The sequence below is a fragment of the Anopheles cruzii genome, chromosome 3 (assembly GCF_943734635.1).
Source record: "Anopheles cruzii chromosome 3, idAnoCruzAS_RS32_06, whole genome shotgun sequence".
NCBI classification, from domain to species: domain Eukaryota; kingdom Metazoa; phylum Arthropoda; class Insecta; order Diptera; family Culicidae; genus Anopheles; species Anopheles cruzii.
The window spans coordinates 26,852,236-26,996,414 of record NC_069145.1 but is presented as its reverse complement, the minus strand read 5'-3'; the positions used below and the strand labels follow the sequence as shown (position 1 = coordinate 26,996,414).

Below are 144,179 nucleotides of genomic sequence, written 5' to 3'. Positions count from 1 at the left end.
AAAACTTATATCGACTCTCTCGGTGAAGTAAATGTCACACACGCCAGGGAACGTTTCCGGCAGCTTTGTGTTGCAACAACCTGCCAAAGGTCACGGTAAATATTAAATTTTTGCATAGCATTGCAGCATTGCTTTTCTTCGGCCCATTGGTAGCTCTTAAATTTTGTTTGACTTTGGGACTGTAGTGTCGAATAATAAATATTGTGCTGATGAACGTTGAGGTTCCTTAAGGAAAGTGACACTACACGTCAGTGCACTTCCTACTAATTCCAATACCAGCGACCTCCAACGGTATTATTCAAAGAATTTTCTAAATAGGTGACTTAATCAGCATTAATAAATTAATCAATACTGTTCGAAAAGCCCATCAGAGACCAACCCCAGAAAGCGAACAAAGAGACTCCGAATTATAAAGAAGACTGATCGACCGAATGAAGCAACTCATCGGAGTCCCCGAAGCCCGATTGATTTACTGTACGGCTGATCCTTCTTTTCTCATTCATTTTCCGAAATGAAAGGTGCCATCAATATTCATCAGTCGCCCAAAAGCAGGAAACCATTTCGGCACCTTTCGGCACAGTTAATGCAACGTGATGGCCTTTCCGCCGTACACCAAGCTACTTCGGGCGTAAGATTCGGCTTTCGGGGCGTTATAATTGAGAGAGCAACCGGAACCGTAAAACGCTTTGATTTTCGTGTAGCTTTCCACAGGCTTTGTTCTGTGTGCTTCCTGTTTTTTTGAATGTTATTAACTTTGAACGCTCGTTCGCCCACCGGTTCGATGATTAAACGCTTCCGTTCGAATCGAAATTACGCACCGCACACCGTGTGTGTTTTCGTACGTAAGAGCGGGAATCGGGAATCATGCGATGCCCTTCGAGCTGTTTTACATAATTTCGCCTAGAGCCCCGTACCCCGCACCACTATGCTGTGCCCGCTGATGGAAAATTAAATTTCCTCAAATTATTCCATCCATGTACCGGTGGCTCGGAGCATAGGTGAACGATTTCCAATTTCGCTTTCACAAACACGGAGAAAAGGTTTCCGTACGTGATCGTTCGTACGCCGCTCGGTCGCCCGGAATAGCTTCCGGTGCGGGCTCGCTGGGGAACTTCCGGGAGCTCGATCGAGGTTCGATAAGATTTTATTGAATCCCCTCTGCCCAGCTGGGGTTCGGTCGTGAACCCGAACCACGTGATCGGACCCTTGAATAAAACTCTGGATTTACATTTCTACTGTCACTCGCTGTCGTCTCTCGCGGGACCCATATAATAATGTGTTGGAATTTTAATATTCGATACGCCCGGGTTGAACCCGTCCCGTCCCTGTGTCGTGCTCGTTTTTTATTCTTTGAAGCAAAGTGTCACAAAGTATTGTCTGTCGCCCGAGTATTGTTCCGCATCACTTCTCGCTCGATCCGGGGTCCGAATGATCCGCCCCGAAGCCCACCGGGTCCGAGTGAAGAAAATTACCAACGAAACGATACGGGGTGCAAAAAGGACCAATTGCGGACTGTTGTTGTTGAGGTGGATGATTCTAAAGGTTCCAAAAACAGCAAGTCTCCCGAGTAATCAGAAACCGGCACCGAAAAAGCCCCACAAAAACACACACCGCGTGAAAGAGAGAGCGAGGTTTTTCGCGTTGCATAAATCATACACACTCCTGATTAATTCAAAGAGAAAATGGATTTTCATTTTTTGCTCGCTGCCCGGACACGGGCGCCTATCCGTTCACTTCTCTTTGGTGCGGGTTTCTGTTTCTGATGGGCTCAGTGAGCCCCAGCGTGGTCCGGAACGGGGCCACGCTGCACGTGGGAAACACCTTACGCATCGCAGCATAGAGCATCCAGCTGTGGGTGGCGGCTGGCCACACGGCCCAACCCGGCCCGCCTGCTCGAAGCCCGGATATCCCGGAATCCCGGTGGTGAAAAGTGAACCACTGGCTCCGGGGGAGACTCCAGCAGAGGTCATGCTTTTGTCAGGTCGGAGATGAGTTTTCTTTCTTTCGTCCTTTTTCCCGTGCGCTCCCCCTCTGTGTGTGTGTGTGTGAGGCCTCGCTCTATATTCGAACCTGACGAAAGGACCCGAACATATTCAATCACACATATAATGCGCGGCCCGGGTCTGCCGTGCGAGAACGGAGGCAACGCAAAACCTTACGCACGTCGACTTAACGTCAACGTCAGCCTGACTTCTGCCTGCTGCCTCTACCTGCTTCCCGGGGACATGGGTCAGGGACCTGATCGGATCTTGAAAGGTGTGCGCGTTATCAAAATGCAAATTCTGCGTCGAGTGTGACGAAAACTTCCTGCGAGCCGTTCAGATGCAGGCGTGCCCGCATACCCGAGGCATCCTTTTCCGGGACCGGAAGCGGTTCCAGGCGGTTGATGAAGCCTTCATTTCGTGTCGAGTTAACCTGCGAGAGGCTGTCAGCAACTATTTTGGCACCTGGCTGGGTGATGGGACAACTTCGCCCGGGACCGAGGATGGAATGGCACTATCTTCGAATCGAACGAACATTGACGGGGTGACACTTACGGTGCAGATGTGGACTGGAGACAGTGTTCCCTCCGACGGTGGTATCTTATGGTCGTGAAATCCGGCCCACCGCGGACGCGTTACCGTTCGGCGGTGGCAAAACTTTCACTCGGCACACTCGAAAGGAAACTTACAAATGAAGTATTTGCAATCCGACAGCACGGAAAATGGAACCGGAAATGAGATGCGTACTGAGATGGCTTGCAAGACAGCGGCAAGACTTTTGCCACCCGCTTTGGCCCAAATCGAACGTCACGGGTGTGTGTGTGTGCGGAGACAGACGAACATCGGAACTCACATCAGAAGTAATTTAACTGATGTTGGGTCGTTCGTGCAAGTAGTCCTGAACCGATTTTTTTTTCATTCGGAAATACCGGCAACCGATAACGAGGCCCATCAATCGTCGGTTTCGTCATCGCTCACAGCAGCGACTCTGGCGTTCTCTCGCGCCCGGGAAGCAATCATCGTCCCCGGGGACTGTGGGCAGACGCTACCACCTCAAGAACGCCTCTATCTGACATCGCCATCTCCCGGCGGTCGTAACGATCGCAACTTGACGTGAGTTTGGGGCTCCCGCGTGGTTCTGGCCGCGAATACACATAAATCAGCATTACTAAAATGAAAAATTAAACTAGGCCTCCGCGCCGAATTCACACAGGCACGAAAACGGCCATCAGAATGAAGCCGAAAAAAAACTCCTACGACTGACACTATCAAGTCGCGAGGCATTGACGAAAAACGCGCGTCCAGCGGTGCACTGCGTTTGACATTTGGCAGTTGTGTAGCGTGCGTTCATCAATCATTGGAACACACAGATAGAGCGAGAGGGAGAGAGCAACATAGAAAAATAGCGGACAAGTGTCCGAAAAAAGCTCAGAATAAAAGGGAACGAGAAAAAAAAGATGAACCTCCCCGAGAAGGAATTGGCAATGGGCGAGCAACATGACTAATAATGGAAGCAAACAGAACGAGAACTTGAAGGGACACTACAGTTGCCCGAAAAGGCAGCAAAAAGGCAGCAGCACAGCTGATTGGATATAAATTGGGTTCAAAATCCAAGTCGTGACCAAGAGTTATGAAAACCGCCACTGACCAACCGGACCACCCGGAGGTGGACAATGGTTCACAAACAAACGAATCATCGAATTATCGGAGTGGACTGCGCGGACGAACTCTGAAAGTGAACGGAGAGAGAACGCATAAAAGGCATCCGGGGTCGGTAACGGAGCCGCAACCCACCTTCACCACTGGAGAACCGGATCCCACGAGGAACCGGACCGATGTACAGGATGGAATACGATGGACGTCAATAAAACCGTTTTGCGATCGGAACCACTTCTCGTGGGACTTGCCGATAGTTCATCTTAGACATCGTGGACCATGCCAAACCCTGTCTAGCACGCAAGATAGAGAAAAGAGAGAGAGAGAGAGAGAGAGAGGGAGAGCAGGACACCGGACCGCAGTTACTAGCCCCGTGGGAAGCGAAGATCTGTGATCCCCAAGCACCGACCGGCGTCGCAGCGTCGCCTCGTGTCGACCAAGGAAAAGTTCCTCCCAAGGGCGGCGTGGGCATGGACTTTGGTAACTTCGTCGGGAAGCGGTTCGCTGCAATGATTCCATTTTCAATCAGCCGCTCGGCGAGGCACTGGTCCGTGGTGGATGATTTGATTTGCAACGACCTGCGCAACGTTTCCAAGAAAAAGGATGTGCGCCAACGGCGTCCGATATTCGCAACGAAGAATCCGTACAATGTTGCCACTACCGGTGGTGTAACGACGGGCGCCATCAACGGGATGTGCATACTGTTGTGCGGGTAAACGGGGATGTGTCTACATGAGGCCAAACGTCATGCTGCGGAGTACTCGAGCAGCGGCAGTTTCTAGCAACACCGTGAATAAGTAATAACTAATTGCATCATGCCGCAATTTGCGTTTCGGATCGACTGGCTCGGCGATCTGAATCGGACCTTGGCCACCGTTCCGCCGGGATCAGCCGGCGCTCTAATCCCGGGACACCACTTCAAGGGCAACAGTTTACCGGCAGGGATCAGAGTCACCGGGATCCGGGAGTAAGAATCAATTTCTCGGAATTTGCTTTTTGTCTGTAGCTTCACACAAATTACTCAGCTACATGCTGGGGGCTTTCAGGCAAACACACACACAAACACAACTGCTGACCCGCAGTGAGTCGCAGTGTTTGTTGGTGGGCAGGAGTTCAGGGCATCGGAGGGCGAGGTGGCGATAAATATTCGATACAGCAGGTCGATAAATCTTGTGGGGATTTATTTCATCCTTTTACTCACCGTGAAAGGATTCTTTCAACTTCGCCCCAGTGCCGCTCCACAAGCGATCGGCCCACAGCCATCCATCCCGGCGGACCATCTTCCGAACCGGGTCCATCCTCGTATAAAATATTCAGCGTCTCCGCGCAACGCACACGTCCGGGGCACCTCCTGGAGCGCCAGGCGACCCTCTCGGCAGTAAGGCAGGAAAGCTTGCGCCTTCGAGAGTTCCGTCCATATTTCATTGCCACTCCTCACAGGGCGGCCCGGTCGGAAGTACTCGGCTCGGGGGTAGGTAGGAAAAAAAGGGAATCGAAATCGAATGCGAACACGATCTCTGCCCGCCACCAGAGTTCCGGCCATTTCCGCCCCAGCCACCGCAAAAGGCGAGTGGACCAAAGCCGGCCCGGACCGGGCTTTCGCTGCGCTATGTTAAATTGAACTTTATGCTCGCCCCGAATGCTCTTCCGGGATCGGATTTTGGTTCGCAATCAGATTTGGCTTCGTGCCGTTCGTCGGTGCACTTAGCACAGTCCTGCCGCCGTGTTGCTGTTGTTGTTGCGTTACTCCCCCGTTGTTGCCTTCCGTTTGTTGCCTCGCTGCCCGGCGGCTCGCTGGCAGACTAATTATTTTCGTTTTAAATTAAATTCGAAACGGCCCTTCGTTCGGTATCGAATTGTTTTTAACGATCCACGTTCGGCCGTTACATCGAACACGAGGCTTTTAGTGCACTCAATCGGTGGAATTAATCACCCTTCTCTTCACGGGCAGATCGGGTGCGTTGAAGTAATGAACTTTCTACGTTGTGTTCCACTTCGCAAAACTCGTTAGCGTGGCTTTCGAGAATAAGCATACTTCAAAAGCAATAGGGGAGCATACAAGAGGAACAAGAGTGCACCTTTACATACATTCCGGGGTATTTGGTTGATGAAAGTCCAAAACGTTTTTCTACGAAGACTTTCTCGGTTTCTGCATCAATTGACATCGGAAAGGTAAAGGATGAAGGTCAATTTAAATTGAGTATTGACTATTAATATTTAGTTTGAAACTCAAATAATACGTGAACTAATGTTTCAGAATTGAAACAATAGTTTTGTATTCGGAATAGAACAAATAACGGTTGAAAGGAACGGAGCCGAAACATTTCAATTTCTCAGTAACCGATAGCTGCCAGAATTGATCCGTACATCTGTTCCGGACATCTTGCCTCAACACACGCTGTGGCGGAGCAATATGAACCATGTGAAACCAATCTTCGATAATAAATATTTGAAAACTCCATGTTTTCCAACTCTGAACCCGGTTCGTTCGGCGGAGCCGGATTGACTGCGACAGTGCAGTGAGTGAAAGCGGAACAGCGAGCATGAATATTTCACAGTTTTCCACCATTGCTGTAGCTACATAGAAAAGGGCATAATCCGGGAAGTAATGCTTCCATAACCATTGAAGCGTGGCCTCGCTAATGATGTTTAACAATCTTGTTACGTTAGCATAACATGGCGCTCGGCCCCAGGAAAAGTAATCGCTCGTTGAATATTCCGCTTTTCTGTGTGACCAAACAGAAAAGGTCACGATACTTGGAATGAGTTTGAATATTTTCGATAGTTTTGTTCAATTTGAAGCTACCTCAATCATAAGCTTTAGCGTAAACGATTGGCCCATTGTGCTTCCCATTTTCCTTCACACACTTCTTCTAAGCACCATTGTGCAGAGTAAATTATCGAAAAGTACACCTCGGCAAACACAGACAAGAGTCAGCAAATTCCTCCAAGGCGGTGTTTATGGTTCACAACTTTTGTTTTGTTTTCCGGTCACTTTGTACGACCCGACAAAAACTCTGTGACGTTCGCTTTTCGCCGAAAAGTGGGAACATAATTATCATTGGGTGGTGCTTTTTCGGAGTTTGTTTTTTCCTCTCGCTGTCCTTGCCGTCTCTGTCACTGAGCTGGAACATGAACATCGGGCAGCGGGCGACCCCCGAGGCCACTTCTACAAACACATACACACACTCGTGACTGAAGCACACTCACGCTCGTCAAACCGGTCGGAAACGGTCCGCGCGCGCAGGACGGCCAACCGGGTGGGCGTGGGACGTTCGTTTTCGTGCAAATAATTATGGGCAACTAAATTAAAGTGCCGAAAGTGGGCTGGAGCGAGAAAGTAACGCGATCGGGAACCGTTGGCGTGTGTGCCGTGACAGTAGCAAACCGAAGGTTAGAAGATTCTTGTCCCAAACGAAACCATCCCAGAAAAAAAAAACGCAAGACACGCAAGAAAATAAATAGTTAAAAAAAGATAGGGAAACCACCGAACAAAATGCCGGATCGGACGGTCGGAGAGCGGCCCAGATCGGGCTCTACCTTGATGTCCCGGCCGCTCCCCCGGGGGCGGGCAATGGGCGGTCTCGGAGCATTCCACATCCGGTGACCGTTGAGAGAAGCGATGTCAGTTATGCGGTGACATTTTTATGTGGGCTGGCCTCGACGGGGCCCGGTGCTCGAGAGCCGCTTCGCAGGGCAAAAGTGGTTTGGTGTGGCTGAAAATTATGAAACCTCCGAGCCCTTGACAAGCTGATGCTATCGTCGTTGTCGTCGGCGTCGTCGACATCCATGTCGTTGTGGCTGGCCCAGGATGAACTGGATCTGGCTGGGTGTGGACCCGCCATGAGTTGTTGCTCTTTCGAGGAAAATTCATTCCGATCTCACTGTAAACAAGCCTGACTTATCCCAGAACAGAATCTCTAGCCACGCCACCCGATCATGGGTGTGCTTCTGAACTTATCATAATATAAGCGTTTTCGTGGATGCTTCTAATAATTACGAATTCTTGTGCGCAGTCTTGGATGGATAATTAGCGAAGAAGAAACTTTTCGCATCGCAAAATTAGTCGAAACTCACCATCCATATTAAATTTCAGACCATCAGCTGTCGTATAAAGTTTCGCTCCGATGGGCCTTGAAAAATGATTTTTGATGTGAGCCCCCACGTGCTATTGAAATTGAAAGAATTAAACGAATTATTTGGTCGGCACGGCTTCGGGGGCCTGCGGGCAAAAGGCGAAGAAAAAGATGTTACCTGTGCTGACGTGTTTCGACCGAGCCGCCCCACTTCCAAGAAACCCAGCCCGAGGCCTCGGGTGTGTTCCTCTGGTTTTGGCCTCACCCCCCGTTGTAAGCCGCTGAAGGTCCTTTGCATCGAACGAGAGATGTGGCGCAGAAGAAAAAAAAACAACGAAACGAAAACCCAACGACGGCGACCGAAATCATGTGGAACGCCGTCAACAAGCAAAGAAAAATCCCACCGCCAGCCTCAGCCTCGTGCCCTGCGGCGGTCCTGGCTACGGTAACATTGATCGGGAAAATTCGCCGAAGGCACGCAAAAAAAAACAGGAAAATACGAAGAACCAGCCACTTACACAAAGGGAGGATAATTTCTCTGACAACACCAGTGACAAGCACGGGCACAAAAAAATATAACGAATGGTGGCGAATGTCCTCGCCACCGCCGCCGCCGCCATCGTTTGAAGTTGCCTCGTCGTTCGCCTATGTAAATGTGCGTCATCGTATGTGGCCGCCTTGGCCGAGGTGCGTGCAAAATGTCACCGAACAGCGACCGGGGCGTTGGGTGGGAAATTAAGAAGGCAATGGGGCAAGCGTGTCCTTTCGGGGTCGTTCGTGGAAGCCCGGAGTTGTTTTCGTCGATTCGTCGCCCCACCCGCGTAGGTCCGAATGCCATCGTCCTGGTAGGCCGAACGGCCTCCGGAGCCGGGAGCCCGTGCCGGAGTATGACGATTGTCCTTGCACTGTCGGAACCGCCGGGCAGCATTCGCTGCTATTTTGCTTTGTTTGCTCTCTGCAGCCGCAGTGTGTTTATGCTGTTTATGCTGCTAACTGAGCCGATGCTGAACCGACGATTTGAAACGGTTTGCACCCACGCCCCGCGGGCCATCGATTCTTCGAGTGGGTGGAAAATCCATTTCGCTTTCGCTGCGCGCGACGCACATTATCACGGGAAAGTGCCCGCCGGCGGTGGTGGTGGTGTTAATGCCAAAGCTGTTGCTGCTACTGCTACTGGTGGTGGTGGTGGTGGTGTGTGTTTAATTACTGCCAAACAATAGGCACTTTGCTCGTGCGTGGGCAGACCAAACTCCGCCATGCCGTGCGTTGCTTTCGGTTCCGATCCATTTTACGTAAACGCGGGTGCGGGTGTGGGTTTTCCGAGGACTACTGCCTTGACAGCTACAATTCGTCTTCGGGCATTTTTTGACAGCCTCTGGACAGTATTCTATCAACTTGACTCATTATTATACTTTTATACGTTCATTATACACTTATTTGTATATAGATTTTATAAATTGGCTGCATACAAAGTAATTTATCAACAAATGCAACGAATATTTTGAAATGAGGAGCCAAAGACAGTAACAGATTGACCAATTAATTAAAGGTATGCATACAAACCTTTGATATTCTTCAAAGTATGCCCCTTAAGCAGCAACAACCTTTTTGGAGCGCCAAATCCCTCCTGGGAGCCATCAAGCGCAACAACCCATTCTGACAGCCTCGTGTGTTCTCCGTTAAATGTTGGCACAACTCAGTGAATACGTTACCGCTAATTTACTTTTATTCGTGGTAAAATATGTATAGTCAAATTCAACAAGCCTCATGCTTATTTGTCGCTGCTCAGACCTGTCATGCCGTACACAGTCTCCGTTGGTTTCAATTGCACTCGCCGTCAAAAGAGTAAAGCAAGTTTCTGTAGACTCTTCTAAACCTTCTCTACCGCTTGATACCGGATTGTTGATGTAGACAACACCACCTTTTTGTCTCTTTTTCTGACCACACCTAAAACTTCACGGCGATCGTTAAGTATTAATGATCCGAAATAGACCAATGAAACATTCAATTTAGTAAATAAAATACTGCGAAGCAGCTTAAAGCCAAAATGCATAATGTAAATTGTGCAGCCACACTAAAGTGCTCTAAAGTGTCTCGATGTTTTTATTTTCACACAAAGTTTGGCCCGAAATGGATCCGTATAGTTTCGGTTAACGGGTCGTAAACGGTAAACCGTACTTGCAAGACACTCGGCCAAGTGACGAAAGCACCCAGAAAGGGGCCATCAAACATCCCGCTTCTTTCCACCCGGGGCATGCCTTCAATCGGAAAAGAAATTGCACGTGCTGTTATGGCACTGATCACGGAGAAGTGTTCCGATAATTCGGGTGTCATGTTTTTCTTCCGATGCATCTGACGCCCGGGGTGCGCCGGTCGTAATTCTCGCAGTAACTTGTTACGGGCGGCACGATACACGATACGGCTGTCAGTCGCCGTTTCTTGCACGCGACACGGAAAAGGCCCAGCATGGGACGCCGATGGGACGTGCTGCGCGCCCACTTTATGTACCGACCGTGGCCGGCTTATGGTGTCAAATTAAATTCCAACCATTGTAGACGTTTGCAGAGGCCATATGCGGCAGGAGCATGGGAGCAGCACCATTCGAATGTAAATGTTTTGCATCGTAATTTACCCATCCCGGCCGCCACTGTCCGCTGGCCGCTGTCATGCAAAATGCAATCGAATGCCACGATATGCACACTGCACTGCAGCGGCTTCCAGTGGAGCTGGGACGAATCAAAAGAGCAACGACGAGCGCGCATTGCTCGGTCTGCGAATTTTACGCCGCTCGTCGGCGTCGTCGTTGGCGCCATCCTCCGCCACCTTCTACGGGGAACGGAATTGAACAAAAAGTGGTGATAAATTTTCCATCCATTAGAGCCAGTTTCTTGGCTCCACGGGATCTTCTGCAGTAAGCCGTCGTGGCGTCGGGCGCAACACTTGCTGTCGTCAGCAGTAGGGCTTCGCCCCCTCAGTGGTGGTGGCGCATTCGATCGAGATCCTTGAGACGGTGGCAGCAGATGCGGCTCGTAGCGATTGAATAGCATTGCCCGGAGAGTCACGCGCCGGGCGGATGATTCCTTAAATGAGATGCTCCTCGAAGTGGAAAGCGAGAAAAAGGACATCTCGCCCGGATCCGTTGCGCCGTGCTCCGAGTGCTTCCAAGTGAGCTTCCCTCCGATAGCCCATCGCCAGCGATTGTCCCGACGATAGGTGCCGATGATTGGTGGTTGCTGGCTGGCGGTGAAACAATGATGCCCCGCACACCGGGGTGTTTTAATTATGAAACGTTCACTCCGTGTTCTCCTGGGCAGTTTAGAATTCGTGAATGACGCGCATACAAACGCCCAAAACACACACACGCACACCGCGAATCTCACTCATCGGCTTCGGGGCACTCCACGCCCGGAGTGGGGAGAATCGTGAGATTGGACGAAAATCACCGCTCCTCACGTCGGTTTACGGCACGGTTCAAGCACTTTAATGCATTTCGGGTTTCTCGACCATCCCGACCACGCCTTCACGCCTTCAGTGAAAGGCCAGGCGCCTCCATTACAGGCGTTGAACTGAAGAAGAACTGGAACATAAAGCTCGGTTTTGAGGCAGAAAAGCAGGCACGCCGAGTGCACATAAACTCCGCAGCCGAAACGCATTGGTTACGGCGCCTCAACAGGGCGCCCGTGTGTAGGTGGAGCACCGTGAAATAAATGTTTGCCCAAAAGGACGATGCCATCTTTGGGGTCGACCCAGTGAAAAGGTACATTCCACCAAACGGTTTGCTTAGTACACACTTCAAGAGCGAGAACGAAAAGGATTGACTTACTTAATTTGAAGCGGTTTACTTAGTTCGTTTTTATGTTTCAACGTAAAAAAGAAGAAATTTAAAGCAACAAACCTTTTCTGGTTAAATAATGAAACCATATCGGCGTCAATGACACCTTTCCCTGATAAAGGGTATAATTTTAATAATGTTAAATAACACACAAAGGCATTTACTGGAACGTGACGCAATTCCATTCAATGAGTGGAACCTAAAAGGGCGGAATGGTGTGAAAATGTTTCATATGTTGACCACTGTTTGGTTGGTGAAATGAATGATTCGATAAAACAAAAAACTTGCAAAGGATACCCTTTGCTTCCATTGTTCGTGGGGGCTTTCACTGCCGTTGCAAGCACATCGCACTCGACAGCCAAGCCGTTGTTGTAGGCTAACAATTATCGGGAACTCATTTCGCTTCCATGTGGCTGGTCCGTCGTTGAGCACAAACAGAACGGTGCCGATGCTGCCTTAGTTCGAGAGGTGGTGTCAAAAAAAAAAATAGCACCGGGGATGTGAAAACTATAATCGAATGTCACGTGTCAGTGAAATGGATTATCCGTCGACAGGGCGGGTGCCAGAGAACATGACCGATCGGCAGGGCCTGGGTAAAGACCACTCACCGCTCGCCAGCCAGCCAGCCACACCCCGGTGGAAGATAAAGCCGAAAACAAATGACAACACACCAGCAGCAGCAGCTGCAGCATCAGCCCAGCATCAGTCGAACAATGGCGTAATGCTCGGTGGCAGTCGGCATAAGTAAGGCATCGCTCGGCGCAAGATAAATAGAACGGTGCGAGCATTGTTTGGATTTCATTTTGTGTGCATTTTTTCTGCTCCCGTTTAGAAATCTTTGTTTGTCGGTGATGGAGGCACCGCCCGTTAAGTGTTTGTAACCTTCCTTTGCGCAGATGATGATGTGGGCAAACGGCGATGTTCTGAAGTGTTGTTTTCTAGTTTTCTTCGTAGCCCCCGCGAAGAGCATCGTAAAACCAATTATTCTTTGCTAACCGTTTTTAGTCAATAGGTTTTAGTTTCATTTCAATTTTCAATCTTGCCGTGTTCTGCCGGATTTTAGTTCGATGAAATGGAACCACAATGAAAAACACCGAAAAAATGTAACAAACCGTAAACAATCGTTCACCGGAGGTTTCGAAAGTCACCGTGTTCTGTTGAGGCACGGGAAAAAAGTTATCCCCGATCGAACAAACAGAAGCAGAACGGCGGAAACGGTTTCCCAACTGCTTCGCTGTAAGTGGATAAACACACTTCCAAGACGCAGGCAGCAGCCTGCAACCCGTCTCGCTGCGTTCGGGCCGCTGCCATTTGCGACTCATCAAACCATTCAAAACCCGCCCGGAACTGCGAAAGAAAAGCGCGTTTGTTTATGCATACGTACGTGTGTGTTGGGCGCATTGTGCAAGGTCCCTCAGCTGAGCCGAGGCGAACCGAAATGGATTTGCTGCCTGGCGATTCGTAGGTAAGTTGCCGCTGCCGTTAATGCACTGTGCAGCAAATTGAAATAAAGCGCCCTCTGGAGGCCGCTCCCGCCGCCTGCAGTGCGGTCGCCTCCCGGTGGTCCTATCATCGGCCCTTCTTCAAAACCGACTAAAAGCTTCTTCGCTGGCTGGCGGCTGGCTTCGTGCCGCTGGGGTATTGAGACGATGACTGGCAGCTAACGGTGGCTGGCAAGGCGCAAGGCTTCTCGTCCGATTCCGCGCCACCATCGTCGGTTCACACCACGCCGGAAAATGACGCCTTCAGTAGTGCAGGGTATTGTTTCATTCGGTGGAGAGGTTTCCCGACCCGACTTCTGCGTTCGTGATGTGGGCCTTCGACCTGGGAACTGCCACGAGTTTAGTTTCTGTTCCGTGGCACGTGGAATCGATTCGTGTTTGTTCGCCATAACTGGTGCGTGGTTCGATTCATTTTCCACCGGTGAGACCGGTCGATCGTGGCGAGTTTCCATTACTGGCATTTTTGTGTGTGTTCTCACCATTAAATTACACTTCAACTGCCGGAGGTGAAAGTTTCAGCGCGCGAAGAAGAAAAGCCCCTTCCGCACGGCCGGTGGCCCCAACCTGCATATCTAGAGACTAGAGTTCGAATCTACACACTTTGCCCGTAAGCTTCCCCTGGGGAAAGCGGCACTCAATTTTGGCACGGGAAATTACACTCACCGTTGGCTGGCGACGTTTGCAAGGACGGTCGGTAGCCAGCCACTAAGACAAAGCTAAAAACGCGCTCGAAACGCTAACGGCAAAGGGTGTCGATCTAAGGCCCGGTTTGTGATGTGGTTGCTAAAACCGTCTATTTTCGCATTTTCCACGCAAGCGGCATTTTCCTGCGCTTGGGATCGAGGTCGAATACTATGCCGGGCAGCGCCAAAAGGAGATGCCAGTGAATGCCTTCATTAGCTTTCCATGCAGCCTGTGCCTCCCAGTCGCTGGGTGATTTGTGGCAGCAGTTCTGCCGCAGTACGGGAAATGGAAATGTCTCAGAATCTACAGTAAATAAGATTTATGGAGATATCGTGCGATAATCACGAGAAACAACCTTTAGCAATTACATCTCGAGAGTGTTTAATTTACACCAACCCTCGATTTGCCACCTGCGTATGGTCGGCTAATCGGCTCCCTGAAACATAGAGCTAATAGAATATCCAGAACCATCGAACAAATTCATTTCCTAACTCAGCATATTCTAAAAGGTATTAAACTAAGGAAACAAATTGACATTTGGTTTGTTGCAACACTTAAAAGAAGAACTGCGATTAATGTTAAATGAGAACACTGCTCGCTGGTTTACGTAAAGTTCCTACAGAACGTGTCAATACCCGTGGCCATCTTTTCTGAAGAAAGGACACAAAGAAGCGGGATGTTCTTTGGCGTCCTCTTCCAATGCCAGCGCAGTCCCCTAAGCCCCTCCCTTAACCACAATCAACAATCTGGCAAAAACCTTTTACACTACGTTGACAATTTACAAAGCACCATGGGGTATATAATAAAATAGATAGAACTTTAAGAACGAAGTCAAACATAAATTACGAAGACCGAACCGAGGGCGGGCCGCTCCCATGCCAGGCGGAAGCTACCCCAACCCCGGTCCGGCCTTTCGGTCGCTTTTCCAACCCAAACCCGAACCCAACCGGCAATCTTCATCATCTCAATGTCATTCTTGCGATGGGCAGCCCATTTCTCTTTCGTCTGCTCGCAACGTCTCATTTGCCGGCCGACGGCGAAAGAAAAAACCTTTTTCCGAATCCTTTTCAGTTTTGTAAATTCTTCAACCCCGACGGCCGAACGGGTTGAGCTGTCCGGGCGCGCCGGCTGATCCGTCGGCTTCCCGGGGTAATCGGGCCCGCCGCGCCGAGTTGACTGATAACAATTTGGCTTCGGCGAAATCGGTTACGCACGATGTAATTTTATCAGGGATCTGATTTCGCTTCCATCAACGCGCCCACTTTCGTTCCGTTCGGAGGCACAAAGCATCCGAAAAACAAACGAACGAGCTCTGAAGGATAATCTGGCAGGCCACCGCCATCGCCGTGCACGGGGCAGTAATGGGCTGCTCCTATTCGGCTGCCACGGGAGATTGAGATTTTGTGTTTCAACGGACTTCTCAGCGGACGCATTTCTCGATGGCTGCGATGCGAAGCGGATAAGATGATAGTTCTCTCCCTGAGTGCTCCGAGTTGTTTGTCGATTGAAACGCCCGATGGGAAGAATCCGGATCCGGGCATCCTGTATGTGAATTTGGGCGCCACTTTTTCGCTGTTGGCAGGCAGCAGCTAGTTTGGCTGGCTATCTTCAAATTGTATCCGCAGCCCTTATCGTGATCGCGCGAGACTCGCCGGGACGCCGGGGACCACTTTCTATAACTTCATTAGCTCCCGCTGGACGAACTTGCTTTTTGTGTCCCACGGAGGGGGTGGGTGTTCAATTTGGTGATTTGCCACCGACTGCCAATATCTGGGAGAAAGTTGGAAAACTTTTCCGAAACTCCACCACCATCGGACCACCATCTGTCGCGCTCTTCGCGGGTCCGCGTGCCTTCGAGCCACCGGGTTCGGCCAAATTGTTTTCTAATTCCGCGCTCAAGATTATTTCCCAATCGCACTTGATTGTGTTTAAATTTGGCCACTCTCGGGCCGAGCTGGGCTGCCCCTCCCGTGGGGGTTCCGTTCCGTTTTGCTCGATCCGTGTTCGTTTGCCGGTCGGGCGCCATCTTGCTTTTTATTCCTGTTGCCGCCGTACACTCGGGCACCGATTTGCTTTTGCCCAACTATTCCCCAAACACTCATTTCCAAGCTGCTTGGCGGGGACCAAAGGCTGCCCGTGAGCCGGTGGTCGTTTTTCCAGGGCACGTTTGGGTCGGAAAATCTGGGGACGCGGTCGGCTACGGTAGCCCCGGCCTAAATCCGGCTAAGCTCGAAATAACAGCTGGCCCTGCAAATTTTCGTCACGCTCTCTCCGTGCTCTGCTTTCTTTGCAACATAACACCTATGGAGCGTGGAGCAGCATCGGTGGCGGGTATCGTTCCGTTATGCAATCACTCTTCCAGTGCCTAGGGTTCCGCCTCTACAAGCGTATCCGGCGAAGACAACATCAAGCCCAGCCTGATTGGTGACTACTTTCGACAATGATCGGTTGGCCGTTGCGATTCAGGGGGCAGTGAGCATATTTATGCTGTTACAGTGCTGGGTGGACTGGGTACGCTGTCCCACCCGCCAGCATTGAGCACCAGCATCATCATCATTACGGTCAACATCGTCCTCGTTTCGAGGCCGAACCCAATGCTGGTCGACGGTGTCGGCGAAGAAAATGCGACGAAGAAATTAATCAAAAATCGATCAACATCATGTTCGACCGGGCGGATCCGGGCGGTCCCGGTTCACGGAGGCACGCACGAAACGGGGCACGTTGACATGCAGTCGTCGTGGGGTCGTTGCTGCCAACGAAACAGGGACCAACGGCAAACTTGCATCTACGACATGCTCGCAGCATGTTTATGGTTTATGTTTTCTGTTGTCGCTAATCAGATTGAAATGATTCGAATACAATTGCGGCCAGCGAGCGATGTTATGTTGGTGCATAAACTGCACAAACATAGCACCGCTTGTGCCTGTGTTATTGTTAGCTTGTTGTTGAGTTTTTTTTTCGAATGGTTTTGAAATTAAAACTCCCGACGGCCTATAGCGACGCCAGTTCCACTTCGTAAAACCGTTCCATCATCCAACGCCCTGTTTGAGTTTTTAGAGTTCATTTAAAGCCCGCTCTTTTCCCTTGCCCTCCCTTAACTCGATTAGAGTTGCACGCCCGAAAGTGCTGATGCTATAAATTTTAAAGCTCTCGATCATTTCTGGCGATTATCGGCGCGCTTAAGCGAAGTTCCGGGAAACTGGGTCCGGGTGAAGCTAGAAAATGGAAAACGAATTTTCCGCTTTCCACAGCTGCATGGACCCAAAAGACCACCCATTAGCAAAAAAGGCGTCGTAATTATGCCGCCCCAACCTGACCGGGGACCGGTGTGAAAATGGCCCGGCCGACACTTTGATGTTCCCTTTTTCCGATACGAATCGATTGGCGCCTTTTTCTTCGCTACCTTCGCTTTCCGTGTCGCTTTTCTTTTAATTTGCTCCGAAAGACATTTTCCCGTCCCATTGGTTTTCGTTTCGTTCCGTTGCTCATTCTTTCCCGTTTTCGCTTTTGAACCTTCCGCGTCCGAGTCCGAGGCAGTGCAACGCAACCAGGCGATACCGGAGTCTCCGGTTCGGGCATGCCGTCGATCTCGCCCGGCCCGCCTTTCCTTGCCGGTTCTTGGCCGCTGTTTTATGGCCCGCTTCGTTCTGGTCCGGTTAGATGGATGCCGAGAGTCCGGAGACTTCCGGAGTCCTCGTCCCGAAGACACCGATTCCGATCGGCTCGCCGTTCTCGAGGTCCCACTTTGGTTGGTAATTTTCAATCTGTTTTTGCTGTCGAACCCTGACTCACCGAACCCCTTCTGGGCAGGACAGAAAAGGACACTCACCAACATAAAGGTGTCGAACGCAAGCGTCCCGAAAACCGGAACACAAACAAAGAGATAACAAAACAACGGCACAAAAAACGGCCGACCGGTCGAAAAGAGTATGCCGCTGGGACGCCATCTTATCGGGCTCCGATTAGGGACCGGGGAAAATCCGTTCCCGGTTGACCCCTCGGGGCGGAAGCGGACCCGAGAGATCGGAGTGGGTAGAAAAGTTGGCCACAGACCGTCGGGCTGCGATGTCCGGGTTTGTTCGAGCGACGAGCTCTCGAACATCAAAGCAGACCGCGTCCTTTGGGCCGAGACGAGACGGATTTCACTTTACTTTCGCCCCCCTCTTCAGCACGCCCCCTCAGTCGAGGTGTCCTTTTGGCATGCCGTAGCGGTTGGTCCGAATCGGCCACCCCAGCAGTGCTGGAGCGTGTCAAACTGTCTTACCATTTGTAAATGCCGCCGCAAAGCTTTTGCTGCCACCGAAGCGGACCGAAATGGGTTGAACATATCAAACACATCTTCGGGCGGCCTGCGCCATCGATTCGGGTTCGAGTCCTTTTGTGCGCTGGGGTGCAAATAACCAGCGAGAGGGCCCCAAGTAATGGAGTGCGTTTCGGGAAAACCACTGACTGGCTGACGGTCGGTTGAAATGCCGCTACAAGTGGAAGGAGTCCCATTAAAAAGGAAAACGAGTCCGGCGAGCACTTTCAATCAGCACTCGAACGCTTTCCGGGGACCAGCGCCGTGTTTATGCTACGAATCGGTGAAGCGGCCAACAACAAAATATGCTCGAACGAATCCGTATCGGCGTTTCGAGTGAAGGATTTCCAGGAAATAATTATGCAGCAACCCGTTTACTTCGGAACCGGTTGGAACCCCGGGCGTGGTGCCCGAGGCCGATTGGGGGACACTTTTGGTTGCTCCACACTTATGCAAAAACTAATAACCGGCCGGCCGGTGCCCGCCGAATGTCGAGGCCGATGGCCGGCCACTGTTTGCCGGTCCCAAACTTCATTTTCCCGTGGACAAATGTTTGCTTCTCGGAAGTTTCTTTACCTTCCCGATTACCGGCGGATGTCCCGCAGCCGACCCTTCGTCGGCTTACCAAACCAGATCTCAGGCCGCAGGATGTGTGCGGGCTTTGACCAAAACGGTTCCCTAGAAGACGCATTTTGACTCGTCGATAATATTGACCGACGGGTGGTCTTTCGGTTCGGAAAATCATAGATGAACCCACGCGATGCGGGGGGAGGGCCAAAGATTCCCAAGAAGCAGCGATCCGACCGAGCGTGAGCGATCTTCCCAGAAGGACTGCGGCGTAGAGATGTACCGCCACCGATCGGGGCAGAAGCAGTAAAAAGGGAACATTTATCACATGCTGCGCTTCGAGGAAAATTCCATCGCCCCCACGGCTGACATCCTTTGGCTGCCGGCGCGAAGGAATGTGGCCACGGAGCTGCTGAGCAAGCGAAGGTATTTCAAAGTGAATTTCCGACATTCTTCAGGACTTCTTGGGGGCAGACCCGAAAAAAAGAACGGGGATCTGCCAGAAGGAATGCGGCTTTTTCGAATAATTCGACATGTAATTGCACTTATCGCACGTCATAAAGCGACGGTTGGGTTGACGGTCGAAGAAAACCCAGACCATCAACCGAACCGCTCACAATTATGCCCATCAATCGCGCATCGGCAGCGCTATCAGTTCGGCCACGTGGGGACTCGGGACATGTCGTAGGGGGCACGTCCGACCCACTCCCCCGGGGCAGCCAATTTATCATCATCGCTCTAAATCCATTTGCGTGCCCGTGCTTCGTGCTTTTTTCCTTCCGACCGTTTGCTTCAATCAAGCGTGACAGATCTGTCAGAGCCCTCTCGACAATCGGACTACACTTTACATTCGCTGCGAAAAGCGTACGTCATCTGTCATTTGTCGACGACGGCATCAGCCGTCATTTGCAACGTGGGCCGCCGCCGTACGCCATGATCTCCGGTTGAAGAAACCAAACTCCGCGCCCCACTGGACACCGAGAATCATTTTTCTTGCCTTTTCCTCAGCGAGCTCCGGCCGGAAGACAGCCCAGTTCCGGCTCGCACGTTGGCCTCGGGCCTGCGGATGACTTTGGATAAATGCTGCGACCCCAGCCCATGTTTGGCATGCTTTAATTTATGTTGTGCCACATCATTTTCGTCGCCCACTCCGCCCGATACACGTGTTTCCGGGGCCGGTGACTTGTAGCCGGTTGTTTGTCTAGGCTCATCGTGTGCGGTGCCAAGTGTCTCACGCCACCCGGGGGGGGAATGGCGAGCGATATGGCAACGGGGGCCTTCCATCATCGGTCCCCGGGGGGCGGCGACGTCTTTCACGCTTGGGGCTTAGGGTCCCTTGTCGCTGGTGTCGTCATATCGAAAGCGGCAATTTTAACACTCTTCTCAGAAGCTCCTGAAAGCTCTCGAAATTTATGGCCTCTGGCACCCATCTCCGGGAGGTGCCCATTGTTGACGGATCGCGGTGCCAGTCGGCGTTCGGTTAGTGAAGCCAAAGTTTGGCAAACTTCATTAAACAGTTTCATCCACACCCGGGGGATGCGACTGCGACCAGGAACTAATCAGGATTCCACACGAGAGCGCGAACCTTATCTGGCAGCGCGGGGTGTCTTCCTGGTGAAGCCACACGCTCGTGTATTATGTTTAAACAATCCCAGCGCTGGTGCCGCGACCGCGAAATGGGGAAGGATTATGAAGGATTATCGAATGACATCACGAACGCTGGTTTCTGCAGCTTCCGATTCCAAACAACTAGATTTCTTTCGAGTAGCTCGGCCGTATCGGCACCCACCTGGAAGTGTCTTGAATTTTGCTTAATGCAACTCATCAACTCAAGCATTTCCCTTGATCCACCGGCCAAAGTGGTCCCAAAACCTCTTGGCTCAAACTTCCAATTAGCCGGCCACCTGTAGCTGAAGTCCATCGGCCACGTTGGTTCCTAGTTCCGCCGGGGAAATATTAATTAACCCCGGGCCGGGCGTGGCGGACTTTTGATCGACTATTTTTCAGCTCGGCCGTCCCCTCTCGTTCCGCAATAGCGGCAACCAACCGAGACGTGGATTTCGACTTCAACTTCATCAGCAAGTATCGACAATCGTGTCCGACCAAGGCCAAGACTGGGCTTGGCCAAGAAGCCGACGAGATCGGCTCTGCCGGACAAGATGAGAATTGCCGACGAAACATCGTTTGATGTTCCGTTTCGGAGTTCCGACGTGGGTTTAGTAATTAGGATTTAAGCGGTGGAGCAGTGGCGATGAAAGCGTCCCCCCCCGAGACAGGGTTCTATATTTTCAAGCAGTATATAATTATAAAATGTTTTCACTTCACCATCGAAGTGTTCCAGAAGTGAGCTTGTTGAACTTCAGCAGCCTTAAAGTATGCTTTTATTTATGAACAACGTATTTTTCAAAATTGTGAACTCAGCAACTCCAGTATTGCCCGGTGTTTCTTAACGTTAGCCTAATTCCGACGTTCGACTGCATCAGCAGTTACTGTCGTCCTGCAAAGTTGTGTTTAATTTCCAGCCAGCGCCATTAAAACGGCAGATTTGCGTAAACTTTGAGGCGCAGCATTCGTTGTTGGATTGCTTTAAGCTGTTGGATTGTTGGAAACAAAAAACAATCTACTGTAAGGCAGACCATTCGACGGGGGAACGCGGAGCGAAAAATAAAAGCGGCACCAAAACGAAATCGTTAATTCATGGAAATCGCGCCATGTCAGGCCCACACGGAACCACAGACGTGGAAGTCCGGGGTGCGCAAAATGAACCACCCATTATGTTGAGGTGGCCCGTACGGCCCTCCATACGCGGGGCCGCTCCCTCCAGCCCCGGCACACACACCACACAATGGGGTCAAGATCCCCGTGTGTCCGGTGCGCATAAATCAAGCGGAAAACAATTTCTGTTCGTTAATTTATATGACTCTGCGCGCTTTCCGTCGTTGTTTTTCCTTTTTTGTTTTCGTTGTTGGAAAATAAGTTTATGGGCCGCAGCGAGAAAAACGCGAGCGTAAAATTAAAGCGGAAAATAAAAGAAATATCCAAAAACGAACATAAAAGTGGCCAACTGACCTCCGATGAGTTTATTGCTCGTCGAGTCGTAAAATGTCGGTGCGCCCGGGTCACCAGCCCATTTAACCTTTTCCGATGGCCGGGTTGCATTCCACAGGACGTTTCGTGTGCGTGGAGCGGCCTACCATACGGCGCGGAGGCGTTCGGCGCGAACCAGTTGCCGTCTGCTGGTGCTGCTCGCGAAGGTTAGCCGGTTAAAAGCGGATTGCGTGATGGAAAATCGATATTCCGCGAGCTGCCCGCACTTCAACCAGTTGATTGGAGGCCGTTTCGCGTTCGGAACGCGACTTTACGACCCCAAACGCAACACTTGCGGTGGCTTTAATAAATTTAATTTGTCTGTCGCTGCCGCTCAACAAGCACCCGAAAAACCCGAAACCCTCGGGTCGAAAACCTAATTAGAATTAGTATGCTTCCGACGATGCACCGTGATTCGGGAACTTTGCGATTGGCAACCGAAGGCCACCGAATTCGATGCCCGTTTAAGAAGCGTGTCCCGCGAATGATAATCGTCCTGGCAGCTGTTTCTCGGGAATCTCCTTATCGGAGGACGCCACCCATCCGGAGTACCGGAGACCAAATTACATACCACCTTCTGCCACATCTTGCGGCACTTACCGACGGAAGTGCCGGCACCGTTGGCGTAATAAGCCGGGCGCTGCCGCTGCTTTTAATTAATTTCCTCGCGGGCACACTTTTGCGTGTCGCGCGCACCAGGAATGAGCGATAAAAATTGAAAACTAATTAAAAATTTTACAACACCCTGAAACGGCCACCGTAGGCGATCCAAATGATACATATAACCAGCGCCCGTCCGGCTGAAATCGACGGAAATGATAATTAGAAGTGGAAACAGAAAAAGAAACGGCACTTAAGCATAGCGCCGTAAGGGCGCAACATAAACGGTTCTCGGTGGCCAGCCACCGGAACCCCAAACCAACCGAGTTTGTCTTAAGTGCGCCCTTTTGTTGGGCGTTCGTTGGCCCCCGAAGCTCCCGGCGTCCACACCGATGGTCAGTCGGTTGTGTACTTTAATTTCGCATCCTTGTTTTATGCGTCACAACATTTCCGGCCCGCTTCCAGCTCCCGTTCCGGATCACCGGCTTTCCGCTGCGGCGGGACCAAAACACAATGCGCCCAAAAGTTGGAACAATGCAGCCCGTTGTGACCCGTGTCCATGGGAAGGAACTTTTGCGGCCCTCCCCGGAGGTCGATTGTCTTTTTATGCTTTTTCGGCGCCGTCCCAAAACTTCCGAAACTTCCGTGACGGTCCGTCACCGGACATGAACTATGCTGCTGTGGCTGCTGCTGCTGGTGCTGCTTACTTTGCATGGATGTAAGCAACAGGCCAACAACAAACACACTGACAGGGCCCAAAAAACATTAGCTAAAATATGCAAAACCCGAATGCCCGACCCAGGGCCGGGAAGTGGCGCCTCATAATCAATAGAACAGCCCGCTGGCTGGCTGGTTGGCTGGCTAGGGGCGGTGATACCGGGCCGGATGCGGAGTATATTATTCTGTTGTAAGCCCACATGCCCGGTGGCCGGTCGGCCGGTCGGCCGGTCGGACTGGTGGCTGAATATTTAATCGCAAACTCTCCTAGGAATAATTTAATTACGAAAACAAACACCCGTCGGGATTAACGCTGAGGTGGAAATTTTACCAACAACAACAAACTTCCTTCGCACGCCATTTTCTTTCCTCTTTTTTTGTGGCCACTTTGCTGAGCCCTACATACAGGGCTTTTCGCGTGTGGCAAGGGGGGGCTGTGAGATTCCGTTCGTCCACACTCCCGACATTGTTTTTTTTTTCTCGCGCGGGCGATTTTATGCTGAACCGGCTGAACCGACCGATGCTCTCCAATCGACCGTCTTGAGCAGTCGGACCCGCCTGCCCCGGAATGGCCCACCAGCGTGGTGAGTTGCCTCACGTGCTGATGAAAGCTGTTTCCTTTCGGCGGCAGTGAGCCCGGGGAGTCCGGTACCGCGGGTTGCGGGTTTCATACTTAATAACTTACTCAAACAGAACGTGCTCGGGCGTAAGTGGGGTGGTAAAAAGCATAATCGTCGATCTCCTCCCGGCCGGGCCGAGGACTTGCTTGCTCGCGCCCGACCTCGCGTCTCTTTATTTGGTTTTAATTCAAAGAAGCAACTTTCGAACGTCGTTCTTTTGTCTTTAATGCTACTTCTGCGTTTCTCGTTTCAGGTTAGTACACACTCCCCAGTGGGCAAAGCCCTGTTTGGAGTTGGTTTCGACTAAATATTTGCTCTCGCGCCTAACGGAATAAAAATGGGTCGCGGTAAGGAAAGACATCACCCACCCGGTCGGTTTCGGTCGAACGAAATCGGTTAACCCGAACAGACTGCACAAACGCATCGCGTCGGCGGAGAACCTGCCAGCCACGTAATGTAATTCAAATTTACTACTCGCCCACCATTTTGGGCTCAGAATATTCACCCATTTCATTTCACATTATTCCAATTTGGCGGGCTGGCGACGACGACGACGACGGGCCTGGTTGTTTGTGGCCGTGGGATTCGAAAATTGCGAATTCGCCACTGTTCCGACCCAGCATCGAATTACCGATCCACGATCGCGGCCCAACATCAAACGACCCGGGCTCGGCCTCGGTTTACAGTTTCCAATTTCAGGCACAAAAGTAAACACAGGGCGGCCTGCAGCTTTCCCGGGAAACTGTAGCTTGGCAAGTGGGTCCCCGTGGCCCGTGGCGGACATGCATTGCGCCATCATGCGCTGCTGCAATCCGGTGCCGGGCTTTTGTTCCGTGGTCCATGCGCCAGACGAGGGGTATTAATCATTCCACTTTATCTATCCAATATTGTCACAACGTAATCAATTCATTTATGCTACACAAGCGCACACGCTGTAGCAGTAGTGTGCCGGGCGATCTAATCTTATGCAAATGCACGCACACACACACGCAACCGGCCGATACACAAACAGGATGGCGGCGGGATGCCGTGCGATGGACGAGATCGTCATCGACACGGGTAACATCATTATCTTCGCCACTATCGGCGTACGCCATCGGATCGGCTACCGGCCACCGATGGCTGCGATGACGATCTCTTATGTTTGCTTCCACTCCGTTTTCGATAGCGGTAAAAAAAGCAACACGACACTGCCGCGCTCTGAGTTGGAAGGATTTATGTACCGGCGCTTGTCGCGTGCTCCGGCATATTGATCGCCCTTCGCCGATGGACTCTGCAACGCGAAAATGGGCCACCTGCTGTGTATGCTGGGCCGATGTTGAGCGTTCAGAAGGCGATTGTTCGATAATTTGCTATTCAGGTAAATCTGTATCGGAATTCATGTTACCGAAAGCCCTTCATAGCAAACTAGTATAAAAGAGAGCTTCATAATAGTGAAACACATTTTTTTAAAAGCTCCAACAATTTTAAACAGTTTAATAAGGGGCACTAAAATTGACCGCCGACGGTACATTGCAATTTGCCGACTTTGCATTCGTATTACCTTTAGCGTGGTTTATTACAGTGGGAAAGACTTCATTATCGATCGCTGACGTTTCATTTTTGCCCCAGCTTGTCATCGATTGAAGGACCTGCGATTGTTTTGCCTTCTTCCACACAGCTCAACTTACAAATGCCCCCGACCACAATGGTCATCAATAATGTACAGTTCCCCTTCAAATTGCTTGGCGAGTTATTAGAACCCTTAGCACGGCATTCCCGGCATGCACGCAGAACAATGGTGGTCCCACAAAGGGTCGGACTGGATGTCGGATGCGTTAATGATCTATTGCGTCACGTTTAGCTACCGGTGAAAAAAAAACCGTTCCCGGGCAAATAGTCCTCACGCACGCCATTGTCTACCGGTGCGGCGATGGCCGATAGGACACTCTAGGACACTTCACACGGAACGGCACTGGTCGGCAGTCTCTCGACACGCACGAATCGGAACGGTGAATTCATCATCACCATCGCCATCATCAGCATCATCTGGAAGGGTGTACAGGGCCAATCGACGTCGACGTCGGGTTGACTATTGATCGCTGGAGTTTGCTGCACACTCCATCAGATAAACGCATATAATTTAATCAATAATTTATAAGCGCCAAATTAATTCTCCATGGCGTGCCGGGCTCCCGGAGCAAAGCTCGGGACACGCTGCGTTCCGGACGTCCGATGGACCGACTAGGAGCTCGACTAGGTCTCATTGCAAACACCACTAGCCTCGTTGCGGCCGAGGTTGTCCCAGTGGGCGGGCGCCGGCGGGCGTTACCCCTTCACCGTCACCCATGCACCTTCACGGGCAGGGATGCACCTTCGTCGTCGTGGCACTGCCACCGGACTGTAACGTGACCAGTAATGGACAGTCAGAGTGAGTGATAGTATCAACCTGTCGTTCCACGCCACTGTTCTTACGGTAGCATCATCTTGCGCTCCCTTTCTCTCTCTGTCTTCCGGCTCTCTATCTCTCACTCAGCCCTTGCTGTATGCTCTGAATCCTTGGAAAGTTGTTCCGCCTATCCATCGCAAACAGTGGTAGGGTCCTTTCAACTTTACCTTCCTCCGATGCGGAACTCTCCGATGCGCTTAAGTACTCTCTCTCGGTCTCTCTCTCTCTCTGTCTCTCTCACTCCTCCTCTGCCATCTGGATCGATAGCCAGCGAGCCGGAGTGTTGTCACAATAGGAAAATTAGGTTAGTTTTGTGGCAACCTGATGGCTCGGTTCTAAGCAGTCCGAAGAGCGTAGCATGGTGAGCACGGGAAAGTGTGGTTCCCAGGAGAGTAGGAGATAGAGAGAGACAGCAAGAGAGATGCTTCCCTGCCGGAAGTTGAAGCTGTATGTAACGTGAGGATGCATTAGAAACACGGAAACATCAGCAATCCCCGGGAGCTGGAGACATGAGCTTGCGAAATTAACATGCTTAACAGTGCCTCCGGGCGGGCGACATCGGTGCAGGCGACCATAAACGGTCGGACAGGCAGAACCACTACAAGGACCTCTATTTATGATCACCGTTCGGAAATGGTACCATTGAGTACGCAGAGATCGTTTCAGGGGTGGTTTCTAATTTGAGGAAAACCATCTTTTATCTAGATTCAGTTGAATGTTTCGTTCGAATTCAGAATAATGTTCATGAAGCACGAAAAATCCCCAATGGAAATGGATGTTGGGAGAAATATCTAAAATGCTTAAAGGCAAAAGATAACGTTCGTAACGTTCGATGAAGTTTGTTATAAACAACATAATTTATTCAGAAAGTTAATAAGCGTCAGAGAGTCTACTTGCCTCCGACCCGCCGAGTTGCTAGAATTGCAGAAGCCATGAGCAGAGCCCATTGCCCTCGGCTGCTTTATTTAATCAGTCACTTCGACAGTAAAACCTTCCTTCTTCACCGTTACTGGATCAGCATTCTTACGCAACCGGCTGAGCGGCTTAGAGCCAACGCAGCAAACCCGGGACCATTTCCAACCTCAGCCCCTGGCTCGTGTGGTTCGAAATTTAATTTTGCTGCAACTGTCACAGCAATTATTGTCTGCTCAGCGACGCGTTGGCCGGTGACCGGCCTTATGGACACTTCCCCACGCGTTTTGTGCGGCTACTACTCGAGCAGCGCAAGCATCGAAACCACGTGCCAAAGTTACTGCACAACGGCCAAAAAAGAAAACGGACCCAAAACGAGGACGTTCACGTCAGCATTCGTCAGCATCGTAAAGCGGCGGCATTAAGCAACCGGCCGGACTTGGCGAGTCCGTGGCCAGAATGGCATTATTTTTCAAAAACAATTTCATAGAAAGCGAGTGAACTCACCAAAAACATATCTCTCTCTCTCTCTCTCTCTCTCTCTCTCTCTCTCTCTCACTCTCTCTATCTCTGTCTGTCTCTCGAAGCTCGATCCTTCGGATACTTCGTTGCTGCTCGATGAACGGAGGAGTAAATTTTATTACCTTTTGAAGATATTATCTTGCCTCGTGTGCAGCCCGATAGTGTTGTTTTCCAGTTCCGGACAAGGACCGGAGCTGGTCCTAGGCGTCGGGCCCGGCCAGGTCGTCATCGTATCGTTCTCTCTCCCCACCGTACAGTGCTTATTATGACAACGTAAACTAACGCTAACAACATCTCGCACAGCGCTCACGGTGGCTCGAGTTGTGTCCGAAGTAAATTTGCCGTAATGTTGAGTCAGCATCCGTATTTCAGACGGGGCACCGGCGCCGGTGTCTGGAAGTGGTCCGTCCGGATGATAAAATTACACTCCCGGTGAATTTATGTCTCTGTTTACCGACGTGGCGGTGGGCAGTCGTTGAACTTTCGTTGGATATATCAGGAAAACAAAAACGCAGAAAACGTGTAAACAGCATAAGATTTTGTTCTTCTTTGCATTCATTTTGTACAAGCAGAATGCTCAGAAGGAAATGCTCCATATTATCTTATACCGATGCCCACCTAGCGTACCGGAACTCATAGAACGGCGTTTAGAACTCATAAGACAAGAGAAATTAACACCTTCCCCCGAACGGTACTTTGAATCTTGTGGCGCGGTCTACGGATTGAATCTGAAATCTCATACAGCTACTCTTCAAAATGCATCTCTCATCCGCTCTAAATGGAGAACATTTGCTGGCCATTCATAGAAGAGGCTTTCCGCACTCGAAACATCCCAGTGCCCAGTCGTCAGCATAAGCCGCACGGTCGGAACACCTGAAGCCATAGCCATTCACTTTGCCTAATGAAAATATTGTTGCCAAGGATTTTGGGTTTGGATTTCACCCTTGGGATTGTGGTTTACAGTACCGGTCGACCGGTCACAACAAGATCTCGTCAAGGTCCCGGTACCCGGTTCCGTAGCTTCTTGAAACCTTACACCGCAGCGCGGACGAGCACCCTGCTCCTCGCCACACCCTCGGGTTGGTTGGGGTTTTTCACCACGATCGGTATCTGAACGGCCCTCGTGTTTTGCATCGATTTCTCCGAACGGCTTTCGGGACCGGATGGTGGAGCTTTTTACGACGAAAACGCTCATCGCTTTCAATCATGCACTGTTAAAAAAGAGGTAGATTTGATTCAAACTTTACCGTCTCTTGAATTTCTGAAAAATTAGCTTGTTTGGTAATCAACAAACAGATTTTGCGGTGTGTTTTACAGCACACTCACTTAGGAAATAACCTTCAAAAACACAATCTTGCCTCTAAGCACCCAGCAGGATGCTCGTTTACGGCAGTTCCCAGCGAAGCATAAAAAGCTTCGCTTAGAATATTAAAAACCCCAAGTGCAACCCTGCGATGAGCTCGGCGTAACTAATGCCGTACGTGCCACGGAGAGATATCGGGCAAATCGGTACACACACACACACACACACACACACACACACACACACGGAACATGCACCGAATTTACCAATAACTGAAGCAGGAACACACCGCAGGAAAGCAATTTCGGATTATCGCATCGTAAGTTTTCCGGCGGAGCGAAGAAGCAAGAAAAAACTCAGCACACACACACGGACGAAGACGAAAATCCCATCGCCCGTGTATCCGGAAATCGAATCTTAGCACGGCCAAGCCACAAACTGCGGTATGCTTAGAGAGCACCACCCATGGTCATGCGATAAATCCCGGCGCTCGGTTTTCCCGGTTCAACGGGCTGCCTCTGTACGAAGGATCCCGAGGACCCGGGATGGGAGCAAGAAAAGAAAAAAAAGCCAACACGGTAAACATTATTCTAAAGTTTTCCCTTTCCCGACGAAACGGTGAGTGGCCGTAATTCGGCCCGTCCGCAAGGATGCTGCGAAGTTGGGGCGCAATAGTGCCACCAATCGATCGATCGAAGTCATAAAGAAGCTGCCCAACAGCGGCGGGCCGGCGATGGGACACATAAGCAAACTTTCTGCGGTTGTTCCGATGTTCATGGCGTGAAGTTTTTGGGCCAAAACACACCGAAACGAGGGACTCGCACTAAGAGTTCACCCTTCGATGGCTTCGACCTTGGGGGTTTGGAGTGGCTGGGCTTAGGGTTTTGCATGTTTCGTTCGCTCCATCTTCGAAATGACCGATCGGATTAGGCAGCATTAGGCGAAGAAGGGTCAGTAGCAGGGCGCTTTCCGAGGAAGCGCCTCGGTTCGGACGATCTGCAACGTGGGGCGATTAAGATTGGCCCGAAAATCGGATTCAATCGAAATGGGAACCGAATTTTCAATGATTGGCCTACCGGATTTACTTCCTCTCGTGTGTGTGTGTGTGTGTGTTCGTGAGATTGTTGCATCAGATTTCCGTTTTTCAGCTTCCCGTTGCTCTATCTTGTCGGGATTATATTTCTTCTTCGCAATGTTCGCCGGAATGCCTGTGTTCTGGACGACAAAGTGGAGCTCGCAACTCGCATCTTCCTTCGGTTGTTGTTTGCTCACGCTGTGCTATGCAGCTCCTTTTTCCCACCGCAAACGCATCGTGACCGATGCCAATGTTGATTGGAAAGTGAAGGGTTAGGAGGTAATGCTCCATTTAAATGCAAACCCCTTCTTGCCGACGCAGACCGACGACTCATTCGCGGCCCGAGCATCGACCGCCAATTTACCACGGCCCTGCCGTTCCCAAAATAAACCCCCTTCAGCCCAGGCTCGGTTCGTGTATTTATTCGAAGTGGAAGTTTCACTTCAAACTCGAAACCCGATAGCGGGCGGACCATTAACTGCAACACGGCGGGCCGTGCCGTGCGGAGCCGTCAAGCCCCTCCCGGTATAAGGCTCGGCACCGATCAACATGGCCCACCACCACACGCCTGGGAAATCAATATGGTTTGCTATAAAATTTACTGCTAATGAGTTTCGGAAACAGTTCCTTCGAGGAAAAGCCCACGGCAGAAGCCGGCGATACGATGTACCGGCGAAGGTACCGACGAGGGCCCGCCTTGTGAATGGGGGGGACCTCAGTGTTTCGGCCTTCCGGTGAAGTGTTTCGAAAACGATTTCTTACGGGCGATTTGGGAGCAGCGCTCGTTAGGCGGTGCTGTGCGATGTACGAAAAATGCATGCATTTATTAATGGTCCAGCTCAATTCTGTTGCTGTTAGGTTGTCCCAAAAGCAGTTTCGTATTTTTCACTCAAACCAATTATTAGCTCCGGTGGCTCTGACGGTGCTGTCGTTCTGTATTTTTGATAGTGTTACGTCCAAAAGTTTGGGCCCTGGCAAAAGCGACAGCTCAAAAAAGCTCCTCATATCACATCCCAATCAAATACGATGCAGATCGCTCGAGAAAGTTGAGAATTTAGGACGTTGTCGTTTAGGTGAAGGTGAAAAGAAAACCTTTGGAACTTTATAGAACAAGAAAGTATATTTGCGGAACATGATAGCCACACAAATTAATTCAATTTAAAAATTAAAGCCTTCAATAAACTCCAAGCCCTCAATTATTCAACTGAAAGAGAAACAGTCATAAGATAAGCAGTGCTAATACACCATTGAATTGAATTGAATTAGAACATTACATGTTTTCATAGCGCTGCTTTTAAACTAATAGATAAAATAGACCTGAATTGGATAAAATATTAAATTTAGCCCTAACCATACCATAACGCAAAGTTCATTAAACTGCCATTTTGGGCGACCATCCTTATGCACGCTTTGCGAAAGCAAAAAAGGGACTTTTTTACATTTACAGCAACATGAAGAGTTATACAAAAGAAGTCCTTCTCGAGCAACCATCCGATGACAAAAACCATCGACGTCAGTGCTGTCGATTTGATGAAGTTGCCAACAATTTGGCAAATATATTTCTTTTTATTACTTCCACTCTGGGCACGCACACACACACAGAGAGGGACGGCGACGGCATCGTGCAGCCGGGTGACGTCAACACGCTTTACGGCAATGGCTTACAGCTCCATCAGAGGTCGGTCATCAAAACAAAAACTTCACCCCTTTTCCGGTCACAGCCCGCCCGCTGGCCCACACGGGGGCATTGTTTTCTGGTGGCATGCGAAGGATCATCGCACCCGACGGACGCGGACGTCACTCAACACCCGCCGCTTGAGGGGGCGACCAGTGGGCGCAGCATTAAACGCAAATCAGCATAACATTTGGCACATCCGCGAGTATGCCGGGCGTGGGTTGGCCCGGGGGAGGGTTGTTGTTGTTGAAACCGAAGCTTGGTGCTCGGTGTGGTTACGGGCTGGCGGGGCATGGGCATCGATTAGTGACACAACTTCGGCGCCCCCTCATTAAATGACACGAACGACCAGCAGCCTGGGCTCGGTTAAGTGTTTCGGGTTATTGCGCGCCGGTAGGGCCGTTTGTTGACGGAATTGCCGTGAACAGGTGGAAATGGTTGGCCATTCCGGAGAAGGTCTGGCGAACTGGGTCCCGATACCCGTCGCCCGTGGCAATTAGGGTGCATAACGAGCGCCCTATGGGCCGATGGTCGGCGGGGTTGGTGCAGCATAACCGCACACACGAAACCAGACCCCCGGCAGCTGGCCTTAGCCAAATGAGCCCGCCCTGTTACCGGTGCATTCAGCTCACAGGCAGCTAATTTAAGTCGAAAAAGTTGCTCGTCAAGCAATTGTTCGTGTAAGGTTTTTTTTGTTCGCTCCCGGCCCGAAAATGGAGCGCGGACGAGCGGGACCCCGTGGCCACGGTGCTTGCGTAAGCGCAATCGATCGGCAGGCGCAGGCACAGGAGGCATTGGAAGGCAAACGGCGGACAAGCTCAGCGTGCCAACTTCACTCGCGGCACGCGATTTTTACATTTTTATTACCTTTTATCAGCAACAGTGCCGCGTGGTAACAGAGATTTGGAGAAGTTTCGTCACATCCACATCCCTTGGCCCCGCCGCTAGTCGATGGCGATCGCGACAAGCGCAATCGTTGCCGGCCGGGTCCGTCACAATTGACCGCCGACATTCCGGGGCCGTCGGGGCGAAGAAACGTCTACACACACGCACATGGCAACCACCAAAGGAAAAAAAAACTCGGTCGCCTCGAACCGAAAAATGCCCTGCGGAAGGAAATTCGGAAAGAGAGCGGCAAAAAAACGGCAAAGTTCGGCTCACGGGCCCCCGAGAGTGGACGTCAAATTCTTGTCCCCTTCCCAGGACAAAGCCTTGTGCTATGCTACGCAAAATATTATTCTTCCCATCCCCACGAAGCGCCAAATGCCTGCCTGCGCCAGAGGCCACGAATTCTGGCCACCCGGACCGGGGCCCCGGGCTCTTGCTATGCTGCGCAGGACACGCAAAAGAAGCCGCCAAAACCAAAGCAAAACAATAAAAGTAAAGAACGAACTCTGCGCTTTATTCTGCGCATCACGCAAAGACCGAATCAACCCAGTGGAGTCGTGTGTGTGTTCTGGCCGGTTCTGGCGTGGAGAACGATGTTGTGCTGCCGCGCCCGACCACCACCCGCAATCAACATCGCCCGGCGAGTTTTATTGGCCGCGGAACACTCGATTGGTTCCATTTGCGTGAAGCGTTCGTAGAAAACTATGCCTAAATTTGCCATACATCATGTGAAGTGTCATAATAATCGGGACCGGGCGGGTGGCTCACACACACACAATCGCGCTCTTGTCCTTGCCTACCCCAAGATCAATTCCTTACACGCAGTCAACGCGGAAGCCGTGCCGTGCCAAAACAAATCAATTCCGCATGATGTTGCTTTTATTGGATAAAATTGTACTTACCGAGCATTACATGTGTCCCTCCGGGTGGCGGGGCTCCCGCAACTGCCCGGGCTGCCTGGCTCCCGAGTCTCCGTACACCGGAAAATCGAAACCTTTCGACATCGGAACCGACCATTTGTCGGACCGGCCCACGGAATGGGGGGCGTCCCATCATCAAACATACCATCAATCATGGTGTTGCCTTCGCTAGTGGGTTAATAAAACATATACTGCCAGTCAAGTGGTGCAGTTTACTTTCGCTCGAATGCTCACTGAAACGATGCACAAACACACAAACAGAGCCCTAGAATGCCGCTCGTATGTTTTGAGGGCATTCGTTGGGCCGTAATTAAACTGAATTTGGTCGAAATTAACCTGAAGTGGTATGGAGCAACGGATTAAACTATAATGAAACCGGAATGATTTCAGTAATAGCGACGCGTAACGATTAACCGTCCGAGGGGACTATAAATGAAATGTTTAATTCAAATATGATTTCGAATTAAATCCGAATTTCGAATTTCCCCAGATTGCCCACACACGAACACACACACGTACACGTACCGGGCAAGAAAAGAGTTGCCAGCAACGAATTCTTCGTGGTGCTCTAATTGTGTTAGCGCATCGTCAAACGTCGTCCCTCATTAGCCCTCGGGTGCTTCGGTATCGGGCCGGGCCGGGCTGCTAAATTTGCCAAATGCTGTGCCAAACATCGTGCGCAGAGCGGTAAATAATTGATTAGCTGAATAATTGAGCGGAACAAAATGGAAATGATAAGCGCAAATCGAATGAGCATAAGTGCTCACGGACACGCCGCCTGTATTATGCATGCGCGCCTTTCGCTCGCAATTAGTTGAAGTAAATATTCGACGTACATCAAACGCGCAACCGCGCGGCGGGAATGTTGTTCAACGTACGAGATTGATTGGGACTCGCATTTCGATATTTTTATACATTTTTCAATTTAGCCACATGAACTGGCGACCGACGACCGAACGCCATGTTACTAAGCTGATCCCCAAGCAAGTACCTCACGGAAATGGTGGAAATGGGCCCGCTACCTACACCATTTTATTTGCTATTATTGGCTCACCGAACAGCGGTAAAAAAGGGGAACCAGTGCGGCCAATAAGCAAAACAGCTGATCTGGCGCAAGCATTCGTCGCGCCGAACGTCGGGTTCGATTGGTCACGGCCGCCTTTCGATTCTGCTGACACTCCCGGGGAGCGAGGCGATAAAAGTCCAGGTCCGGGCGGCCATCGAGCATTAGTCGGGTTGTAGAATTGGCACCGGTAAGCCATCGGTGTAGACCGGAGTAGATACCGCCGTTGTGTCCGCAGCATGAAGCTGAGTGTAGTGACTTTGGTGTGTGTGCTGTGCCTGGCGCTCCAGGTCAGCCACGCAGCTCCAGTGGCGGAAGCGTCCGGTGATGCCGTTGCCACGCTGCCGGAACTTACACGCCCAGCGGAGAACCTGAAGGCGGTGGCAGAGGCTGACGCCGGCCAGCCGGAGGATGGCCAGGCCAACGCGGCCCCGGCTTCGCTTACGTCGGGCGCCACGGACCAGGCGGAGGATCTTAGTGAGCGGGCGGAGGGTGGCGTCAGCAACTACGTGCAGGAGGACAGCGTCGACGGTGCGGACGCCGCGGAAGGTAGCGAACTTACGTCGAACGTTCGCGTCAAACGCTCAGTGGCATGTACCGAACTCGTAGGCGAAGACGGCGTCAAGCGGACGGTTTGCGAGCAGGACCAGGATGCCGAGAGCAGCGACGCCAGCGCCAGCGAGGTGGCCTTCGAGCCGTCTCCGAACCTTCGATCGTACGGCGGAGGGCACGAAGGTGGCCACGGTCATGAGCATAAGGGATACGGCCATGAGCATAAGGGTTACGGCCATCACGAGCATAAGGGTTACGGCCATCACGAGCATAAGGGATACGGCCATCACGAGCATAAGGGATACGGGAGCATAAAGGATACGGTCATGAGCACAAGGGTTACGGCCATCACGAGCACAAGGGTTACGGACACGAAATGAAAGGATACGGTCATGGACACGAAGCGCATGGCTATGGACACGAAGCCCACGGACACGGGCACGACGGCGGATACGGGCACAAGAAGACGTACCGTTCGGCCAACTACGACCATCCCGCGCCAGTCGCCCACGGAGGATACGGTGGCCATGCCGAGCCAGTGAAGTGCGGCGCCAACTTGCTGTTCGGATGCTCCCCGTCAGTGACGAAGGTACCTTGCCACCCAGTGCACGAAGGATACGGACACGGCGGCTACGGTGACCACGGAGCGGCCTCGGAGCTGTCGTACCGCTTCGCCGCCCCAGAGCCCGTTCAGCAGGACGAGTAGTTAGTTCGCGTAAAGTATTCAATAAATTTGCAGCAATTGTGCATCCTTTTAAATCACTTGCCTGTGTCCGTTTTTTTTTTTTGATAATTTTGGGAATCGGGATTGTGGGAAGTCCGCCCTTGAATGCGCTCCATTGTCCGCGACAGCGATCGACCTTCTTCGACACACACACACACAGGGATTCGGTCCGCAGGGACGCGATCGTCGTAACGATCGGTTTTTAATTACATTTCAAACTCGTTACGCACATCTGCCGCATCTGTATGAAACCCATCCGATCGAAACTTTCAAACCCTCAAGTCCCTGGCAAGACGTGACTATAGACGTCGGCGTCACATGCGCTTGAAAAGTGGCACCATTTGATGGATTAATAATCCATCTCGCCCTCGCTAATGCAGTGGCGGCGCCTTTCTCAGTCTCCTCGGCTTAGACCACTTCCACCACCAGCCCGGTACGGTCAGCCCGGTGGGGAAGCAATCGGTTAAAAGGACAAAAAATCAGACCTGAAATTTGAAAAATGACACCGAAGTTGATTAAAATCTCGTCAGCCTCAGCTCATCGGACCGGGCGAGGCGGGACCCAGTTTGTGCGTGCAAACACACCTTTTCCGATCGATCCGATGCGGAGCCGAAAGGGTGCCGCAGCATCCGCCAAAAGGCTAACGCAAAGCGGCGGATGTATTTGCGTTACACGCCACGCCACGTGTGTGAGTGCGTGTGTGTGTGTTTGGGACCGAGCGTTTGGCCAATCGCTTCAATAAATTATGAAACTTTTCGGATCACGTTTGACAAGTCATTAATCATAAAATAAGCATTAATCAAGTGTGAAAAAGGTGGCATCGAGAGTGGAGGGCCGCAGAAAGGACTTCGTGGGCTGGCGGCTGGCGGAGAGAGTTGATTTCGAAACATTTTTACATAAACCGATGATTTGCACCAGATGGTGTTTCCTCATCGCCGTCGCCGTCGACGATGGTGCTGGTCGTGTCGGTTTTCTCGCAGCAAAATCTGTCGCTAATTTGGAGAAAAGCTTTTGCTAATAATCCTTTCGCTTCGGTGCGAAACTGATCGGGAACGTTGAACTATAAACGATTTTAGGAAATGAAAAATCAGTTGGGCTCAACATGTAGACAGCTCATACAGTAAGTCGGTAATGCATAAAGCATGCTTTGGTGTTGCTATAGGAATCGGCGATTGGCAATCGGTGATGCTGCAGTTGCTGTAAAAATGTTAACGAATAGCTCAATTCGGATGCTAATCAATGGGCTGGCTTACACTTCCTTCAGCCTGAAGTCATTTTTATATCAGAAATGTGTCGAACTGAAAGATTCTTGTAAAACAAAGTAGTAGTGGTAAATATCCAATATGGTCATTATTTATCAAAAGAATAATGTTACTCACAAGCAGCGATCCTTGGCTACCGAATTCTCAAATGTTTCATTCTTCTTCGGCAATAATTAGTAATAAAATAAAACTTTCGTGGTTTAAAAAATTTCTTTCATAGATCGAACCGTTCCCCTCAGTGACCGGTGGCTTCCGAAGCCACCGCTACGGTAATGCGACATTAAGCCTTCGGTCGATACGTGTTGCTTCACCGGTTCCGTCAATCACCGGGCGCCGCTTATCGTTATCCACATTCCGAACGCCACGCAATTGACGAAATTATTAATTTTCATTGTTCACGGCTTAATTAAAAGCCAGCCCCAGAGTACAACAATTATGAACCGTATCACTCACGCTCTCAACACAACGGCATAATGAGCGGCCCGCCAAAACCTGCTGACGCCACATGTTTGCGCAACGCCGCAACGGGTGAAATTAATCGTCCCGATTTTTGCGATACGCGACCCACGGTGCGGAACAATGAATAAATTGTAAACCGGGCGGTCCCGGCGGTGGCCGAAAATATCGGTTGCCGGTGTCGAACGGTCGGGATATGAAATTTTATGTTCCTCCACCGCCCGGCACGTTTTAGGGAACACGAAACTAAAGGTGGCCCAGCTCATCCGGCTCAACCGGCCTGGCCCCGCAAGTGGTTTGAAGTCAATTTGTTTGATAATGACTTTGACGCTTGGGAACTCGGGCTCTCGGAACCCAGCCGAGCCGGCCCCATCGGAAGTCCGGCGTCCCCAAAACGATGAAGAGGATGACAATTTACGGCCTCGCTATCGATCGCTGTCTCCCGTTTTATTTCACATTGTGTTTGCGTGTGTGTGCACGCGAGGGTCACCGATCATGCCAGAGGTCCGAGGGACCACCCGCTTGCCGAGCCCAGGTTGGCCCAGGCTGGCTGGCCCGACTAGCATCGTATGTCAGAAATTGTTTGACATACAGCCATGACACTGGCAAGGCTCGAAAGGATACGCCAAACAGCGCCGGTGCCGTTGGGCCAGCGATGCGAAAAGCAGCAACGGCCAGCGAGAAGATACTCGTCGACGACGACGACGCCCATCCGTCACTGTGATGTATGATTATACTTCCAATAAATCAATGCTCGAGTTTCTCCGCGACGTACTTAACATGATCCTAAAACTCGGCAGCGCATCGACCGACTGTCGGTGTGTGCGTGAGCTTCGAAGAGAGAGAAAGAGAGAGAGAGAGCGCTCTTCGAGCGACACTCTACGGCTAAATTTTCGTGCAACTACATCCGGAAAATTGGCGGCGCAGGACGTCGAAAAGGACGCGACCCCGGGTGGGCAGCCACCGGAATGTTGTTGCATGATGATGTTAGACGGTCAGCGACGTGCCGTGACGGGCCGTCCAAGGACGAGAATCCTCGACGGGCGGCTTCCACAGGCATCCACCCCAAGAGGCGGTGGTGGCCTCAATTCGTCCCCCGCCGCCTCCCCTAAGCCCACCCTACCCAAAATGGGTGGACGATAAATTATGGTGCTTTATTGCATCTCCCAGTCCGTGGTGTGGTTCGTGAGAGTAACAAATTTAAATAACCGGCACGGATTTCGGGACCACAGCATGTAATTGAGTGCACGAAACCTGTGACCCCACTCTTCCCCTCGGTGGTCTGGTGCCTGGCCGCTTACGGAGGGCCTGTTGTTTAAACGATTGCCACTCGAACCGCGTTGCAATCTCTAATCAATCTAAATACTCCGGTCGGCGTGGCGTGCGGTTGCACTTAACTTAATCGCACCCGATGGTCATTAATTTATAATTCTTTTCGTCGTTTGAAAGGTGCAGCGAGCGTGCAGGTTGGAATCGGTTTGCCAAAAAGGGAGGCTTTCGGGAGGGTTTTTCTGGAACTTACAGCACCCGATAATTGTCCAAGCGCTGGAATGCAGCGCTACTTCATGCATCGGCGCTATTCCGTGACGCCCGCAGTGTTTGCTCTAAAACGCGTCCCGCAACCAAAACCCGGAGCTGCTTCCGACAAGCAGCTCGGCAGGGTGGCATAACAACACCAGACGGTACCATCAATCATCGGATCATAATTTCGGAAATGTTATTCCAGCGAAAGTGGAATGGTGCCGGACGGGTGTGTGAGAAGTTTTGTGACGCCTTTGTTTATCCACGACATCTTGCGCGAAGTAGCATCTTCTCGCACATCAGATCCTGAGCCTCGTTCCGATATCCTTCGACGTCGGCCTAGGCACTAGACTCGGCTTATCCGTCTTCAATCATCGCCACCGCCAGTGCGTCAGCGTCGTGGGATCAGCGCGGATGGCTGGCATTCCTTGGCTGGAGCGCCAATGTCCTGACGGAGACATGGGGGCCTGTAATCCTTGGTGCCCTCCCTATGTTTTATCACATCGCCACCGGCGCTCGGCGTAAATCATTCGCGGTGCCCTTATCGTTTCCATCGTGCGGATAGACCCGGAAAGCGGGCCTACCGACGCCACCAGATCAGGTGCAGAGCATTCTGATTGTTTCTCCATTCCGCGGCTACTTAAAGCCGTCGCGGGCCCGCGCGAATGTCAGTTATTCCTGCGTCGCCTGGGCCACAGAATATAAATAGGAAGTAAATTACCAGATAAGTTGGCCCCATTTAGGCGCATGACAGCAAAACGAATGGATTATTTATATGGGACCCCGGCCACCGTTGGCCGTCGGTTTTACTGCCACTTACTTCCGTCGCAGGACCTGCGTGTGTCCGTCGCGACGACGGCCGACGAGTGGCACACACATTTTTTTTTTGTTTTCGTGCGCCCCATCACTGGAGGCGAGAAAAATTGGGCCCCATTAGGAACGGAGAAGCATTTTTCAAACACCCTCCCGAGGTCCTTGTTCGCCCTAAATGAGGCTATGAATATTTTTAACACTTCCAGCACGGTTGGGGCCGTGGTCGCTCCACAGGACAATGTATGCTTACTTAGGGTAGGCCGTTTTCCGTTTCGGTTTTTTTTTCGTTGCTTCTTTCGGTTCGGTTCGAGTTTGATTGAGCACCACGTAATGAGTGGCTCATTTTGGGCCCAGTCGAAAGCTGGAGCTGCAAAGTGTGACTTCGTGCGCAGAAATGGTGTTCATTTGCAAATTTGGATGAAAAATAATGTTCTGACTATGTTAAAGAAAGGCGTCGGCATTCCCACGGCCAACGAAATGGGGGTTTAAAGAAATCGACATTATTTTTGCGGTGTTGATAAGAGTTGTGGAGCGTCTATAGAAAATTGAATAATTGAAAATAAAGTCTTGCTAAAAGTGTTACGATCGAATTATCTGTTCATTGTTATCGTTATGCGACTTTTAAGAGTGTTGACTGACGTTTGATTTATTTTAAACAATTTTTTTATTATTGAACGCTATTTCCACTTTAAAACAACAACACATGGCTGTTGATTATTTATGGGGAATTGGGAAAAGCTTGACAAAATAATACTTTTTTTTCTAAATTGAAACGTTTTCGTACTATAAGGCTGGGTAAAAAGAAATCCTTATCTTTGCGTGAAATTCAAAACTTTTTGAAGATGTTTCAGTTGGTCTGAAACATAATGCTCCAGCTTCATAATGCCTCTCTTGTAGATGTTTTGATCGTTATTGGCGAAAATCTCTAGCAGTTTATTTATTCATAATATTCTCTTGATCTCAATTTCTTATCACGCAATATATTTTGAAATGCGTGAAAAGGTGATAATCGCTTGGTACAAGGTCTGGACTATATGGTGGATGAATGAAATCTTCTTAACTGAGCTTCTGAACGAATCACTAGGCGAATTATACTAGAGACGTGTGTGGCTTTGCATTGACAGACCACAAGACGTCTTCTGTTGGCCTGACCGTTTATAACTTCAAACGGTTCTAGTTGTTGACAGTAGATATCGGTTTGACCACCGTTTGAGCTGCTTCACCATACTTTACCCACAATTCTTTTCACACAACATTGTCTTATGTAGCTCATTTTTCATCCCCAGTGGCCATCCGTTTAAGAAATGGGTAGATTTCATTCAGTTTGGCCAAGGCTTTGCAGATGGAAATTTGATCCATCATGTGTTTTGGTGTTAAGAAATTAGCAAGAACCTGATAAGATAAAAAAAGTTTGGTGACCAAATAACCAGCACAGGTTATGGACTTCACGCAGCAATAGTGAAATTCTCGTTTCTCACTCTAATGTTACTCGTACCAACCAAAAATGGGACAAAAACCAAACCTTGACCGAAAAACGTTCACCTCTCAAACGTGTTTGTATCAACATTCGTTTGTCGTTTTTCAGCATTGAAAAGCATTTCTTATGCATCCTTTTACTCCCGATGGTTAGTAATAAATTCACGCAGCACAAAAACCCCAATACGGAAGGAAATGTCGGGCGGTTGGTGCCTTCGCCCAGCGATGCCTCAAGGTTTCTGGCCGAGAATTGTATTCGACACGTTTCAATTTGTCGTGCGCAGAACGGCTCACCTTTCCGGCGTTCTCCGGTTTCTGGGCACGCTTGGGTTGCGAAACCTTCCAGGGGCGGGTGGATGGATCGGGTGTCCCCCGACCAAACTTCAACCTGAAACCTGACACACACACCCACACGCTCAACCAGTCACCGGCAGTAAGTAAGTCGGCCAGTCAATCACCTGGCAGGTTGAAGGCAGCAATTGCAAGCACAGCAACATGAAGTAACACACCCCGCTCGCCGTCTGCGGACCAAATAAAGCCCGACTCGGGCAAGGGCCCGGGAGCATCTTCTTTGCATATAGATGAGCTATGAATTTTATAGCGCCCCGCATGCATGCTGCACCGAATTGGCGCAAACGCAAGACGGTGGCCAACGCACCGTCGGGCCGAAAGTGCACCACGCCAAGGCGCGGGCCAACCCGCGTTCCGATGTTTACGATGGCAATCGCTGGCGCAGCGTGCAGGGAGAGCAAAAACTGAAATCAGTTGCCGTCAGCAAGTTCCACGACGGTGGCTTGCGAAAGTGGTGAGATTTAGCTTCTTTCGCCTAGCAGCCAAATCAGAAAAGAGCCAACTCTTGCAACTCTTTCGGATTCTTGTCTGTTACCCAACGAAGAAGTGCTGCGCCCAGCATGATTGCTTGTTCGCTATGAAATTGCTCGGGCTCGTGCAATTTACTGGAGCGGTGCGCCATAATTTGCACTAACTGTCGCGGACCGAAGAGTCGTTGAATTACCGCTCAAACCAGGACTGACTTTCACGCGGATTAAATATTGATTCCCCGCGCTATCAAAATGTAGCCCAGGGCAGAAAAAGCCATAAAATGTGGCGGATGAAAATTGGCACCGATCGAGACCCCACCATTAACTGTGGACAGGACACCAGAAACCGGAACCGAACCGGGAACCAAACAACCAAAGTTCATGTCGGCCACTTCCAGCACGGCACGGCCCAGCAAACTTTCCCACCAACCGACCGACCGACGTCGGTGTCAATCATTGGCAACTTTTCCGGTCTTTGCCTGTAGCCGGGCAAATAAAATATACAACCGATCGGGCGGTGCAGAAAGTTTTGTTTTTCACCACACAAAACTTCCTTATCCCTCGGGAGCGTGCCCGGGGGCCGCGGGGGCCGACACTGGGCAGCGGGTGAGCTGTGTTGACAGAAAGTTGCTGACCATCGGGCAAAGTGTCGCACACATGTTTACGTAATGACCGTTGCGTGAAGGCATAATGAAAATTGTTTTCCTTTTTCCACGTGGCGTGGCGGAAGTCAAACTTTGCGATATTTTTGGTCGTTGTTTACCGCCGAAGCATACGGGCTGTGTAGAGGAACACTGGAGGGGCGCGATATGGTTCTATTTTTGATTGTTTTTGTCGTATAGTTGAATAACCACTGGCGATGGCAACAATATTGATTGTGTGTCATTCAAGCTGCTTGAGAGTCGAAGTCGAATCGTTAAGCTGATAACTGTCAAGAAGTAAGATAAATCAAGGTTAAATGATGCGGCATGAATGGACACCGGATTTCTACGTTACAAGGAAGTTAACAACAACCAAGCGAAAGAATAGGTGAATTATTCAAGTCTCGCAAGACCCACGATACAGTTAAATCTTATTTTACGCAGTTTACTTCAAAGAATTGATATTTTGCCATGGGCGACAAAGTCTAGCTAGTCAAATCTGTGACTTTAGTGTTAGCCCAACCATCCAAATTTATTGCCTATTTGCATAAAATAATATTTACACTACACGTCACTCAATGACTAGAAGTTAGTGTGGTAACCTTTTGTATTAAAATCAAACCAATGCACGTTTCAGTATTGCGACAAGTCTAGATAGAGAAGAAAAGTTCATCGTCTTGGCAGAAAGTACAAGCGAAACACGAATTCCTCAACTTCCTAATGGTTCGGAACCAACCGTCAACCGGAGCTTCGTAGCTGCCGCCGAAGAAACTCGTCAAACAACTCCATCCGGCGAACGAGTCAAACTAGGCGAACGTTAGTGGCCAGCACACTGTCCACGAACGGACTGACACTCCTGCCATTAAGGATTCATCACGGACAGCCCACCCCAAGCGGCCCCCAAGTTCAGTCGCACGAAGCACGTGCAACCGTATGGTCTCGTTGGCACCCGACGGTGGCGTGAAGGTGCCGAATGCCTCCGTCGGCATCGATGCGCGTCCGATTCCGAATGGGCTCCCCACACGGGCCCTAGGCCGCGTCCGTCGGCCGGCCGGGTGTCGGTAGTATATCAAAAAGTTGTTCTGCCATGCCCTGCCAGTCGAGGCAGTCGAGGAAGTAAATGTTGTTGCAGTGTGATCATGCGAAATCGTTTCAGGTTCCGTTCGCCTTCCCCTGCCGGCCGTCGGCCATTACTTTTTCTCGCCCCAAACACCCGGAACTCACATGGTGGCCACGGCGCGGAGGCTAAGAGCAATTTCTTGTGCAAATTTTCACGTTCAACCCGCGCACCACCCGAGCCGCCGCCGCCGAAATCCAACAGCTGCTGGTGCAACAACAGCACACTAAAGTCGAACGGCAATAGAAGCGTCACCGGCGAAGCATCGGCAGCAGCACTGTGGCAGATGCCTCCACCGGCGAAAAGGGAAAACTTTGCCTTCTGCGAACTTCTTGAGCAGCAGCAGCAGCAGCAGCAGGAACCAGCAAGATAACTGAGAACTGCGCCGCCGACGTCGAGCGGGGCTGAAGGTTAGCGCAAAAACTTGCCCTCTTGCGGTGTTTATGCGAAGTCTCCAGATGCTCCTCCAGCTGGCCGGGGGCGGGTGGGTGATCGGGCTCCGCCGATGCTTCCGCTCGCAAAGCTTCCAGCCCAGCGATGAAAGAGCCAGGGCCAAGCGCTTCCCGGGCCCATGTTTACCGGGGAGCAAATGAACAAAACAAAACTATGCGCGTCCCTCTGCAACGGACACACTTTTGTCCGACGGTTCCCGTCCCTTTCTTCTGAAGGGGTGGCGTTCTTTTCCCGTTTCTTATCTCCAGCATCGCCTGTGTTGGCTCCAGCGGCCCATTCGGTGTGTCTGTGCCGGGTGCTGTTCCCCGAGCCAAGCTTCATGTGCTTCTCAAACTCCACTCTTTCGACGTGTTAGACGTATCCCATAGTTGGACAGTTGCTCGTTGCCTTTTCCTTAGCTCTTGCGTGTTGCTATTGTTGTTTTCCATCGCACACACACAGAGAGCGAAATCTCATTTTTTCTCCCCCTTTTCCCGAGTTCAGCAAAGTTCCGTGTTTTTTTGGGCAACGCCAGAAAATTGGTTTCCACCCGTTGATCCCGCTGCCGAAGGTCTCTCGCTGGGGTTTGTTTCGTTTTTGGGACCCATAGCCAAGCACGCTCAAAATCGTTTCTGGGGTAGGTTTATGCTACCGAGTTATGCGAAAACTTGCGCCACGAGTGAAGAAAATCAATCTAACGAAAGCCACCAGCCGAGTGTGTGTGCGTTCTTGGCTTCATCAAACAAATAGGGATCAGCAGCAGCAGCAGCAGCAGCAGCATCGGAGCAGTTGGCGGAGTTTTGCCGGGCCGTTTCTTCGTCTACGGCACTCAACTATGCATCGGTGCATCCGGCACTTTTAGCTCGTAGCTCCGGATCACGGCCTGTCTTCCCGAAACAAAGTTTTCGCCGTTATTCGACACTGTTTCTCCCGGGCGCCCCGGGCTCGAGAGTTCGTAGGTTTTGGGCAGGTTTTTTTCATTTTCCCACGACCGAAACCACCAATCAGCCACTCGAGCCAGCCGCGTCAAACTCATCGACGAATTAACCCGTCTTCCATTGTGCCAGTCAATCGCGAGACGAGGGCTTTCGATCCCCCGAACGGTTGCCACAAACTTTGGAGCCGTTTTTCAATGTCGCCGAAAGTTGTCCTCAGCTACGCCAGGACTATTCCGTTCCACGGGCCCATTTCGAGAAGATGCGATGGGGGCCAAATAAAAACCACCACTTGGTCGCTTGGTCCGGACGAACTCACTCGTTTCTGGTGACGTTCTGGTGCGGAGACGATTAGCCCCGGAGAGGACTTTTTGAAATCTTTCGTCGGGGAGCAAACTTTTCCACGGTCGCAAACAAAATGGTTGATCAAACACTGGACGGACCCGTCCAGTGCAAACACACCATTCGGTCCCCCGGAATTCCGTATTGCGTGTTGTCGAACTCGTCGGAGCTAACACGGCATTATTCAGCAGATGATCTGTTGACGGACCCAAAATGCGCCCCGGAGCTCTTCGATCGAACGACGGAAAAATGATGACTAAGAAGCGCCTTTGCGCCTGGTTTTGGGATAAAGTTTTGGCCCGGGAGTGGCTAGCACGGTTCAAAAATCTAATAATACAATCACCAATCATCACCAATCACCGCCGGACCGATGATGACCGATGATGATCCGGAGCGCCGGTGTGAAACTGGCACCGCTAACGCGGCCAACAGGATTCGATCGAACTCTGGACTACCCGGCGTCCGGGTCAGCGATTTCGGTCGCCGGCAACCTACATTCCGGAGCGATGGTCCTGCACCTGCACCGGACCCCTCGGTGCTGGACGTGAGACCGTGCTCATCAGCGAAAATGACGGGACCTTTTCGGGAATGTCACGTCCGCGACCCTGCAGCCGCCGCCGGCCAGCGCTCGCCGAAAGTAAATGCTGAATTTTCCGAACGTCGAGTACACGCCCGTCACTTATAATTTTCACCGACAGCGCAACACGATGACTGACGGCCGGGGCGCAACGGTGTGATTGACAGCGCTGGTGGCCGGAACTTTGGCCACGGCCGACCCGTCATGAGCGTCTTTCGCCAAAGTCGGATCGGCGGCGTTTCGGAATGTGGGCGATAATGCAATTAATGCAAACCTTTTACGCTTCAGCACCAGAACACCGTGTCCGAGAGCGGACGCTTCACGGGGTGGGGTCAGGTATATGGACCGGCGTACCGACGCACAGATAGTTTGCTCAGTAAACTTTCTTCCCCAATAATACTTTAACTTATTTTAGTTCATATCATCATTTGAAGAAAGAACCAATCTGATATAATTCTTTCTTGGGTTCCCAATCGGATGCATCAATTTTGATTAAACGCGACACGCACTGACACATTGATGACAGTAATTTTTAAAATGATGAAACCCAGGTCCTTCCCCAATTTAACAGCAGCTGTTTTTCACCGAAAACTGTGGCCTTAAGCCAGCTAACGAACGCAGTGCTCGGACGAACAGATCTGGTTCATTTATCCGAGGACCAAAGACAGTCTCGCTTGCGATCATAACGAGCATCGCTGATCTGATTCGCGTCCGATGAACTGCAAAAATCGAACCGACGGACACGACGCGGTGACATGTGCTGCGTGCCGGCGTGTCAGCAGATGCGAAGTGATGCAGCATGTGCAGTGTGACACCAAGCTGGCACCGTCAAACCGTAACATGAGACATTTGATTATTGAAGCATTCCTGTTAGCTCCTGCGGCGTTGACCGTTCCATTAAATTTCGCCACGAAAGGATGGTCCGTTATGATCTGGAATTGATCATACCAAACGGACACACGGTTTACGTGGACACTGTCGTTCCAAAATCTTCGACAACGAAAGTCGAATTTAGAACCTAATAAGTTTTCGTTAGTTTTCTTCACATCGTCTACTTAGCAGCCGCGGACTCATTTTACATCGCCAATAGCATTCATCGTGTGTGTCTGTGTGTGTGCGGGCAACACTTGATTGATTAAATCAATAACTTCGAGGGTCCTTGGGCGCGAGAGTTTGCTCGGCGATTCCTTTGGCTAGAGCGCCAAAACGCTAATGAACCTGTTGCCGATGAAACGCTCGTTCGGTTGGCACGGCACGGCGGCAACACTAATTTATTTACACCCGCAAATCGCACACGCAAAAAGCGCCAAATAAAACGCGACGCGAGTATTTTATGGCGGAACATCCCGAAACCTGACAGCCGCCGTGTTCGCATGCCAGCGAAGAATTTAGCCCCGGCCCGAAAGTTTGCGCTGTTTTCGAGGTAAAAATGTAACAAATGCTCGGCGCGTACGTGAGCACACCTTCTCGTCGGTGGTACCGCTTTCTTTCTACACAAACATGCGCACCAAGAACACGCGGCGCCCGTGTATGTGTTCTTACCGGCCGGATCCTTGGAATGCTTGCTACGCAAATGTTTTTACATCTTTATTGCGCCTGCAAAGCGGGCACCGACAACATCATCCGGCGCATGGCTTTATTTTTCCTTTTTGTGCAGGACGCCGTTATGCTTCACGTTTGATCATTCTCATCCCCGACCCAGGCCAGGGTATGTTGATTTTTGCGCGGAACTTTACAGGCCATAGCCTGGGCTCCAGGGCCGGGCCGGGCCACATTTTGATACAATTTGCTTTGCCGAATGACGAAATCAAACATGTTACAAAAATCATAATGCCGCACCGTCGCCGCCATCTTGTTGGTGGCTGCGCCTTCTTTGACGTGTGACGCGAAGCGAAAACCGAAGGTAAATAATTGCATACCCAGCAGGCGCTTTAGCGTTCGCCGTCTCCGAGCGTCCCGAAAAGATTGGCCAAAGATTAAAGAGCTTTCCTGTGGAAAGCGGACGCGGCCCGTGTGTGGCAGCAGGATAAATCCATCGAGTGATTCATTCGGTGTAAAGTGACATGAATCATGCCGTGTAAGTCGCACACAATCAGCGGGGCGTCGTTTGACTCGAACGACTTAATGTACACATTATCACAAAGTATTGTCGCAACTCTGCAGCGGGCTCCCGATTTGTAACCATTTGTGTGCAGCAACATCGAATGTCGGTCAGGCTCCCACGTCGGGCGCGCTCAATTTGGTTTTATTGTTTTCGGTTTCCGCTTCGAAGCGCTGCACTTTGAGTTTTATTATTGAATTTTTCATGTCTGTTTGCTGTGCCTCGGCTCGGTTTCCACGGGGTGGAGGGGGGGCGGAAGAATCTGCCCCCGAGCCGACGGTATCCGGTGCTTATCAACAACCCGGGGCCCCTGCCCTGCTACACTGGCTAAACTCACTAACCTAGTTCTCTCGTTTGCTTATTTTTGCTACTCCATTTCAGATACGTCCAATCAACAGCTCAATAAACACGTGCTGGAGCATACCCGCAGCAGAGGACCACAGCATAACGCGGTGGCAACCAGTGCCATCGAATGGAATAAATTGTGAAAATCGATCGGCAGTGTCCTGGCTGCAGCAGCAGCAGCAGGAGCAGCTCCGATTGGCAGCCGTGGCAAAACGACTTGACGCTCGAACATCAACGATGTTCCAGATCGTTTAGCTTTCGCACCGATAAGCCACCGTGTGCTGTGACACTCGTGCCGCTGGATATTACTCGTTCGTGTGCGTGTGTGTGTGTGTAATCGATATCGGTGGTGCAGTCCGGAACATCGCAAGTGAAACGGGCCGCGCCCGAGTGGCCATGCAGCCCGCGGTCCGGAAGTCCTTTGCCACCTCGGACTCAGTGGCTTACTGGCGGTGCTTGCAGTGACAGCTACTACGGTGCCCCTAGAGGCTGGCCCGGGCGCAGCAGGATGAAGCAGATGTCGCTCGCCACGTTACTGCCGCCGGCGTTCAGCTCGGGACGCTTTCGTGCACCGTGAAGGTTGTGAGCCGTGTGTGTTCTGCTTTTGTTTATCCTTTTCGGTTTGGACCCAATCGCGGATCACGGTGAATCGGTTTTTGGGGAGCATACTTCGCGGTGAAACAAAATGGAAGCCCCCGAGGGCGAGTGACGGCGTCTAAAGTATTCACGGTTCCCCGGATTCACCGAGGCCGGGTGTTCACCGGTCCGGTACAAGATTGAGGCTGCTGAAATATTCAAAGCAGCACAAGCAACGGAGCGATAGAAATAGAGACGAAAAAAGTGATAGCAAAGAGTGCAAAAAAGCCACTACGGTCCGACCCAACGGCAGGAATGCAGGAACGAAGGAGAAACCAACCAGCAACGACACAACATGTGCTAGAATTTATCGCTCCGCATGCTAATCGGGCCCCCGGTACCGTGGAAAGTGACGTACTTCCGGTGTGAATTGCGAGCACGTCGGAGAAAAACGGTGAACGGTAGAAATAAGAAACTCAGCCGACGCTTCGAAGGATTGCCCTTTTTGGTCGCGGTTTGGACAGGTCCCGTGTGCCAACGGTGCACCGTAAGCCGGTGGTGCGCGCGATAATCAAATAGTGTCGATCCTCGCAAATCCTTGGCCGGGCCTTGGCCGGCACAGGAAAAACAGGAAAATAAATAAATGAACAACAACGCCCTTTGATCTCGCTCCAAGCCATGGTGGCACTTAGCGTACCCGCCACCCGCTCACCTTTGATTCGAAGGCAACGCCAAGGAGCGTTGCAGACGTGCCACTCAGTGCTGCAGTCGGTGTGTGTGTGTGTGTGTGTGGTGTAGTGCTTAGAAGTGGTTTGCAGTAAGCCGCTTCGGAAGCTGCTAACCCGCCGAAGACGAAGTGCATCGCAGATACGGTTGTGGCCTCGCCCTCTAGCACCGGTCAAACACAGTGCATGTGTGTGTGTGTTCGATTTGGAGCCTTGTGTGAACCCGACAAGGTTTCAGCGCGAAGATCGACCTAATCGAAGCGACCGACTGAGCCGACGGTTGGCGACTGGGAAACGCAGTAAGCAGTGCGGAACGAAGGCCCGATCGCCGAGTGGATGAACGCATCCAAAATGACAATGACGACGGCACACACGCTGTGCATCGTGGGGATGATTATTTTCTTCAGCTCGAGTGGCACAGGTAAGACACCCGTTCCTCTAACGAAGGTCAGGTCCGTCCAAGGCTTGTCGACTCGAGCCGGATTTGGATTGATTGCCTGGAAGTGCTTCTCTTCCGTACATGTGTGCATGTGTCTGTATTTTTCCCTATTTTATGTTGGATAAAAGGGGGCCCGGAGTGCGCTCCGTCGGGCCTGACAGACAGGAAGCCAAGGGAAACGGAGTATCAACGTTGAAATCTTGGCACCGTAATGGAGTACGCTACAGCTCCATGCATTCGTGCATTGTTAAGTACGTCTTGCAACGGTGCACTTCCGTTTGCAGCGAGAAATTTATGGCCTCCCTTCTTTAAGCTCTGCGGATCTTTTTGCCCCAAACAAGGATTCAGACGGTAGATCGTATGCTAAGGTTTGTTGCTCTATATCAAGATGAGTTCAAGAAACGGTTACGACTTGAAAATCCCTTTAAAAGCAATTCCGCAAATCAGTGTTTGAAAGTTCTTTTTTAGGAAAAGAATTTGTCACAGCTTAGTAACTCTTTTCTTAATTCCAACAGTACACAGTTCCGAAAATACGGAAGCCATTATTTTCATTCAAATCAACCCCTCACATTAAAATATTCGTAATATACAAGGACTATGAATTAATTCATGCGGTTTTTTTTACTAGGTACAAAACACGACATTTTCAGATGCTTAAAAAGATGTTGTTTACACAGTGACACTGACTGACTGGCAGGGCATCAAGTTTAGTGCAAGTACTTAAGTTGGTGCTTAATACCGGTCTACCCGTTCTAATAATAATAGATAACATGTTATACAACATTCTACATCGTTTCAGGAGTTTTCAAAGTACTATACTGTATTACCTGTTGAATATTAATCATTCTAGCACTTTCAATAAAAAGCGAAACCCCTTTCCTAATCGAAAGAGCTCGGAAAGTTTTACTGTCCGATTCCAGGCTCATGTTGAATTTCGTGTGTAATCTAATATTTGTTGTCATGAAAAACTGAGCCTTTTTTTCATCGCACACCACGCGTTGGATTAGGCGCCACACAATCATAACGCAACGGACCGACGGACGTGTTGAGTTTTTCCCTTTTCCTTGATCATTAATTTATATTTGCACGAGAATTTATGCACGCAACGCCCGCTTCAACCCCCTGGGCAAACAGTGGAATCGGAAGCCGAGTGCCAAACTGACTCCGAGCCGGCCGATGATGATATACGACGACGACGACGTCGACGGTGCGCCAGAAGTGAGCATCGAGCCGGTGTTTGCGTTGCGTATCAATATTAAAATACCCACCAGCCCCAGAAATGGGCCGGTTCGCCTTTTTTTGCCACCGGCACCGGGAACTCGGTATGCAAATGATCAGCACACGGGCGGGCGGACGGGTGGCGGCCAGGAACGGAACGACACCGGCACACCAAAGTTCCCCACACACACATTGCGAAGAAATTGAATAAGCCATCAAAATCTTAACTCACTTCCTGTGCGCGCCGTGCTCCCCGTGGCTCGAAACATTCTCATCTGGGAAAAAGGAACCCAGCGGAACCGGAAGGGTAACGTATGAGGCGTATGCGAAGGACGGGGAGGGAAGAAACAAAAATCCATCGCAAACATCCGGCATTTATTTTTCTCGCAGTTATTTTCCCCCCAAAAGCGGAGCGTCGTCAAAGAGTCGTTTGATGATTGACATAAAACGGGAATTGTTGTATTGCCGGTCGGCTTCCGTCGCCTCCGTCGACCGCCCACCCCTCCCGACGGGGTGGCAGACGAGGGTGGAAAGCATAAACTTTTCGGCTTTATAGGTGCCTGCCTGATTACTTGCTGCTGCTGCTGCTGCTTCCTCCTTCCTGGCTGTGCGCTTGTCAAATAATCACAGTTCCGGGCGGAGCGAGTCGGGCGTTTCTGTGCTCCAACGCTAACGCTGAGCTGCTTTTGTGCCTCGTCGGTGTCTGCGTGTGCGATAGTGACTTTAAAATTTGCAAACGACAGGTCAGGCTTAGCGTACACAGGCGCCACGGTTTGAAGTCAAGTATTTATGGCGATGGAGGCGCACGGTGCTTTAAGTGAAATTTCGCCCCCCCCGGGAAATTGACGGGATTTAATGCGGATGTGCGGATTTTTATGTGCCCTCATTTTTCCGGCAATAAAACTTGGGTGCCAAACCATTTGCCATCCCTCCCTTGGCTGCTTTGGTCGAAACCAGTCGAAACCGGGCATCGGTTTATCGGCGATTTCATCGATCGTGTTTAATTTGTGGTCATTCGGCCGTGTTCGGTGGCGCCCGACACTCGCAAACCAATCGGCAAATGTTGCCGGGCACTCGAAATCAGGAGCGTTGGAATTGTCAGCCCGATAACCGCATCTCGAGCACCGCCGGGGGCCCTGGAGCGCTGGTAGATTTCGTCGTTACAGCAATTTTCATGATGTATTCAAAGTGCCACCCGGATCGCGCCAGGCCGGTGGAAATGATGGTGCCATTATCATACACAAGGCTTACGGGTTTTTCATTCTGCTTTGGAAACCGCGCACCGTATAGGATGTACCCGGCATCCTATACGGTCGTCTATTAAATTGAGGCCCAACGTTTTTTATACTTTTGCATCGCTGTAAATGAAACTCCCACAGTTACGGAGGCACATAAATTATGCATCACGTTGACATATTTGATTTAATCAGCTCCAACAGTGTAAAATCCATTATGAAATATTCAATGCTGAAATGGCAAATAATGTTTTCTTTTTTGTATAATAACGTCATCGCAGGTGCTAAGCTTAAAGAGCAGTATTTAAGGTTCATACATAAACATACACCTAATCGTAATTGGTTGCGTCGCTGGCGTGAAGAAGGGCCCGCGTTATCGTTCCTTGCCTTTGTTGATACCATACATGAATGTCTGAGTGCATGGCCGTAGGGCTGGAGACGGGCCATTTGCTGTGCTTCCAATTGGCCGCTAAATGGTTAACTGTTTCGTGTCCGCCCGATAACCGAGATGCATCATTTGACTAATGGTGCCGATGATTTATGATCACATCCTCATGTCTGCCGGATCGATTGGTCAACGGGCGGCGGTGTGCGAACCCCAGCTAACTAATAACTGCTCTTTGATTCATTTAATCAATGCGATAAATTTGATTAAGTATAAATCATGCAATTACTGCTAAACACGATGCGCATGATTTCAGCATCATTCATAATGCATGTACCGAATTAATTCAATGATGCGATACAATGTGGGCTAATCACGATGCAGTTTTACAAAAGCATAACTTTTACCTCGATTCTTTGCGGGCACCATACACCTATACAATGCTGGCTCCATTCGCCCTAACCAAAACCAACTCTTCCTTCAATTACATTAAACCGCAATCAATAGGGAATGGATTATGCAATGATCGAACGAAAGTGCACTGATGACTGAACCTAAATTATGTAAAATGTTCTACCATTGCATGCCAGCACCAATTATTTGGGGTGTAATTTAATTGAACTGCTAATCAACCGCTCGGTGCGAAGAGATTGACATTGACAGTGTTTAGTAAAACATTTCCACACAAAAGAAACCCCCATTCCTGGGCAACCCAGTTCGGTAAACAAACACAATTAAAGCTCAACCCGTGGCTTGAAAGATTTTATGAGCATTTTCGGAAACCAGAACTCCGACAGGCGGGGGGAGAAAGAATAGAAAGAAAAAAAAACATTCTTCTCACAGCTGAATAGCCCCCCAAGTACGGCGAATTGGAGGCAATAATCGTTAATTATGCTTTTCCATTCGCGTTGCGCTGCGGTTGGAAAAATCGCTGAAACGTATCATTGATCAAATCAACCGCAATCTCCGCTGCCATCGTGCCCCATCGGCAGCGGTCGTTGGGTGGAGGCCCAAAATCGAGAGTCGTAGACGTGGTGCTGTGCGTGGCTAGGGTCGTTTATGCTTCATCATCCGGGCGCTACCCATCCACCGTACCAGGCAAAGCATTCGATGAAAGCCACGTTTTCGAGCTCCGATGGCTAAGCCGGAGGTCCTTCGCCGACACGCAAACCAGTGTGCGGCCAACGTGAGAAACCGCATCCCAACATTGGCCAAAAAAAAAAGCAATAGGAAAACGCCCGCTTTCCCTCTCGCGTACGCGCCCGCCCATTTCACGGCCCGTTTCGCACGCATCGTCCGAAGGACAGGAACATAGGAAGCGCTCGCGTTCGGGGCCGTGGTCGATTTTGCGTATCGGCTGGGCTTCTCGCATAAATATTAATTTAATATCACCCGGACCCGGCTGCTGTTGCTGTGGTGGGCGACTAAAAGGAAGCGGAATGCCACATTACATTCGGCCGGCCAGCCAGCCAGACCGCCGCCCGGTAATTAAGTGAACTCCATTCAACAGTTCCGCGAAAAGGCTCCCGACTTCAATTCCGTGCCCGTTCCATTTTTCTTTTCAATCGTTTTCCACGCTTCAGCGGGGCGATCACAGTTTCCGGAATGAAGATATCAACTAAATTCCACATTTTAAACGCTCATTACCTTAACGGTCGCCCCAATTGTAAGCTCATAATGTTTATGTCAGCCCGCAGAGGGAAAATCTCACGTAGCATAAAATGTTAAAATGTGTTTCCACCCAGCGCTGCAGCATAACACCGTTGGCTCCCGGCCAATGGTCGGGAGCCCACTTCTGATTGAAGTATCAATAAAACCCGGGCATATGTTGCATTTTGAAACACCAAACATCACCAAATCCATATCACCACCGCACACGTATTACATATTCCGCGGCCTGATGTGGGCCCAATTTCAAATCCATCTCAAGCCATCATCAATCTGTTCCGACAACGCAATCAAAATCGCTTGCATCGCACCGAAAAAAAGAAACCGGGAAAAAATATCATAAAATTTTTCTCCCGACCCGGGCCCGACCGACCAGCGCCACCATCTGGCCATCCGGAAGCGGATACAGCGGGGCGCTGACAGGCCAGAATAAAAAAAAACACAAAAACATGAGCAAAAAAACTGACGGCGATACATCGGAGAAGCTTTTTTCCTACGATTGCTTCCGTCCCATCCGTCATTCCGTGCATCCGCTCGGTGCCGGAGTTCATTTCCGGGCGCTTCTCCACCGCAGTCCTGGAGCGCGTCCAGCAGTCCGTGGGCATCGGGTCCGATCGGGTCGGGCCACATAGTAGTGCGCCCTTCGCACAACACTAATCCCAAATAAGGCAACGCCAACGGCAACCAAGAAAAAAAGGAACACGCTTCCAATAAAACCCTGACTAAGCCGAAAGCGCCGTCCATCCTCGAGGTGACCGTTCCTCGTGTCAGTCATCGAACGGGCCGAGCGCCACCCACCCACGACGTCATGCTGTTGCTCACCTCGTCCGCTTCCGCTTCTGCTTCGGTGAGGAGTAAAAATATTTACGACCATGCTGATTATGCAGAATAAATCAAACCGTGTTCTGGCTTCGATCAATAAAATCCGGTGCGCGCAGCTCCGGTTCCCCATAAAATGGGCTCCGGCCGTTTCGGGTTTTTGGCCCAGCCTCCGGGGGTGGGTGGTCCGCGTTGGCCACCGTTTCAACCCCTTCGGCAAACACACACACACTCTGGCCATGGGTCGGTATTTTAAAACCGTTGCGAACCTCGTATTCTCTATTCTCCGACGACGACGACGCCGATGACGGACTTTCTTCGCATTCCTCCACGGTCTCGTCGTCGCTCCTGTGGCTTCCCCGCCTTCCCCGTTCGTCCTCGGCGGTCGGGGCGTCACTATGGTAATGATGATTGAATTTGAAATATAAACCTCAACCTGTCGCCAGTTTCCATCGCCGTCACGGCTTCCGTGGGCCCTGGTGGTCTGGAGCGGCCTTTGTCGGGTGTCATAATTCACAAATTTGCGCACGACGCGAGGCCACCGGAAACTCGCGGGTGGCTAGGACGGGCGAAAGGGTAAAGTTGGTTAGTCACTCGGGGCGGAAGGTTTTCAATAAGATTCCGCTGGGTATTGAGACCACCGCCACAGTTTCCCTGGGCAACACCGAGCCCAAGGATTGTCCACGGGCCTCGGGACACGCCATGGCCAGAACAGGATGAACCGACCGTTCGGAATGGGCGATGGATGCAAAAAAAGGAAAAACCTACCCACATTCACGGACTCCGATCTGGTCTGATTAAATTTCACTCCAACTCCTGCACAAGCTGCAGTGTTTGTGTGATGCCACCGGACCATGTTCCAGCACTTTCCAGCATACCCCTTCTGGCTTCGCCGTCGGGATTTTAAACGAAAGAGATTACGTTAAGTAAGAAGCCCTAGCATTACTGCTGCATAACGTCGGGCTCCAAACTTAAATTAAATGGAAGTAACCTTGCAACCCGGGATCCCCCGGGAGATCGTTCCGAAAACTTTGGATTAAAAATATTAATGTTGAAAAAAAGTCGTTAATTCCAACTTCTGACAAATTGCCAGCACGGCCTCGGCCCGCTGTCATCCGGTCCGAGCCCGCGCGAAAGCGAAGCCATAAATTAAATGTACGAAGGGCTGTGCCGATTCGCGGAATGAAACCTAATTCGGCCTTGCGCCGTGGGCGGCCCAAGGATTCCCAAGAAAGCCAACCCGTTTTTATTTCGCTTTGTCAATAATCAAGAAATATGTCATGTTGGGTCGGGCGCGCCACCAGTCAACGAACACCGAGGAGTTCCCCGAAAGGCCTGTCCCGTCGGCGGGACGATAAATATTCTTGCCCTTGGTGCCGCACCGGGGACGCACTAGTTTCTGGGGTCGGAACTTCAGCCCGTGCGGTCGCCTCACTCCCTTGCCGCTCCACGCACTAATCGATCAAGTTGGCGAAAGTTTCCTTAATTTGCCGCGCCGCGACGGCGATGTAAGTAATACGAATTTATTGTTGTCACCGCCGGTGCCGGTGCCGGCGCCAGCGCGTTAATGTATGCAAACAGAAATGGTTAATCTGTTGGTGGTTTGCCGGGGGGTGTCTCGGGAGTTCGATTGACGAGCCACGGGACATGTTTGCGGCCGCCGCTATTTGCTTGCTGGTTGACATTATGAAAATACATGACAGCGAGCTAGGCGACAGGTTTGAGCCCACGACAAGCTGCCAGCGACCGATGGCTGCGGTAATGATGACAAAACGGTGCCCGGGTGCTGGACGGAAATTCCCCGAACCGTGCAATCCACAGGCCGACGGCCCTAAGGCCTCCTTTCCTACACCCGCAGGAAATTGGCGATGAAAAACGGGCCCGGACCACGGGCAGCTAATCCTGGAGCCGGTGCGTTGCCCTCCACGGAGGACTTTATTTGCTAATCCCCAAGAATGTGGCTCCGAAAGAATGCGCCCTGGGACAAGATTATCGCCCACTGCTTTCTCTCTCCCTCTCTCGCTCTCTCTGGATCAGGAGTCTTGGAGGCCGTTTGACGAGGGCCAATCTGAGGGCCATGTTTCAGCTTGTCATGAGCGACCAAAAAGGACATCCACCAGTTTTTGGGGGTGTCGGACGGGACATGTTCGCCGAATTCCGTAAACCCTGACCTGACCAGGGATCGGCGAATGGGACGGATGTAAGAACAACGTTTCAATTCAACCGACAAAGACACTAAAGTGAACCGCAAAGTCGATGAAATGTTTGGCACAATATGTTGCACTGTGAGTTTCCCCCACGAGAGCGAGTTGTTCTGGTCAGTTCCATAAACCTTCCGGTCCCATTCCTGCTCGACGATGCACGGAATGATGTGATGATGACGTGTGTGATTGACCGGATCCGAAAACTGCGTCTCCACTGCGAGAACACATGGTCAGAGCACGTCGCGGGACTCCCAAAAGTCCGAAAGAAAAACCTCGACATGATTATGACAGCCGCACAGCCGAAATAGGGCAATTCCTGCGTCATGTTAACGCTTGTCGTCGCTAACTGTTGCGTGGACCACAGGCAGCCTCAGGGCTGTTCCCGGGCGTCTCGACCCCCAAACACCGTCCATTTCCGGTCCGGAATGATTGTGCCCTTTTGCATTGTGCGCTCCCAGTGCGCCCTTCCCCGGGCGACGATGATATTTTGCCCGGCCGTCCGTCCAGTGTAGGCCGGATTGGCCGGATGTTGCGAAGGGAAGAGAATTAAGAAAATTGTTATTAACTTAGGTCATTAATTTCAATGCGCCCCGGAAGTGATGGAATGTTGTTTTCGCCTAGACTTTTGCCACCATTTTTTTCTTTGTCTCCTTTTCTCACCCACCACCCAAGGTCAGTTCAGTGACACCACGGATTGACGTGGTCCGCGGCGGTGGCGGGAGCAAAATACGTTGTACAATCTTAAATTGGGCGCCATAAACCCGGTGTAATGAGAGTAATTTGGCGAGCATAAAGCATAATCATAACATCGTTACGGACTACATCATAAGTTAATTTATTAATTCGGTTGCCGAAAATTGCAAACATCCAACAACCTTGGCGGCTTCCGGCGCACCTTTCGCACCTTCAATGTTCGTCCAACATGAATTTACACTTCCAATCGTGGTCCAAAGCATGGCGCTAAGAAAGAGAGAGAGAGAGAGAAACTCTGTTACAGAGCGCGCTTTAGGTTGAAACCAAATCCGCCCATTTAAAGCTTCCACTTCAACACGATCCCGCGCGGTTCTAAATCATCCTGTCACTCCGACCACCACCGCCACTGCCTCAAACTCGAAACACTGTGCCGCGTGACGTGATGTCACTTTGTTGCGCTGTACACGTTTTGTAACAACCGTTTCGTCAGTTTACGCTATCCGGCAATCCTTTGGCATCCTTTCGGCGGGTGCGTGCGTCCCGAAAACCGGCGGCAGGAAAAAGGCGGAAGCCAACGACTTCAAATGACAAATGCGACTCCCGACTCTCGGGCAACGCTAACGCTTCGGATTCGGATGCCGCGGCCGCCTTTCTTGAGCAGCTTCTTTTGGTCACAGCGAGATTCCTCCTCGAAGCACTGGCGATGAGCGAGAGAGAAAAAGAGAGTGTGTCCTTGTGCCCGAAGATTATCTTTCCGTCCCCCTTCCGCACGCCCGGCCCTAGGGAAGCCGTTTTGCATGGCGAATTGCTGCGGTCGACGCAGAGGTCGGCGTCGGACTGTGTTCGGCGCCGTCCGGGCTTAGCGACCGTTTTACGACCGGACCGGAAGCCGAATTGCTGGCAACTTCTGTGCACCGGACCGCGTTTCGCGCCGAAGCGCAAAAGGAACCGAGGCAGATTAATGGGCGCTATTTATAAAAGTGTAAATCGTTTTATCGCACTCACCGGGCGCACCGAGCTCACCCCCGCGTGGGTGGGACGACGGTGGGACGACCACTTTTCCGAAGAACTCATTTCGCTTATTTATGCTGAGCTGGCCCCGAAACCGTGGCACCCGGGCTCGGGCCGGGCGTAACGGCAGTAACGGGAACGGCGTGAGATCGGTGATAGTATCGTGCGAAGGACACTTTAAGACCCGATCCCTTTCAACCCTTCCCGGCTCGGGAGTTGGGTTTCAGGGTTTATGCTTCTTCCTTCCGGGACAGTGGAGCGGCCGCGCCCACACTCTGCCCACAGACAGGCAAACAGGCGTTTTGCTATCCCAAACAATTGCCGGGCGGCCGAAGATGGATGTTTGCCGGGGGAAAATTAAACAAAAACAGTGCCAATGTGCCGGGCCGGGTGTGGTACTGTGTGTGTGTGTGTGTCTGCGAGTGGCGTGTGGCCTTCACCTCAACAAAGGGCCCGCACGCACTTCATAAAGCTGTAAGCAGCAGTCACGCCACATTTACTTTACATCCGATTAATTATGTTCCCTGGCCATCTTAATTTCTGGTCTTTTTCTGTCCCTTTCTCTTCGCCGGTCGAATTGGATGGTTTTTCTCGGTCAAAAAGGTTACTTTGGCAGTTCTACCCTTCCAGCGTTTCGAGTTCTTATTTTGATTACTTTCACATTATCTTAGATGGACTTTGGTAAGTACTCGAACTCTATCGAGCTGCGGCCTTTGAAGGATTCATCGCTTTGGATTTTCCAAATCAATAATAGAGAATAGATTCCGTTGGCAATCTACTTAGATTATGCATTCCTTCACTAGCCAGTTCACTATACCGGACCGATGAGTCCCACTCCACGTCGTTGAGCGTGCCGAGCTATAGGTCACCCCAGTCACCGAACGTAGGTCCGGTCTGGCGATGGAATTCAGAACCATCCGGCCCGTCAACTCCACCCAGGGTTCGATTAATACTCCCGCTCTGGAGTGCCTTCTCGAACCACATTCAGCCGTAGCGTGGCAGTAGATAAGGCACATACGAGCAAAAATTCCGTATTCCTCGCAGGAAGCGCTCCGAAATAGTCGTCCGGAGCCGTCGCCTGCCGAGTGCGCCTGTGTGCCACTCGCATCTCTCATCGGCCAAGCACGGTCCGGACGTGCTACATCGCAACCCGCGCTGGATCTCGGATGCTGCGGCCCAGTTATGTGCGAAGTTATGCTCAGGCAAATTATTATCGTTATTATGCTTCGGAGCTTTCGAGGCCCGGCCGATTGGCCGACGCCGGTCGTCCCCGGCGCTGTCGAGTGGCCCTCGGATCATTGGGATGAATAATTTATCGCTCAATAATTACGTTCGACTCGATCACTTGAAGGCCCTCTCTTTCGTCCTCGCTTTCTGTTCATCTGCGCCGTCTGTGCAGTTTGATGTCTAAACCTTTGGCATCAAGCAGTCCGGTGTTGCTGCTTTTTATGCCATTTTTGGCCACGCATTCGAACGGCAGTCTACCGTTTCGCTTGTTCTCGGAGCTCAGTTGGCGATACTGCCCACCTTTAAGCAGTTGGTAACATCGAACCAATTTGTGTTGGGGCTGAGACGAACATAATCAAGGCTCCGTAATCGGTAGCCGTAATATTTTTTTAACACTTCAAAAACCATGAAAACAGCGATAGTGGTGTTGGTCAACCCGACGAGTGTTTTGCAGTGAATCAGCTCAACCAAAAAAACACACTGTGTCGGCAAACTACGTGCAAAAACTGTAGAGAAGGACCGGATTCCCGGTCCGCTGTTTTTGTGTCATCCGTTAATCACGAGATTGTTCGATAGCAGGCCAATCTGCGGAATCAATCATTATTTCAGCCCAGCCAGTCGTAAATAACGGTTCTGGGCCGGCGTTCCAGAAAACTCCACCAACCCAGATTATCCTCTAATTACATGATTTGCTGTTCCAATCACCGTGTTCCACCGTTTGCAACCGAACTGTGTGACCGTGTGCCGAACATAAAATGTATGCTGCATGTTGTTTGCTTGCAGTAATGAAAGCACTTTAGCGTTACAAACGAATCGATTAGTTTTCATAATAAAAACCATATAAAAATAAGTGAACTCTTCACTCTTTTCACCACACACACACATGCGGGCGAATAAAAACGAGCCTCGTTATATGATTCTCGCAACAATAATTTATTGAGTCCACAAGAGTTCCCCATAATTAAGATCGACTAATCATGGCCCGGAAAAAAGTGGAGAGTCCCATCCTGGCCATCCTCGGCCGCCCTTTGTCGGGTTGTGAAAAATGTAGTTCATTTGAAACAATTTCCCAGCGCCGGTGCCCGCACCAATGGCTATCGTTCCGGACCCAATTTATTATTGGCTCCGCCGAAGGGCCCGGGCAAAAGTTGATTCGTTACCGTATTTTTGCCGTATCGAAATGGAATCAATTAATTCCGCTCGCCGGAGACTAGTTTTCCAATCGGCATCGGGCGCACCATTTCTCATCATCGATTTGCTTTCCCGGAGCGATCCTTGCTGTGCAGATCCCGGGCCATCCTTGGGCGTGGGTCGAAGAATCATCCCGGTCGTCGGGGTGTCTAATATATCGGGAGTCCCGAACAGGGTGGGGGGGCAGCGCCGGAAAGCGGCACGTAATTGCGTTCTGTGGTTGCGAACTGAAAGCGATAATTTAATATAACGAATAGAGGCGACAAACTGACCAACGGGGCACCGGCCAGCCGGTGTCTGGGTCAAAGATTGTGTCACTGTCGGTGTTTGTTCGGGGTTTCCAGTTTCGAAGCCCCCGTTATGATTTGCCAACGATCATTTTACTTTAAATTTTAATTTATTTTAATTATAACGACGAGTGATTAAACTGACAAATTGCTCTCGCTTTTCCGCGTCACTATTTCGCAGCATTTTGCTAGCAGGAAAAAAATGTGGCCGTGGCATCGCACGCACGGGATGTAAGCGGATAACGTGCCACGCGAAACAACATGCGAACCTTGTTCTGCACCTCAAACTGTTTGAGTGGATCCAGTATTTTAACGAGTTGCCTCGCGGTGGCATCCGTGCCTAGGGACTGTCAACTTGGGCTGCGCTACATCTCAAGTACTGTTACCACGCGGTGCTAATGAGGTTCCCGAACTAAATTAGCCGACTAGTTCGCGTAAGTGCGGAGAAGATGATGCACGCCGACGGTGGAGAGCGGACCAACTATTTAACGTAATTATGCTCGGAATTTAATAAGAAGCTGTGTGTACCTCTCACAGTTTGGTGAGAGGTTTTTTCTACTTTCTGTCGAAACTTTCCACTTGCATCATGCTTCATCGGGCTGGCGCTCCGATATTCATAACTCACCAGCGACGACGCCCTCAAGTGCCAACTTACTTCCATGTTGACAATTATTGTCAAATTTCCAACAAGATGTGGTAGATTATCACGTTCGTGAAACTTCTACCACGCCGCGGGGGCTAAAGCATGACACCAGTGTAATGGCGAAAGGTTTCCGTATATAAGTGGCGTTGTTGACTCTCATTCACTTCAATAACCGAGAGCGGTCCTTGTTTTCCAAAGTCTAGCGGAATTTCAACTCGTCTTCATGATGTATTTATGAAGCTAATTTAGGCGGAAGAGGGACTTACGCTTATAGCCATTTGCCAGAACGCGTACCAACAGCGATGGGGCAATGAGAAAATTGAGTCCCGTAATATCAACTTTTTTGGATTTGTTACATGAAATGTTTTCTCTACTTGGGAGCATTTGGAACTCCGCATGAGGGCCTTTTCTTCTTCCTATTTTGTACCAGTAACGATCAGTTTTTCTACGGAAAGAAGTCCTAAGCTTCTGGCCTATTTATGGCAATTTGCGGCGCACTACGGGTGCACCCGATCCGGGGGTCCTTCCGAAGCACAGCTCAACACTTCGATTGATTCCAATTTCTCACAACGACGCGACCGGGAAGAAGCTGTGAAATGCCCTCGCAAATTACGTCTGGTTTCTGGCGACGATTTACCTTTCGCTCCGCTTGGCCGGCCCTGGACTGGACCGTAAAACGCGATGAAGCGAAAACTTCCAAGCTCCGACGCAGGAAAGTTCATAACGGGCGTGGAGTAGTGGATCCTGGACCGGAATGGAAAACGATCCTAGATGCCGTAATGGTGGACGTCGCCTGAGGACAGTCCCACCGCTGGCCCGTGCGGCTGGCTGGCCATCTGACGTAGAGCAATCATAAATAAAAAGTGCGTTTCTCTTGAGTTTGACCTCGCTGCCGCTGCTCGGAAAATTCCTCCACACTTTTCCGGAGGGCCACCGGGAGGGCATTACTGGGGCCGGGTCCGGGTCGGTTGAACCAGTCCGGGTATTGATTGAAACATTGAATGAATAATAAATTAGAATTTAATGAAAGCGAAACATTTCCCACGGGGCTGATCGGGTGGGTGGTGCGGTGGGGGCCACGTGGGAGGACATCGACAACAGCACCCGAAACGGGTCGGACCCATGTGGCCTAGAGCGACCACTGTGCACCACGCAACGGCATTCGGGACCCGGGCCCAGCGGCCCAATTGTCCGTTTCGAAAGTCCGGCCCCGGCGCACGGTTCCGAAAGCAAATTACCGTACTCGATCCTATTTTGTGCTTTTTTCGCTCTCTCGCTCTCTTTCTCTCTCTGTCTCTCTCTCGCTCTCTGTTTCTCGTTCTGTTGACGAAGGACATGAGACATGTCCGGCCGGTGACGGCGATACACCCCGGGCATTTGGATTGGGTTGCCGAGCATAATGAACTCATAATAATTTCGGCCACCGTACACCGGGGGCGGTGATGGTGTTTCGTCGTCGTCGTTGCCGTTGCCGGAGACCATATTTTTTATGACTCCCGCCGTTCCGGGAAAGGGAAACCAGGCGTTAATGAGAGGTTCACTTGATTGGGAAGCTCACCGGAATGCGCCCCAAGATGGACAGCAGCCTTGTCTGCCGAACAGAAGGGGGGGTCGGTAACGGTTAAACGAATCGCAAAACGGTCTCTGCTTGTGGGTCGGCCTAAGCTCTCGGTTTTTGACATTTTAATCAAGGGGCAACACCCAACAGCGGCTCGACAGATTTTCCATTAATCAGCTTCATCTGTGGAAAGTAGCTTTGCGTTATTTTGAGACTCTTTTGGCTCAAACCGAAAACACTGGGTTCCGATTTGAAGTCCATCGATAGCGTGTTATGTTTATTTTTCCTAAACTTAGTTTTGCCAGGAACTCGTTTCGAATCGAGTACTACAAATAAAACCAAAAACTTAACAGATACTTGACCACTGCTGCACAAGTATGAAACCGTTGGCTCTGGCTGTCAATTTAACCCTCGTCACAATACCTTATCGGCAACAGTGTCTTGTTTTGACATTTAGGGAAGAGGAGAAATGTTTTAGTCTGCAAGTTACGAAAAGTACGAAATGCGGACAGCATCGGCTTGCTGCTAGCGTTTGAAGCAGAAACGAAGCATGAATACTTGTCGAAGGCATGCTCTTGCAAAATTGTAGTACTTTGAGGGATTAAAAAAGGAGAGAGTTCCAAGACATTGAACCGCAACAATTTTCAGGCGAAGATAACATAAAATCGCATCAACAACACGTGAGATCGGTTGAATGTGACTAAACACGGTTGAATGCCGTGGGAAAGATTCAGGAGATCCGATGGCCATGCACAAAAGGAACTCATTTCTCCACCGGATTGTGAAGAGTAATGAAAAATGGATTCATGTTGAGAATCCTGAGCGTAAAAGTTCCTGGGTAAGTCCATCAACTTCGGTTGCCCAACCAACTGCCTATGGACGCCAAAGAGTGCTCTGTGATAGGTCGGAAGGGCATGATCTAGTATGAGCTACCCAAACGGTTGATGCGCAACGCCACCAACAGTAACTGGCCAATAAATTTGACCACAGATCCATAATCCAACACTAACTTAGTTTTACTCCCCGAAAACAGAGTCAGTTCGATTCAGCAACGCAACAAGTCTCTCGCGTTACTTGCGAGCGTCAGATAAGAGGCGAGCAATAGCTTCCGCAAAATTACCTTTACTCAGTCTGAACGAATTCGGAAGCATCGGAACATAAATGCGGCATAAACGATACCTTTCAGCTTGCACTTGCACTTTGTGAAAGCGAAACTTTATCAACCGTTTAAAATTTAACACAAATCTCTCAAACTGCACGCCCTGGGAACACGCTCGAGGCCCCAGGAACGTGCTGAGTCGGGCCAGGACACCGACGCAGGATCGAGGCAGATGCGCACCGAGAAGCTAACGATTATTTTATGAGCACGTCTCCCTTCGCCCCATCGTCAGCCAGGCAAGGAAACTGCCGTGCGCATTATGAAAGTGCATCCGTAATGCGTTTCCGGTGAGTGTTTGCGGCGTTACTGCCGGGGGCCCTGTGCATGCATCTGAATATTTGTCCGTTTGTGGCGCCGTGGCGAGGGCTGTAAGCCGCTGTGTGACCCCGGGAGCTGCCGGATCGGATCGGGGCTACTGATGCGGTAGTTCCTCATCGCTCGCCGGCTCCCAACCAAGTGGAGCATAGATTTTCTTTCCCCAACACCGAGCCAGCCCCAGAAGATCAACCTCAAACTTTGCATTATATTTGAAATTGTTTTGCATAACTTTTGCCAGCGCTACTGGCATGCTCCGAGCCTTCCGTCCACCACCACCCCAACGGATCCGAAAGCATAAACAATGCTAAATATTCTCCATTCCTGCCTGCTCGGCTGGCCCAGGCATTGATGGCGAACCGACATCTAAGCAGCTAGCAAATAACATAAACTAGCTTCACGCTCTCGTGTCCGCCCGCTCGCCTGCGCCAGCCGGGACCCAGGACCCCGGGCCGGAGGACCACCGACATAAATATGGTGGGCACGATGGGGTGAGGGCACGCAGCAATGGCGGCAGGTGGCGTACGTAGTTTTTGAGGACATTCGAAACGATTTGCGGTTCGGAACGGGACCCGAAAGGGAACCACTTTTCCCAGAGAACCTCCCCTCCTCAAAGCTCCCTGCCAACGCACACCGCACCACCGAGTGTGTTAGCATATTTATGGGAGGAAAATATTCCGTTTAGTGTCCCTTTTTTCCCGCTCGCCGCCGTTCGTTGCCTTTTTCCGAACGGTGAGTAGGGCTGGTGGTGTGGCAGTTACGGTGGCGGTGCTCCAGAGGGCCACCGAGTGGAAGGGCGGACAAGGTACAAATCTATGCTGCTCTCTGGGCGTTCGTGGAGGGCATTTGTGTTGTGTACGCGGCGCGCTTTCGATTGCGGCAAGGGCGAAAGTGTTTTGGTCGTGCACACAAACACACAGAGAGGGCGACGCGATAACCGAGCAGCAGATGATGAACACACGCCCTGAGGGGTCGCGCAGGGTACCGGGGCCACCTTAGGAAGAGACAGACAGCGGGGGAACCTCCCACGATTGGTTGAAGTGCCGGTTTCGGTTCAAATTTCAATGTCTCATATTTTACGAGCATGCTACTGGCAGGGAAATGGAATCACAATTTATGCGAGTGCTCTCAGCCACCCCGCCGACCCCGTTCTTCGCCCGCTGGCCACCAGGCGGCGGGTGGTAAGCCAAATTTCAGCTCGACTTGGGTGAGCGTACGGGCTCTGCGTGCGGAGAGCTTGCGCCAACAACGGCAGCCAGTATCAATTGCGGTGACAAGTGGAAATTGTTCAAACTATCCACAGGACACCGTGGAGGGGGTTGGGTCTTGAGGCGCGGCCAGGTCGAGGACGATGCCGGGGGGGCGCTAAGAAGCAGAGGGTGAAGGGGCAAAAACACGCCAGCTGTGAACGCAGCAGCTCACGGCCGGCACATGGCCATGGTTCCCGGAGGCTCAACTCCATAACGGGAGCTCCATAAACTACTGTCACTTTCGAGAGGGCGAACCTGCCCCACGCCCGCCCGCACGCTCTAATCCGAAAAGTATGAGCATGTAAAAGATCATCAAAATACTGCTCAACGACAGCGACGGGTAAACTACTCAATTAGCGTGGAGAGGGTACTACGGCTCCCGAGGCAGAGGCTCAGTTTGCGGTGACAGTTTATTTATACCATTTTATGTTTTCGTTAGTGAGCGCGCGAAGCTCAGCTCTCGAGCGGTGGATCTTTGGGAAAAGCCCTTAGCAGCGTTTATTTTCCTTACCCTTGTGCGGTCGTATTTGAGCATCATCGGAATGAGTCGAAGATCCGAGGATCCTTTAAAATATATTAAGCGCAATGCTTTCTACAAAAGTGGATTTCTCCCAAAAACCTTACCAATTATGAATTTTCTGTAGGTATAAATTTTACAGCTCAAGCAAATGCAATACTTTCCACCATCTAATCTGCTTTCGTGGTTCGTCCGTAGAGCATCCGTTTCGCTGCACCGTAATCCGCTGCACCGCTGCACCGTGAAAAACGTAATTTCGAACTATGACAATTGCTTCAATTTGAGTGCAAAACATGAGGTGCTTACTTCACAAAGCAACTTCAATGCTCTAATGTTCACATTTGATGCTGGAAAACAAACTTTATAGTAGAAGATAAGTTTTAGGCAAGGACTGATAAGGAAGGAAAGCCTTTCGAAAACCAATCAGTGCATTTGAACTACTTTTGCATTTCAATGCATGGAGTTACGCAACGAACGTAAACTTAAGAATAAATATAGACAAATTGTTACATATGCGACAAAAATTCTGAATAATGTTTGTTTTTCATTCAAGCAACGTATTTTACTTTCAGCGTCACTAGAACAACACGTAATATTTTTGCTATAAAAGTTCTTGCTTCCGATTTTGACTATTAGGTTGTACTGTTCAATAACTTTCTACAGGTTCTTCAATACATTATAAATCTCAATTGTTAGCTTTTCAAGCAAAGAATGGAAAAATAATATTATGCCCAAATCAAGTTACTTAACAGAGATTCTTAAAACCACATAAACACGATCATTTCTGCAACTTTAAAGCGTTCTGAAGGATTCCCTCGTAGTAGGAAGTTAAGTTTCTGTCACCGCTCATGGCAAGAACCTGTTCATGTTCCGATAACTCCGAATTTCCATGAAAATCCATTCCACGTGGGTACGTTATGGCAAATTTATTAACAACTGTCCCCCACACACCGACTCGACGGTTTACGACCATAACCCCTTCCGACAGAGGCTCGGCTCTTCGAAGCCGTTCCGTTCGATCGGAGGCAGCCGACCAAAATCAGCTTGGCCCTCCGCGGTCTCAAGCACCGGGGTTGTGTAATCGCTCGCGATGACACTCCGCGGAACTCGTCTCACGCGAGAGAAGGCGCGTTCGAGAAAAATAAATTAAATTAAATTATGGTAATAAGTTCGGTAACTGCTGCCACCGCTGCCCGTGGCCCCCTCTCGGCACTCGGCGAGGAGCTAGAGTCAAAACTTGGAGGCGCCCGATGATAATGGACTTTCCGACGAATCTGACGACACCGCCCCAGCTGTGCGGTCCCCACGCTGGGAGCTGGGAAGGGAACTGTCGGGCAACTGTTCGGGACCCACTTTATGTGTGGCGGCACGGTGTGGTGAGGTGTCTCAGGTGGCGCGAATGTAAATTCATCGAACATTCCGAAGCATATTGTGCGTTCCGTCTGCGCGCCACATATTTGGCCACCCAGCCACCCAGGCTTCGAGGTGCCACTTGGAGCGAGCGAGAACGCGCGATGGCACAATTGATTTACTTAGCGGCACGCCGAACAACAACTCATGCTCCGTCAACATTTTCCCATATTGATCACATAAATTGATGGTTCGATGTTCGGCCCCACGTGATTCAGCAGCATTGCGTGCGTGCGCTGCGCCAAATGAAAATTTATGGTAACGACTTGGGTGGGTGGGTTGCAAGGACTCATCTACAAGTCGTTTCATGTTTTTTTTTCATTCGCTCTTCCTCCTATTAATTCTCTGCAACATGCTGGCCCCGCTGGATTTTATTACTACTCACCGTGTCCTACGTGTCGGAATTTTATGTGCATCCAACCTCCACAACCCGTGGGGCCCTGCAGAAGGGGCCATCGTTTTAATGCACCCTTAAATGCTTCCCGTCCCCCGGTGGTACCCTGGCTCATCGATTTCATGTTTTTGCAACGAGAGCTCAAGGAGAGCTTACCAGGGCGAGTCGTGAAATATGGTGGCCCATTTCGATTCCTAATCCGCCGAACTCTGCCCTGGTAATGGGCGACACAGGGCGACATAAAAACCGCTGTGAGCGCTGCCCGCCTACGGTGGGTGACGCGGAGTGCTAAAAGGCCTTGGCAGGCTTCCAAAACCAACGCTGTTTATCAATCGGGCTACTCGGGACGGTATCTTTGGTCCCTGGACAGTGGCTAGCTGGAAGACAGATTGCTGGCCACTTACAAGTCTCCGGGACTTGAGCTCTTTGCGGCGCACGATGGCTCCTTTCTCACCCGAGTGTCCAAATTGGCCGTTGGCAAGAGACGTGCCTGGATTCAGGTCTCTCGGGAGATCCTCTCGAGATTGCATTCCATACCATTGCATCTCAGAAGCTCCGGTTGAAGTTTGGTCACAAATCCGTAGGCTGCTAGACAACGCTCGCTGTCATGGCGCGACTCAGATGCAAAACTATGCCGTCAACGGAGGTATGCGGCGCACTTGTTACTTACGCGTACGACTGAAGGTCTTCATTCCGACCGACGAGGAGCGACGGAAATTTTTGTATTGTTGAAAAGTATCCAAACGATTTTTTTTCTGCATTAAACAAGATGCCAGGATCTCGAGAGCCCAACTGGAATGGCTTTCTGTGTATCTCTTGTTCATGATGGGAGTGCTTCCCATCATGCGCGCGCCCCATACGTCAAGCGGTACCGAACACCATTCATGGTGATTGGTTTGTTGGAGAGCTGCCGCCGGAGATTGAATGGCCACATGCCACCAGTCAGTCGGTGCACCGACTCGCAGGAGCATTGTTCGGCTCCATGGTAATGCTTCTCTCTCAGGCATCGTCGGAAAAACTTTGATCTTACTTTTGGAATGTCAATGCTTTTATCATCTACTTCGGGGCCGCTTGCTGTATGAGTGGAAAAGCGAATTCACAATGATGGCCCGCCTCGAAGTGCAACAAATGACTTCTTCTGCTGCTTCGCACATTCCATTCGGTAAACCTTGGATTGCCCGGGAGGGGCGAAAAGCCAGCATAAGGTTTGATGCGCTCGGTTGCCGTGAGTTGTTTGTTGAAATTCGTGACCCAATGTACCGGATGTGAAACTCGAATTGTAGCCACACCAGCGCGGCGTCTTCCCACCCCATCATTTATGTTCAACGGCAGCCGGATTTTTCGACTCTCCCGTACCACTACAACTACGCGAACCGCGGGCGAAACAATAGCGGCCGAGAAAGCCACATAATCCTGCGCGCGACCGGTGCCCGTGGTGTTAATGTTCAAACGAGAAGAAAAACGGGCGGACACAATCGTGGAATAAAAACTTTTGCAGCGCACTTCCGGCGAAGAAACGTGGCATTGCCCGATGGCCGGATGCCGGGTGGTCTGAGCACCTTTTTGGCTGAACCACACGAAGAACCGGCCCAGGCGGAGGGCGAATATCCTACATCCGGATTCCGGGGACCCCGGGGTGATTTATGTGCCACCGGAACCGGGTAACCGCACAGAAACCCGGAAGCCAACGCCGGCGAAGTGAAGCGGCTTGAGGAGCGCCCCGGAAGCACCATTCTTTGCCGTCGTTGCACTGCCGTCGTGGTTCTAATGGTAGGTCGGTGGAAAAAGAAAACTAGAAACCACCGCGGCGATGCAGGTGAGCAGGCGCCACGTTAATCCTTTTGGCACGGGCACACAACAACAAGTAACCCGCCCGGAGGGGGCTCCGAAATGTCTTCGAGGACATCCTCGGTGGTCAAATCCCAAAGGTGGGCCCGTTTCGAGTCGATGACATAAAATATCGCAAGACATAGCTTGCCGGGCCAGATTTACGATGGTCACCGACGGCGGAGTGGTCCAGTTGGTCGATTAAGTCGATTTATGGACGACGGTCTGATGGACACGCCCGCTATAGAGGCCACCTAATGTGGATCCATTGCCGTGGTAGCAAATCTGGCGTTAATAACAATAACAAGGGGCTCGATTTATGCTCATTGCATGATTTGTTCAAGTGGTAATGCGATCTTGGCCGTTACGGCTGTTGAAAGGGCTATCGTCCCGACCACCGGTTGCTTCCTCGGCAGGCTCATCGGGAGCAGGCTGAGTTCGATGCTCACAAATAATCACTATATTAAAAATCGGTTTGGAGATGGTCGACTAATTGAACGGTCCGAACCCGAACCGCTCGAAATTGGGCCCGACCCCAGCCGACTAATAACCGTCGCTTAATGAGCTCCTCTCACCCCGTGGGCCTCCGACCCTATCCCTGCCCCGGGGTGTTTACTACACAAAACTACCGGTGGTGACGGTCACCGGGCATTATGAACGACATTAGTTGGCCACTCTAAGTGGCCCCAGGTTTACAGCTGCCGGTTGCAAGGCACGCGAGGTGCTCAGAGCCTTGGCCAGGCCGGGCCCATTAGGGAAAAAGCGAACCATTAACACACCGCTCGGGTTGCCCGCGGGTGAAAAAGAACCAAAACACCCGCCCCCAGAAGCAATAGAAAGGACCCTCAGGTCTATTTCTCACCTCTTCCACTGGACACCCGATCGCTCGGGCGGGTCACAGCACAGGGCCCGGCCTCATAGTCATTACATTCAGTTTTACGATCCCGGAGCCACCCATGGCCGCCCTTTCCCCACGTCGATATTCCATCGGTCGATAGAGTCATAAAGCTACGGACGGCGAAAGTTCATGTGACATAATTGAAATGCCAGGCCGGAAGACGAAACCCATTCCCCCAATCCGTCCCAGGCCCCGGTCGGTTGGTCCGAAATTCCGCCGCAGACCGGTCGCAGTCGCAGGTGATGGCCAAAGATGAAAATGATAGCCCAGAAGGAATGGTGAAAAAATGTCATCCTCCACGATGACGCAAAAGCTACCGGTGACGGGGATCGTGTAATTATGAATTCCTGCCGAAAGACTGCCGACATCACCGGTGCCCATTGGTGCTCCATTTCAACCAGAAAGTACCGCAGAAATTGATCGGAGCGACGAAAAACGAGGGAAACAGACACACACACACACACACAAATGGACACATGGCAACCTTACGATGGCGTATCGATGGCGTAGCGCATTCCAAAACGTGCAGCAAAGTGACATAACGCACGAATCGGGGAGAAATATGTGTAATAACGGGCAAAATTAAACCCAACCGTCGGCCAGAGAGGAACGGTCGTTGTTGGAAACGTGTTAAGGACACACATGACAACGGAACTAAAGCGTGGCCGGAGCGTTAATTGAGCCATTATCGGAACAGATCGATCGAGCTCGAGGACCAGTCTCGGGATGGTTCGCGAGTGGTTCGCGGATAATTGGATTCACAGTGCAAGAATGCGTTCGCAGTCCACTGGCCAGCAATAATTGGTCGTTAGTTAAGGATGACCGCAGGCCCGAGAACACCGGGATGTTATTCACACAACATCTGACACTTCGCACCGGATGGTGCACCATTAAGTTCGAGTCAATGTTTTTTAATCTTCGTCTGGAACGCTACTTTGTGTCGAATGATGTGCGCCTTCAATGGGCGACACTTTTATGGGCCCCCTCAATGAATGCAGTATTCCAAAGTCCAAAACTCCAAATTAGCTCCTGAGTAGCGAATTTTCAAAAAAGGCTAAGTAAAGCGTTACGGATCGCAGCATAAATCGACCTTTTATGCGCCCGATCGAAACGCCCGTCGGAGCCAAAGGGACATAATTGGAAACACATTCGAAATGCTGCAGGAGCGCGCGCTGTAATAATGCGTTTTGGGTTCAATTTATTTCCGGGTGTTTTCCAGTTTTTTCTGGCGTGTCCCCTGTGCCCGACCATGCATGATGCAACGCGGCAGCGATCGTAACAGACTTTCGGGACAGGACATAAATATTCGCCAACAGGAACCGATGGCACGCGAATGAAGGCAGTGGTCCCGCAATTGGAATAAATTACAATTGATAAACCGGCGGCCGGACACGTGCTTCTATGTTGCTGAAAACTCCCGGAAGGGCGCGGCCGGCCGTGTGTGTGAATGTGACACGTCCCGACCGCTTTAAAGCTCCGGAAAAGCAAAACCACTGACAGCACGCTGGCCGGTAACCTGGGCCCATTGCGCGGCCGCGGTGCCGGCGCGAGATTTTAATTGACAATAAATGAACCACACAGTCCATAACTCATTTTTACTCAATTTAATTTTGTGTGCCAATTTTCCGCCCAACCGAACGGAATAAATGTTCATTTGATGTAGTGCTTTTCATTTGTTTTCCTCGCCACCCACCCGCTCTTCGGCTCGCCGACGAATCGGCCGGAACCGACACGGACTGTGCAGCTGTGGCCCGGTGCCACACACCGAATCGCCGAGCGGTCACTCTTTTAGGGGACTGATAGGAAGCGCCATGTTTGCGTTCGCAGGCCGAACGCTGTAAAATTGGATGAAAATGAAATTTCCATTCTCCATGACTCATTAATGTGAGGATGAACCCCGGCGAAGGGGTCAAACCTGTTTGCCTCGGACACCGGCGAGTGATCTGTTTATTTAATAGTTCGCCCGTCGACGTACGCTCTTTAAATCGCTACCCAGAAAGGGCCTCGGGTCAGAACGACACGGGCCGGGAACGTGCTAAGGATACTGATTAGGACATCAAATATTCATTGCAGGTGAGGCTACCGGCTGCCCCGGCTGCGACTTCGTTAGCGAAAGGTCACATCCTCACCTTGGCGCGGCCAACAGTCCATAACCTTTTCGACCCATAACCGGTGGCGTTGGTCCGAAACAACTAAATGTCATCTAATCAAATCTTATCAATCTTTCATCAAACGTTCATCACTCCCCAGACGGAGTGTGCCGAAATCTGATTACCGCGCGCCCGCCGACCGCCGAGAGATATAATTCAATTTCCGACGGCCGACGATTTGTTTACCGGTGCCGGGACCAGCAAAGCAAACATCGGCCCCATCCAGAGTGGGGCGGTGGGTTTGTTTTGCATACGAGCAGGGAAAAATGGGCCATCACATCCCGGCACCCGGTCCACCGATTAATGAGTTCAATTTAAATAAGGCACGGATTGACGAGATGCCGCACGATAATTACTCACCCTTGTTAGAATTCAGCAGGGTGTGTTTGTTTTAAGTCGAGCAGTGACTTTATGATGCCGTTTGCTGGTCTACTCCGGGTCGATTGTTTGAGTCCAATATTTACTCGCCATTTCGACAGCTAAACACACATAAGGCTCACTTTTTCGGTTATAGCCTCTTTTTTGTACTCCGAGCACAGAGTTGCACTGATTCGCGCTAGAAGTTGTTGCGAGGACTTTGATATCTTCTCTGATTTAAGGCTTTGACGAATAATAATGTCAAGTGACGTGATGCTTGACGATGAGATGAGATGCTTGTCTGCTTGCTCGGCCAATTGTATTCGTTAGTACTGTCCAGTTCGTTACGACTTCCTTTAGCTACGCATAATCACGCCACATTCAATCTCATAATTTTTCACTCTTTTCATTGTACTTCTCAAATCATAAACTACATATAAAAATTACGACAATAGAAATTAAAAACGCGACAAAAGGACTTGCACAGTGTTCGGACTCGACAATATAAACAAATGCAATTAGCCGAGCAAGCAGACTCACGTAGCTAAGAAGCATGAATATCATAAAGATTTTGTCGAAATTTATGACTAACCAAGAAACCATTTTGCGCCCGAAAGACATTTAACGTTGTTGCAGAGCTGTAACCTTGCTGAATGCTTTAAATTTATTAACTGTTCCATGTTGCGATACTGATGACGGCTCAGCGGAGCGATTGAAACGTTGGAATTGATTGACAGATCAACACAAAATTTATTTAAGGACCTCAAGAAAAGTGCTCGTTTGAAAATGTATAGACAAGGTCTAGGAACCTTTCGATTATTCCAGTTGTTTGCCCATCACAAGTCGTCGAAAAAATATCATTAACCCACATCAGGTTCTCGAAATTGTTCCAAAATCTTTTAAATAACCTGAAATTGCGTTCCATAAAAATTGAAATAAATTAATTGAAGTTACTGTTTCGTTTTGCATCACTTACATCGACCATCAATATGGTAACAGAATTGTGCGAATGCGAATAATAAAACAAAGAAAACCAATACCCAAATAAACCGCAACCATTCGAAAAGAACACTGTCGCCGGGCCGGCCCCCTAGGACCGGGGCGGCCGGAATTTTCCACTTCGATGCAGCATTCCCAGCGCGCTTCACAGTACATTTGCGTCTACTCACCCGCCAGCGTACCCGCCATCGGACCGTTCCCGCACGCTGAAAGGCCTCCGTGGTAAGCGGAGAAACACTTCACGGAAAAAAGCGAAACACTTAGGGACAGGCAGTCCAGTGCGATAAGAGGCTCGCTGTCTTCCGTAGAGCTTGAGAACGCTTGAGTGCGCGAGAGTCGGGAACACTGTTCCCGTCGCTCGGCAAGCTTTTGGAGAAAAGTTTATCAGCACGGGTAAAGGACGGCCACTTGTGTCTGTCTGGAGCAGCGTGGAATACACGGACAGACAGCCTCAACGAGCGGAAAGCGCAGGCTAAACGGAAGCGTCGAGGAAAAAATGGCAGAAAAAGTGTCATAATATGGTCCTTAAATTGGTCGGCAGTTAGACGAAGGATGGGCCTGGCGGTCCGATCGGCAAGTGCCGGCGTCAGAGGTCACCTGACGGGCAGCGGCCGGCGACGAGACTCACGCCAAGATTCATTCCGTTCGTTCGAGCAGAAAAAAGGCGTTCTTCCGTTGACTTCCGACCGCGTCGTCTGGCTCGCAGGATTGCGGAACCGAGCGGTTCCATCAGATATGCGCGCGAAGATCGGGGTGGCGAATGCCAAATGCGACACATATCGCTCCTGGCAGGACAACATAGAAAGGCTCCTTTTCTACTCGCATTCCCTGACATTTGCCGATCTACATCGTCGTTGATGTGCACTGCATTACCAGAAGTAATGACACAGCCAGCCGGAAGCTGATTATCGGAAGCGGAAGCCATTTCGGAGCATGGAAAAGCGTGCCCACCGGGCAGGGCGGACCCCGGAGTGGCCAACTGTCTGGATCAAACGAGCTTTCGGTGTTGCCTCAACATGCAAAGAAAAACCGTTTATTTCAGTGGCTGCAATTTCGGTAAAGTGCTTTCTCTGGTTTTGCTGCGTGTTGCCTGGGCCGCGTTATGTACTCCCATGATGCTGCTGACTTCGGTCTGGGCTTGCCAGACCTCCCCTGAACGGCCATGACAGTCAACTCACGGGATCAAGAGTGGTCTCTCCCTCGCACGAACAATTGTAGCCTCTATTGTGCACGGCGGCAGCCAACACCATCGTCATCTGGCGTCCGAGCCGGAGCGGGCCACCAGAAAGAAAACAAAACTGCAACAGAGACAATTCAAATGCTAAGTGCACCTTCACCATTCAGTGGGCGGTCTTTTTATGCTCCACCACTGCATCGCCACTGCAGGTTGCCCCCGTCGGTGTCAGCCCCATTCGAGGCGGGTGGGCATTAAGTAGCGCAAGCATTTTATTAACGGGACTCTGCAAACCACTCGCTCACCTGCAGCAAGACGAGGGCCAAAATGGCCACCGGAGGTGGCAGAACTACTACGCGGCGTTTGATGAACATTTGGCTCACTGGCCGAGGCGGTAGTAGCACCACCAAGCAACCCTCCGTTTACAAAGCCAGAACCGAAATGAAGAAGCGCTTTGTGATGCATATAATTTTTATGCGCCGCCTTGTGGGTCGCCGGGGGGAGTTGGGAGGCGTGCGTTGCTCTCCGGTCCTGTCGTCGTCCGGTCAGAAGTTGGCGACCAGTCAGCGGTTTTCGGTCAGGGTTTTCATTACTAGTTTCAGCGGGCGACTTTACAAAAGCCCGACCCGTACAACCCGGTGGACCTCCTAACTTTGTACTTTAGGTCGCTTTCGGTGGAGTACAGAGAGAGAGAAAGAGAGAGATAGAGGGATAGAGTGAGAAAAAATCCAACAAACCGGCAAGTGGCAAGTTATTCGGTTTGGTTGGCGAATTTCTCGTTCGAGTTTGGGGTGTTCTACACCGGAGCGAAGGACCATAATTCCACACTAAATGGCACGGATTTATCTGCCCGACGGCCACGGTCCTCACGCAGGGCGAACCTGTGCATTATCCGTTCCCGGTGCCGGTGGAACTGGGTTTTTACAGAGTGGAAGGAAAATGTTCATTTAAATGTTTAAGACTATAATACCACGTAAAATTAAAACGACCAACAGTTCTAGTTGGTTAAATGCTGACGAAAGAAAAAGGCACACATCCGCACAGCACCCAGAGTGAGTACCAAAAGCAGAACGTACGAGCTAAGCTTAATTCATGAAAGCAAATAGTTGCCTAAGGAAAACTCAACGTGTTCAGTTCTCTTTTGTCAGGCAAATAAACTCATTTGAAAAGATCATTTTTAAAGAGCAATTTTATCTTCTCCAAATTGCCACTTTTATATGGAATCCAATAAAAATACTGGTAGTTTCCTTTCTCATAATATGCATGTTTGCCTCTATCATCTGTTTTTAATACATCAACTTCGAATGAAAAGCTCCAACCCAACAATTCAAATTGAAATTTGTAATCCGAATCTTGCAAATCTGGTCATCCATTGATGTTTTGTAACTATTATTGCAACAACGAATCAATTGAACAGATCCGATCCTACATCCGAGACATTTTGGCTTTAGTGTATCTTTTATCTGAACACTGACGATTTAGAAATACAGCTCAAATCAAATTGTTATGTATGATAAAAAAAAACCCATAATTGTAATTAAAAAAATTATTAAAAGCTAACGACAAAATTATGATTTTGGCGATTCCGTCAACCGTCACGAACCGTCAAGACATGGCGCGCTGATCAGCCATAGAGTGAAGTGAAAGACCGATAACTCATCACGAATCATCCACCAGCGTTGCAACGTTAGTCGATTATCTGCAATTCATGCACTTGTACACTTCGAATGTACATTCATTAAAGCTCACTTATTTCACCATTTCGTTCCGTTTTCACATTGATTGCATCGCTTCAAGAGAAAATCTGCAACGTTCGCAAAAGAAACAAGAAACAAAAACCGTCAAACCTATCGCACCAGGGTACAAACAAGGATCCGTTCAAAAATCGCAAGAAAGTCATTTAAAATTCCACACCACGTCCCGGGGCCCGAAGCTGTGTGCTCCATCAGAGCTGCTTGTATCTCTGCCCGGTTCTGGAACTTCTGCACCTACCGGGAAGTCCTACCGGCAAACCTGGACCAATTTCGTACCGTTTGCTTGTTTGCTTGGCCTATTTCAAACCGTCGGCCCGTCGGCGGCTGCAGCGAAACGCAGACCAAGGAGGACCCGAACCCACCTTGCCGCGGCCCGTGGGAAAATTGGAGCGCCGATTTGCTTACCGACCGACCGACCAACCGTCACCACCGCCTGGATAGCCGCCCACTGTCTCACGGGGCCAACGGACGTGATAGTAGTAAAGATGGCGTCACCCCGTAAGTGTCGTCGCCTCCGCGTGCGGACGAATGCCTCTTCTCTGCGCGGCGTCCCGAAAACGATAACCGCTATCGTTCTGGAGCCGGCGCGCCCGTGAAGGGTGGGCCGGGCCTCGGGGCGTGACGGTACGCCCGGGAAGATTTCCGTTTTTTGTCCGTTCGGTTCCGTTTTTAGGTACCTCCTTTGGCTGGGAAAAGCTGTGTTAGTGCTACTTAAGCCAGGCTTAGCGCCGAATCGCCGAGGGAACTTGGCTACCGTCGAGCGCCACAGATGGTGAAATAAACAAACGGGCAGCAGGCGGACATGGGGTGGGTGGGTGTCCAGAAGCGATCGCAAATAGTCCACAACCCGGCCCGAGTCCCGGTCCGAGTCGGGAGGCCCGTTTTCGGGGACGCCAACAGTTTGCCGGGATTGTTGATTTTCGCGGAGGCTTGCGACACGTTTCGCCATTTTGCTTGGTTGCGATGTGCGCGCGATAGGAGACCGTTTTGCTGAATCGAGGGGGCTTTGTGTTTGTCCGGGAGGGGGAGGAGGGGGCCGGCAACCGAGGTAGGCCCGGCATGGGACGGCCGCAGAGTGCAGCTTTGCGCTGATGAAGCGCAAAAAAATCAACCCAAAGTTTGGTTTACAGCTGCAGATTGAAAAACTCGGCTCGGATTTCAGCAACATCCGGCGGCACTTGGGACTCTTTTAAATTACTGCCACGATGGGGGCCGAACCCATTCACGCGTTCCATTTATGCTTGTCCTGCGATACTCCAGCTGCTGAGTGTTCTTCGATTTAAACACAGCCCCAAGGTAAATGGCAAGCAATCTCCTAGATGGCACACGGGAGTTTCTGACAAGTGGTCCTGATTCCATTCCATCGCTTTCAGCTGCGGATAAGGACAACCTGGGCTTTTACTAGTGTGTGTGTGTGTGTGTGTCTGATTTGCCTAATGCGTGCGCAATGTTCCGCCACAACTTCAATCACTTCTCTCATCGTCTGCTGATTACGGCCGCATGTTGAATGAATAAATTGGAAACATATGCGAATCCCAAAAGGATGCACCGAGAGTGCTCCATTCAATAATAACTGTCACTAGGCCGGGGCGGTCAACTCGACATCAACTCCAGCCGGACGAATCCATGACGACCGCCGGAGAATGCACTTGGATTTAAATCATAGCCTTGAAAAACATTATTCCAAAAGCGGACGACGTACGCAAGCCCACAGGAAGACCCTCACGGGGACGACGAGCCAACAAACCGCAGGCCTGGTAATGAGAACGAATGGGATTTAATTTTAAATGAGTGCACGAAATAAATTACAGTCCTGCTTTGTGCACAGTACTTGCCACCGGAGCCCAGCTACAAACAGATGGCTGTAAATGTGCGGACGTCTGCAAAAAATCTGCATTTCCGGGTTCGGATTCCAACCGGGGCTTGCAATGGCGTGCTCTGCGTAATGTCCCTACTCATTTGCAGCTCCCGAGCTGAGCTCGGTAAGTTGCAACCGGTCGAGCCGGACACCAGTTGTGTCCTCTATCGCTTGCCGGCCTGGTAGAGCGCGTCCGCAAAGGCCCGGAAACGGGTCGAGCTCACGGCCCAAGAACGTCTGACGTATTTATGACGACCTCTTATCCGACATCGGCCAGCAGCACCCGACACCGGGCAGAGGGTGCAAAGATTTAAACCAAGATACCGAAACCGGACAACCGAACTACATGCCACGGAGGAGCGTGCCGAGTGGCATGGCTTGCCCGAGGAACGGTTGCAGGTGTTGGCAGAACCGGTCAGTGGGTCAACCGACCACGGGTCCCCGTTCTTTGGGCCGAGATTTGGGCCGAACACGTCCGAGAAACTATTCACTTCCTGCACGTACCGTCCATAGATTCACAGGGCGCTGCAGATCGAACCAGCTTCCTACGCGGGGCATGGGTATGAGGTGAAGCGAATGGAAATTGTGCGCACCACACTGTTTTACGACAACCCTGGCCAGGTTCAACCATTAATCTTCGGCACTCACACTCTGCGCTCGGAAAAAATACTTCGCCCCTGGTAGTGAGAGGACGCACTCAAAGTTGGTCTCCCTACTTTCGGTGCGCTCATTGCAGAGCTGATTTCGGTGTCTGTGGTTTCCACTCCAACTACGGGCTTCCCGATGCCACCGTGCTTCCTCAAGGTGACCAAAAAGCGGGTCAGAGATTTATTTATTGAATATAATGAAGCAAATATAATCCTCCTCCGCATCGTTCCGTCAAACACCTGTTTCGGACCGCCGGCACCCAACCCGAGGCGGCCCAATCCAGGTGCTGGAGGTGTCGTCCTCGAGCACACATACACGACGAAGCCACGTCCTCGGGAGGACCAGATCTGCAGTCGCTGGCGTACGGCTGCTTTCTCGACTTTTAAAGGTCGAACGAAGCGATTTAATGGCAGGTCCGCCGGTCGGCTCCGGCTCGAATGTCCTTCCGCAAGCCGCTGCCCCTTCGCCGAAAAGCGGACGACGATGGAAAACATATTTGAATTTGCTAAAGTTCTGTTGCCGAGCGCACGGGCACACGGCAAACATCTTCTGTCACATTCAGCACCGGGATCCGGACGGGATCCCCGGAAAATGGGTTTTCACTTGGCCGGCGGTACTTGCCTTGACGGCGGATGTCTTGGTGCGGAACTGTGCGCGGAGGGCCAGCAGCGGTCTGTTTTCTTTTGACTTCCCTCCCCGCTCCCCCAGCACCCAGTGGGGTGGAACAAAATGGGGCAAGTTCTTAGCCCTCATGTTCCCAGGGCAGTGTTTCTGGCCGCTGCGCTGCGTGTAACATTAATTCCAAACCAAGAGGTTTCATGCACACACTCGCCCACCCACACACACGCGCCCGAAGAGAGCCCGGCACACAAAAAAACCCTTTTCCGTTGTGCGGGGGTGGCACTGGCGGGGACCGAAAGCATATCGTTTTCTTTTATGATTCTCGTGTTTGCTTACCATATTTGAATGTGTATGAGCTATCCACATCCCCACACTGACATGAAATGCGAGCTTTGCAAATTCGCACTCGCCCACACGTACACCGCCTCCATGAATAAACACACGGGGACAAAGGGGTTCCGTTCGGTCACCCTCCCTCGCAATTGCTTCATCTTGTTCCCTCCCCTCACCCTAGCCACGGCCGGACTGCCCGGTTCCAGTTCGGCAGAGATCCGCCCAATCTCTTCAGCTCGGTGCGGGTGTAAGACAAGTGCACTCGAAGCTGGAGAAGGCTCATCATGGACACGGGTTTGGTTTTGGATTTTATTGATTGTAATTTGTGTTGGGAATTGTGTTCGGATTTGATCGGCCCTGGACCGGACCGGCGCCTCCCGGCAAGGAGGGATCCGAAGGAGTACGTATCGAAATCGCCAATCTAACTACGAAGAATACCAGAGTGCAGTTGGTCGGACGCACTCGCATAGACCACAGTTTTACATTCGCCTCCAGCTCAACGGCGCTGTCCCTATTATCATATTTTTTATGATTGTGGATTTTCCCCTAGAGCAAAGTATGGCAATATAGTTGCACGCTGAACAACGACATTGTTCGTCTTCAGCTTACAAGGACAGCTCGGTAGCCTGCTGCCAAGTCTGCATTCGTTTCGCAAGGTTCCAGGAAAAGCATGAACGTAAAATGAAGCTATATCAGTCTATTAAGCCATTCCCAGATTCCGTTCCACTTAAACCCACTTAAACAAGGGAGCTCAAAAATGCACGAGCTCCCTTCCAGCAATCGTTAAGCTTTATTAAGCTCATTATTGCATTAAGCCTCACAGCCTGTTGTGATTAAACAACTGACACTTGATTGATTGTCATGGAGGCAATTTAATTGGCAAATTTTTATCGTAAGATCCGACCTTGGGTCGGTTCAATACAGAACCAAAACCAATAAGTAACCGATTTTATTTCGCCGTCTTTCTGTTTTACTTCTACTTCATTGTAAGGTCTCTCAAAATATCATGTTAAATTGAACGCGCCTAAATGTAGGCAATAGCAACCTTTTATAACATTTTATTATCGTACAATCTAAAGATAACATCATTGGGTCCGTGAAAAAGTTTGATGAAATTTGAGCCGAATGCCCTTTTCAGACAAGGCAAAGCAACTCGATGCTATCTTTAAAGGCATCTTCTCCCCGTGGAGTAGCCCGCCTTTAACAAAGATCCCATTACCCCCGAAATGTATTATTTAGTTTCCGGCGTGCTACTTTCTCACTCATCCGACGCCAATCCGATTTGCCCGAGCATTTCTTTCCCCGACCGTGTTCCCGTTCGACACGAATTGACCTACATTTGCGACTGATAAAACACCAAAAGGCCAGACTTGCTGACTTTTCTGTCCATTCGCTATCGTTTGAAAGGCCGTTGACGCAAACAAATGTTGAAAATTTGAAATTTCGTCAAAGACAACAGCGTACGACTAAACGAAGCGAGTCCGACCGCCAGACAAAATCGCTCCTACTCACTGTCCTCATCCAGAGTCCTGGCCCGGTACGGTAGAGAGGGAACTATGTCGCCGGAATTTTATCCATTTCCTCATCCAGTTGGCGACGGCCAGATAGACGAGGCTTGATTAACTAATCGATAGCTTTCCATCTCTATTAGCGTGCAGTTCGGTTGGCGAACTTTATTTCCTTCGAACGACATCCATCTGTAACGGTCGATCTTGGCGAGTTGCAGAAATTCGTACAAATCTGGGGAAAAAATCTAAGCTTCGCTCCTTGATGTAACCGACTCGGTGGAAACACTGTTGCCTCGACACGTATGCCTGCGTGGTTTAAGTTATTTATTTGTGTTTTCTCGTCTGCGAAACAACGCCCATTAACTGGTCCCAGCGTGGGATTTAATCGTGGCATTCTGAAACACCCACGCTGCCCTGGAGACCCCTCGGAAGGAGTGTGAGGGTAAAATGTTATGTTGCTCCGGGACGGGTCCGAATATTACCACCGGTCAAGCGGAACCGGCACCGGCCAACAGATTTCCTCCGAGAGTTTCACGATGGGCCTGCCTAATGCTACAATGCTGTTCTCTCGCTCGGCCAATGAATTTCTTTGCCTTTGCACGATGTCACCCTAACATCAAGCTTCATTGTTTTTTTTTTTGCTCGACGTGACCGTTACGCCAAAATGCCGACGTAATAAGCCGTACCGAGCGAAACCAACGGCAGTGGACGAAATTAATTCAATCAAATATTAAACAGAGGGGATGTTTAAATTAATTGGATCTGTCAATTCCTATCAGCGCGTACCGTGCCTTTCGCACACACGTACCGTAGCTATGCCGCTTCGTACGATTATGGCACAGCGAGGCCACCATAACTGGACAAAAAGGACACAACGGGCAAAAAACATTGTCACGCAAACACACCCCATAGACCGGAGAGAAGACCGCCACCTTCTTCGAGGACAGCTCTCGCGAGCTTATAAATATTCAACGCAATGGAACGTGGTGCAGCATCTCGAAGTGAGCAACTTTGGCGCTGGCTCGGTGGCGACCATTAGGAGGAGAGCTTCGCTAATACCGCATTCATAAGCAGCAGCGGTGGTGGTAACACCGACAATGCGGTGTCCATAAAATGCACTATTGTGGCCATGAAGCGTTGGCGCTGGCGGTGGTGATGCTGGCCGTTGCTGGCCCAGAGAGCGAAGTTTCATCGAAGCATCATCAACATTCTAATTAAAATAAAATGCAAGCAAACTGACACACACTCCCGCTGACGATGACGATAAACCGATGATGTTGCTTTTGAGTTCGCGACCAACGTTCGCAAGAGATGATTTTGTTCGAAACTGTCGACAACATAATGTATGTCGGCCATCCACATTAATTGGTCATTGCCTGGGACATGCACTGCTGAAAGCGCTTACTCATCCGACGACGGACGATGACTTACTCTTTGCGTTCAGCGGTCATTTCCAGCGCTCGGTAGTTCAGTTTGGGAGACTGCCGCAAACGCCAACAAAATTTAACTGAATTTAACTGAATGATGCTTTGAAACAGTGTATTAACATAATCGAAAACTACTTCCAGAGCAAAAGTTTTTTTTTCCAAACAGAAATAGTACCACTCTTGCAATGACGAAACAACACTAATGTTTATCACTGCTTTATTGTACAAATTGTTTTAGAAAATGGCACATAAAATATAGTGCGGAAATTTTGGGTTTATTTTTCAACTTCATTTCTCATCATCTACAAGCCGCACTGCATCGAATCTTTGAACCCGCAAAGAAGAGTAAAAGTTATGGTAATGTTGTTGCGCTTGGAATTCGAACAGCATTTCCTCTCATATGATTCCACAATTCGTCTTTCAACACTCACTGCCAACGAAAAAACCTAAAGCACGGGTGGTGATTTTCGCCGTATTTCGTAACAGCCACCATGCGTCTCCATTATGGGCAATTGAGAAAAAAAGCTAGAAACTTGTCCAGGACGACGAAATCGTTCGGAGCGTCAAGTTCAGTTTCGTCAACGCTCACGCACCCCGCACGTAACAAATGAGCTCTCGACACAATTCGAGTTTCTGCCCTGGCCAGAGAGCCACCGATGGGTGGCCCGTACCATCAATTTCATCGAAACTGCTCGATTGCGACGTCGCGACCGGTCGTGCGGCCTGTGAATGATCCTGGCCTCGCGCTAGGACCGGCATCGCCAAAAAAACTTCATTAATCAGCGCGCCTAAGTAAGTGCGCGAAGGCGAAGGATGTCTGGAACGGCCCGCCGGTTCCATCCGGGCGTTCATTCGCACCGCCCCGTTCGGCTCACCCAAAATCAGCAATCCGACGCGCCGCGGAAACAGGGAGCCGGCTATAAATTATTTAATCTCCATTCATCTCGAAAATGAATGCCATTGGATTAGGGAAATTAGTTTGGTTTTATTTTCGATACCGCGCACCACCACGAACCACGCCTGGCCCGGCGTACTCGCATTTGTGGGCCGTGATGGCCGTACGCTAAACGATGGATGACACTTTTCTTTGCTCCGCCGCCAGTCGCCGTCCATTTTTCTCCCGTTTCCACCACTCTTTTAGCGGGTCCCATTTGTTTCGTTTGCGTTCGCGTTTTTGTGGCCAGCCCAGGAGCCAACAGGGCCAGCTATCGCCCTGCTGCCATTGGAAGCGATGGTGAGAAAATGGGACGCATTTTCAACGCCCACAGCTGTCGGGCACCGTCATCGGGGGGCATCTGCGACAAAGGTCCCGAGGAAATTTGTTAACCAATAAACCGTTAACCAGCTCGGGCAACACCGGGCGGCAGGCAGACAGTCGGGTGACTTTACCATGACACAGTGACTGGCGGAATTATCCCTTTGGAGCCTTCTTCGCGTTCCATTCGCTCCCGGGAACTCGCCGATTAATCTTCAGGTTGACTGGTTCAGGCTGGATGCTCCGTAACCATTAGCCTCTTCCGCACCGCACATCCATGGTCGTGGAAAAACCCCACCAGAAACCGTCTAAAACAGTTTATTGAATTTCCATAATCAAAGCTGAGCGTTCTTTTTTTTTGGAAAACCCAAAAACATGATGTTTTGTATAAAAATAAACCTCCACCGGGTCCGGGTTCCGGATGGAACGAAACTTTGCCTTCGGACCTTCCCGACGGTCGGGAAGTGATGGCCTAAATTTTAATACTAATCCACCGGCCGGCCAAAAACACGCCCGCCCGTTTCGACGCCCTTCGCCTTTGTTGGGTTGATTGATTTTTAATTAGATTAATGATGCCTCCATTCGCACGGCTGTGGTGGCGCCGCAGCCGTGGCGGCACGGTTGACGGATGCCGGCGGACGGTGGTGAGGAGATTATTTTCGATCAAGTGATTTCAATCACTAGATTTGTCGGCCGGTCCGGTTGGCTGTGAAAAGCGGCGCGATCTGATGAATTTTCCGAACACTTCCTGTACCGGTGGTGAGAAGTGAGAAAAATGCTTTGAATTTGCTAATGAGCGGCTGTCAGTCGTTCGCGCTGAGCGGGCCCAATCGGCCGGCAACAGATCACCGGATGGAGCGGCAGCAACAATGAGTGTTGTGCAGTGCGATCGCAACTATGGAACACTAATTAGCTTAAATTGAAATGCGCCGAGAGGTTTTACGGTGCAAACCGGGCGAGCAAATGATAATTCTAATTATGAATTGTTAATCAGTGGAAACGCTTTCGCACTTTGTGCTTCGTGTGGCCGTACGAAAGCCCTTCCGGGGCGCAATAGATTGATGTGAGTGATTGGTTAGTTTGTGCGTGTGTGTGAAAAAGGCCAGGTTTTACCCCAGGCCGGCGTTCAATTAAACTCGCTCCTTGTGACGACCTCAAGAGAAGGTTGGCAGAATTTGGTTGAAACATTATTTGGGAAAATTAATTTGCATCTCTTCGTGCGAAGTGCTTGGCGATCGTTATCAACAACAACAAAAAAGTTACGGTATAAAATGGCGCTAAAATCAAATTGCATCCAGATGGGAGCCACATTTGGCAAATTTTAATAAAAGCAATCAATTTTGTGTAAAAAAGTGTTTTCGATCATATAAATAATAGGAACTAATATCTTTTCCAGTTGGAGTGTTAGTGCACACAGCTTTATTCGACGAAATTTCGTACTAGGATTCTTGGAGAGCTAGGATTCTTGTTTCCTTTATTACGCATGTTGTCCGGTGCTTATTATCAGCATAGGACAAAACCTATTAAGGCCTTTTCATAAGCAAATGGACTCACCGAAAATTAAACCTTAAAAGTGATAGTTTTTCAACATTTTGGTCTACTTTCAGTTTGTTCCACCAGTTTGCAATTGTATTATCGGTGATCTGGAATGAAACAAAAAGAAAAACAAAAAACAAACATTGAAGTCCACTTAATTCTGCAATTTCAGCGCTTGCAGTGGCATTTTCGTACATCATTTATTTACAACTCGATCACTGTACACGAAATTATTCAAAATGCATGAAATCAATCGAAACCCACTGCCGATAACGGTGGTCCTTGATTAAGCTATCATTTCCACGCCACAAACCATGGGACACTGTTGGCAGTAACCCATTTCGCCAACGGGACGCCGCACCGAGCGGTAAAGTGCATTTTAATTAACGGATGCATCGGAATAAATTGACACGGGACCGGATCTCGTGTAACGCTACGGTGCGACACAGTGCGCTGGGTGCGCAGCGATTTACAAGCGGCCACTGCTCAACCCTTAACGGGGAATCGAATTACAGCCATTCGAATGCACCAAGTGGGCCGCTAGTTGGCCCGGACCATCGATCAAACATTCTGCCGAGCGCCCACCGGAATGCGTTTCGTTTTGCTAAATTAATTTTGCCAAAAATGTTACAATCCCGTCGCCCACTTTACATCACGGCCGGCAGACACAGCCCGGGTGGGGGGTGGTAAGCGATTGCGTTTCACTTCCCCTCCACGCAATGCAAAGTGCATTTGGCTGTAGGCCAAACACGGCTGAAAGGAACCGGCACCGGGACCATAAATCAGCAAATTACGCGTTTGTTAGAAACTGCCCGGGACACCAGGCAGTGTGTGTGTAACAGTTTTTGGTAGCAACCTCAATTTCTTGCCTGTCCTGAGAAAAAAGAAAAAAGAATGCAACCAAACAATGGGAATCCCTCTCTCGGGAGAAGTGCACTTTGCGTCCGAATCGCTCCGAAAATCGTTCGCAAATCGCAAATTTATTGGCCCGATTCGGCGTCAACCAAAGAAGAAAGTCCAAGAAGACGCAAAGTCCATGACGAGATCGAACAAGGTTCTTTTCTTTGGTCCCTAGTATGCCGAAAGCTTACAAATAACACAACTACCACGAATGGATGCACTTGGCATCGAAATGGAGTGAGCTTGTCTTACCCTCCAGATTAGCGGCTGCGAGCGGCGGTTCAACATCAAAATACATTTTAATTAGAAGAAAGGTGCCTTTCGATCTAGTTACCGATGGTTGGAAAAGGCTGCTGGTTGCCATTTCTATGCAGCATCGACCGAACTAGTAGTCATAGCGTTTTGACGTACTTCACATTGAACGAACGCTCGAACCGAACTTGAAAGGTATAACTTAAATAAGTCCACACCTTTTAAACGTTTTGCAAAACGATCTTGCACTAAATCTTTATATAAACTTTATGCGAAACTTGGGCCAGCTCACACGAATAACGTTTGCTCAAGATTGCGCATTTTAACTACACGAAGGTTACCTAGATCTACGAGTAATCCAACAAGAAATAAGGGATGAAATATAGGATTTGCATTAAAACATTAAACCACAAATCCACATTCCATTAACGATTTTCTTTCTACTCGTCCGATCTATCCAGTGAACGGAGCACAACGAGAGACGGTACCAAAACAGCAGCAAACCACATCAACGAAAGACAGCAGCAACGCAAGTCAACCGAATTTGCTAACTAGCAGCAGCAGCAGTAGCAGCAGTAGTGGCAGTAGCACTAGTAGCAGTGCCGCCGGCAGCAGCGGTACCAGCACCACTAGCAGCAGCAGCAGCAGCAGCAGCAACCCCACAACTGGCACCAGCAATGGCCGGCAATTGGTCCACGCGGAAACGACCGCCCTTCCGACGGAGCAGACCCGGGTCGGACCGTACTTCGATGTGGCCGCTTCGAAGAACGTCACGGCGCTGCTGGGCAAAACCGCGTATCTGAACTGTCGGGTCAAAAATTTGGGCAACAAAACGGTGAGTGAGCGAGTGAAACTGGGGCCGCTGGGGGCGGTTGGTTGGCAGCGCATGGTTTCCCTGAAACGTTTTCCGTTTGCCGACCAAGTTCCGAATAAGTAAAAAGCGATCCAAAAGATTTTGCAAGCCAACCGCGAGCAATGTTGCGTTCGTTCAGCACATCCTCTTCAATAGGGCCGTCGTCGTTGGCGCGCTTCGGAAATTATGAATGTCAGGGTTCAGCAGCGTGCGATGATGATTACACTCACAGCATCATGGCCGTTTCCGCTTATTGCTCCACGGTGGAACTATGGAACGGGACCAACACAATGTAGTCGCCATCTTATGGTTTGCAGGAAGGAGTTGCGAAAACTGAGCCAAACGTCACAAACTGGCAAACCGGAAATTCCGTTCGTGCTTCCGTAATTCACATTGATGTTTCCGACAACATCAAGGATCAAGCAGCGCCATCATTATTTGATGTTTGCAGAATTCTGAAGAAAATACACAGTTTTCTGTACTCGAATGTATTTAAATGAAGCTGTGGTTTCAATTGAATTGGATTCTGGAATCGCTTGAGACCAAGTTGGATCATCTCCAGCTTTGCGATTAACATTCAAAAACATTAAGAAAGAATGTCGCAAACAGTGAAGCATTTCATAATGCGACAAACTTTTTCTTTCTTTAATATGGCAATGTACAGACAGTTCATCGGAAAAAAGTACACCGGCAGATGAGTTCACAGTAGCAGTTCGTTAAAAGGTAGCTCCTAGCTGTATTCAACAAAACGGCCGAAAGGAATGCACTTATAGTGTTCTCTGTTTTGCCAAACCATCCAACAATGGAACCGTATACGCGCCTGATTTCAGTTCGATTTTCAACCCCTGATTGAAGTAGAGAAGCCACTTTTTACGGAACCTCCTTTCAGCAAGGAACGGTCGAAAGGCAAGTGATTCGTACTATCATTTGTTTTCCTTTTTTGCTCATAAACCCGCCAGTCGTGAGTAAGGAAAAAAAAACCCCATACGCCTGTTGGCTTCGCCCCGGAAGCGATATTTAAGCCGCAGTGACCCCATCCATCATGCAAAGGGGATGGAAAAGTGGCCATAGATAATGCATCCGCTACCATCAGCGGCTACTGCGTGAGGCGGTGGCGGCTCCTGATATGAATCAATACTTCGCTCAATGCATGTGTCCTGCGGTGAAGTCCTAGCGCGGCGGAGACTGGCGTTAGCTGGCTTAGGTTTGCGAGGGACCAGGAATCAAGTAAAAAATGCTATGCAGCGAACAACCTAAACCCGATAACCACAGGCGAAGGATGGCGGCCTGGTTGGCATGCATTTAGCGCACTGCTCTGCACACGAGACCACGAGGCCAGTAACGGCTGGGTTCGCGCGTTCAGCCGACGATCGAACAAACATGAAACCGGCAAACACACAGTGAAGCTCGTTTTCGGAATTCGAACAATTCATTGCAGGTCTGGACTCCATCGTCCAGCAGGCCGGATGTGGGTCGTAAAAAATGAGCCCACCAAACGGCTACACATCCGCCTATGTTCATTTCCAATGCCTATCGCCCGGCCTATCGTGTTCTCCGATGGTGACCGATGTTGCAGCATGCAGAATTGGCTGCTTTTCACGCGCGGCCCAAAAGTTAGGCCGCTGAAATAAAAGCAGTAGATCAGACATACGCGACACATCCTGCTCAGCGCCCGATCGTCCCCAGTCGGCACCGGAACGGCTCGGGTGCGCTTTTGCGCGGACAGCGGAAATGGAAAATGCTGCAGTTAGCCGTCCGGTGCTAGGGAAAAATCTCCTGCCATCGCGAGCTGCGATACATCGCGAACGCCCAATTTTTCTATCCGTACCGTACAACCGCCGCGCACGGTTGCAATCGATGAGCTGCATCGAATGCAATTGTGCCGGTGGATTCTGCAACCGACAAACCCCTCCTCGAAAAACAGGCGGGTTTCTCGTGATGCCTCAAAATTGACAGGCCGAAAAAATCAATCAACAGCTGCTACATTAGTCCCGCATTTAGCGCCGTGTCCTGTCAATGGCATACCGAACGGGTTTGCGCTCCTTTTTCTCGCTTGTTCGGTGACCCAAAATTTGAATCATTTTACGTTTGTGCAGGCGAAGAATAACGCGCAGAGCCTTTTGTGTCCACCAGAGCCACTCGTCATTCGGAACAAAGAATGCAATCCTTTCACGGTTTTTTACCACTGTTATTCTAATCCGAAACTAACGTTGGCCTACTTTCAGTGCTAAATGTTGAATGTTGAATCGTGCTGAAGTGCTGAATCGTATTCAGGACTTTAATTGAAAGACACGCCATCGGTTCCATTTATTTATAGAAACTGTCAATTAAAAAAAACAACAGTTTGGATGTTTAATCCTTTTTTTCTGACGCCGCTGATACTTGTCAAGTACCTATTTCATATTGATTCGGAAGAACTCCTATTATGTTTGGTCCTATGAGTGTTAACGTAAAGAAATGATTTTTGCTTCCTGTTTTTTATGAAAGTTACCTTAAACTAATCAAAGCGTAGCTGATGGTATTCAAGTTCAAGAGCCAACTACCAACATAATCTGAACATCGCTCGCTTTTGAACCTTTCTAACCATTTCGCGCGCACCAACATCGCTTTTGAACCTTTCCACTTCGCTTGTACTAATGAAATGTTCCGTCGTGTTGGTCGTTTTGGTGCTTCAAAAATCTTGAAAATGTATTGAAGTTTTGTACTTTTTCAAAGAAAATGTAACCCAATAATACTTCGTTCAACAATCGTTTTGTTCACAGTTTCGGTTCAGCCTCGTGGATCATGCCACGGATATTGAAATAAGACACCGGATCTTGAGATTGCCTACCATACCGGTAATTGCACAGCTAAGACGACCTTCATTGGTTGATCATTGAAGCTCGCCAAAGTTGCGAAATCCTTTCGGTATTCGAAGTTTGGATAAACTAAAGAAGCCTCTCTCGGGGCCATTAGCTGCACGAAACTATTCCCGCGTCTGTGCCTGGCAACGAAGAACATATCATAACTCAAAACCCCAGACCCCTGGTAGACCAGTTCGTATCCCGCAAGCTTTGGTTGCCTGTCTCGATTCCGTTGTTTGACTTCGGCCGAAACTCCCGGTATCCCGTTTCAAGTGGAATCGCTTCCTGTTGAGTACAAAATTTAGGCAAATCTCATCTCCGACCGACGCCTGCACCGGTTCGTGCATGTATTGTGCACCCGGTCCGGGACATCGTACCGGGATTCCAGTTACAGGGGCCCGCTTCCGCTGCGTATTGTTATCCAATATCCTTTACGGTGCCGCTCGGGCATCCTATCAAGCTTTCCGGTAATTAACGACACCCTGTGCCGCTGTGTTGGACGACTGTTTGCTCAGCTGTTGCAGTGCCCGGAAGTGGCCTCCTGCATATTATGCCCTGCAGCTTCCTTCTCGAAGGAGACAACACGCGTAGCGCCTTCACTGTCAGCTTCCCGAACTTTGGCCGGGGGCAAAACTTTTCAACCGCTATTTTTACCATCCAGCCCAGCTGGATGCTCCTACGTCAGCCGGTCCCTCTGCCGCCCAGCCGCACTTACTTATGCTGCGCCAAAAAGGGAAGTGAACTATGAATTGGACACCATCATCATTGTTGGAACTTTGTCTTGCCGGGCCGGTTGTGAGCTCGAGCCGTGTCCGCCCGGTCCCCCGGAGCTGGATTCAATGTTATTTTTGCTGCCACCGTTTTTCTCGGTATCAACTTGTCCTTGTGGGAGGCGTTCGGGGTACTCCATTTTTTTCTTCCGTTCCACTTTCTGTCCACTGGGAGTAAGTTAAAGATCTTCTGCCGCATTCAGCTGCCGTTCCGTTCCCTAATGGGACTGCTGGCGTCTGCTGGCGTCTCCAAGTGTGGGATAATTAGGGGCATCTTCGAAAGGACCCGGCCCGAACGCCTTTTTTGGTCCGTTTTTTCCGCATAACTGCTCCTATAAATAGTAGTTACAGTTCGACTTGGCCGACAGTATGCTCGCAATGTTTTCGCTACTTCCACGACATGATTATTCGCAACGATGCAGCCGAAAGTTAGGATCCAGTTGTTGGCGGGAAATAGTTTGTGATGTTTGTTCGCTCAGCCAGTCGAAAGAAGATTACACTATTAAAAGACTCAACACTGGTTTAGCCAGGCCAAATACTTTATTATTACTGAAAAAAACGCTACGGTCTGTCAACATTTGATTCGAGTATTTATAATCATCGAGTACTCATTGTTAATGTTGATTTAGTTTACGAAGCTAACATACAAAATCTACTCGAAAGTGATGCTCTCTGCTGGGATCAAAAAATAATAATAAAGCTCTCACTGTGAGGGTTAGAAATTAACCATTCATGTAGCAGAACGGCCCGTGAACAGGACCTCCCGCAGCCCAAAGGGTGGCAACCGGTAGATCTTTTTCCGTAATAGCTTTTCTAAAAGCAGGGCCATATTTCCTATGAATTCATAGACCAACAACAGCTGAAATCCTGTCCATTGTGTTACCGCTTTTTATTGCACGTGACAGTATTGAGCCTGAAGTTGACCCCCCGGTAAAAGGGTACGGTCGGTAGAGCCCATGTTACCTGATAATAACGTTTGTGCAAGGCAAACATCACCCTAGTGATCCTTTCAGCAAATTACTACAAATAAAATATAATTTCCCCAAAAAGCATCCGACCGGCAAGCGCATGGACACGGTGCGCATTCAAACGGAAGGTAGCATTCGAGGTAAAAAAAGAAAATACGCGAGCGAGGGACGCAAAAGTTCACCGCTGTGCCAGACAGCTACTCCATTTGGCTAGAAACGTCACAAATGTGACATCGTTGGCCCCACCCCGCTCGGTGGCGCCGGTCCACGAGTCACGAGCTGTGTCACGGGGTCCCTTCGCAACTAACTGTTACGTTGTTGCCCGAAAGTTGTGACATTTTATATCGGTTCGCTATGACGACCAATTCGTTGCGCTTGACGAACGCTCGTCGAACTCGTCGGCCACTGATAGAGAAGGGTTTCGATAAAAGCATAAATCTAAGTGAGTTACTTTGTACCCCGAAAAAAGAACTACCACCCAACCTGACCCCCGATAGCGTTAAAAAGGCCAGCAAATCATCCTTTCGTCACGGACAATGGCGAAAAGCGAAAAAAAACCTTTCGTTTTCGTCGTCGTCAGCGCAGTGCTGGTACCCAGCCCAAAAGTGGCCACCGTTCGACAATGGCAGGAAGTCTTGGGTTTTCTGGGAACGAGACAGCCGAAGAAAAGACCATCCCGGGGCGGCGGAGCTGGCGGCAGGGCGGGGTACCGGGACATAAAACAAACAGGATGACTTGTGAAGTCTGCAGGACGCTGCCAGTACGTGAACTTTTTTCTCTCGTTCCCAGTTTTTGACAGGAGAGTTTTTCGTTTATGATCATTATTATTATTTTTTCTGCTGCTCTTTATCCAGTTTCGGGGCCATGAATAAAACATTACCGGTAGTAGAGTTTGTTGTTTTTCTTTTTTTTATACTTCGCTTCAAGAGCCTCTCCATCCGAGGAGGACGGCCCCAGCCCCAGCGGATCTTTTTAGCCATGAGCAGACATGAGCCAATAATGCACACGACCGAAGGTACATACATCGCCGTTTCGGGTGGAAAGAGTAGAACAAGCACCCCTCACTCAGGACCGAACGCCCCGGAAGAGGCGCTGGAGGAAAACTGTCCAAACCAAAATTTATGAAAAGTTCATGCATCATAAAGCGCACTGTGTTTTTGTGGTCTCCGCCCGGCAGAGTGTTGAGGAGCAAAAATTGCGCCTTCACGCCTTCCTATTCGAAGGGTCGCTTTGCTGGTCTATACGGTAGCTTACCTTTTATTTTATACTTACCCGTCAATTTCTACGAGGCGCAAGAAAATAAATTAAAAAGTTCATCGGCTTTGCTTAATTGAGCAACTCTGGCGCCGTGCTATAATTACCGGACGGTATTGACAGCCATTACTATAATTAGCAGCTTTGTACACCTAACTGAGGATGGGGCAAGTTTTGAGAACTTTACCTCTGAACGAGCCACGTGTCAGCCCGAAACCCGAAAATGGCTTCTAATTACGGCGCTGACTGTTTGAAATCGACCGAAAGGTGGCAATTGAGTTAGTTCGCAAATACCTCTTTCCGGCTCGATCAACGTTGACATCAATAAGTAAGTCCATAGCAACGAAGTTGCGAAAATAATGTGAGCATAGTTATCTGTCTCTCCCTCTCTTTCTTCTTCCATTTCACGTCAAGTAACAGAAATCCCCGCTTAGTTCCCGCGTTTGTCAAGTTAAGGGCATCCGGGGGACAACATGAAAAATTGGGCGGGCAAACACCCGGCTGCAGAGGGTGGTCAATCAATTTGCTTGATTAGTTATTTTCTCGCAGTCCGCTTCAGCTGTTCAATCAACTCATCAACGTTTGCCTTCTTGTGCCCGTGGACCGGGAAACCGGTTCCCCGAAGCAACCGCTGCCCGCAAGTTTCGTCGCCGAAAAGAAAAACTCCGTGCGGAAAAGCATTTTCCAAAAATTGATATTTGCTCAACCATCTCTCGGGGTCGTTCGATTCGGCGATGCGACGGTCGCGTTGTTCTCGGCTTGCGGTGTGTTGCAAGACCGCCGTGGTGCACCATCCCAACTGCGGGAACGGATTTAGTTCTTTTGGAAGAGGGGTTTCCAAAAAGAAAAAGCAAACGGAAACAAACATTCGCCGATCGGGCCGGGATCGGGTGGATTCGATTGGACCGGAGGGAGGATCCAATAAAGGCTCCTGGAGCGGCCCGAATTTCATTAGCTAAATACTCTCCACCGAACTGCTAACGAACATAAATTGTTCCGCCTTAAATGCTCTTGCTGCTTCCTGTGGGCACAAGGTGTCTAATGTTCACTAACTAAAATCTACTTTCATCGTCGACGCCTTCGTTATGGAGCGAGCGCGCAAGTGCGTCACCGCGAGCTGGCCATTATGAGTCTGGCGACCGAGTGGCGGCCCACGGATCGTAATAAATTTGTGACTGACCGTCGTCGTGATGGTCCGCTGGTGGACGGTACACCTTCAGCGAACGACTTACGACCGGACCGTGTATCGAGAAAGGGCCGCGTGTGCGCGGTGCAAATTTAATTACGCATCTTACTTGCGCTCTCAATGTGGCCGCCGCTCAGCACGAAAGGAGCAACTTTTTTAATAGAAAAACTCAAACTGATTCCCATTAATATTAAGCGAGACAGACGATTACTTCATTGATTTTTATCGGAGTTCGGCCACGAGTCGCACTCGGCCCGGACTTGATGTATTTTCCTCCCATCGCGCTGTCTCTCTCTCTCTCTATCGTGTCACTTCACTACATCATCATCGACGTCATTTTGGAGTCGTTTGTCCTCTTCGCGTCGACTCGTTGGGACGGGCCTCGTTAAGTGCGCTATTCATCCCTCGCCGGCGGTAGATACACATGGTCCTCTTTCCTCGAAATTGCTCCTCCAAAATCAGCACACTCGAGCGAAGCGAAAGCAGGACGACAGCCGACCAGCACCAGAACTTAGTCTTGGCACCACTCGATGTTTGACAACAAAATTAAACCCCCAAAAACATGTGTTCATCGTGGGTTTTCCCGAGAACCCGGGAACGACGGTCGCACCGATAAGGACTTGAGTTAGTTTTTTCTCCCTCAACACTCGCCCAACGCGCACCACACGGCCGCTTCGGACGAAGACGAAGTTCTAGGCCACTCGAACCGCACAGATAGAAAAACCGCACCCTCGTGGCAGGTTTGCTGGGAAAAGACAATCAATATATTCGATTATGTTGTCTCATGCATAATTCAGCCCGAACGAGCGTCAACGACCGAGCGGGCAGGATCGGACCGGAACCAGGCGGTCTGGTGTAACCAGGAAAACCCGGGACCGGTTGTGTTGCACTTTACAACATCGATACGTGCAGTTGAAGGAGGAGCAAATTTGCAAAATATGCGCAAAGTATGGGTAGTGGCTAATGATGATCGCTCAGCCGCTGGCAGCGTGTTCATAAACCATTATGATCCTTTGTCATGCAGCGATTTTTCTGTCGTTCTTTCTTTTGCGTCTTTTGCAGCCGTTTTGGGCGATGTTGTCACTGAGAATGGTACGCTTCGTGGTGGGTAGTTGCCGTTTAACACAAGGGCCAATAGCCGCGCTAAGTGGATCATGCAGATGGCTAGCAGAAAGTTTCACGTAAGCTGTTCGTTAAATTCTTCGCTTGAAAACTTTGGAGTTGATCTGTTCCTTGTTGCATACAACAAAACATATCCCTCCGCGGCAGAAACATTTGACATTTCGTGACTATCAGTAATAGGCAATAATTCGATATATTTGAAATCCCCGATAGAAAGAGATCAGTACAATATAACAATGTCGTTCGCCATTATCGAGAATGCTTACACCATTCGAGAAGTCAATTGGGACAGCTTTACTATATATACAATCACCGAGTTATCATACAATCGATGTGTATTTTCTTTAATTCATTTTTTGCACTTTTTTTTGTTTCACATTGCATAGTGGTACTGTGAAGCTGCCATTTGTTTAAACATGAATCGGCCTTGAATTCTGGTAAAAAAAATTAAGAAAAAGGTCAACGATCAAATGATTAGATTATAATGAAATAAAAAAATAACAATCTTTCCAATTAACGACTTCCTACCGTGTATCTCACTATACGTAGTGGTTCGGCTTCATTTACACTTTTAATGACACGCTGCACACACAACTTGAACAACTTTGCCAAGCTCAACTCGCCCAACCGGCTTGCGGCTCGCTGCATTAAACATTATGCACTGATGTGACACAACGATGGCGCACGAACTATCCCACCCGACAGACAGCATACGGATCTCATTAAGTGCGCTTTATTACAGTTCATGAATGTGTAAATATGACCGAGCACCGCGCGGTCAACGATATCGTGCCACTGTTAATGATCTGTCCATTTTGTGCTAGGTGCGATTGAGAAGAATTAATTCATCCATTACAACACCTTGCACCGGATGGGGGCTGTATTGCATTTATTTCGTATCTACCTTTCGACCCTCCAAAGCGCGAACAAATGACATACCAATTTGGCGAAGGGCTCCGGATAGGTTTAATTTGGAAAAGTCACCCGCCTTCCCGTCAGCCCGGTTTGCGCCACTTTTGACCGGGAGGTCGGGTCGGAACATCGCCGAACAAATACTTAAATTCACTTTTCGAAACCGGATGTTAATAGATGACCCCGGACCACCATGACCCTTCCTGTCTGGCCGCCCGTCCGCCCGGATTCGAGTGCGGTGGGGGGGGTGTCATGCAAATACCGCCGAACCAACCCAAAGTCCGCGCTGTAAAGCGTCCAATCGTGCGTCGCAAAACGGGACGCTCACTCCGTGACGGTATTTTAGGTTCGCCGATTTTTTTTTGTTCGGTCGCATTTATGTTCTGTTTTACTTTGCATAACATCATCCTTTGGTGCGGTGTCCAAAAACAGTCATGTATAATTTATTCCCGCTGCATGCAGGCAATAAATATATTTTATTTCTCCTTTTTTGCTACTGCGTCCCGGGTCCGTTTTCCGTTGTTCTTTCCGACTCTTTTTTTTACTTTTTCCGTGATGAGAATCGTTCGTTTTTTTGGTTTTCATTGGTCGCCCACTTCTTGTTCCGGTCGCTGCCGTTCTGCCATTTATCGTGCGATGGTTGTTCAATTTCAGTGGAAAATCGCAACATCGTTCTGCGCCAGAGAGCAATTTTCACGCTACAAGAACGCCACTAGATTGTCTGTCGCCCGTGGCCCCAAATTGGTTCGGAGTTGCGTCAACCTTAACGGTAACATACCGAACCGCGAGTGTATGTGTGCTCGGCCGGCCAACCAGCCAGTGTCGGTTGCCGGAAATGAAAAGTTCATCCGAACGCGCGGTACCGTGCGATGAGAGCATGTTTGGGGCAACATTTTTACGACCCACTTCAGACGCCCCACACGCACACACTTACACACTTGGTGGTCCAATTGAGGGCACTATGGCTGAAGAGCCCCGAAACCCGGAATGGTGTGATGTGGTGACGTAGAATGTCCTTTTTCAAGAGGACCCGGGGCACCGGCACCGTAAAAAGGCCGCGGAATCGACGGGATGCCGACGGGAATTTAGAAACGTGCAACACCGAAGCCCATGCGTTTGTGGTCGTTTCAACTTCCGGTTTTGGGAAAAGTTCGAAAGCACGCACACGCACGCATGTGCAATTTATGAATGCACACGCCAAATTTGGACCATGATTTGTTGCAGTATGCAACTTTTTTACTTACCACAAAAAGCCGCATTCGGGAACACAAAACGGCCATATTGGGCCCACTAGCGTCCACCGAACGATGGCTCGGCTCCTCCCATGTTGTGGAGTAACATTCAAATGCCTGCCTTGATCATCGCGAGCATTTTTGCAATAGAGAGGGAAGGCTTGCTGCGACCGAACCGTCAATCGTAACAAGCGTACTAACCGGCGATAGGCTCACTTTCGACATCCACTTTGTCTTTGTCGTACATTCCTCATAACTGAACGAAAGGTTTTTAGAACGATATGTGTGACAAATGTTCCTTTGTTAACGTGCGGGATAAAACAAATGTCAGGATGTCAGGTTCGCTCCGTCACCACATTAGCCCCCAAAGCGACACAACCGTTCGTAGTTATCACGTTGGAGATAGACATTTTCACTCGTTATCGATCAATAAAATTTAACGATCCAACAACGAAGAGCCCCAAAGCAAACAGAAATCGGCCGAAAGTCAAAATGCCGCGCTTCCGTCGCCGCATTTCGACAATATAAACACGCGTTTTATGGGCACTTCCGATGGATCAAATATGAATGAATCAATTACGCCCATCACACCATGTTGCGTGACTCCTGACACTACCTGGAGCAAGGTGTACCGTTGTCAGTTGGTTTCTGTTACGTCTTCCCTCTGTTTTTCTCTATCTTTCTTTTATTTTATTTACACCAAAACCAAGGCACTCTTCATTAACATCGTGGTTTGGTTTGCGTGCGCGATTCGTACCACGGTGTCTTGTTCACTATGATCTGATTCACTAAATCGAACCACGATGCGTTTATTTACTAAACGATTGTAATGTGACGTTGTCACAGTAAATAAATCACATCTATAAAAAAGTCGTTCCGCAAGTGAATTCACTAATTAAACCAAAAGTACTGGCAACTAGGCGTCTCCATCAGGCAGTCACGATTCTCTATTGACCACCTTCTCTATACGAAAGTTTGCTTCATTTTGTGTAGCATTTTCATTTTAAAGCCCTGAGTCTGTTGCTATTTGAATTGTTTTACATTTCATCAAAAGACTGCAACGTCTGCGAGTACCAAATGTTACCAACCACAATCGAAACCAATCAAACAGTCGGTATTATTTTAGACAGAGAGAGAGAGAGAGAAAGAGCGAGAGAATAAAATTAATTAGGCAGCTTTTAGAAGCCACACATCCAATAAGAAGCAATCTTTGGTGGGCAGCCGGCTGTAACATCGTCCCGAAAATTCCAACCGTACAGAGAGCGCCCGAGCAGAGCTGCACCGGAAACCTGGGGAGTTCAGTCCTCACGTTCAATAAATCGTACCCACCCTGCCGGCGCCCGGAATGACATTTTCCAGATGTCTCAGCTGCAGTGTCCCGTCGTAAACGGGGGATAAAACTAATTGATTTCATTATTCATGACGTCGAACATTGTTGCACTCGAGATATCGATGTTAGAGATCCATTCGTTGTTCGCCCGCCGGTGGTACCGGCGGTGACACGGCTGTCCTCGATCGCTTATGAGCTTGTCCCGATGGTGCTGCTTCCTTTCGTGCACGCTTCACCGGACCGGTCAGCTGCAGCGATGGTGCCACTCAAAACCGATTCGAACGGAAAAAATCGATCCTCTGCAGACATGTGCTTTCGAGCGGCGAATATTTATACTGTCTCTCTCTCTGTCGTTCCGTGAGGGCTTTAGCCTAGCGACTTGGGACCACGCTGACGAAAGCGGTGAAACGGGCTGCAACATAATCCCCCGGCGAACGAAACGATGCAAGGGTGCGCCCGACGGAAATGTATGCTCTTTGGCCCCCGACAGGCGCACGGCACATGGTGCCTTCATATTGGCTTTCGATGTTTGGTGGAGAAGCATCTTCGGCAGCATTCGAAGTGTTCCGAAAAGAAAACGAATCATTTCCCTACCATCACGTGTTGTTTTCCTTCGACGGTGCAAATCCCTCTGTCATTGAGCGAGTGCCTTCGAGCACGCCCCAGAGAATCGGTCGGTCCGGTCGAAAGCAGTCAATCCCAGGCCAGTCCTTTTACTGCCACTTGAGTTCATGTTTAGGCTACATAATCTTTACTTAGCACGAGTGGCATTGATGGAGCCTTTCTTCTCCGTTTCCGGTGGCCATCGGGAACGCATCTCGGGCTGATGCAGCTGCGCCGAACCACCACAACTAGGAGCGACCCAATGTGCCGTAAGATCCGACCGGCTATTAAGATGATAAACTACACCGATTTGCCGCTTGTTGCTGTTGCACACGTTCTACGGCTGTCGGCTAGAACACGATGAGTGTCTTGAGCCGTTCTCCGGGAGGTGCGGAAGAGTCGCTTTATCATTGCGAACGGTCACGAAGTGATAGATGAGAATGACAAAACATCGTGAGCGATTATCTAACAGAGGCGAAAAGATTCTTCGCCACCGGAGCGAGCGGCAGATGTCAAGCGTTGAACACTTGCAAAGTGGAGTGCTCAAGTGTTGAACACCTGGGCACCTGCGATAATCTGAATCCCTTTTGTGGGGGCCAAGATTGGCAGTAAATCAAAGTATTCATAAGAAGACCTGACGATCGACATCATTTGATCTTTTTAACGGTTAATATTCATTGACATAATGGGTATAGAAAAAAACATTAAAATATAAAATAACGCAATTTAATAGGTTTCCATAAACATGGTGAATTCCATTTTGAAAGCATAAAAATTCCATTATATTAATGATAACACTACTGCACTTCGGTCATGAACACCACGGTACGTGTCACGGCATTTTCCATTTTAAAAGGGCAGCAAATATAATCCTCAAACTGAACCGAAAACATACACGGTTGAGCCGGGCAGCTTTCCGTGTCCTTTTCCGGGCAGTACAACAAAAACCAATTTCCACAAGCGATCACGTCTGCGCTATGCTGCGACGCACATGACCAGACCAGAAAACCCCTCGGACAAACATAAAACACTAGAACGCTAGTGAAAAACAAACATTCCAGCCATTCCGGGGGTGGGAGGAAGCAAAAGCCAGGCGAACGTTCGGCCAGCGTCGGTGGTCACCGGTTGCACTTCTCAAGGAATGGCCATGTAACGTGCATAAATCTGATCACCATTTCGACCCGCCTCCTTATGCCAACTGACCCCGAACCTACTCCTGCTTGCTTGGGTTTGTTTGGAGAACTCTTTTTCATCACCGATTTTTCCGCTTCTTTCCCACCGAAAAAAAAAACAGATGCTGCTGCAAGTGTCCTGGGTGCGCCACCGGGACATCCATCTGCTGACCGTGGGCCGCTACACGTACACGTCCGATCAGCGGTTCCGGGCGATACATCATCCGCACACAGAAGACTGGAGCCTCCAGATCAAGTACCCGCAGCATCGCGACTCCGGCATCTACGAGTGCCAGATCTCGACGACGCCCCACATGAGCCACTTCGTGCACCTCAACGTCATCGGTAAGTACGGCGGCACCGTCCAGGCGTAGGATGGCCCTCCGGACGCGTTGCAGGGCGTCGTCCGGAGACACGGCAAACTTTCCCAACCCTTTTGGTCAACCCAATCAGCACGGCCCAGCCGAATTCGGAACGACCTTCCAGGAGGCGATGCAGGTGCATCGCCTGCAGCATTCCCCAGTGCTTCTCCACACCACCGTTCGGTGACTTTCAGAGCCATTTCTAAATTAATTTTAATTCCCCCAACGCCCGGACCGCATCGTAAAATCGTTCCGGATCGTGCGGAGTCGGAGTTCAGAAACTCCATCGTACCGCCACATGGCTCACGGGGAATTTCCGGTCCTTTCTGCGTTGATTAGACGCTGGAAATTTATACCTCGTGCTCGGTGAAGCAACACGAGTCACAGACGGCGCTCGTGCTGGAAAATGAAAACGAATATTTATTTTAGAAACCCGTTCCACGACCACCCGCAATTGCAATTTGTTGTTTTAGCCACATAAACTTAACGAACTCTAACTTATCAGTGCGTGGCGGGTTGCCTTAACTTATTCGTTTCGTAACTATAGTATCTTTACAAAACGCAATTGTTTCAAACAATGGTATTTGATTTATCTATTTTTGTGTGACCCCTTTAAACAACCTTTAGATAAACTCTTAATTTAGTTCGAATTCAATTGCTCATTTGAGATTGAAGCAAACAACCAATTTGATTTAAAATTGAACATTACACTCCATTTTTGTTGCCTTTTCACACGGTCTTTTACCACACAAAATTATTTTACTTTGCCAAAATATCTAAGTTAAAAAAGTGGAAGAAACACTATTCAAGTGCCAGCCGTTCCAAAGTATCCCAGTTTAATTAAACTATCGGCAACTCATATCAGGTCACCATATCCGACACTTTCGTAATCGGATATCAATGAAGCGGACAATTGAACGCATTGAGAGTCGCGTACGGCAAACAACCTCCCTAGTCCTCTCGCATATCATTGGACTGATAAAGCAAATAAGGGGATATCGCATGGACCACTGCCAGTATTGATCGCAGTGCAGTGTGTTGTTATGCGTCGAGGACAAATGCTATGTTAGCGTTGATTTTTTAAGCCTCTCGCAATTCGTCCAAAACTCAATGAGGAGGGAATCGGACAGTTGGCGCATTCCACTCTACTTTGGCTCGTTGACCAATACTTGAACCAATCTGCCCCATTGTACTTCACGAGTATCTAAATTATTTCCAAAAACTATACTCACAAATTCCTACACATTTGAAAGGTGTCCCACAATGTATAATCAGTTGAGTCTTTTCGTGCGCTTTTTGTACAGCAACACTCTGCAAGCATTCCAAAAAACCTCCGTAATGGTCTCCAAACAAGCGTTCCAGAGCTACGGCTTCAGTGCAAACTAATTTCTCAGAAATACCTGCGCAGTGTCCTCCACACAAGCAATAGATAATTTGATAGCACCAAAACAACCTTCGGAGTGCAGCAAAACGTGTACCATTAAATGGACACTCCGAAAAACACTCAGCCTGCACGTTCGCCATAGATGTGCCAGGTCCAATGGCCGTTCTGACTCCAATGGCCTTCGTTCTGTGGAAGGTCCAATGCGTAAAGTATGCTGCATTCGTTACAACCGGAACGAACCCATGGTCGATGGGTTCGCCCACTGGCAAGGCCTTCGATGGCGAGTCGGTGCCAAAGGTACCATTGTTAACACAGCTCGTCGCACGATTAGGCCCGGCAGGTCGCACAATACACGCACCAACCACCCTGGCCGCCAGAAACCTAGGACGGCCACTACAACGTCCGTGGATTCAGGCCATCCGGAAAGGCACTTTCGCCCCGATAACGGTTTTAACTAACGGAAACGGGGCAATAATTTTGCGTTCTCGACGCCGTTCCTCCTAATTCAATAGTTTATCCCGGAGCCAGGATAACGGACAATCGGCACCGTTCGGTTCGTCTGAAAGTCTTCGTCTTCGCTGCCCAGTCGTTGGCACACTGTAAACACTGCCATTACGTAATCATTGGCGTTCGGCAAGTTCGCTGCCGGGTTCCGGTGTTCGGGCTGGCGCATTCCCGGGATCCATGGATTACCCGGGACAATGCTGGGTCCGGGGTCCGAGTCCATTGGCAGTACAAATCAATTCGATGCGAGTCTTCTAGCGCGATCACGCGTCACAGAACGCGTTCTCGGACCGAGTAGCCCAGGTCCATCGTAGCTGCACAAACGGCGGGGAAAACAAACGGCCCTCGGACGGCCTCGTTGCATCTTAAACAACAGCCCCACGCCACCGTAGAGTCGTAGAGATAAACAACGTTGGGACAAGAAGTTCGAAAACTCAATTTACGCACCGCATCGGGAGACCGTTTGGCGGATGCAATGGTCGGACTCACCGTGCACTCATCGTGTGTTTGTTTGATAAGACTTCCACTGAATACTGTATGTGGCCGAGTGCAACGCATGGCGAAGTAAACTTTAGCCGTGGTCAACGTTCCTGGAAGTCTTCCATTTTGGTATTGATTAAACTGGAACTGCCGTTTGCGTAGTGAAACGTTTCGTAGAATAAACGTTTGTTAGCTGAAACAATTGTGACAGATCCTGGCAGCGTGTCCTGGCGTTTCATTCCGATTTACATTGGAACAAAACAAAGGTATTAACGGGAATGCGGAAATGTGCTTAAATTTCACAGCAACAGGTGTCCGATTCCCTGCCAATCCCAATCTAGCGTGTCCAGTTATTCATTTTTACCATTACATGCTCATTGGTTCATCGCACGCTAGGTGCTGCCTATTCGCGGCTACAGGATTATCTGTAGCCCAGGGCGCCGAGAGACAGAGTGCCGAGTGTGTGTCCTTTGCATTCCCTGTACTCTACGCACGTTTGGTAGCACGCAACGCATTAACGCTCAGCGTAACAACCAAATCCGCGCTTAGTGTGAGGATTTGTTCCCTCGCTTGAATCGATATGCGGCCGATCGATGAAAGGCAGGCATTAGTCGGTCAGCACGATAACCTTATTTTAGAACGAGGACCTCCCGAGTTTACCCGTGTTGGGTGAACGTAATCCGACGTGTGGAGTCATTTGCATGCAGCTTACGGGCACATTTCCTTGTTTGGGATTAGAATGATAATTGTTTGCAAGAATCGCTGCATTCATTACAACCAATTGTTACATGCAGGGTGGATTGTGGTGCTAGGTAAACGTAATTAGTACACCACTCTCTAATCATCATCTTCCACTTAGCAAGTGAGGCGAGCCGTTGGCGTTTTTTTAAACGATGCCAATAGTTGTCTGTGCCATTTAGAAGCTTCAAGCTTCTTACTACATACTTGTTCACACCAAACTTCCATAAATAGCCTCCGTTCCACTTTTCTTCTCTGATGGTCTCAAGCAGTACGCCTGAAAGTATGCAATTGCAGCTATGTTAAGTAATTCGGTAGTGATTAGCAGAAACATTCAAAAAGACGATGTTCACATAGCATTACATAGAGCCAGCAATAGTTTATTTTATTTTTCACTACATCTATTAACGTTTGTTTTGTATTAATATTCTACATTCCACCCTTTTGGTTTTCTATATTAAGAATAAGTCGTCTGCACAGTTTCACCGTTAACGGATCCCTCTTTGCGCGCAACAAAGTGGGCAGTCGCGGTCACAGCTTCTCGGTTGGCTGATATGTGCGTTGGTTCCAACGGCACCATCCGCTCTCCGCTTGCTCCCGAGCCGACGAAAGGATTTCAATGCCACTCCTTCGCCAGACCACGCGACCGACACCACGAAGTTAATTGTGCCGTGCTTGATCCTAGAACAACTCACTTTCCCGGCGCGGCGCCTTCGCCTAAGCCATGCAAATGTTGGTAATTAAATCAACCTCTAGCGGGAGCGACTCAGCTCACGCTGCTACGGTGAACAAATCGTTGTCCTTCGCTGGCCCCGTGATGGCATCCCCAGCGGGTCCCACCCGAAGCTGGTCACAATAAATCCCGGCGAAACCCCGAAAGCAATTTTCCGTATCAAATCACACCAAACCACACACCGACCGAGGCGGCGACCGAGACGGGACGGGAAAACTGGGACGATGACGTGGGACAAACGGGCGCGACATCCCACCTACCATCGCCAACCGAGTCAGTTTTTCACCCGACCCAAAGTTTCGCCGACCGGCCGAGCGGTGGCCGTAAATTCCCGCTCTCATTTGCATACGGAAGAAATAAACCAAACCGCGGCTTAATCGACAAACTCATAAAACCGAGTGTGGGGCAATTAAAACCATCGATAAATATTACGGACCACGCTTACCCTTGGCCCCGGGCCCGTCGGACGGACGGGCGCTCCTTGGAAGAAGCCACCGCAGTGTGCCCACCCCTCCTGGAAAGGATCCCGACAATCTCTGGGGCCCCTCCATGGCTTCCGGTTGCGGGAAAAGGGCGAAAGTTTCACCGAGTCGGAAGTAGCACGGGCATAAATCGTTACACTGTTTGGGTCGCCGGAGCGAGGTCTATTTCTGGCCATCGCCAACCTTCGGGTACGGGAAGTGAGTTCCCGGTGGGACGGTTGAAACTCGTTTGCTAATGCATCTGGCCGAAGAAAAGTTCCCGGGGCCCAAAATAGACCCCGATGCAACGCGGACGTAAGGCACCGGAACGAATGCCTAACTGGCTCCTAGTTTAGCACCGGACCGGAGATACAAGATACGTGTTCGGTTGCGCTTTATGCTCGGCATATCAAACTTATGAACCCAAAGCTACCTCATATTGCACCGACGTGCATCCTCAGCGCTCAGATCTCAAGTGCGGACTTAATTTTGAAGTTGCTTTTAAATTGCGAAAATTCTTTTGCAAACTCCAGTCACAAATAGCAGCATTTGGACTGACGTGTATTGCAGCCAACTTTGCAACAGCGTTACCGGAGTGGAAAGTAATTATCGCAACACTCCCAAAACGCACAAAAGTGCATTACTTTGCGAACGCCAAAGTTACGGCCAAGATAAGACGGCGCCCATCCGTCAGGTGGGAAAAGTTGCCGGATTTACAAGTTGCCAGCCAACGCGAACCGTTGCCAGCATATTTCCACCGTTCGATGCTTTCCCAAGGACCGCCGCACCAGATCCGATCGATCGCAATGCTGGAGCGAAAGTTGTTCGTGCTCGGTGACGTAAGCAGCCGGGCTGCCCGGCTGCTGATCGTTGACCCAGCAAATGCTTGCATATGGCGTGGCCATGGCCACGGCTGTGTTGGCTTTCTGAGGATTCGTATTTCGCCGGAAGGTCGCCAGGAGTATTCGACCCACCCCAGGCCAGCACTTTTGGGGAACCGTAAGCTGTGCAGCTCCGGTAACCAGCTTGTGAGAACTGGGTTCGGGGCAAAAAGACGAATGTTACTGAAGGTGCTCCCAACTGTGTTGGTGGATGCGTGTGCATGTGTTTGGCACGCCACATTACGTAACAGTAATTGAACGTGGTCGGAATGCAACATAGCTCACTTTAAGAAGCAAACCAGGACGGCTCCCGGCAGTTCATGCTTAGAGCATTTCACTTCTTTTCCATCAACAATTGGCAGTTCTTATCGGTGTGCGGGTTATGTTTTTATGCGCTGTAATCGCAGGTAAACTCGGTTTGATAGCACTTCTTTATTTTTTCCTCTTTCGCCGGTTCCGGGGTGACTCACACTACTACACACCGCCTTCTAACGGTTCCCGTATTGCCATCGAACATAACATAAACTATTCGCCATTTCAATTTCATCGACTCTTTTGGCGACCTATTCAGTCTGGGTACGTTGGTCTTGGTCCGTCCGATCGCCGCCAGTCTTGTTCCGTTCACCATCCATCATCAGCAGCCAGATTTCATCATAGAGATTTTGTTCAAGTTCCGATAGTAGTAGAGAAGAGTAGTGGCACGCATCAGTTAGTTACGGTCACCAATTTGGTGTCGACTCCCAACCGGCGCAAATTATTAGCTTAACGCGAACCGTGCAATTGAACGAGGCGCGCAAATGAGCGTTAAAATGGCGGCCGCCGAAGCTGCCGTGCGTGAAACATAATTGATGAATTATCATAAATTCCGCTAGCCAGCCACAAATTCCACATGTCGACCAGATTACCGCATGCCGATGGGGCTAGCCAAATCTCTTCCCATCTCTCTCTCGCTCTCTTCCACTGCCTCTGCCCCGGGGGATACTAATGCACGTGGGATTAAAATGACATCCATTTTCACCCGGTGACAGGGATGAGCCGAGCGGTTTACCAGTGCCGTACCGAGACCCGAACGGCCCCCACCGGATGTATTGGGGTGAAAGAGGCCATAACACTCGCCAGAAGGAAGCGACGGTACGGTATGGAATTAGCAAGCAAGTTTCGGTCGCCATTTTCTTATCGATCTGTGGCTCCCGGGCAAAACGCGCTAATCTGCCGTTCCGACCCTGCGGCCGGCAGGGCATCCTCCCGGAAAGGTCCTTCCGGTGCCGACCGGAGGACAGCTGGGAATTATATTGCGAGGCGGCAACGTGATCAGCGACCCCGGTCCCGGTTTCAATCATCGGCACCACGCACCTTGGACTTGGAGGAAATAAAATCAAGTGAAAATATTTGATTTATTACTCTCTCGCCGTGTTGATAATAAGCTCTACGGCCCACCGCCCCGGCCCTGGCCTCAGCTAGCGCCCGCATTATGTGACGCTTCCGAGCGGAACGGGTGCTCGGTCGGTCGGCCGGCGGTTTGCAAACAAAAGGATCTCCGACACCGGAAGCCCGGACCCGGCCATTCCGGGGTTCGCAGCGTTCGCATAAATTTCATTTTTGTTTTTCCGCCCCCCCTCCCCGGTGGTGATCCAATTCCCAAAGGATTCTTCCGAAGCGCCACCAGTAAACACACCCGGCGCACGTGTCCCGTGCCTGCGGCGGGTCCTTTCTTGCCAGACATCCTGGGACGCGGAGCCTAATGTTGTCCACTCGGTTCCAGTAGCTCGTCGGGCTCACCCAGGTCCAGGTCTGATTGTAAACAGAATCAAAAGAAATCGACCCAAAAACAAACGCACACATACACAGGGAGCGGGGTGTGTACACATAAACACTGGGGAACCTTTTGCACCTTTTCCCCGGTGCCGCCGGAAGGCTATTTTCCAGACTCTTGCCACACAAGCTGTCTTGGTGGGTTTTGTTCGGTGGGTTCAAGCAGCTTTCACCTCCTGCTGCCACCACGGTGCGGGAAAAGATCCGCTTTCCTTTCTCTCTCATTTTTTGCCTCAAGACACACCTTTGCCTTCGCCTGGCCATTTTATTTCGGAACGCAGGAAGTCTCGGACGGTCGGAGTCCGTGGCCGAGCCAGGAGCATAAATCTTTCTCAAATGAAATAGCAGGAAAAAATGGAAATAAAAGAAGACAGCCAGGCCATGTATGTGTATGTGTGTGTTGGTATTCCGTCGGACGTGGCTTCTTACTGGGGGTTGCCTTGAAAACGACGCTTCGAAGATCGATCGAATGGCCGTGGAATGGCGGCGAAGAAAAGGGTTGCCGGAGCGCAAAGGAATCACTTCTTGCCAGCTTTCGGGGCGCAGCAACTCGAGCTCCGGAATGCCATTCCGTTCTTGGGTCGCGAGGGTTCCTTGAGGTTCTGTCCCACCAAGCGGTACAGGTGTGCTGGCTCCAGTTTCACTTCAAGTCGCCCGGGAGCGGTATTGCCTGCGTACTTACTGTGCAGTGGGTTGAATTTCCCGGAGTCTGTCAGCGCCATGCTGAAATAAGCGTAAGGATGTACCTTGCCATTTCTTTGCTACTAGTTTTCGGTGGACCTCCTTTTAAACTCCGTTTTTTCTGAATGGTGAATAATATTCATTGTTATGCGCAGGCCATTTGAAAACGGAAAAAAATGAATGATACAAAAGGGAATTAACTTGGTAGCTTTTGATTGATGTCAACAAATGTTTTTCATCAAAAGATCAACATCTAACTCGAGGCATGTATTGTTTATTACCAATTCAGGATTCTCTGTTGAAATCCCTAAAGCCCTCTTTATGGATGCAATATGCGTACGCTCTATGGTCATGAGAAATCCCAAAATATCCATCCACAGCGGGATCATTGGGTTTGCAATGTCCTCAACTTGATCTCCACTCTGACCATTCACCTCTCTGCTACAATGGAACAATTTGAACAGGGACAATAAACGCAAACGATATTTGACAAAGTTTGAAATTGAACGGAAACGTACGCCAACGTCTCCTTCAATTACCTGGTGACCGAAACGACACATACTTTAAAGCTTTCGTTTTCCTCCTACCTTTGCTTTGACTTCTTATCGAAGATGTTATGAGAGAGATAAGGCTTAGTTATTGTCTCTTTCTCATTGTAAAGAAGCGTCAGATAAGTCCGTTCAATGCGGACCCGCTTTGAGTGCCGGCCTTTTAACCCACGCCGATCAAGCTGCTTTTTGTTAGGTTAACATTGAAAAAGAGTTGACATTATTCACAACATTATTTCAATCTTCTTTTCTCCATTTTCTCCCAACAGAACCATCAACGGAAATTATAGGCGCTCCCGATCTGTACATCGAAAGCGGTTCCACGATAAATCTGACGTGCGTCGTGAAGGACTCCCCGGAACCTCCGGCGTACATATTCTGGAATCACAACAATGCGGTAAGTGATGTACTTGGCCTAGACCCTCTGAAATATGGAAGTTTGGTGTTCATAAGTATGCCAGAAACCGGAAATCAGGATATTAGTTGTCTGTATATGGTCTCAGCCACAATCCTGCATCAACGGTATATTAAAAGCTAATAAACACCATCAAAGCCTCGGCGAAAAGTTTGAACACAGGAAGGAAAACAAACACTTCCTCACTCACTTTGTGTTGCAAAACATCCGGAATTTAATGGAACCTGATCGAAAAGTCAACTGCACTTCGAACCGCCGATCGATCGACGCGGGAAACGCGAAACGAGATAATTGATTCCGCACACACACACTCTCTCGAGTCTCTCGAAACATGAGCTACCAACCGACCGATGTTAGCCAGGATAGCCAGCGCCACCGGGGGCGGGCGTGTATCACGGTCGCGGCCGCGGCGCTCCGTCCGGTGGGGCAGATTTCGTTGTTAAGGGTTAAGCCCTTAACGGTGTAACGGCTGCAACGGAGCGACTCACGCTCTGGATAACATCGTCTAACGCCCGCATCCGAGAGTGAAGCAGTGGAAAAAGAAAGCATTACAGTAAGTGGTCGCCCGGATGGTTGACTTGCCACTTTGCACTCCATGGATTTTCCATGGATTTCCTCGTTTTTTGTTGCCCCAGTCATCTTCCAGTTCGTTTTCCCCCGTTTCTCGCCGTGGAAAAGACGAAGGACAGTGACAGCAAGCACAAAAAAAGAAGGGCCCACCAGGTGGATGGCGCTGGCCGGCACTGTCGGCTCTGCCTTCACCTTGGTTTGCTAATTTATATTCCACGAGGGGAAACTCCATTCTGGCGTAAAATCCATTACCATATTCATGGAACGGACGTTGTCTGCTTCGCTGCACTGGGCGGTGCATTGGTTGTGCCGCCAGATAAAGAGAGAAAGAGAGCGAAAGAGAGAGTGAGAGTGGCTCAATGGTGTCCCGGTGAACCCTTTGCATTGCACGTCGAGCACGTCACCCGTGCACTGCATAAATGACAGTAAAAATGGGCTGCCTGGTAGCATTTATCCTGGCGATGCACATCCAACCGCTGCACAGCGCCGCGCGTCAGACAGGTAGATTAAGCCAACGGCCGGCGTGCACTGGTGCATCGTTTCACGCCGCCCATCGCGCCATCCTTGCGTCCTTGGGCTCGGCCCAGTTGGGTCCCCCATCTGGAGCAGATCGGAGCGAAAAGCGTTCCACGTGAGCGTGTCCTGGGAGAGCGAAAAAAGGGCGCCTACACGCCAGACCATCCCTCGATGCGGAAAAGATGAGCTAAAACTAAATGAATTAATAGGATATCGAACACACACGCGGGCGCGCGCACACACGCGTACGCGAGCACTGCTCGAACACGGCCCCGTAAGCCATTGTGACCGAATTCGTACGATTTGTCAGGTGGAAAATTGAACGACCCAACGATGCACGGGTCACCGGTGACTTGCTGACAGCCGCACAGCTCGATTCGCCCCGTTGCCCAGATGCCAACTGCACCGAATGGGGCACTTTTTTGCCCGACCACTGTCGCGAATTTCACTGACCCATTCTCATTCGGGGCAAAATGTCGGTTTTATTTATACTTTTCGCGTTGTTCCTCGTCCCGGGTGCCGAAGACCGGAAATGGGGTCTGCTGGGGTTGCTGGAAATTAAAATGGTTCTTCGTAACTCTTGCATAACATAAGCAGATGTTGAGGCTTTTTTTCGACAGTAGTGCCCAATAGTATGTGAAATTTGGGTAACAATCTAGTTCCATTACTCGATAGGGGCCAAATGTACTTTGAGCTGCGTTTCAAGGCAAAAGACGTTAGCTCGACTCCCGATAGTGAATCGATCGAGGGCCAATGCTGCAGATAGTTTGTAGAAAACCTAGTTTTTAATCTTTCCTTTTCCGACAATGTTATGCATCGTTTAATTCGTATTTTATTTTAAAAGCCTGAAAGTAAGCAATGTTGTTGGCCTTTCTCAAAAATTCTACTCTTTTCCACAAAATGTTTTCCTGCTAACTTTTTTTCGAGCTCGGATTCGCTGCTTTCTAAATAAATTCAATTATGATATAAGTATAAAACTAAGAAAGTGTCTACAGATTTATATGTAGCATGTATAAAGTTGGAAACTAGGGTATACATTTACATTACGCTTACAATTAATAACCAATTTGAGCCACGTGATCAAACTTCTGAATATATTAAAATCGGTAACTCAGACGTTAGGATAATGTCGGGAGACTGCAACTAAAGCTTATGGGCTTAAGAATACAGCATTTTGCCAAACAATTACCGTACTAAATAATAGTCGCAGAAAGGCTAAAAATCAGATTATCATAAAAATTGTGCCAACCTTTTGGGTGTTTCCGAGTGGTGCTCTGCCTTGTCGTTAACCCACGCCTCTAATGACCAACAGCAGCAACAGCAACAGCAGCCGCCGGCTTTGGTGGAACTCGAACGAAACGCTCAGCCATTTTCCGCTCGGAATGGTCAGAAATTATAATGAACCCAGGTCGTGTCTGCCGTGGGTAACCCGGCCTTGGTGCCATGTTTGCCCGTTTCCGGGAACATCGCATCGTATCGCTCTCAGCGGTCAGCCAAGTGGGATGGAAAAATTATTTGCCTTGAGCCCTGTTTGCTCAACCGCCATTCCCGGGCGCACCTGTTCGGCCCACGCGAGGTATAATGCCAACGGGTGCCATGGAACATGGAGCAAAAAAGTAATAACCGGATGTGGGAATAAAATGTGCATCCATAAAGTGTGCGCTCTGGATCTGTCCGGGAGGAACTGGGACGAATGTTTTGCTTGTTTTCAATTTTCTTCCCTTTTTCCATGATGCGCACCATCCGTCGCTTCATTATGATTATTTTGCGATCCATGAACCTGGTCCACGGTCGGGTACACTGTGACGTACCTCAACTCTTCCGCCATCATCGTTAGCGCCGTTGACGAAGGAACCCACCTTCTGCTTCAACTGAGCGGCTTTGCTCCCAATGCTCACTTACCTCCAGCAATACATTTTTGGGTTCCTCTGGGTTAGTGAAAAAAACAAACCAAGATCTGGAAACCAGCGGAAAAGCCAACCGAATAAAAAGCCCCAACTTCCGCTTCCTGCCCGGATAGAGAGAGAGAGCGAGAGAGAGATAGCAGCGCCTTGATCTGGTCTCTGGCCGGCCGGTGGCCCCTGTGCCGGTGCTGATGTTTACATTAAATCTGATATTGATGTTGCCGACAAACACCGGAAGCCCGGCCAACCGGAACCGGATGCCCCCTGCCGGCACCTGTTACGCGGCGGTGGAAAATGAAATAAAACAAATACTTTGCCGCACCGGAAAGTGTGGCCCCGTTTCGCGGGCGAGCATGAAAACATATGGGAGCCCCGGGAAAGGTATGCGAGGCTAAAGTGAGAAAACTTAAATGAATCAAGTAAATCCGCAGCACCGAAGTGGAGCCGGGATGGAAAGCGGTTCCAATGGGGGCAGTTTGCGCCACCATTTACATCACTCTTTCCCGACGCGGGGCACACACACACGCACAAACAGACACACTGGCCGGTAGCCGAGCGCTTGTTGTTCCTGATAAGGTATAAACAGCTGCGCAACTCACAAATATTTGCTCATCAATAATTCATGAAACAAAATTACGAAGCCGATCGTTGACCGGTGCTCATGTGTTTGCAGCGTCCATTTTTTTCCCCCTGAGTCCCGTTGGTTTGTGGGCTCGGATCGTTTCCGCTCCGTGGCTCCGGTGGCGCTGATGGTTGCACCGACCCACGTCGGACCAGCGGATTCCGGGAACCGGGTGGCGCGTTGATGGACAAACATGGCCCCATAACAACACCGGTCTGGAAGTCAGGTTGGGCTGAAATGGCGCAAACATCGTCCGCACACCAGGGCCAGGGCAGACGAGAACCGTCCCTCAAACAAAAGGTCCGAACGCTCTGGAGGAGGACTTGCAGCCGTCAGATTGATGGCACACCGATAAGCGGGGCGATGATTACGATCGCACCCAATGTCGGCGTTTGCACCGGAAGACGGACACCACCGAGACGACACGAGCCCTGGCTCATTTGTTGACACAACACCACTAGCGGCCAGGGGCCGGCCATCATCCGGATGGCTTCACGGGTCCTGCAGGTGACAGCGCAATCAACAAGTTTGACCTGCCGACACCCGGGCAACGCCATTCGGTTGTCGAATGGTGCCACAAGTGGGCGGCACGCTTGACCGAGCCGGACAAAAACAAAAAAAAACAGCAGCCCGATTACTATTGCCAGTTGCGACCCGGTAGATTTGAGCCACGTCAAAGTCAGCCGCTGCCGTAGTTCCATATGGCGGCCACTGGTGGCTGGGACCTAGGATCCTCATTAATCATGCACCAGGATGGAGTTGCATCCAGCACTGACGGGGATTAGAGCTGGTACGGTCAGGAGTTCATTTGTTTCTATAGACAGACCACGCCGCTGCTGCTGTGAAATGGGGCGCTCCAATAATGGACTCACTGGTTGAAGTCATCGAGGAATTAGGGAAAGGAGAAACTGTATTGGAGTACAGACACTAGATCTACATCGTGCGGTAATAAAAACTCTCCAATGCACGATAAGTACCCAAGAAACACTCGGGAAACGGCAATGTGGTTGAGCTTTTCAAATCTTCCATCAGGAGTTTCGATTAGTGAAATGCTAGGCTATTTCGAATAGATCAAACCAACGATTTTGGAACACCAACAATACCTGAAGTTATCATTCAATTACGATAATGTGTTTCATATAGTTTACCGCTCCTAGCCACAATTCAGATGATTACATGAAGACTGAAGACTTCTTTCGTGGTAAGATCCATCCATCAAGTTACATCAGTTAGTGAACTGTTTGAATGGCCGATTTCTGTCATGTTTCAACTGACCTTAAGCTCAAAGGTTCCCGCTGAATAGAAACCTGCACTCAAATTTCACGGACTTCATCGGACGTCTTAGAAGCTTTGGCAAGAATGTCCCAATGTCTTCAATTCTAAGGACTTTAAAACCAACTATCCAAATTCAATGGGAAGACCCCAGTCAGACCTAAACGTGACTAATGCCAGCACGTCCAACAATCGTTAATTGCCTTCCCTCTGTTGTTCCGCATCTTCTGTTGTTGCAGATTATCAGCTATGACTCCCCGCGCGGCGGCGTCTCGGTGATCACCGAGAAAGGCGACACGACCACATCGTTTCTGCTCATCCAGAGCGCACGGCCATCGGATTCCGGACAGTACACGTGCAATCCGTCCAACGCCAAAAGTAAAAGTGTCACCGTGCACGTCCTAAACGGTAAGTCCACCAATTTACATCGCCAACGCCAGCTCGCCGGCCACCACCACTGGGCCACTCATCAAGCGGACGATCTCAAGTCTTCTCCGGCTCCGCTGCTCGAGTCTTCCCGAGATCCCGGAAGCGACCGACGACGCCGACGAGGAACGTCCCGCCGGACGTGGTTTATGTATTGCTTCAACTTTTGAATCTCTTGATTGATCGTTCCAATAATGGACTTTTATTAGATTACCAGCCGATCCACGGTGCGCCGGGGTTTGATGTTGTGCCGCATTACAATGCTGAGCCTGATGAATGTTTCCTTCGTCCTGCAATCGTACGGAGCGCGTTTTGAAGTGCACTTTGGCCGTTCCCGTTCGCTCCAGACGGCCGGTGGTGCAGTCATCAGGAATCGATTGGATTCGATTTTCGATTCCGAGGGAATGCTTCCGCCCGGCCACGGCCGGAGTACGATACTTACGAACGATATTCATGCCATCCTGCCGTCGACGGGAAATGTCAATAAATCACCATTCTTCGGACTCGGCGAGAGCCCGGCGTTCACCTTCTGCGGCCGAGACCTGTGGCCCAGCCCGTGTCCGGAGCTTACTTTGCAGCACTTCCCTGAAGCGCACCACACCTCACCCGAAGACGGACCCGAAGTGGCTGTAATCGGACCGGAATGTTTCTCGGGGCCACGGGGCCGAGGCGCTGCAGCCGAGTGGCAAAGTGCACAGAGAAAATTGCAGCTTTCGCCATCAATCCCCAGCGTCCAAAACGGACCGTAATGGGCCCGTTATTACGGCGACCGGTTCGGCATGTTCCCTCGGGAGCCGCTATCTTGTAGCGAACATGGGGAGGTCCAGGACCTCCCCAAGCGCCAACCACATTAAAGCAGAGACCGGAACTTTAAGCGCTCTGTCTGTCGCAATCTATTTCTCATCCGCGAGGCCAGCATTCAATTTGTTACACCATCCGCGTTCACGGAGTCAAATGGGAAAATGGGTTCCCTGCGGGGTCCGTCGGTCGGCGGGCGGATTGGAAAACTTTCCAAATCAAGTGGACCAACCACGGGGACCGTGGCACAGATTATGGAAAATTAATTTTTGATTCGTTCCAACTTTTCCAATAATCTTCCCTTTAACGATCAGATACACATAAATTGGCGAGAAAGTTTCAATCGGCGCCGCGCGGTAAAGTTTGCACTCATCCACGATTCCTATTGGGCCTTGGGCCTAGCCGTTGAACGATGGTCAAGAGAATCTTATTGCAAGGTTGTAGGCCTGAAAATTGATTCGACAATAAGCCATCACAAGCTGGCTGGCTGGATTTCCTTGCGCATATCGTTAACCTCAAAGTGAATTTGGTATTTAGATTGTTTTATTGGGTAAAGTGAAACGTTCGAAATCGTAATGTGTAAAGGAACCAAATTGGAAAATAATTCAAAATGTTTTCGTAACTTTCGCAAGAGTAACCCAAACGAACGCCAAACATAAAAGGCAGCAGCTAGATTTGAACACTGAAGCTGTAAAAATAGAACGGAGCAAATTTGTCTTTTTCTTTACCTAAATCAATATCGCTTAAATTAAATTATTGTGTATTAATAGTGACACGAATACCCTTCTTGGTCGTCTGTAATGCCTAATGTCTCCATAATGGACATACAATATGAATATAATACATATGAATTAATTAATTCAGAACTCCTTTGAATGGCCTAATTTTCCACAAAAATGCGTCCTTTCAAAATCGAACTTGAAGCCCAATAAATATTGGAAACAGTGCGCAGTAACGGGCTAAATATCGCAAATAATGATTGACATAATTTAAAACAAATCCTTGTGCATATTCGGTAAAGCGATAGTTTTTTTTCGGCATTTGTGAACCCGCGACAAGGAAATGGTAATTCTGAAATGTCATCTCGCTTTAAAAACCATTCGTTGAAATATGCATTCAAGGCTGTAAAGGCACTTCTCTATATGCGGTATATCATCCCATAAGTGTTAGTCTTAGCCAACCCAATACATTTACTTTACGTCCCGTGACAAAATGTACCAATGATGGGTATATCGAAAAGACAACTCATAAGATAAGCCTAAAAATAACAAGTCAACAGTTTTTGTTCGTATCATCCTAGACTTCAAACGGATTTCGCTTTTCGTTCTTTATACATCGTCTCAGTATCGAAATATAGTTTCCACAATCCGCGAATACGTTGACACGTGTAAAAAGAATCCTGATTCTAGGTCACCGATTCGAGCCGTTCACTTCACCCAATAGAATCGAATAGGTTTGGATGAAACGAAACCAATTCGGTGCGGTAAGTCGCTTCACTGCTAACCTTATTCGGCCTTCGACAGCAAATCGTCCAATTGCGCCTCAGCTTTAAAGCCGTAGCGTCAAAACGTTCCTTCTCCCGGAGACCCTCCCGGACTGACCGCAGCATCGCCTGGCAGTGGTGGTGGCGGACGGCGCAGATCCATCGCAAAACCGCAAAAGCATTCTGTCCAACTGGTTAAGAACAGTTTGAGGGAAAAATTTGACAGGTGTTTCCCATTCCGTTTCCAGGGGAGTACCCAGCAGCAATGCAGCGCGCGGGACAACCGCATCATCGCACGCCCGGCAACCATCAGCTGTTGGTGCTGGCGTCGGTGCTGGTCTCGTCCTGGCTCTACTCCATCGGTATGCGGCTGCCGAGCGGTTCCGGTCGCACGGCGCGCTGCCGGAGCCCTGCCTCGCCGTGTCCGTCGTAGCCTGTTTGCTGCACCGCTTGCTACTGAGCGTCCTGGCGCTCCTTCCGGCGGCCCGCCAGCACCACGCACGCCCTCGCCTGAGGTCTTCCTTACTTTCCGCCAGCGGGCCCAGCCCTCCCGCCCAGCCCGCTAGCGTCCCGCACCGAACGTGCCACTTTCCCTCGCTGTCCTCGCTGCGCCACCGCCTATCGGTGCTGCTCCTATCAACCGTCGACCGGCGGTGTCACCGCCGCCGTTCGCCGTCCCCGGGAGCTCCACGGCCGCAGCGCTACAACCACCACAATCATCGCTGGCGGACAACACCGCCGCCGCCGCCCTGTGCGGGCACTCCTCCCACGGAAGCATCCCCAGCCGCGGGCCAACTCCGCCAGCGTAGCCTGCAGCCCGTTCGATGAAACTTGATCCCACAGTCTGCCATCGATCCGCCGCCGATCGCTCGATGGGCGAGTTCTTGGTGTTGAGGTTCGGTCCAATCGACGGAAGACGGCTACACACACACACACACACACGCGTGCACCCCCACATACACACGGACGCAAACTCTTCGCGACAGCCTTCATGACGCCTGCGAGGCCATCGTTTTCCCGCTCCCTATCGGCCGCCAGCCGGACGAAAAAGGACGAACCAAACTGGCTCGAGAGAGGACACAAGAACCCAGAAATCAATCATTGCTCGCCGAAATCATGTGGCCGGTCATTGTAAATGTAAATTTCTTCTAGCACAGCCTAACATTAACCACCATTCGGCCAAGGACGGACCGAGCGGTCACGCGTAGAAGCACAAATCGTTGAAGTTGCGTGCGTGTGCGGGTTTGGCGAAGGACGTGGAAGGAGCCGGAAAAGAATCGCGTTACAGCACGATCGTGTAATGTTAAGCCGAGTAAAAGTAAAATGGAAAAACAAGTCTGTTAAAATGATTTAATCTTTAGGTATCTCTAATAGTAAACGATAAAAAGTAAACAAAGCACAGCGCAGCGCAACGCTTCGGCTCGCCGAACCGTTGCGTCGGCAACGCAAACAGCGAAAGCTACGTTTAGGATAAATGAGAAACATAAGCCGCCGATCGCGCCTGATGGTCGCGAGGCTCGAAGCGAGGGCAGTTACATAGATTTTAAACCAATCCACCAGCTGGTGACCGTTGGTGATCGAAACGTCGAACGGGTGTCATAGGATGGCAAAACACGAACATGTGCCGATTCGAGAATGGAAACAACGCGAAGCAAAGTTGCAAAAAAGACCTTAGATAAATCAAAAAAACACTAGAACGCTGAGAGTATGAAATCGAAATGGCTCTCCGGTCGGTTGCTCCCTTACGGCCCTGAAATGGTCAAACCATGCACCCCGTTGTTGGGGACAGGGCGGCAGAGCAGGGTAAAACACCCGAGTGGCGAATGAGGCAGGGCAACCGGTGGCAAACGCAAGAGAACGTAAGAGAAAGTTATTAAGTTAATTTTTAAACACTCGTTAAAATATGATAAAATATAAATCAACAAGAACGTGAAACAACACGACAACACACACGAAAACATTATTGGGATAATTGAGTGATATTTTTCATATTTCACATGAAAATAAAAAAGGAAACAAAACGAGAAACGAGAAAACCACAAGTTGTAGCCAACCCTGTTCCGGGATCCACTCATGTGAAAGTAATGGCCAGCCCGGTGGAAACACAAACCGGAAACCGCATGCAAACAAACCCACACCAACCCACACGTTCGTCACCAGGTCCGAGCAAAAGAAAACCGAAAGAGAGACAAATGATAACAAACCGAACAAAAAAAGAAGCAGAACACAACAACCCCAACAACTGTAACCGTATCCAGCTGAAGTAATAGTAAATGAACAGATTTAATTATAATGAAATTTAAATAAACACAAAAGAAACACACCCACACACAGGTGGGTGGACCGTGGACGGGAGCCGACAAAACCATCGCAACGCCATCGCCCGGCCCCGGGGGTCAGCCGTGGTCAGAAACTCTGAAACCTGAAGTTCGTCCTGACGAACGTTCGGTCCGGTCGGTTCGTGGTTCGTTCGAGAAATTAAATCCAATCACCAGAAATCCCCCACAAGCAGTAACGTAATACACACGCAAGCACGGATGAGTTATGAAACATGAAACCATTGACAGCCGAGACAACTGACGCCGACGGGGCGATGCGTGTGTTTTTGAGGTACAGAGAGAGTGCGAGAAGAAACAAAACGAACACTGAAAGAGAAAATTAAACGAACGAAAAGAAAGAGAAAAAAACAATATATGATAAATGAATGTACAAAATAATGGAAAAATATATATGAAATAAAAACATTAAAACAGTAAAGTGCCCCTAGTGAGTTGCTCTAGCTCCTGTGAGCTTTGTGTGTGTGTGTTTGTGTGTTTGTTTTATGTTTCCACTTCCCGGTAGTGTTCGTACCCGCAAGCGTGTAGCAATGTGGCCAGCTGCTCGATGAAGATATCCTGACCTGATTGCGCCATTTACCGTGGTGAAGGAAAGAAACATAAATCAAATAATTAACAGATTGCCTCGGGCGTGGCCATGCTGCTGCTGAGCGGTGGTTGCCTCGGTTTTTTCACTGACTGCTGCGTTCGATACGGATCGAACCGTGGAGCACGTGGAGCGTAGCACAATGGCGGGCTTCTCGTTATGAGTGGTCTCCTGGCAACCGTGGTGACATTTCTATCGCAAGTCCCAGCTTCGAGTGAAAAATTGTTCAGCGACTCCTTTGTGGACGTTTACCGACGGAGCGCGTTTAATTACCGCGCGTTTCATCGAAGTTATCGGACACGTTCCGGGAACTGGGGAACACTACAGTGGTACATGCGACAAGCATAGGCAAGAATGTTGAAGCTTTGTCAACAAATCTCCGTTCGTGAAGCAATTATGTTTTCAAACCTCTACCTTTACTGTTTCATTTTTATCATGATCGTAAAGAAAACGCATTTGATAAACCTTCCACATTTTATCTTAAATCAGTAAGCACACGCCCAGCAATAGGGGTAAGCATGGCGTTCGATGGCCCTTTTCCTTCTGGCGCACAGCCCCAATTACTCAGCGCTTGCCAATACAAGTGAGGCTGAAATCATGTTCTACACGTTACAAGACATGTGGTGCTCGCACCGAACCGTACACGATGGAACTTCCCCTAAGCTCAATTTAAACTTAATTTACCGTGGGCCGGTGTGCAACATAGCTCACCGGTGGGGGCGATCCGAGCGTCGGGCACTAGGTCCCGAATGCATAGCCAGCACAGCTGCTACCTCGGGCTGCCGCCGCAAAACATACTAATCCACACTCCTTAACACACATTCCACTCGGCACGGCGCCCAAGCGAACGAGGGCGCCCCATTACAGCACATAAAACACATAACACCCGGACATATTGTTAGCGCCGAGGGTAGCGCCCACTGTACAAATCGGAAAACTCCGGTCGTCTAGGGTGTCGACCTTACGGGATTATGAGACTGCACCGACGGAGCGACGCAGTTCCTCGGCGGGTAAAATGTTCGAGAATTCGTATTATTATCGATGCTGTTATTAAGCCACTTACCACCCATCGCCGGCTCGACCCGGCTGGGCAGGACTCTTTGGCTTCCTCAGCAACCGACAAAAAAAACCCGACTAGGGTCCCGGCCCCCGATGGAACGACCCGGTGGAGTTCATAAATAAAACTAATTAAACACGAAACACCCCCAAACGCTGCCTCTCGGGGGGACTTGACAGCACGCGGGACGGTTTATTTCTAGCTCCGACGACGACGACGAGTCCCTGTGCCGGGTTCTTCAATATCTTGACACCGCCCGATGGCGGAGCTGCCATGCGCCAGAGCGGGCGCGACACTGCGGTTTTATGGCTTTTCTTCGTTTTAATTGCCCCATACGCGCCCAACATTAGGAATTTAATGCTCATAAATGGGGGACCCTGCTGGGCTTCGCTGCAGGCGTGCGATCCGGTGTGCGCCAGGGATACCAAAAAATAATGGGACAGCGGCAGAAAAAAAAAAGTGCGAGCAATACAACGCTCCGTGCCCCCGAAGGTCACGTTTCGCGTCGGCGGAGGACCGGGAGGACCGAAACCGACGTTCGAGCAGGAACCGTGGTTTGTCACGTGGCCGATCCGGCGCAACTGCATCCTTCCTGCCTTGCGGGCCGCACTTGCGGTGCCCGTATCATTTTTCCATCTTCCACTCCGTCCCGGCAAGCGCGGCGTAATGTTTCTGATGAATTATAAATCTGAAACAAGAAGGATGGCATAATCCGCTCCGGCCTGGCACAGTGAGCCACAGAGTATGTAAATGATCCCGCCGTCAAAATATTAACAAATGTACCAAACCAAAAACAGCAGGTAAGTTGAAACACCATTAGCATACTTTTTTTTCGTGTGAATGTCCTGTGTAGAGTACCTCGAAACTCCACTTATGTGCCCCAAAAACCTGGAGTTATCCAACAAACGCCTGAATGTATGCAATCCATAAAAGGGCAAACATGCGCCAGACGAACGAATTATGATTCCATGCGCAATGCAACGTGACTCGGGCAGCGATAATTGTGGACAGTTCAGTGGGCTTTGCTGGTCCAAAGTGCCCTCGGTTTATGGTGCACACATGCGTCATGCAAAACGAACGTGAGCGTACCGTGGGCCGCTCAATTTCCCGCCACCTGCTCTTCCTTCCCAACCACACTACTGGCGTTTCTTTCCATTTTCCACACTTCTTCCAAAGGCTTCGTATCCAATTACGGGCGTCTTGGGCTGCCTCCGTGACCAGAAAAATATGCCGTAACGTAACGGCACCACGTCTCCGGTTCTGGTGTACTTTCGGGCGGGGGGCGACGGTTGATTTTGCCTGGCCCTGGCCCGCCACATGCTTTCCATATTTTGCGCCGTATCCACCACCACCACCGTCTCGTAGGCTTCGGGTGTTATCGGCAAGCACGCGCTACTTTGCGCCACTGAGCCGCCAGCCAGCGTTCGAGTAGCAAACGAAGCGCGAGAAATGATGCCGATTGCGCGCCGTTGCGATTTTCCGCACCAGATGTCTGGGTGCTGCGTCATGCTGGTGTCGTTATGGTCGGTGTTTCGTCGACAAACCATCAATCCCCATTTACGATATCGTCGAAAAACGATTGACGCAGACGTCAAACGTTTGCTCAAGCATCGGCGACGAGTGCCAATCGTCCTGCCGCCGCGGCCAGCGATCGTCGATCGGCTGGCGCCTCGCCTTATCTCGAACGCACCAACTGAAACGACACACTTTTACGTTCCCGCATAAAACGCGAATGAATGGTCCGGGCATTGTGGTTGTGCGTGTGTGTGTGCGCGTTTTTTCCTTTTGCTACGGATCGGCTTTGGATTGTACGAATCGCATCGAAAACCATCACCTCGATGTGCACGATTGACGGCCCGTAAAGCTGTTCTGTTTTTCATCGCCACATCGCCAGAACAAGGGGGTGCCTGTTGTAACTTCCGCCAGCCCGGAGGCTGGCCATAAAACAATGTGCGAATAAATAATGAACCGAAACGCCTCCAAAGGTGCCAAATCTGACAGCAAAAGATTGTAACAAAGTGTTGAAAAATCAGGCCTAACCATGAGTTGAAAAAAAATATACATCTAAAATAGCATAAGTTTAGCATAAAATGGTTGATACAGTTATCAAATTTCAGTATGTTCGGTTAGTGATTTGATGCTCCGGTGAACATAATGATATGGCAAAACCAAAAGCAAAATTATGTCGCACGCACTGCAATTAATGGTTTCCATTGATGCGCTGCATCTATCGAACGCATATTGCACGGGACTCTGCTCTCTGCTCTGCGGTGCTATTATTATGCAGCATAAATCGTGTTTGTTGCTTTGCTTCGAGCTCATTAGCAACATAATACACTGATTTAAAAAAAAAACGAACCCAACCCTACGGGGGTCTTTGTTGTTTAAATGTTTCCCGCAAGATTCTCAGAATTATGCCAATTGGAAGGATTACTCCATTAACCCGGACCCGGACACCTACGCTCGTTCGAAGCGGTCCCCCCCCCCGTACGTCGAGGCGTTCGGTTTTAATTCGCTCGTTTCGTTTGTTTCATAAATTGACGTGTACCGGCGGCGAGGCGAATGTAGCTTGTTTCGCATAAAAACGATGGGGTTTCTGTTTTTCGTTTTCCCGGGCACCGGCTCCCCCAAGTCAGGGAGCACCCTGGCAGCAGTGTTATCGGTGTGGCATCGGTGCTGCTGCTGCAATCTGCTTAATTAACTTTGGGTTTGCACCCGAGCAACTCTAATGAAACAACGTCCGTCGGAGCGCCCGCAGTACCATCTGCGAGTGTGAAATGCTGAGAAATTAACCATCATCTGCTGGGCTGGAGTGGCCGGCTGGTGTCTTCAAAGCATTCCTCTCGGCAGTGGCCGGTCCTTAAGTGAGAACCGCAACGTCACCCAGGATGAAAGCATTGTCTGACTCTAATGCATTAGAAACGTTTGCTGCGACGCTATTTAATCAAAACCTCGTCCGGTAGATGAAGATACGTTAAAAGCGCACGCCGGCCACTCTTGCTTGATTGTGCTTCGTCGAAGGGCCAGTGCCACCCCCCAGCTAGGCAACTCCCAGCAAAGTAATTACAAAATGAATCCCGAAGTGGAGACGCCTCCAGAACCAGGGCTTTCCGGTGGGCGGCTCTAAACATGCGCCTCGGACAGTCAGCAAATCGCAAGAAAATCGAACCGATTCCGTCCGGTTCGGGGGTTCACTTGTGCTTGAGCAACACGTAAGCCAGAGTGAGAAGCCATGAAAAAGAGAGAGAGAGAGTATCTGGTCAAATGGTGGTTTGGAAATCAAAGAAACTAGAAAACCGCCGTTGCAATGTACACCTGCTGTTCCTTTGGTCAGTCGACCCCTCGAAACATCCGGGACTCCCCCGGGCTGTGGTCAGAGCCTTACAACGGACCGGAAAAAGAAGCCGAAGAAAGCACATTCATCAGCAACCGCACGAAAACTGCTTTCGCCTTGAAGGAGGAAGGTTTGAATAATTGTAGCCAAAAGCCTTGCACTTAGTGCGCCACGCCGTCCGCAGTGCAATTTGCTGTGGAGTGGCAAAGAGGGGCCGATCTATAGATGAAGCATGATTGAGCACAGTGGGATTTATGGCACCGTCGAAGTGCTCTGGGCTCCATTGTGGGCGCCTCAAGTTGACATGCAAATCGGTGCCGATTTCCGATTTTGCTGATCAACCCCGGAAGGATGCTCGATTCCGGTGCTTAGCAATAGGAGCGCCATTTCCGGCCCCCCGTAGGGCCTGGAGGTGCACCGAGGGGGAGGTGGTCTGGAGCTGCAGGAAATGCAGTTCATCCTGCGGCCCTTGCCAGCATTCCCGTGCCGCTAGTAGTGTGGGATCGAAAACAACTTCTAATCGTTGCCCCAGTCCTGGATCCAGACCCGGGCGCACGGAACCGATGGCCGGAAAAACTGATGAAGCATTCTGGCAAGTGATAGAGCACGGTGCTCGGTGCTCGGAAGTGAAAGCCGACCCAGAAGAGTGGCCCCAACAGCCCCGGCACCCAGTTGCATTAGTAAAGTGACTTGTCAGAAAGCAAAATGGCGCTCGGCGACCAGGAACGAGGCCCCTTCCGCCGTTGGTGTGCCAGATTATTCTTCGCCGAAATCGGGTGCATTGCGCTCGGAGCAGGTGTGGTTTTGAAGTTACGTAATGGATACGTAACTCCGCTTTTTCAAGGTGTGCAGAATCCATTCAGAAGTCAGAACTTTTCCATCTTGAGTGGCGAATGCGCGTCGGGCGTATGGGTCAGCTCCGAGTGTCTCATGCAGCCTCAACCCTGGGAAGGTTACCTACCATTAATCAATCGCAAAGGGCAGTATCTCTGGCCGTAACCGGCCACTGGCTGGTATGAGATCCCCATCTGCAGGATCTCGATTTATCGTAACAAGCCCCAGGTAAAAGAAATGAAGGTTTACTCCAATCGAGGCCAACATTTCTTGCCATCTCTCTCGCGCGCTCTCTCTCGCTCTCTCTCTCGGCTGCCAGTTGTCAATCTGCACTGACACACACGCACACAGAAGCCGTTCCAAGAGGCAAGTGCAATTAAAAGTTTAATTTCCGCAAATTCCCTGACATCGTCAATGTCGGTTTCCGTTTCGTTGATGAAACGGATGTGCACCAGCCAGCCTTTGGGATGCCTGCTGTGCGGGGCCTTCCCTGGGGAGAATTGTACCCGGCCGGAGGCTTGGCGAGGCTCCGGCAATTTGGACCACTGGGGTCCCTTCGTCGGTCCCGATGCATGTCTGATGCACTCGAAATTGGGGAGCGTTCGTTTTCACTGGTGACAGATGCTGTTCGTAACCAAACCAGATCGTACCGTTACACCATCGGCCACCATCAGACAGCTCACACACTCGCTCGAAATGGCGATAAATAAAATAACCTTTGAAGACACGAACGAACCGAACTGACAGGCTTACGGTTCGAAGGCAAATCAAATGCATTTTTCTCGGTTCATGGCGGAAAAGGGGGCACGACTCATTTGATGTTTGTGGCTGCCGTTAGCAATGTGAATCAATTTCGAATTACAACCACTGTGAAGGGCACGCATTTCTGGGTTTTGAATGCCAATCTGAGGCGTCGAATAATGTTCTAGCAAGATATCCGATAGTTTGCGATTAGAAAATTGTTGACCAATTAGGGATTATGACAATGGAACAAGTTTAGTTCAATATCTAACAATGTCTTGTCGCTTTGCTTCAAAAGTCGTCATCAGCATTCAACCACAGGTCTTATGGAATTTCGGTTTACTACTGCAAGTCCCCAGAAGTTGGACAGAAAGTTCATTAAAATAGTTCCACCGTGAAGGTTAGGAGTGCCGTTCACCGTTACCATTCATCTCGACAGCTAACGGCTCGAAAGCTACGTCCACAATTCTTCGAAACTTATGTGCACTGTCGGAAGGGGAGTAAAGTCAACCCCGCCGTGAATGTGTACGAGGCAGAAACTCGGCTGTACTAACATCGATTAGAGAAGAAAAATGGTTAATTAAAAACAAACGTGACCCCTTTCGGTTCACTACTTCCAAAACCATTCCCGTGATCAACATTCACGTCCCTCTCTGATGGCGATGCATTGCCGGAGTGCTACACGGACACTCCGATTACTTTCATCGTTCAATTTTGATCCTCAAAGGAATTGCTCTACGAGGTCAAACGCTTCCATGAACTCGTCAACTGCTTGCGACATTACAGCGCTACTGCTTCCGATAACGGGACTGTTGGGACCGGCTTCGTTAACCAGGACGCCTCGAACGGGTGGACCACAGCAGACGTGTAGCTGCTACCGTGAACACCAGACGTGCTCTTTTCTTCCGACCAAGGACACATCCCTGAATCCAGACTTTCTGCCGGTTCCACTAACTTCCCCAACCTTCAAACGCTCCTTGGAGACATTCGAAGCCGTACACGATACGTCTTCAGAATCTGGGCAAAAGACGAAAAATTCACCTCATCTCACAGGAACTAGCGTGCGTGGGTCTGTGTCTACCAACAGCAAGCCAACCTGTGTATGAAACCGAGGACGTCCTGCTCTCACGTCCTACGGTTGCACATATTCCACCAACCAATCCATTAGGTCCAACTAAAAGCACTGCCGCTTGTTGTCTTAAATTGTACAAAGGTATAATGAGTCCGCTCGTCCCTAAATATGAAACAACTCTTGTAACCGACATCCTCTACATTCTTTGAACAAAATTGATAAAAGGTCAAGATTAATTTAAATAATTTAAGCTTTAATTTAAACCGATCCATGGTAAAGCAAATTATTATAAAAATAATTGGATTAGCCTTCGAAACATTCCATAGTTCCAAAAACTCTCAGCTAAATGTCAACTAGTTTCTCAACATTGAAAGCACAAAATTACTTGCCATTTAAAGTAAGGTTATCCAAAAGTGGCCACAGAAAAAGCAAATTCCAATCACCTTTCGATTGGCCCAATACGTCTCACCATGGTCTGGTTCGATCCTTGATGCTATGCTTTTACTGCATTGCCGTCGGTTCATATTTTCTCGACTTACGGCCAACCTTTGGGTGGAGCCAACAATAAAACAGATAAGAAAAACACCATCTCGGAAGCGACAGGACACCGATACTCGCCACCATCCGGGGTGGTGACGGTGGGAACGCGGGAATGGGCGGGTGAAGAAGAAGCCACCAGCGTCTTACGAACAATTACAGGCGAACTGAACCGAAGCTCGGCCGGTCGAGGCGCAAACACTCGGTCCTCGGTCGACGGAAGCAAGCGCGTCGGAACAAAGCCGATCAAATCGCCCGTAAGGACCCGGGCAAACACGGGCCAACACACTCTCAAAGCTGCCCCAGCGTGTGTGTGTGTGTGCTCGGTTTACACGTACGAGCTTACATCCGCCACGCAGACGGACGCCAGCGATGCGGCGGCGATGGCGATCGATAAATGGTTTTGTTTTGCTCATCGTCTGATTGGTTGCGGAGGGCAAACAGTGAAGCGAAAGATAACATTGTAGTCAAATATAATTGGATTGCTTTATGTTTGTTTATGCTTTGTCGATAATTGAGCGTTATGCTTTGTCTCGACCACCCCCACGCATCGCCGGTGGTGTCCGCCGTCGAAAGCGTCCTTCGCCCGTCGCCCCGTCGCACTTTATGTGCGCCGCGCTGCTTTATGCTCATTGCTTTCGTTCGCGTCTGTGGAGCTCGCGTATCCCGGTGGGGTTTTATGTTGCAAAGCAAACGGGCAAATAAAAACCAGCATCCCTCGTCACATAATCAACGCGCACCGATCTGGGCCGTCGATGGGTTCGACGGGTCGATGGCGCCATAGAAACACCTGTCGCGCAGGATAATGGGCGTGCAAACCGTGTCGTTTTCACGTGGCGCGAATGGAAAAACCGATAGCTTGCACCCGCTTCAGTTCTGGTCATTCTATTTTTTTTTTCTTCTGCTGCCACTCGAACAGAGTGAAAAACTTTGAGAATTTTCGATTCACTCGACTGTTCGCAAACAAATAGTCGCCTGCGGTCTGTTTTATGATCAAACGGTACGAATTCAATTTCGATACCTAAATTAATTGATTGATAATAGATTGGTGATTTCAAAACCACCAATGCGCACACGTGGTCGATGCTCAAGTTTAATAACCTGTTCCCGTCCGTTTAACGAAAAGTTATTGAATTAATATCATACTAAGTACCTGATATGTGAAAACCGAATCATGTTATGACCGAATTTCAACAAGCCACTACAGCAGCATCTTTTTAAACAATCAAACTGACCGGAGTATCATCGCAGAAAAGGTACTGCAACAACAAAAGGAATGTCCGATCCTTATTTTGGTGCCACTTTTCAAAACTGACACTGATAAATTATAGTTCTCTAAGATGTTTATTCTTGTTGAAGATGTAAAGGTGTCATTGTAATTTAACACAATCGTTGTTATTGCAATGCAAAAAGCAAAGTAACTAATTTTAGGGGTCCCTCGAATACTTTACCCAATGATTAGTATCGCCCCGGGAAGAAAAGGGGCGCAACACCAAAACCCTTTCGGCGAGTAGAAAGACAACGGATTAAAAGCGCAATGGCCCTTTGCTACTAGCACATAATTTGCTGCCCAATTTCGGTCACATTGTAAATTGCGTGGCGATTTAAGTTACCGTCGGAACCAGCTGCCTTCGGCGGGCACAAAGATATGTTCGAAAGCACAAGGCAGCATAAATCCCACTCCTTCCGACGGCTAAGTTCAGCGGCAACTGTTTATGCTACATTCGCTTCTCATTGCACAATTTCAGTGCCATTTCTTATCAAAACACAACGCGGCATTTGACAGTCGGGCCTTCCTACACACGATCATCTCGACCGCCCGGTGGGGCGGCGGTGGGTTGATTTAATAAGCAACCGATTCGCAGCCACCGGGCCACGAATAAAGCCTACGCCCGGTGCCCACGGCCGCCAAAAATAGGGCCGCCGCCCCACCACGGACATCGCCGAATAAAGATCAAAAACGATAAATAAGACAGTGAAATAATCATTCACTTTAACTTTAGTAATTAAAACTTTTTTAACGACATCCCTCGCTAACGACGGGCACCCCCGCCCGAAGACGCACGAATTTCATTCAATACCCGGTGCGGAACCCGGCCTTTGCCACGAGCCCATTTTTCACCTCCACGGAGTACGGCACGAAAAATCCGCTCGGAAACGGAGTGCCCCGTCACTCTCTCTCGCCTTGCGTTCGATTTTGACTGAAAAGTTTTGTTTATTCACAAAACGGGCACGATTTCTGTGGTCCTTATTTCTTCCGGCTCGCGAAAAACCTCGCGGGAAAACAGGTTGGCGGCTAGCTGGCACGCATTGTTACCGGGGCCCAAACAAGTGGGAGTGGAAACTTTCAGCCCAAGCTTTAAGCGCAACTCGCCAACTCTCTCGACATCATCTCGAATCATCCGGCTCGGTCGCCGGAGACTGCCCGGGATCGGTCGGCTGCCACAATTTATGAGCCGCGGCTCCGCGAATAGTAAATACTTTTCCGAACAACACCCCTCCCGAACGGGCTGCGAACAACGTATCGGCAAGGCTCCCGGTCCCGGCTCCGACTGCAGATGGGCGAGAAATATTTCATATTTCTGTTTCCATTACAAACTTCCCGGCATCGATCGGGGTAAACTTTATGGAAACATTTTAATTAAATATCGTCATTCGACGGCGCCGTCGTTGGTGGAGAATTATTTCCCGATTCCCCGGAATCGGAATCTCGGGACGGTGGCTTTTTTTCGCCGCGCCATTTCCAGATGGAGTTTTCCGCGACGACACCAAACGGCAGAAGTAGTTGCCGAACGGCGTACAGGGAGCTGGTGAAATCCTTTCGAACCGATTTACCTCCTGGTCGCAACTGAAACGCAAAAGGAGCTTCCATTGCGCGGGCCCGATAAGTTCCTGGCGTGCCATTATGATCCGTTTGCGGGCGGCTTCGGCAGCTGATTCGAGTTCGTCCTTTTTCGAAAGCGACCCAAAGAACGATTATTTTGTTTCGCCCTTTTAATCACTTTATGTGGCGTTCATTAGAATACGTAAGTTTATGTGGCCGAACCGCACCGCTCGCAAGTGGCCCTTTGAAGGCAAGGAAGCAGGTTTGCATTTTAATATTTATTGCAACGCGCGGTACGCGTGCGGTACGCAATTTCCAGTCCAGCCCACGCTTCGTGGGCCTCAGATTTATTTACTGATCGCCACCATTTGTCACCTGCATTTGGGCGCCCGCCGGGCACTCGGACAATAAATGCCACTCTTTCAATCCGACGGTCAAACCGTTTTCTGCGTTTTTCTGTTTTTGTTTGCTGCCCGGCACACGGAAAACCCAACCATAACCGAACGCCCCATTCGCGCATCATTTAATCATATTCACGCGCCATAATGATAAGTTTTAATAACGACTGCAGCCAGCGCCAACGGCTGCGCCTGCAACAACTGCCTGGTCCACGGCCCGATTAACACCCACACACAGAGACCCCGACGGTTATGGCGAGGTGTCCTTCTGGTGTCCTTTTGCTGTCCGGTCCGACCGGTCGTGGCGCGGCCAAAATGGAAATGCAAGTGATAACATAAAAGTGAAATAAAAATGAAATTAATTTGCTCGTTTATGTGACACCATTCGGCGGGGCCGCGGCCCGGGACCGGGGCGGCGCGGGCCGTCCGGCGGTTCGTACTTTATCCGGTTTTATGCCATCACCCGCCATCTGCGGGCCCCGTGGCCGGCGCTGGCATCGGAAGGGCCCAACCCGGGCACCAATATGGTCATGTCACCGGGAGTGAGCATAATGGTTATTACGATGCTACTGCCACCCCGCGGCCATGTGGCCACGCCAGCGCCAGCCCCGCTGTGACTGTGACTGTAATTGAAAGCTCATTTGTGCTTCCGGCGCCGCGCAAATGGGCCGCAGAGGAACCGGCAAAAGCGCGGCACAAGACAGCCTGATGCTATGCGCCGTGGCCGCCGCTCCTTAGCATCCGGACGGTCGGTCGGACGAAATCTGTAAAATTGCATTGCCCTGCCCGGGCGCATTGCCCTACTGATCAATGTCCGCTTCGAGGCGCGAAACGGCGTGCCTAGTCCATCCCATCAGCCGTTGTCCATCAGATGTCAGATGACGGATGAGTTTCGGCGGCGGCGGCGGCGGGTTTTTTTCTCCTCAATTTAAATGGGAGCCACCACTTGACTCGTTCAGCCCACTCGTGAAGACTAATTGAATTTTAGTGTTTTAACATTTGTCCATCACCTAGCAGCCCGGAGCGGCTGCTATCGAATGGTCGTACTTCAATTTTAATCAACCTGAAGCCCGGGAATTTCGAGTTGCGACATTCATTACAATGGGCGAGCGATGGGCGATCGAAAGTGCGAGGTACGGGTCACCCTCCAAGAGCCACTAGTCGGTGCAATCTAATGTATTTTTTTCCCTCACGCCCGATGCACTCGATTTTTTGTCGAACTCGAAACACCGTGGCCCACCCCTTGGTGAAGTGCACTTTTCCATCGGTGCATTCGGGTCAGGCACTCGTGTCGTTTTTCGAGTCCCATTTCGATGGTACCCGCACCGGGCGTGCTTTTTCTTTTTTCCCACCTCCATCTGCTAACGCGGCCATCGCCATTCGAGTTGCAAATCCCATTGAAAACAAACGGGGAAATTTGCGCTCACTTGATGGAATTATTTAAAATTAATGTGAGAAAAACAGCAACACTGACTATGCGCCACGGAACCGCTGCTCGGAACAGGATAAGGGACCATTGGCCACGGCGATGATGAATGGGCGTAGGAATATTAACCGGCGAAGCGAAAATATTAATTTGAGCAAACCATAAATGATATTACGTTCGTGGCAGGAGGGATATGGAAAGTCATAAAAATAAAATCATGCACAGAAATCAAGGTCCTACTTAAACAAACTGAAGCTTTATTGAAACGCCTCGGACTGTCGGAAAAAGGTTTGGAATTTTTGCACACCACTCGAGGATATCAGAATCGACTCGCTGAAGTAATTTAAGTAGCGTTCGTACAAAATTCTCCGCAGTTCGTTAATCAAGCCATTCGTTTCGTTAAACTTTTGATCCACATTTAACAGAACTCGAACGTACAATCAGAATTAATGATTTACTGAAAATGGATAGAATTAATTCTTAAACTAAAACATTAATTTCATTAATAGTAATTGTTTGTCCGATTTTAGCTAGGGATCCCATGGGGAGCTTAAATATGCGCGAGTCAGCACATCGCAAGTGTTCGAACACGTTGCCCAGAACACTACGCACGGATATATCCGCGGCCGTCTCCATCATAAGTGACATTGTCTCATTGTCACAGCGCGGTGCTCGCACATAAACATAAACAATCCACGTATGCAACGATAGGAGACAATAGGATCAACAAGCACAATCCGGCGTCGCTGAGTCAACATGAAGATACCAACATTCGAAATCAGTCCAGACATAAAGTCAGCCTTGTATGAAACTCTGAAGCTTGAAGTCTTGATTCAAGCTTCTTCGAGTGGCTTAGCCTTCGTGGTTCGTCCCTACCGGTTTATTGGTTTCTATGCAAAAGGCCTCAGTTCGAACCCTGGCCGTGTATAAAGTTGAGTGAGAAAATTTGTGAGTTAATGATAATCTCTGCCCGTTTGAAGAGATAAAATAAAATAATAATAATAACATGGCTTACAGTTTCCACACGGCAAGCACGCGACCGTTCCTGCCGTTGATGCTACTCTTTTTGCCGCGCTTATGATAAAAACTAGTTTGTGGCTCCGTTGCTAATGCGCCTTGTTACACATAAGTAGCAACACGGGCCCGCTGTGGTGGCCCCCCAAAGGCGGACCGTAGCAAAACAAACTCCAAAGCCTTCGCTCACTACCGACCAACCAACCAATGGTGGACCGCAGCAGAAACCAACGACCCAGATCCGGCCAGCCTCAAACCGGGTCCTGCAAAAACGGGAGGTAAATTCAATTTTATAACTGAGCAGCGTAATCTCATTTTTATTAATAAAATCCTCAATAATTTAATTTCAACTAAATTGTTTTTTTTTTCTCTGCTCCACTCTCTGTCTCTCTTTTGCACTCCCCGTGCCTTTCTCGTTCTGCAACCGACCTGGGACTGGGTTGACCACACTGTTCTGTTTGGCTCCCTCCGATAATATGGTTTCCTTGTTCGCCTCTTTGAGGATCGTCTCTTTGAGACTTAAATGGGCTAACAACGACTTCCCGACCGGCCGGCCTTGAAATGCGATAAGCAAGGGAAAAAGGTAGTGGCGAACCGAAACCCCATTGAAGACGCATCGCCGCGGCGAGAACCATTTGTTCGAACGTTACCCAGTTTGTTACAGGATCCAGCGGAGGGTTGTAGTCCCCTCGTTTACCGGGAACGGAATGGCCATCCGCTTGGCGGTGGCTCATCATCATCGGTATCGTCGCACCGAGCTTAATCTCAATAACTTTGCTTTCTTCCGATGCGAACCCAAACCCTGGACCCTGCTTCGGATGTTTAGTGACGGTCCTTCTTGAACACCGAACCGGAAGTCCTTGTGGAGTGTCGCAAACCGGGCCACATCTCCTCCATTGTGACCACTTATGACGGTTATGAAAAGCGGTCCTTAGAATAGGACGTGTTTTTGGAACGCTAAGCCTTTTATCGGCATTTGGACGATGCTTAGCAGAAACGTTAAGTGTTTGTTGTAGCAGAACAACAACATTGGCACTGTTCAGCTTGCTCAAAACGCATCTGCTTAAAAGTGCGAAAGATATCATTTTAAAACACACGAGCAAGGACATTCACGCACATAGTACAGTTCGTTTGAAGGTACTTTTTAATCGCAACATCACAAACGACCATCATGTTGATGAGAAACGCGCATTACCTATTGGATACATACAAAGGACGATCGGTGATAGGTTACTTCATGCTGTAACGGCTTTGTTCCTTCAGGAACTACCCGGAGACACGGGCCAACGATAAGGATCGCTCACACAAAGCGATACCCGCAAATCGTGCACAACGAATATTTGTGTGTCCATTTCCACAAGCACTGTAGCTCAACCCGGGGACCAGTGATTGGACAAACCCGAAATGAATTGAGGTTTACGAGCACCGTCGAGCCGGATCTTGATCAGTAACCTCAATGGCTTTTGGCGTCGGCTCGATCCATTCCGATCCGCAACCTGTTCCGGAAAAGGTCCACGGCGGCCAGCGGCGTGGTTGTCCGAAATGATTCAGTCACCCAGGACCCGGGCGTAACATGTGCGTCACATTCACACGTGCTTGCGACAAATAAAATCCACGGTCAAAAGCACCGGGCACGATCAGATACGAGGTGGTGGCCGCATCCGCAAAGTCCTGCGCCGCCGACTGATAGAGAGAGAGAGAAATAAAATTTACGACCACCACGTCGGCGTCCGGGGGCAGGCGCGAAAATGATAAGCTTTTTATGGGTGGCCGAGGATGTCAGCTCCCGGGCGACCCCAACCTGCTGGAGGAGATGAAATTTTCTCCTCTGCAATAAAGTGATTGTCTTTTCCGGCCCGTCCTCGGGGACGCGGTCGAAGACGCGACGACGCAATAGGAAAATGATTACCGCCCCCCCCCCCCCCCCCCCCCCCCCCCCCCCCCGGGCGCGCCGAGGCCCGGCGTCTCTGGGCGCCGTTTTTCCGGCCCACTTACACCACCGTGTCCAACCGGTGGACATAAACGGAGGGCAAAATAATCGTAAAAGAATAAAGTTTGCTATTACTTTCTGGATGCGAGCGGATGTCCATAACGAAGTTTCACCGGCCACCAGGCACGAGGGTCGCCTGAGGGGGTGGCGCACGGAGAACGGGAGGGTGGTCGGGCAAAATCAAAACGGCAGGATCCGCCCGTGTCAGGCCAAACTGAAATCTTCAATCATCCCCGCCTTCCGGTTTTCCACGGTCCATTCAGCTCATTAGTTTGCGTAGCGCCATCAAGTGATCCGCTTCGATAGTTTGCGGTCCGAAACTCCGCACAGCAACCTAAAGCCTCCTGCGTCGAGGAACGCCGTGACGCCTCACCAGCGCGTGATGTTGTTGGGAACGCGAATCAACTTTCGATCGATTGGCGGCTTGAAAGTTTTCTCTCAAAACATCGGGCCGGCCAGCCGTGCCAGCGTGGAACACCCGTCTAAGCCGCTCCATTGGCGGGAGCTAATTTCGCAACCAGAAACTTTGACCCAGCCACCTCAACTAATTGGCCCCAAGACGACCGACGCCCCGAACCGTGTATGTAACGTTCCGGGGTGCCCTTCGTCTTCCGGTGCAGTTCGAACACGGCGCCGTGCCCGGGGCATTAAACTTTGAGTCCGATAGCCACCATTAGCCGGGTCGCGAGCGCCACGGTTCGAAGTGGCCGATGGCCGATGCACCCGTTTCCGGTCCGGACCGAGCGCTTGTAGCTCGGATTTGACCGAAACTTTTGTCAATTAACGTTCGCTCGCGGTGACAGTGTAGCGCTGCGAGCCGCCCAAACGACGCCATCGTCCCACCGACGACTGGAGAACGGTGAACGATTTCCCGGTTCTCCATGGTCTTAGCGGCGGAGCCCGCTCTGCGGTGCGTTCCGATGGTTTAGCACTTCTGGAGTGTGCAGTCTGTAAACAGGCAGTCGTACCAGAGCGCACGCCACAGAGCCCGGGACCGACAGCTTTTCCAGTGCAAGTGACGATGCAGTGTCCCAGTTACATCGTATAATTACATCTTGGCTCTCATTAGCACTGACTTCAGCGTGCTGCCGAGTTTCGAAGAACACCGTGAATTGCGCTATAGACACAAACATAATTACACCGGCGAACGCGAGTCCTGGTCGCGACAGAGTCGCGCCAGCACGCCCAGCATCCGCTTCGCCGTGCGGCGCTCCGTGTTTCAAAATTATGAAAAAGAAGGGACGAAACAAATCAACTTCACGTTTAATCCATTAAAAAGGCTCCCGCAGGGCATTACTTACCCAGTGTGCGGCCCGCGTAATAAGTGACGGGCGGGCGTTGCCTTTTGGGGCGCGTTTCCGTTGTTATGTTGGCGATCTCCGTTGTGCTCCGTTGACCGTCTTTCGTCGGAATCAGTAAGTAACCGTTCGTCGGTCGGTCGGTTCCACACCGCTCAAACCGGATGCCGAACGGTGCCGTCTTTGTGCACAAATGTCCTGTGCACTAATGAAGCTGCAGTGCCGTTGAACGGGGCCACGGGATGATAAATGTAATTACTTGGATTCATGCCGTCCCAGGGCCCCAGAGAAGGTCTTCACCGCGCGTTCGTTAGCAGATCAATCGTGCAGCGGCTGTGTCGTGGGTCGTGTGGTTGGCACAGAGCAGCGGCGAAAACTTTACTCGTTTACACCCGATCGTTGTGTTTAGCAGTCGTCAAGAGCTAATGACATCCTGCTTGGCGACGAGTTTCGAGTGACTGTCCTTTGTATCCGGCCACACAACGGTGTTTGCAGCAGCGACAGAAGCCAGACCGTGAGCGCTTCGGGTGAAAGCAGCCAACAAAGTAAGCATTGCTTATTGCAGCTGACATTATGCCGTTCTAAAAACGTGATCCGAAGTTCTAAAGTTTGTCTAGCTAGTCAACGTGCAAACCACGTTAAAGAGCTTTTCAAACTACGTTACAGCATTAGAGCAAAAGCATTACAGAGTTATTTATTTTCTAGTTCCAAACAAGAGCTTCAAAATAACACATAAAATATTAAGTTTTTGGTGAATTATTTTTGCCATAATGTTTGTACTTTATTATGCATGAAATACAGTATCGTTCAGATGGCCGCCTCGAGATCAAGATAAGATAATTTGCAATGACTTTTTTGCACATTTCGAGTGTCAAATAGCAAAGATCTTGGTGGCAAATTTACACGACCTAAACGCACCAAATTATACGCCCATCGCACCCCTTTTTTTTAACCGTAGGCCAAACTATTTGTTTTATTATCTGGCGGTATCTTCGTCGTTTTCTGGCGATATTTTCAGCAATGCGTACGTTATGATGATACACAGGCCTCTGAATATCTAAAACTGTACCCAATCACCAAGTAAGTGGCAACGGAGCTGCCCAGTTGCTCCTGCACACCGAATGAACTTAGTTGTCCTTCCGCGATACGCGATAAATAAATGACTGACGCAGGCAATAACCTTGAACCAAAAATGCGCTGCGATTCAATCGATTGTGGCATTAAATCGTAATGGCACAATCAACATAAGCTGCCAAAAATATTTATCACAAATCTGATTGAACAAATGGCGACGACTATCTGCCCTTAATCGATTCATGCGCATACTTGTTCAAATGATGCAGCCTAATGTGTATGGCCAAACAGAAGATCTTGATCGATAACAGGGCATGGCGTATGGCGAACGATTCCGGCTCTTTGGAATAGCCAGATATTGTTTTAACCAAAGAAAAAACTATATTATGCGAATTATGCTTCTCTAGGCGACAGGTTTCGTCAGAAACTAGGCATTGTAACGGTAAGCCGCCCATTAAAATTGCATCATCGACACGATGGGCCAATTCTTCACCGCCCCCGGGGTGCCATTGGTTACTTTTTCGGGTCACACCGCAACGCAACCGCACATCAATCGGCGCCACCACCGGAGTCGGTTGCGGTCCGGGGCCTCCCGGTCGGTCGGTGGTCAAATGTCGGGGCCGACGGCGGCGCAACAACGCATCGATTGATACGTGCCGAAAGCGCGGATTTGAGTTTCACTACAAAATTTATCGAAATGCCAAATGGTGAACCGCAATCGAAACGAGCGCCCGGCGAAACTTTAGGCGGCACCGCAAAACTTTACGCGAAAATGAGTTCTTCGCGTTCGGGTGTCGAGACCAGCCGGCACGAGGGTTTCGGTGGCGGTTGCACGAGTGCACCTGAAGCTGCACCCACCGCACCGGGTGGTGGTTGCCATAATTTCTTCCCTAATGATGCGATGCGAAGTGTGTTTTTTTTTGTTTGCTTGGTTTTCGGATTTTTCGGCTACCTTCACGCGTCGCGATCGTGTGGCAAAATGTTGATTCGATTACTGGATTCCGTCGGATTGAGTACGGAACGGGGATGAGGCACTCAGCCCGTGCTCGGTTCGTGGTGTGCGCGACGTTGAATGTGGTTTTCGCTAGAACCAAGAGTAGCGCGCCTTGGTTGCGAATCACAACCGCAAGACGTTTCTCCTGAACCGGTGCTTCACCGGTTCCGGTCGGCATCGATCGAACCGGGAAAAAGCGACCAAACAAACGGGGAACCAACACGAACAAATCTAATTTACCAACCGGCAACCAACGCATTCATGCATTTATAACTTTCGTCTTGCGGAGGGCGGAGTCGACGATCGGCACAGTGCACAGCTGCCCGGACACGACAGGACGAGAATGGCACGTCGATCCTCGACGGCAGGATCGCCGGATGGTGCTGTGTAACGAAGGGACCGCCGGCAGCTGGGACTACGACTCGGAACGCCAAGATACCCTGCTACATGCTGCCGTGTGCCAGCGAAATCATAACCGAAGAGATGCGCAAGGTGCCCATTCGATGCACTCTGGCTCACGTTGAAATATGCACTCTGCAGGCGGGCGGAAAAATCACGAGGGGGAAGCGCAGGACCACTCCCGGCCGAGCCGGTGCCCCGGCTCAATCACGTGCTGCCGAGCGCGGTCGCCTCCACACAATATACTGTGAACTCTCTGGCAGGTATTGAAAGGCGGGGCGGATATTAGTGTTTTATGCTTCACCATAAATCATGGGGGCACGTGATGCGAGGCGGACCGGCCGCGTGCAGGCGCATCGTTCTGCATCGTTGCAATATTTTTACCGTTATTGGAAGCGACGTCCCGGCGGCGTCGAAATGGCGAACAGGTGGCATATCTAATGCCGTCTTGCCTCGTTCGAGTAGCTCCGCTATATACTCCGGAGTGGGGCCAACGACGCCCCGGAGGCACGTGAGGTGCGAATCTCGAGACCCGGGAAAAATCTGCCCACCGTATTAACGCAAGCGTGGGAACGGCACGGTAATCCCCGTGGCTTAATAACACGTCACGTCGGGGGCCGAGGACCGCCTTCCCAGAGCTGCTCCATCGCGCACACACACACGGGGCGCTAAGCTTCCGTAAGCCTCTCGGGCGACGACTTGCACGGAGCGCATACGGAACACTTTATATTGCATTAGCGCACCAAAGCTTTCACGCGAACGCCTCGCACAATTCGAGGGCGATTAAAGCCCATCCCAATCAGCGCAGCACCTTACTTTGGTTGCGCCAGTTGGGGTAGGAGCTCAGCTTTGTTGGGTGATTGGATGCCAAACCTAGAACTTCTGATAACATGAACTGCGCAAGAACTTGTGATTGAAAATATTACAAAAATCTGATAAATTAATGCTGGAAACTTCACCGATTGACTTTTAATCATTGAAAGCATCATACCTTGTGCTTTAAGGTAGTCATGTCGTCGTTATGCGTTACGCGAAGTGAAAGGGACCACACAAAAGAATACTGGATTGTTCATAAAGTTTTACGGTTCAATAACAGAAGGCGCTATAAACACGGACCAGTCCGTTCTTCTAAGATTAAAAAATACAGAAGACGCTGCTTCTATTTTTTATTTTTGGAATGTTTAAGAGTAAGAGAAGTTCATGCACGAATGCTGAAAGTATATAAGGAATCTTCACCTTCAACTAGTACAGTAGAAGGATAGGTCACTAATTTAAACGTGGTCGTACAAGCGTTAAAGACGATCCACGTCAAAGGCGTCCAAAAACAGACACAACACCGGAAATCGTAGAAAAAATACAGGATATCGCATTGGAAAATCATCGAATCAATGAAAGAGATTTTCTATGAGCCCTAGCCATCTCGTTGAGCAGTAAAACCAATATCATGACTGAAGTTTTAGGTTCCTGGAAGCTCTGTGCAAAATAGGTGCCGCATTCACTAAGGCCAACTATCGGCTAAGACGAGACGGCTATCGGCAAGATATCGGCCAACAAGATGTTAGCATCAGTTCTTGGGATGCGAAAGGAATCTTGTTTGTGGATTACTTGCAAACTGGTAAAACAGTAAATTTTGAATATTATTGTAACCTTTTAGACCAGCTGAAGGGAAAAATTCGTGAAAAGTGACCCAGTTTGCAGAAGAAAAACATTCTCTTTCATCGGGGCAATGCACCGTGGCACAAGAGCATTGGCAAAAATGGCAAAAATCCATGAATTAAAGTTCTAATTGTTGAATTATCCACCGTATTCACCAGATTTGGCCCCTAGCGACTTCAAACTGTTTCCAGGCCTAATAAAATACATGCGTGGCAAACGTTTTTCGTCAAATGATGACATCATAAAAGCTGTGGAAGCCTGTTTTGAAGCCCTTCCAGATTCTTTCTTCTGAATTTATAAATCAGAATCTCATTGGAACAAGTGTATTGATGTTCAGGGAGACCATAATGAATAATGAAGTGTATTTCAAGCCAAAATAATTGTAATTTTCTTATCGAACCACAAAACTAATTGAACAACCAGGTAAGGTACGCCAAAACCGGTCCTCTATCCAACACCAGCCGTAGCTAAATTATCGATCATCACCATCTGCGAATAATCCTCGCATTATCCGAAGGCCAACAATGAAGCGATTGTAGTTAAGGCAAAACTAATCCCACCGATTCCGATTCCGATCCGATTCCGGCCAATCCAATTTCGTACCCGCAACTACCGGAATCGTGTTCTGCTCGCCGGGAAAATGGATCGGAAATTTACCGGACGGTTTTGCCGGAAGCCTTACAAATAATAAATAGGCGAACAAGGATTGACTACTGATTGCGAACTAATGTACACCATTTTGGTGCACATTCGTTGCGTGAAGGACTTCATCGGGTCACGATTTGGCGAATCGAGTGCATCCATCCGGCCAACGACTAAAACAATCGAC

General features: G+C 50.0%; 2 protein-coding genes across 2 annotated transcripts; both read left to right on the top strand.

Moving 5' to 3' along the window:
• The first annotated feature begins 34,648 nt into the window (after positions 1-34,648).
• LOC128270128 (uncharacterized) lies at positions 34,649-35,667 on the top strand. The gene is made up of 2 exons (XM_053007534.1): positions 34,649-35,213; positions 35,279-35,667. The coding sequence occupies exons 1-2, from the start codon at positions 34,649-34,651 to the stop codon at positions 35,665-35,667; spliced, it is 954 nt and encodes a 317-aa protein (XP_052863494.1).
• Positions 35,668-50,170: 14,503 nt separating this feature from the next.
• On the top strand, positions 50,171-120,988 carry LOC128270127 (uncharacterized). Its single transcript, XM_053007533.1, has 7 exons — positions 50,171-50,246; positions 89,407-89,780; positions 103,313-103,535; positions 112,044-112,171; positions 117,313-117,481; positions 120,007-120,282; positions 120,933-120,988. Exons 1-7 carry the CDS (start codon positions 50,177-50,179, stop codon positions 120,986-120,988), a joined length of 1,296 nt encoding a protein of 431 aa, XP_052863493.1. The 5' UTR covers positions 50,171-50,176.
• The last annotated feature ends 23,191 nt before the right edge of the window (positions 120,989-144,179 follow it).

Excerpts from the sequence above, each read along its gene's own strand:
- LOC128270127 (XM_053007533.1), top strand. The coding sequence starts at position 50,177 with ATGACAATGACGACGGCACACACGCTGTGCATCGTGGGGATGATTATT. Across the intron at positions 89,781-103,312 it reads AAAATTTGGGCAACAAAACG|ATGCTGCTGCAAGTGTCCTG; the intron begins GTGAGTGAGCGA and ends AAAAAAAAACAG. Across the intron at positions 120,283-120,932 it reads GGCCCGCCAGCACCACGCAC|CACAGCCTAACATTAACCAC; the intron begins GCCCTCGCCTGA and ends AATTTCTTCTAG.
- LOC128270128 (XM_053007534.1), top strand. The coding sequence starts at position 34,649 with ATGAAGCTGAGTGTAGTGACTTTGGTGTGTGTGCTGTGCCTGGCGCTC. Across the intron at positions 35,214-35,278 it reads CGGCCATCACGAGCATAAGG|GATACGGTCATGAGCACAAG; the intron begins GTTACGGCCATC and ends GGGAGCATAAAG.